The sequence below is a fragment of the Leopardus geoffroyi genome, chromosome D2 (genome assembly GCF_018350155.1).
Source record: "Leopardus geoffroyi isolate Oge1 chromosome D2, O.geoffroyi_Oge1_pat1.0, whole genome shotgun sequence".
Lineage (NCBI taxonomy): Eukaryota > Metazoa > Chordata > Mammalia > Carnivora > Felidae > Leopardus > Leopardus geoffroyi.
Genome location: NC_059334.1, coordinates 13,802,213 through 13,944,941, shown reverse-complemented (window position 1 = coordinate 13,944,941; position 142,729 = coordinate 13,802,213). Strand labels below are relative to the sequence as shown.

The window sequence follows — 142,729 nt, the reverse complement described above, 5'->3', positions numbered from 1 at the left end:
TTTTAGCCATGGTTAACTGTACATTGGGTGCCATTATGTATATTCACACTCGTGGGCACACCCCCACTACCATGTTTCTCTGGAACTTTTCCACCTTCCCAAACTGAGACTCTATCCATGAAACACTAACACCCCATTCCTCCCTTCCCCAGGCCCTGGTGGCCACCATTGTACTCTCTGTCTCCGTGTATTTGCCTCTTCTAGGTCCCTCATATAAGTGGACTCACACAATATTTGTCCTCTTGAGATTGGCTTATTTCACTTAGCATAATGTCTTCAAGATTCTGCCATGTTGTAGCCCGTATTGGAATCTCCTTCCTTCTTAAGACTGAATAATATCCCATTACATATATTTACCACATTTTGTTGATCCGTTCATGTCGATGGGCACTTGGGTTTTTTCCACCCCGTGGCATTTGTGAGTCGTGCTGCTATGAATACGGCTGTACAAACATCTGTTTGAGTCCCTCTTTTCAATTTTTTGAGGGTTTATGCCCAGAAGCAGAATGGTTGGATCATATGGTAATTCTATGTTTAACTTTTTGAGGAACTGTCGAATATTTTTAATATCACACAACCGATACTCAAAAATATATACAACTGCTACTCAACATCTCCACTTGGGTGTCTAGTTAGCATCTCAAAGTCAAGATACCCAAAACCAAAGTCTTGATTTTCCCCAATGTTCCCTACTTCCACAGATGGACTCACCACACAGCCAAAGCTAAAACCCTTGACATCACCAGTGGTTCCCTCTTTCTCTCACTCTCCACATCTAACCCATCAGCAAATCCTATAAGCTCTACCCTTGAAATACAGCCAAAACCAAATCCCTTCTCGCCACCCCCACTGCCATCACCGCACCCCACGCACCATTACCTTTTACTCTGACCGTTGCAAGAATCTTCTAAAATGTCTCCATTTTTGTCCTTCTATCACCTAGTTTTTTTTAAGTTTATTTATTTATTTTGAGAGAGAGAGACAGCATGCACCAGTGAGGGAGGGGCAGAAAGAGAGAGAGAGAATCCCAAGCAGGCTCCGCACTGTTAGCACGGAGCCCGACATAGGGCTTGCTCTTGTGAACCAGGAGATCATGACCTGAGCTGAAATCAAGAGTGGGACACTTAACTGGCTGAGCCACCCAGCCATCCCTACCACCTAGTTCTCATACGGCGGCTAAAGGCAGTCATTCAAAATGTCAACCATAGGACTTCACTCCTCCAATCAAAACTCCCAATGGCTTCTGGTCATAATTAGAGACCACAAAAACCCTAAGTCATTACCATGATGAGGCAACCCATCCCATGGCCTCCCATCCTAATCCTTTTGCACATCTGGCCCCACTGGCCTTGACTCTTCCTCAAACAGCCATTGGGTCCTGCCTTGGGGCCATTACCCTGCAAGGTGCTTCTCACAATTCATCACATTAAATGCCAGCAAATTCCAGATGCCACCCCATCTAGAGGGCTCATCCAACGACCCTAAGACAGAAGCTCATCCCCATTTGCTGATTCTGCTTCACTTCTGCTCACACACTCAGTTCTACCTGGCCTTACAGGATCTGATTGTTTACCTGCTGGTTGTCTATCCCTCCTTCTAGAGCGTAAGGTCCATGAGGGCAGGGAGGGCTTGGATGGCTGCTGTATCCCTAGGGCATGGAAGAGTGCAGGTCACTGAACTTACAACCCAGAGCGACAAAAGCCCTTCCCATCGGGACGTGCATTGGCACATATTTGTCTCCAGGCCAGTTCAGGTCCGTGGACACAAGGAAAGGAGAAAGTAACAAAATCCACTGCTGAGACACGGGGGCGGATCCAGTCAGCGCTTTGGGATTCCGGGGGTCTGTGCCTTGTAGCCCTTAACTGGTGGGGTCAGAGCCAGCCAGCCCTGTCAGCAGAGTGGGGAGGGCACCCTTAGGTGACTAAGTGCTTTAGGAAGGCCTCAGGACCACAGACAGCTTCACCACTAACTAACCTATTGTCATATCTTAAGTTTTACCCTTAGTAATTCTTTTCTTTGTTTCGTCCTCTCACTAACTTTATACCCATTTGACTCATGAGGAAATGAGCAGGTGAAGCGGGGACTGGAACTCTGGGGACCCTGTCTTCTCCACCAGGTCGGACCACCTCCCAAGGGCCCCCCTGGCCTCTTGAGTGTGATTATCCTGGGACAGCTCTGTACAGAACTCTCTTAATAAAAGGCATTCTTCACATTTACAGCGTTAAGTTTTCAAGATACGGAATGGAGAGAATGAATGCTTAAGGAGGGGTGAGGGGTCGGCGTCTAGACCCCTGTGATAGAATCAAACACAGCCTCCGAAGTGCTACCTGGTTGTTTGGGGTGCGAAAAAATCTTTGTCCTGAGGGCCAGAACTTTAGTGTAAGCCTGGCATTGGGAAGGGGTAAGGCCCTGAGGACAAAGAGTCCTTACTGAGAAACACTTGGATCATCTTGGAAAGAGATAGTTGCGTTGAAAGGGGCCAGTGCTTGGTCATGAAGCGGAATTTGGGTGTCATTCTCCCAGAACCACATCTGCCCTATTTGAGTTGGCAAATGATCTTGAGCTTTCCAAATGATCATCTGGTTCAGCTCGCCAAGGGTGACCGTATAACGCATTGTTCAAACAAGTGTGCTCTTGAGAATGGAAGGGGGGGGGGTGGTACGCCCAGTGACACGAGCACAAGAGTAGGGCTGGGACTCTCCAGGCTAATGGGAGGCCAAGTCCCCTAAGCATCTATCTCTTCTTCTAACCATGAGGAATTGAGTCATGATCTAGTATTGTAATGCACCAAATAAGGAAGCAAGAGTCCCCAGCCTCACCATCATCACGGGCCTCCCTGCCTCCCCTGCTCCTGTCCCCTGCTTCCGGCTCTAATCTGTGCCTTTTCCCTAAAGGGCTACGTCCTCCTCTGGCTCTCTTGCATCAGATACCGTCACTGGAAAGCGTATTTCACCTGCACTTTCCTGATCGCCACCAGCTTTCCCGGGCAATCCCCTTTGTAAGGGGCTCTTCTGGGCACTACGTGCACTCTTTAGCCCTCAGCAGCACCCTGATGGTCTGGTGGGGGAGCCTGTCCTTCCGGGGTTGCCCCAAGTCGTTGGCCACAGGCTTTGGAAAAATCTCTTCAACGGGGTGCTGCTTACACTCATCTGTTTGAAAGCTGGTTCTCACGCCCTCAGGAGGAGCTAAGCACACCAGAACTACTGAATGCAACTTTGCTAAGATCAAAGTCAGAACTTGCCGAGGCTTCGTGTCTGCAACTACCTAGAAATCCCTCTGCACTCCCCTGGGGAGCAGAAGAGATGGCGAACAAGTGTGCAAGGGGCAGGGAGAACTCGGACCCAAAGAACACTTTCTGGAGCTCGTTTCTTACAGCCTCTGTCAATGGACTGAGCTCAGCACAGAGTAGCTGTTCGGTAAATATCAGCAGAGCGATTGCACAATCAGCTCCATTGTTGAGTCAAGGCAGTGGGCCTGGGGCTTCATAGCAAATTCTGGAACTCTTAGAGAGAGCTCTCAGGAAGAGATCGTAGAAGTGGTCAAATCCAGTCCCCCTCATCGGTTTCAGATCAAGACACCCAGCGGAGGGCCCTGAGAGGTGAGGTGACCTGTCCAGTTTTGCGAATGTCAGAGGCAACGCCGGGCTCAGGCCTCCCAACCTCCCCTCTGTCCATACCACGTGGCCGTAGGTCAGCCAGCCCTCTGACCACAACTGCTGGCCTGATGTCTTAGAGCCATGACCCAGAGGCTCAACTTCAGCACCAGACACCCTCGCTCTGGCCTGTGACCATAGTGCTGTGACTGACCACACACCCCAGCGGCCCCCTGCCCAGCAAAGTCACTCTCTCCTCTTGGTGTTATTCCCCCCTGGCATGCTGCCACCCTGCCCCTCTCCCCGCTGTATTCCTGTTGGCTCAAGAGGTCCCTGCCTTCTGGCCCATTTTACCAGGAGTGATATCTTTTCCGTTTTCCTCTCTCTAACATTGCAATGCTACCTACCACTCATATATGATATGAAAGGACGACTTGCTGTGTGACCAGGGGCCAATTGATCACCATCTCTGGGCCCCCTCTGGGATCTGTGAAATAAATTCGATGCTGCCAACCTGTCACACAGCACGGCTGTGTCCGAATACGTACGCCATCGCGTAAATACCTTGGAAATACATAGTCCAACAACAACGCTCAACGGTAAATGCCTTCTGCTGAGAGCATTTCTTGGAGAACTTGAAAGAGGACTTTTCTCTCTGAGATGAAAGAAACAGGATGGCTCTGAGCAGCTCTAAGCTGTGTGTGCTCTGAGCACCCAGCCCGGAGCCCAGCATCGGCTTTGGGTAGGGGCGGGGGGAGGAAGGAACCAGAAGTCTAGGGGTGAGGATGTCGTGTGGAGACTCTCTTCTTCGGGGAGCCCCAAGTGCTCCTTCTCGGGGTCTGTCCAGGCCACCTGCCCCCAGCAACGGCCGGTGAGGGGAGCGGCCATCCCTGCTCAGCTGGGTCCCCGGTGCTGAGCTAGCGCTGGGAGCTGCTTTTAATTAGAGGCCCTCCTTCCCTGTGTTCCACGGGCGACTGGTTTCCGAGTTTCCCACACCCCTCCTGCCTCCCAAGAGCAATGTTTTAAAGACTCCAAACCGTCTGGAATAAGAAAGGGGAAAGCTGTCATTCTGCGAGCTGCATGATGGCTTCTGCTGGCTTCCTAGTCATTTGGAGGTGGTCAGAAACACGACTTCTGCCATCCAGGCACGGCCTAGGGAGCCTGGTACGACCTTCTCCTTCCCAAGCCACCAGCTCTGCTTACCCATATCGAGCACCTGCCAGGCCCACAGATGATCAGACATGGTCTCAGCCAGAAGCAGCTCTTAGGGACGGAAGCTTGACTTGTGCTATGACAGAGATGTAGACAGTGTACCCCTAGACATAGAACAAGGCCAAGGAGGAAGTAACAGTGGAAAATCTGGCCCGGTTGGTTTTATTCACTAGGGGTTCACGTGGAAAACGCAGCCCTCCCCCTACTCTGCCGTCAGGCTCTGATCCGGATTAGAATCTGCTCCCTCACATAGCTGACGGAGCCCGCGTTCATTTAGAACCCACCGAGCTCTGGACCAGCTGCCAGATTCGGCAAACAAAAATACGGGGTGCCCCGTTAAACGTGAACTTCGGACAAACAACACATAATTTTTGAGTGTAAGCATGGCCTAAATATTTCATGGGACATACTTTTCTTAACCTGGTATTTAGGGCATATTTGCACTAAAAACGATTCACTGTTGATCTGAAATTCACATTGAACTGGGCGTCCTGTATTTTATCTGGCAACTCTCTTCTGAGGTCATCGGAGAGTCCCAGACCATAAACCAAAAAGTCCACTCTACCCAACAGTGGGTTACGTGGGGATGCTTCACAGTTGGGGGAGATCAGGAAGACCAGGAGGAAGAAAGTGGCTGTGTGTCACCAGGATGGAAGAAGACAGGGCTCTAATCACAGAAGCATCCACATCATACATACCTAGGCTTGTGCTGTTGTTTTTTTAAAATTTTTTAATGTTTATTTAGCTATTTTTGGGAGAGAGAGAGAGACAGAGACAGAGCACAAGCAGGGGAGGAGCCGAGAGAGAGGGAGACACAGAATCTGAAACAGGCTCCAGGCTCCGAGCTGTCAGCACAGAGCCCGACGCGGGGCTCAAACCCACAAACCGTGAGATGGTGACGTGAGCCGAAGCTGGACGCTCAACCGACTGAGCCGCCCAGGAGCCCCTAGGCTTGTTTTAAACTATCAGCATCCAAAGGGAGAATGAAATGACAGAGACGGTCCCAGGTAGGGCCTGCTGGGTGAACCTGGTCTGCTCAGAGGCCAGAGGCCTGACCGTAAAAGGAGGAAGGACGGTGGCCACCTCTAAGAACTCGCACTTTAGCCCAGTAATTCCCAGCCCTTTTGCTATTGCTGTCCCGGTCATGGTCTGCTTTGATGCCTACTCTAGCCCCATGCCAAATATGTGTCATGTGGCTGACATCGTGAATTGTCCCTCAGCTCAAACCTGATTCTGCTCGAGAATGGTTTCTGAATATAGAGAACTCTCAGACGTCAAACGAACAGGGTCAAGAATCTCGGCCGTGGCAACCAGAAAGTTCTAGAAGATCACCAAAGGAGAGATGGGAATAGGAGCTCAGATGAGGAGGGCAAAGCCTCCACCACCCAGGGGTCCCTTTCTGGGGGAAGTGACCGAGTGGAGTCTGGAAGAAGAGGAGGAGCCTGAAAACCGGCCCCTGGCTGGGACCGGTGGCCTTCTCCGAGAGGCCCCAGGCTGGGCCCGAGCCCCAGGGGGACAGGGCAGGCACATCCCTGCTTCTCAGGAGCAAGAAGGTGACGCCTGCTGCTTCCTAGAACATTGCGGTTCGGACGGTGAGCAGCTCTCCCGGGTTTCCTCTTATGTAAATGATCATCAACAATGCACTGGGCCCACGCGTTGCATAAACCAGGCCTGATATTTTAAACCCTCTCCGTTCACGGAGCATTTTGCGTTTCCTTTGTTCTCCTCTCCAGTTTCCCACTTTGCCGACCGAGCTCTGAAGAGCTGCACGTGGTCGATAGGGAAGTGCCGTTCGGGCGGCGGGGAGAGGCCATCCCCTCTCTCTGCACGTCTCTAGTTTCGGCTTGGATATCAATTATAGGCTTTTACATAAGAAGGCTAATGCGCTTTCAAAGCAGGCAGATCACCCCCCTCCCCCCCCATGTTTTGACAGTTTGGCTTGAGTTGAAATATAATTAAACTTTTCGAAAACAAGGGCTTTGAAACTCAATCTCCACACTGTTTACACGTCTTTTTTTTCTTTCTTTCTTTCTTTCTTTCTTCCTTAAGAGTCGGGTTTTTACTTGCTGCGGTGCAATTAATTCGCCCTTCACTTTCTGCGCCCAACACAAACGCTGGTTTGCAGCATTCGGCCTTTACAGGCTGCAGAGCCGAGAGTGGAAAAAAATAAGATCTGGAACAGGATGAGCTTTTGATGACACCTCCTCATGACAGACACATTTGAAAACCACCACTGGTGACTCACTCACATTCTGCGCATACCCTCTCCGAAGCGCAGGAAGTGTGGGTATTTTAAACCCTCGGGCCATGAGAAGTTTTCGGAGGCGTCTTCAGGCTTGGCCGGCGCCCCTCCCGCCCAGGGAGCTTGCCGTGGCCTCGCGAAGTGTGGCCTCGCTTTCTGCCAGCCTCTCCCGCTTTGTTCTCCTTGCCCTGGTTTTGCTTTCATGCTGGCAAGCCCAGTCTAGAAAGTACAGAGCTAGCGAATTTCTAAAACCAACAAAAACTTACAAAAAAAAAAAAAAAAAATCGGCAATGACAACAGAGCCCGGCGGTTGGTAAGGGAAGGGGGGGGGGGAGCAGATACGGTGCCACAAGATGTCCTCAGGCGGCTCGCTGGGGACCCAGCCTTGTGGCTCTGCGGCCAAAAAGGAAAGAAAGAAGTAGGGTCCCAGCCAGCACTTTCACTTCTAAACCCGAGTCGTCAGCTGTGGGTAGTGAGTCCTCACGCCTCGGCTTCACTATCTCCAAAGGCCAAGCGAACAAGAAGGGGTGGGGGGTGTGGGGAGCAGGCGCGAGATGCAACTGAACTGAAATCAAATGACCTTAGACGAAGGATTAAAAAAAGAAAAAGAAAACAAGAACTTGATGGAAACGAGCCAGATGTTGCCCTGAAAGAAGTTATAAATCCTAACCTTGTTTGGGAAAGGAAGGAGGCCCGGGGAGGGATGGCGAGCCCGCGAAGGGAGGCATCAGCGTCCCCTATATATGGAGGGAAGTCTTTCCAGAACATCACCAGTGGGTGACGCGGAGGACAGTGGATTCATGGGAGAATCCACTCTGTGCTGATGTTTTTACTGGATTTGACGGTTTCCTAAAAGAGAAGGACTCGTGTGAGGGGCTGAAGCCCAGGCTGGAACATCTATAGTCCCTTTCATGTAGGGAAGAACCTTGAACTGGTTGGTCAGTTGGTCGCCCTTATAAGCCACAGGAGCCTCCCAAATATTACAGGCTACGAATGCCAGCTGCCTCCCCATCTTAAGAGAATCTAAAGACTTCCTGATGGAAAGAAGTCCTGGAGTCTTTTTTTTTTTTTTTTAATTTTTTTCAACACTTCATTTATTTTTGAGAGAGACAGAGTGCAAGTAGGGGAGGGGCAGAGAGAGAGGGAGATACAGAATCTGAAGCAGGCTCCGGGCTCTGAGCTGCCAGCACAGAGCCCGACGCGGGCCTCGAACTCAAGAGCCGTGAGATCATGACCTGAGCCGATGTCAGTTGCTCAACCGACCGAGCCACCCAGGCGCCCCCAGTCCTGGAGTCTTAGTAAGCTGTGGTCGGGGGGGGGGGGGTGTCCAAGCACAGGGATCAGTCACCGAGGCAGCACGCGGGACACACAGGGATAGCCCTGGGTGATCCTCTCCCTACTGCAACTGAAACAAATCACCACAGATCTGGCTGCTTAAACAACATGCCTCCATGGTTCTGGATAGAAGTCGGCCTCGGGTCTCATTGGGCTAACGCCGGAGGACGACAGGCCTGGGCTCCTCCCGAAAGCTCTAGGGACACTCTCTGTCCTTGCCCCCCAGCTCTGAGAGGCCACCTGCACTCCTTGCCTTGTGGCCTCCTTACTCCACTCCACCAGGGTGCCTCCCTCTGTATCTTTCTTCTATAACCGTGTCTCCTCTGACCTTCGTCTTCTGCCCCTCTTCCACCTGTAAGGACCCTTGTGATTACATTGGGTCCACTTGGAGAATCCTGGATCATCTCCCTAGCTTAAAGTCAGCTGGGGGCACCTGGGTGGCTCTGTCGGTTAAGGGCCCCACTTTGGCTCAGGTCACGATCTCGCAGTTCATGGGTTCGAGCCCCACGTCGGGCTCTGTGCCGACAGCTCGAAGCCTGGAGCCTGCTTCGAATTCTGTGTCTCCCTGTCTCTCTGCTCCTCCCCCTGCTCACAGTCTCAGTCTCTGTCTTTCCGTCTCTCTCTCCAAAGCAAACCTAAAACTAATAATAAAAGAATAATAAAGTCCGTTGATCCGCAGCCTTAATTCCTCCTGTGACCTTCATTCCCCTTTGCCATGTAACCTAACACATTCCCAGGTCCTGGGGAAGGACATTCACATTATTCGGTGAGGAGCCATGGTCGCCTTTACCCGGGATTCTCACTGAGCGCAAGATCATTTCTCGTTTGGAATCATGTAATACAAATAATATACATTTACTATCTGCCTGGCATCGTTGTAAGCACTTCGCATGCGTTTGATCTTCACGACAGTCCCGTGAGGCAGGTGCTGGTATTCTCCCCACCATATAAATGACAAGAAAGTGCAAGTCCCTGGCTGGTAAAGGGTCCAGCACGCAGCCTTCTGGCCCAGACTCCAGGTTCGTTACTACGAGGAGATAAATAGAGGGGCTTTGCCTTCCAAATACCAAGGACAAGAAGGCTTCCTGGCTCCCTGTTCCCTGTAAGTCCTCCTGCACAGAAGAGGGCTCCCTCTGTTACGTCAAAGGCAAGGGAAGGTGAGTTATAAAGTTACGATCATCGTGCTGGCCTTGACCCTGTCCAAGTCCTGGCCACACGGATCTGAGTTTCTAGCTAAGTATGTGGAGGAACCAGAGACACGCTCAGCCTTGTGCACTCTGCTTACACCGTGACAATAGGGGCCCAGGAGCCAGAGGAAGCAGAGTGTCATAAAGTGAAGTGTGGGCCACCTTCAGGAGACCCCGGAGTCCGTTTGGTTGAAAGGGAGAGAGTGAAGTGTCCCAAGGGGAAGTTGAATGCTCATCTGTGTGTCCCTGGGTGGTGGAACCCTGTGGGAACAACAGAGACGTCCTCTGTGGAGGGGACCACCCAGCCACCCACAGCCTGCATGACTTTCCCACAGTGACAGAGGGAAGGCGGGGCCAACAACCCGGACCGGAGGTCGTCTCCCGGAGCCCCTTGATTGTTTCAGAACCCACTGCCTTCTTGGTCCAAGACGCAATGGCTGGGCCCCAGTTGGCACGATCAGCTGTCAACCAGAGAGAACAGAGAGCCAGCTCGAAGCTCCTCGGGGCCCCGGGAAGCAAGACTCAGGGAGCCTCAACCGCCAAGTTCCGCAAATTTCACAAGTTTGTTACAAACCCCAGAAGCGTTGTTTGATTGCTTAAAAACGATTTAATTTTTGCAATCTCCCAGAGAGAGGGTGCCTCAAATTAAAACTGGTGTCAAAAAAGAGTGGCTATGGGGGATAAAAGATGGTTTTCTTCCAAGGAGGGGAGCAAGCAGGGGTGGAGAAGCACCCCAGTGCCAGAGCCGTGGGAAGCCCTGAGGTCTGACTTCTGGGGCGTTAAGATGCCTGTTCCCACGGTGGAGCCAACCCTCCCATTAGGTCACCTTCTCGAGGCTCTCCTAGGGAGCTGTCTGACTCTCGTCCGAACTTTGGGCACCGTGAGAGAAGAGGCCTCTTGTCCCAGTGGAGAAAGGGATGAGCTGGGACATCAGACAGGCCTGGGGCTGAATCACGGCCCGGCAGCTTCCTCCCTTTGTAGCCCCGACAGGTTACTTAGCAGAGCCTCGGGTACCTGAGCTGCCGAGTGAAGGGGAAGGGGTGCTGAGGCGGGCCAGCACAGGAGCTCGTTGTCTGTGGGGCCTGGACAGCGGTCACCGCTACCTGCTTTGCACATCACCATCAGGATGGCCTTCCTACCGTAGAGGCCATCAACGGGCCGTTTGTGACCGTGCATGCTGCCCGTACAATTGTGACGAGTCCAGGGGTCACAGGGACTGGCTGCGTGAGGCACTATGCAGGAAGCTCTGTGCAGCCTAGGAGGGGAGCCCAAGGTGGCCCGGGCCCTGGGACTCCGTCCCCAGGTGCGCAGGGGTAGGTAGACCGCGTCTACAGCAGGTGTCCCCGGGTGCCCAGGGAAGAGGCGCCCACTCTGCGCTAGGAAGGTGGGCGTTTGCAAGTGTGACCCGGGGGCCATGTGCCAGGAACATTCCTTTCCGGCTACTTCACTTGAATGAAACGCTTCTGGCACAGAACCTGGCCCTACGTTTTACGATTTCGCACCAGCTAGCTGGGTTGACCAAGTTGCCCTCGACATATTTCCACTGCTTTGGCTGCCTAACGTCATTGCAGTCACGGGCGCACCCCCGTGTTCTCCGGCACCAGCCAAACACACATGCAGCTCTGGCTGGTTTCAAAAGGACCGCCCCCCCCCCCCCCCCCCGGGGCCCCCAGAGCCGCGGGGTCCCGAGCCGCCGGCTGTGCGCACGGATTCAGAAGCGCTGGCCGGCACTCGGGGGCTGCAGGTGGGGAAGCCAGTGAGCTCCGGATCTCCCACGGGGAACCAAGTCACTTCCTACTTGGGGGCGCTTGGCACCCTGACCTCTCACCCTGGGAGCCGGCGGGATGGCTAAAGGGAAGCGTGATCTGGGCCTGCAATCACTCACAAGCGACAACACGACACCCACTCCCACGAGCCAACTGCAAACCACACGTGACTGCGTGGTTTCTGTCGGCTACACGCCTCTCTCCCGGGAGCAGTTTCGATACTATGTCCGCCCCGGAGGTGGGCAAACTTGGGGGATGTTGCCCGGCGCCAGAGGGGGGGAAAAGGCACAGGGCACGGTAACGCAGGACAATCAGCCAGCCCGGCTCCCAGGACCTGGACGAGCTCAAAGGTCAGCCAGCGATTGTCAAAGTAGTCCCTACAGAAAGAAGCCAAGAGACGGCGGCAATAGCAAAATGGGGCCGGGCAGGGTTTCAACGGCTTTCCGTGGATCAACTCATCCCATCCTCTCACGGCAAGCCTGTTTCACAATGGGGAAACCGAGGCAGGTCAAAGAACAAAGTTGCAAAGTTACAAAGCTCCTAAGTGCCGCCGCTGTGATTTGAGCCCTCGGTCTGACTTCTGACTCCGGCGTCCGCGTGCGTCACCTTGAGTTGGACAAATACGGGGCATCTCGCGAGGCAAACGCAGGGGAATCTGAAGATGCCCAAAGTCCCCCTTTGGCAGAGAGAAAGGGACGCGGGGTCAGCAGCACAGGGTGAGGGAGGACGGGCAGGTTGGTAAAGGAGCTTCCCTCCCAGGGGACACCTTCTTCTCTCCGAGCCCGGAAGGGCCTGGGGAGACCGTATCACTTCACCAAAATGCATCTCACAAATGATGGAGAAGCACAGCCCCCCCCCCTCCTGTTCCCCCAAACACTGTCCCCAACGCCATTATGCAAGGGCCGATTACAGCGGCCCGTGGAAGTCACTTTCGCGGTCATGGTTTTCAACTGCAAACAAAAGAGGAAACCGCTTCAGGAAGAAGCACGTTTTACCAACCCCACGATCAGGGGTGCGGGAGACCCCGCTGCCGATGAGTCTCAGAAGGACTTACCGTGGGCAGGGGACAGCCGGGGATGGCCTGGCCAGGAACAAGGAGGGGGAGCCAGTGCTCGGTGACTGGATCTGGAAGTTGAACCTCACTCTGAAGAGCAGGGCGCTTCCTGGGAGCCGGCCTCTGACCCCTGACCCCTGACCCCCGGGGCAGTTCTGAGGAAACACCGAGGGACGTATCCCAGGCCCTCTTGGAGGGTTTCCTTTAGCACATACCAAGGCTTCAGCCTCCGCAAGTGACGTTCTGTCCCAGCCCTGACCATGTGGGCCGGTGTTTACCCACACGGGACATTCCGGGAGCACCCCCTATGATTCCTGCCACCCCCAGGCCGGTTCACAGCCACTCCAATCTGCTCTGCATCCTGACCACGGCAAGGACACCTCAGGGGCGGTACTGGCCATGATGCATCTGGGTCCTTGTGGCCCCACGACTCTCCAAGCTGACACCTACCTGGGCAGGCGGGGCAAGCTGAGGGGAGCTGACCCCAGGAGTCTGGCCGTGAGGGGAGGTTCTCATGACTCATCTTCAGGGTATGAGGGTGCTAATACCTACCCTGCAGGGTGTAACGTGAGATACTTGCTCGTCGATTCGTCGAATATTCGAGCACCCACTGTATGTGGAGCCCTGGAAGTGGCAGGATTTTGAAATCATTGGCTGGAAAGAGGAGGAGGGCTCATTTCAAGGAGCAGAGCTCATGGGGTGAAGGGTAGGCAGGGGGGAGGCCTGGAGGGGCTGCTGTCCTCAGGGGCATCTGCCCACACAGTACGCGGTGCAGGAATCGGGGGGTGTCCCACATCTTTGGGGTGCCGGGTAGCTTCTGCCAGTGGGGCCACTGCTTCCCTGGCCTTCAGGTACGTTCCTCCGGTCAGCCCCTGAGGTGGCGGACCGCACCCTGTCCCTCACACCAGCCCCTGAACCAGGGCAGGGCCAGCGTGCCAGAAGGAGACAAATCCGGCCCCATCCGGCGCGAAGCCTAATTCAGCTCCTGTCCCAGGAGCCACAGCCACATCGATGTGCCTTATGTTCCTCGGATGGCGCTCCAGGTAGCCCATGGCGGTAGTCCCAAGATGGCCTCAGCAGAAAACAATCAGACCCGGGCAGCCCCCTGTCACCCAAACACCACTCAGAGACCGCCACCTTCTCAGGCTGCCACTGGGAGGAGGGACGGAGCGCACTGGTCGTTCAGAAGCTGATGGAGACCGTCGCTTACCCCAGGCGCCGTCTCCCCCTTCCCCACCTCGGTCAGCTCCCATCGGGGGGGGGAGGCCAACAGAGCCCCTTCAGGTGACCTGGCCTGTGGCTCACTAGAAGCCACCTCTTCTCTAGAGGTTGTGCCTGCGCCTTGACGTAGACGCAGTGCCTGCCTAGGATGGCCACGCGGATGCAAAAGAGCATCAAACTCAACTCTGAAGCACCAGGTCTTAGGCCAAGACCAACTAACCACGCTTCTCAAAGGTCGCATTAACCCTTTGCCCTTTTAGGGAGAACATTCCAGATCTGATGCACAGAGTGCCAGGCATGAAATCAGCGGACGTGAGCCTCTCCTCTCCTGGACTTACTGAGCCCGTGACCTTGGGCAAAGCCATTCACCTCCTGGTGTCTCCAATGTCTCATCTTTAAAATGGGCACAGTAGTGCTTGCGGGTCAAAACTAAGTCTTGTCTGTAAAAGTGCTTCGCGACTGTACAGAGATCTAGGAGCATAAAATAGTAACAGCATCAGGCATAGCCCTCCCGGGGAAGGAGGGAGCAGGTGAAAGGTACTCACGCTTATTTATGTTTCTGAATTCCCAGGATCTTGGCTTGTTTTTGCATTCTCCAGCCAGCCCATGACAAGCCCTTCACTTGAGAACATATAATCTGAAAACTAATTCCTGTCTGAAATACAAGGCCGTGGCTGACCTTGACCCTGGGTCCCTGACACACTTCCAGGGTGGAGGCTGCATGGCACGGAGGGAAGAGCCGTGTCAGGACGGCCACGTTAAACACCCCTGGTCTCTATATCTAGAGACCAAATAGATTTTTTTTTAATTTTTTTAATGTGTATTTATTTTTGACAGAGAGAGAGACAGAGAGACAGAGCATGAGCACAGGAGGGGCAGAGAGAGAGGGAGACACAGAATCCGAAGCAGGCTCCAGGCTCCGAGCTGTCAGCACAGAGCCCGATGCGGGGTTGGAACCCACGGACTGTGGAGATCACGACCAGAGCTGAAGTCAGATGCTCAACCGACTGAGCCACCCAGGCGCCTGAGGCCGAATGAATTTAGCTGGAACCCAAAATGAACTGGACCTTGGCCAGCAGATGCTTCAACAGAAATTGAAACTCTAATCTACATCACTGATGCTGTCCTTCTTCGTGCCCGTGCTCCCCGCCAGGATGCGATGCGTCACTGTTCCCTGAGAAGTGTGGGGCATTTCACAGGCTGGCGACCTTGGGTAGGCTGGTGAAATTCTGGAATCTGTGGTTCGGGTCTCCGTTAGGGGAATCCTACACTGACTGGCTCTTCTACGTAAAGGTTTTAAGAAAGCAAAGGTCTTCTTGGTAGGAATCGAAGAGAACTGACATCCGGTTGTATGGGGAGGACCTGTCCTTCAGAGTCAGACAGATCTTGATTTAGTGGGGACTCAAGGGTGTCTGTGCAGAGGGGCTTGGGGCAGCCATCTCTGTGAAAGGGAGGAGGCAGGGGAACCCCGAAAGTGTCATCGTGTCCCCTGCATATCCTTCTTACTCAGACTGTGTATTTATTTGGGGGAGGGGGATGTCATGGGGAAGGACGTTGCTGCCGGAGATGGGGCCGCAATGAAAACCTCCCAAACTGCCCCTTGACAATGTCATCATCTTGGTTCAAACTCAGGAACTGCTATTTCCCACCTGTGTGACCTTGGGTAGGTCACTCAGCCTCTCTGAGCCTGTTTCCTCACTCATAAAATGGAAATGATAATTCCACTCTGGCAGGTTTTCTTTTCTTTTCTTTCCTTTTTTTTTTTTTTTTGGTGGGGGACTATCCGAGATACCATATTGGAAAGGGCTCAGCACAGTGCGGGCGTATGACAGGCACCCAACACAAGCACGTTTCTTCCATCGCTGGTCCCCAGATGTCTTAGGACCCTAATGAAGTATCCAGATGGGTACTGAGATCTGGAAAGTCAAAAAGAAAAAGAAGTTAGCCAGGTTTCGTGGGGGTTTGCCTTTCGACTTTGCTGCCCACCAACAAGTGTGTTCCGAGAGGATGTCACATCTGCCCTCCACATGGTGAGCCCAGAACGCCAAGCAGCTGTCCTACTTGAAAGGGAACCTTCACAGACCCAACTACACATGCAGTGCCGGGCCTACGGATGAAAAAGTCGCCATAGTGAATGAATTAGACCAGCGGTTTGCCCAATGTCTGGAGGCGTTGTTGTTCTTCCCCCTCTCTCCCAGAACCCCTAGGGTCTGGACAAGACGGCGTGATGGAGGGCTATATGGTACGCATGTCCTCAGGACCAGGTTCCTTGTAAGGAGCCCCCAGAGGCTCCTTGGAGAAGTCCTTGGGTGGGCAGGGAGCTACAGAGTTTGCCAATGGCCGACACCATAAGCCCATTCATTCATTCATTCATGGGAAGCCCCACACCTTTCTTAGAGAAGTGAAGATAATACATGACGTGTTCCTAGTCCCCACGCTCGAATGACTTGTCCCAAGCACAAACAATGCTGGCTGGGTTAGGAATTGAAAGTTGCAAAATTGTCTGCCTGGAGACCTAAGCCAGGGGACTGAGGAGCCACACACCTGCCCTCTGTGTTCCCTTGCAGGCGCACCCCCCCACCCCCTCCTAGGAATGCGGGCCCTTGACTCCTGTGCGGCCTCAGCCCCGGGTTCTGGCTCACGGCAGCCGTCGCGAATGGATCCTGGAGAGTCCCTTTCCTGCCTGTGCGTGGCAGCTTCCCACAGATTGGGAGTAGGGGGGATAAGCCATTTAAACAAAATTGCTTTTGAAACACAGATGAGTTCGAAATCTAGAAGAAAGGGTGCTTGGCAAGAGCCGTTTGGGATTTGGCAGATTCCGCAGCTCACGTTGTTTGACGCTTCCATAAACCAGCTGCTTCCACGGTTCCCGAAACATCAGCTCCCGAGGGAGCGAGGCAGCCCTGGGCTCTCTGGGCAACAACAGTTGCCTGCATAACATGAAACCTCTTCTGGGCGGGCTGTCCAATCAGCACCCAGCAGGCGGACCCAGGGGAGTGCAGCACCCATCCAAAGCGTTTTGTTTCCTTCCTCTCCATGGTTTCCCTAACAACAGGACCCCCGCTCCCCCCCTCCCCCCACATGCCAGGGCAATAGAGAGTCAGTTCAACTAACCCTGTTCCCCAGCAATTGACATAATAGACTCCTCCCCAGGGAGCAGAGCTGTCTCCTTACCTGGGACCTCCAGAAGCCCCAGCCTCTAGGCATCACTGGAGAATCTGATCCAAGCCACCAGTCCTGTGGACCCCTCCCTCTTCCCTCACCAAGGGAAATTCTTCACCAATCTCATCCCCAGCCTGTTCTTTCCATGCATCTGATCCTTGGCCTAATCGGAGAAGCCCCAGCCAGAAGGATACGTGCCCGTATCTTCCCTGATTCCAGGGTCCCTTCCGGCCCCTCCCCAGCACACCCCCAGTTCCTAAGCAGCTCACAGGAAAATGCAGCCAAGACCTACCTTTGACTGGCTGTGCTATAGCAGCCGGATGAGCGAACCCACTGGGGTTTTGACTTCATTCATCAAAATGGGATCAGAGGGTTCCGGGTAAAAGTTTGTCAAGCTGAGTGAGCCCTGCCCAAGGCGTCATCAGGAAGGCTTCAGAGGTCTGGGTCAGGGTGAGAAAAGTAAGCCTTCCCTTTGTGGTTTGCTGACCCATGCTGTGTGGTCTTAAAGCCTGAGGATCAGGGAGGAGGCCTCAGGCCAAAATTCTGGGCTCAGATCTACGGGGCCCAAATGGATAGGCTTTCATTACGGTGAAAAATGTATAAAGATTAGCGGGTGTTTTTGTTTCCTTTTGTTCTCAGGACGTAGCTAGGGTTTAATACAGTTATCTTGAGGGTTTGGGATGGAAAAACATACCTAGCATAATTCTTGGCACGTAGTAGGAGGTCAATGTATGGTAGCCATCGACTTCTCCTCATCTCTGCACAGGCATAGCTCCCGCCCTGCCCAGCAAGGCCGGACTGCCCGGGAGTCTTCTGTGTCTTGCAGAGGAAGCTTCTGGGGATGCTGGTCTGGGGATACAGGTCCCTCCACCTGTAAATAGGTCGTGTCTTACTTACCCGTCTTCTACTCAGAAGAAATCAAATGCGAGTGTTCATTGAGGACTGGGTTAGTCAAAATGACTGCTCTTTTCTGGTGTGCTTTATTGGAGTGTAAGGCAATCCCCGCTTACCGCGGGGGTTTCAATGTAACCGAAAGTTCCAGCGCTTTGTGGCCGGGCCGCATTCATTGCAGACAAAGCATAATGAGCCGCGTCTCACATTACCTAATCACATGGTGGCCGGCGCGGCCCCGGGCAGGGCTGTGGTGCCTCCATCTGAAGCTCAAAGGGCTTAAAGAAAACCCTCTCTTTATTCTGGAAGTAGTATTATCTGGGTTTTACAGAGAAAGATAGGGAGAGGTGAAGTGACCTGCTTTAAGACCACACAGTAAGAAGGGGCTGGGCCAGGAAGGGGGCCCAGGCAAGCTGACTGATGGAGCTCCTTGGCAGGAAGAGCACAAACAGGAAGCTGCTCTCCAGGGAGGAGACCGGACTTGGTAACAAAGGCCAGTGCAGAGGAAACTGAAAAGCCTTGGCCTGAGGAAAGGTGCGCAAAGAACACCTTTATCCTTGAGGAAGCGGAATGCAGGATGGGAGGGACATCAAGACGCAGGGAGAGAACATCAAGGCGGCCGGAAGTCTGGGTTAGCAGAGATTTCTCCAGCACCTGGCAGGTGCCCATAGCCTGCCTCGTGGAGTGACCTCCAGGGAGGAGACTTATTACCCCTGCTTCTGTAGGACGTTATTTTTTTTTTTAAATTTTTTTTGCTTATTTTTGAGAGAAAGAGACAGACAGAGACAGAGCACGAACAGGGGAGGGGCAGAGAGAGAGAGAGAGGGAGACCCAGAAGCCGAAGCAGACTCCAGGCTCCAAGCTGTCAGCACAGAGCCCGACGCGGGGCTCGAACCCACGGACTGCGGGATCATGACCTGAGCCGAAGTTGACGCTCAACCGACTGAGCCATCCAGGCGCCCCCGTGTAGGACATTATTTTTAGCAATAATGATAAATGCAGCAATATTAATAATGGGTCAAAAAGAAAAGCAGATAGTGAATTTTTTTTCTTTTTCTAACCCTTTTGTACATGGTTTTGCATGTCAAACGAAAAAAGAAAAAATACAATAAATAGTACAGTACTATAACATATATGATAGATTTGAACTTTTTAATGACATTAATGACATTTTACTTACACTAGTGTATGTTGTGGAGAAATACTGATACTTATATATTAGTGTATGGCAATAATGACTAATACTATAGTTTCCGATTTTGATAATTAATTTCTTTCCTGTGTCCATGACTTTGTAAAATTGATCTTCATATTTTAGTGCTCAGTGGCCAGCGTGGCCAGATTTGTCTACCTACCTTTGCTCCTGGTTAATCGGAGAACACGGCTTAGTAATTTCGATTTTGAAATGTGTTTTTCATGTAAAGCAATATAGAATGATGAATAATCTTAAGCAAGAGAATGTGTATGGCAAAGAGTCATAAAAATCTAATTTCACAATAAATTCTAGAAATTACAGTACTCCTCAGAATCCTTGTTTCTCCGGGACCCATTCTGCTGTCTTTCAAATGTCTCCAGAGTTGAAAATTTTTACATAAATAAACTCCAAGTGGCTACACAGATTGACAAAATTGAAGTAACTCCAGCTTCACGGAAGGTCACAGAGACTTTCATGGTAAAATATGTAACTTGGTAAAATATATGAAATTAACAAAAATTCTGAGCTAAGGAAAAGCGAAACAGGCGGAAGAAGTCTAGCCAGGGAGGAAAAGTCACATCCAGTCTCTATACGCGGACCTCGTCGCTAGAGGTGACCTGTAAATTTAGCTCCACATTCTGGGCTTCCCGGCAGCCAAAGGGAAAAGGGTGATATGACCAGTCAGGGCATTCACACTGACAGCAAGGAAGCCCCTGTGGGAGAGCCTTAGGAACTGCTCCTTGTAAACCCCTGCAGAGGGTTCCCTTCAAGCGCCAGCCGCGTCTACCGGGGGAGATAAAGAATTATAGGACAATTGGCTTCGGCTTCTGTGTCCCCTACACTTTGCTTTTGGTTTCAGACCTGGAAAGGATGAACTTGGGAAAGAGGCAGCAGGGGTCCCAGAGGCCCTGTGAAGAACTATCAGAAAGGGACCCCAAGAAGATGAATTTTACTAAGAAATTAATGAGAAAATTTGTGTTTCGCACATTTTAGAACTGAGGCTCTATAAATGGCCATGCTTTATCCGAAGGACTAGATCAAGAATTACGAGGAAGGTTAAGCCGGGAGCCGAGCAGCAGGATGACTTAACATTCCCTTTGAGCTTCCAGGAGTCTTATGGGGCTGGGTGACAAAAAGGGAACTCAGGAGGAAGGGCCAGGTTAGACACCTCAGGCCTTCAGGTGAGACTCCCCCGGAAGGGGTGATCCAGAAAGAGAGCTGGCTGCAGAAATCCTGAATCACTTTTAAAGAGCTCAGGGCTTGACCGGATTAAGGTGATGTCAGATGAAGCAGTACATTCTTAAACAACCCATGAGTCAACGTAGAAATCACAATGGAAATTAGAAAATATTTTAATGAAAGATAATAAAACTGAAACATATCGAAACATATGGGATGCAGCCAAAGCATGCTTAAGAGAAATGTATAGCCTTAAATGCATCATTAGTAAAGAAGAAAGGATCAAGAAACAATGCACCGAGTTTCCATCTTAAGATTTTAGTAAAAGAATTGCAAATTAAACTTTGAGATGCTACAAGGAAGGAAATAATGAACAGCAGGAATTAATGAAGGGGGGAAATAATAATACAACAAAGAAAACCAACAAAGCCAAAAACTATCTCTTCAAAAAGACTGATAAAAGTGAGAAGCTCCTGACAAGACTGATTTCTTTTAAAAAGGGTGAGGCACAAATAATTGATATCAGGAAGAAAAAGAAAAGACTTATCAATATAGCCTATAGCCATTAAATAAGATAAGAGGCTGTTCTGAACCAATTTATGGTCTTTTCTCTATTAAATAAATTAAATCCATAATGAGAGATCTCTCCACAAGGAAAACTCCAGAACCAGATGGCTTCATCAGTAAATTCTTCCAAATACTGAAGGATGAGATGTAATTAATCATACACAAACTATTTCAAAGAATAGAACATAAGTGACCTGTCAACTCAGTTTTGAGAGCTATATTACCTCATTATCGAAACCTGACTGAGAGAGAAAATTATGGGCTATTTCTTTCTCCTAAACATGGAGGCCAATTCTGAACCAAACATTATCATACTGGATCCAACAAACAAAATGGGTCTTGTTTGAAGACTCAATGTTCCAAAATCAGTCAGTGTAATTTACCATAGTAGCAGAATAAAGATGAAAATCATTGATCAACTCAAGGGATTCAGAAAAATAATTTCATAAAACTAACCCCCTAGTGATAATAAAAAGAACTCTCTTAGGAGACTAGGACTAGATGGGAAATACTTTAACATGAGGGAATATCTATAAAAATACCTCCAGTAAATATCATACTTAATGTTCAAATAGTGATACTTTCCACCCAATATTGAGAACGAAAGATGCTCCCTGTCTCTACTTCTGTTTATCATTCTACTTAAGGTCCTAGACTTTGCAATAAAGTTAAAAAAAGAAATAAAATGTTAAGAATTGGAATGAAAGCATAATTGCATATACAGAAAGTACAAAATATTTTACAGAAAACTATCAGAATTAATAAGTGAATCAGACAAGTTCGGCAGATAAAAAATGTCAGTGCACAAGAGTCGATTACACATAACAGGAAGAAAAAGAATCCCAAAAGAAAACATTGATAAATTGGACTACATTAAAATTTGAATCTTTTTTCCATCAAAAGAAATCATTAAGAGTGAGAAGGGAAAGCCACAGAGAAGAAGATATTTGTGATCCATGTAAATGACAAAGGATTCCTACCCAGAAAATGTGAAGAACTCCTATATGTCACCAAGAAAAACAGACAACCCAAGTGAAAAATGGGCAAAAACCCGAAACAGGCCAATACATACCCAAATGACCAATAACATTTGAAAAAGTGTTCAATTTCATTAGTCACCAGGGAAATGCAAACTAAGATACATTCACCAGCATGGTAAAAATTAAAAGAGCCCAACAATATCAAGTGCTGATGAGGATATGGGTTCCCTAGACCCTTGTAACTATTTGTTAGGAGTACCAACTGGTGCAGTCACTTTGCAAAACCACATAACGGTATCTACTAACACCAAAGTATGCACGCCCCTATGGTCCAGCAGCTCTCTTCCTCAGTATATAACCCACAGAAGTGTATACATCACAAGACATTTACAAGAATGTTCCAAGCAGCATTATTTGCAAGAGGCTCAAATGAAAAGCTACCCAAATGACCAGCAGTCCTTGAATACATAAATAAATTGTGGTAAATTCAAACTATGGACATTTTTACAGCATTAAAAATGAGAAAACTATCTGTACACGTAACAATATTAGATGCACTTTACAGACATAATACCGAGTGGAGAAAAAGCCGGATAAGAAGAAGGCACAGTATACGATTCCATTTCTGTAAACTTCGCCATCGGTCTACACTGTGGTGACAAAAACACCTCCTGCGGGGAAGAGGTGATTATTGGAGAGGATGTGGGGAGATTTCTCTCATGCTGGTAATAGTCTAGCTCTTGATTTGGCCGATGTGTTCACACTCGTGTTCACCCACAAAGCAGCACACTACGTGTTTCTTTATGCATGTTATGTTTCAAGGTTAAAAAGTTTATTTACTAGCTAACTGTGCCAGTGGCGACTCACTTAACTACATTGAGGTTTCGTCCTCATCTGTAGAATCAGCCTAATAGTAACTACCCCCAAGAGGTTGCTCTAAGACACAGTGTGTGAAATAGACGGCACAGGCACGACTGAATAAAAGGATTTCAGCCATTTCACTGTCTGCTTCTGGGATTCTCTGGCCTGGGTTGCCTGGAACAGCAGCCAGCTCCCTTCACGGGCACGCCAGTCAGCAGCAAACCCAGGATTTTCGAGGCCTCTTAGGATATCAGCCCCAAAGTATTCGCAGACCTCAGGTCCTCACACCCACTGGGGGATCAGCTGCTTGGAGGTGTGATGGGGATGGCAGAGGAAATTAAGCTTCTGGCAGGCCAGGCGACGGCAGGCCCCTGGCCCCCCCATGGGAGTCACAGTGCCGGGACTTCAGGAGGCCCCAGGACAGGGAAACGTGGTCATTTGATCCAGAGGAACAGCCTCCGAGAAGGGAGAAGGGAGATGATCCAAGGAAAACCCACGTGGGACTTTGGGTGACAGGGGAGTTCAGAAGGAATGGCTCACTGGAGCCCCGCGGTCATAATGTGCGCGTCGTGATGACATTTCGAAGAGCCCACAGACTCCATTCATCCTGCATGTGAACAGGGGTCTGCAGACTCAGCTGTTTTCTGGAAGCCGTGGGAAATCATTCAATGCGGGCTACAGCTGCTTTTTTGCCAGCTCACTTTTTTTTTTTTTGAAGTTCGTGTTGTTTTTCTTCCTGCCTTTTTGACCCAGAGCCCCTCTCTTGGACGTGGCTTGTCAAGCTAGTTCTTCACTCTGAAAGGCAGCATCCTCAAACCCAGAACTTGCCCACTTTTCCTGATATAATCTTTCCTCATTATAAAAATCAGCGTAGGGTGGGGCAGGGGCGGGGGTGGGGGGTGGGGGGAGGCCAATGGAAATACAGATTCCTGGGCCTCAACCCAGACCCGCCTAATAGACTCTCTAAGAAGGGGGTGCCTAGGAAGATAGAGTTTTATAAAGAACTCCAGGTGATTCTGATACTAATTCAAATTAGGAGAATCACCCTCCAGAAGGAACTGGTGTTTCCTTTAAATTGCCAGGAACTTTCTCGGGCAACTCCTCTCATTTGGGATCCCTTCCTCCTCCTCCTCCTCCTCCTTCTTCTTCCTTCTCCTTCTTCTTCTTCTTCTTTAAACCAAGTCTCTCTTTCTGTACAGAATAACCTCTCCTAATGGTACTTCCAAGCTCTGTCCACCGAGTTACATAGCTCTTCCCTTCCTTGTAGGCCCAGAGCCTCAAAAGTCGGAACTGTGGCCCCCACTTGCTTTCCCATGATGCTGAGATATTGCCCTCCACCTCAGTCCCATACTCCTACCACGGGGAAATCTGGCTAAATGACATATTGTAACCCAAACCACAGTTGATTTCTGTTGAGGGTTTTAGGATGGTTGGCAAAACCGTGAGGTAACCCAAAGCCATCCTGCAGTCATCCTAAACTCCCGAAACGGTATTTTGGGAATTACAAAGACTGCTACTAATCTCGCCCTAACACATCACGATATACCAGGTAAGGGCACTTTTCCTAGTCGGTATTTCTCAGTAAGTATCAGTCCAGGGGTGACTGCTCAGATTTAAGAGTTAAAATATTGGAGTCTTAATCTAAGTCTGGATATCAGTGAGCTGTGGGAGATGGCTTTACCTCACTGGGTTTCTTCATCTTGAACATACGCAAGTGGGAATGGGTTACCTGTTTCCAGAGTTTTTTATCATCAAATGGGGCCAAAGGTCTCAGCCCACAGACAACAAAGATTTCATTGAATAAATGAGTGTGTGAATGAATGAGTGAATGAATGGTGCTACTTTAAGAAAGTTTTATTGGGAATAATAAAAGAACAATAAGAACAAATGTTGGTTTTAAAAAAAACAAAAAAACCAAGTTCCATAAGGTATGAGGCTGAGATCCTCTGAAGTGGTGCCTGATTTAGAGATGGAGTCCTGCCAGGAGAATGTTCTCTGCCTGTGTCTGTGCTGACCCTCTGCGCAATCTGCTGGTTGCCCAAAAAGACACGTTGGCGATCTTCACTTGGGTTTCTCCTTTTGTCTCTCAGCACATTGTTGAATTGGGACTGTCAGGGAGCAGAATTTGTGACAGCTTTCGGGTTTGATTTGCCAATGAGAACGTTTGGCTGGGTGTGGGGCTCCCGTGGTGTAGCTGGCCCATGGCCTTGAATTTCTTCCGGTTTCCGTGGGCCCACTGCATTACCCAAAAGGCCTCTTGCAAGTGATGCCTCGCGAATGAGAAAATGTGTGTGCCTCTAGGCACACATAGGAAAGATGGTCCCCAGAACACCCAACTTCTTAGATGTCTGGCCTTTATTTTTATTTTTTTTTTCAACGTTTATTTATTTTTTGGGGGACAGAGAGAGACAGAGCATGAACGGGGGAGGGGCAGAGAGAGAGGGAGACACAGAATCGGAAACAGGCTCCAGGCTCTGAGCCATCAGCCCAGAGCCTGACGCGGGGCTCGAACTCACGGACCGCGAGATTGTGACCTGGCTGAAGTCGGACGCTTAACCGACTGCGCCACCCAGGCGCCCCTAGATGTCTGGCCTTTAAAGCCAATCATCCTCATCACCATCCGCGAACACGCCTTGAGCACGGATTATTTGCAAAGCACCATTCCAGGTGTTATGAGGAATGCAACAAGATATGGGACCTTCCGTGGCCTTCAGAAGTTTACCGTCTAAGTGAGGTAGATAAAACATACATACTTGGTTAATCAACCCTATTCCATTTACATCAGTCAGGCCTCTCAGTTGCATGCCTTAGAAACCAACTGATAATTTGAGCAAGAGACGGAATCATGGGGGAAGGCTACCGCACCGGGCTTAGTAAACGGAGCGTAAGCAAAGGGAGCCAGGAGGTAGGAGCAACCTTACGCCACCGATGGACACAGCGTCGACGGCTGGGTTGCGTGCCCACGACTGGCCACTATCCATTTTAGTCTCGTCATCTCTGCATCATCCGTGCATTCGCTGAGTAAATAATTTAGTAGCAGGCTGGCAGTGTTCTAGACCTGGGGATTCAAGCGTGAACCAAAAGTGACAAAACTCTGCCCACATGGAGCTTGCATCCTGGTAGAATCATCTCTTACTCAGGTTTGGCCAAGGTCTGTCGTACACTGTTGCCCTGGCTGCTCTGTACTCCACAGTGAATCCCTTCAACCTAGGAGGAGGGCGTAGATACTGGGCAGCTAAAAACAACCATTTTCTACTATACCATAAACTCCAATCCAAGTCTAGACGTGAATCATCTCGATAATGAATAATAGAGGCATTCAGAAGAGGTCAAGCTCTCCTCCAAGTGGGATGGCGCACTGTGGCCATGCATCGAAAATGGACCTTGGGAGACTTAGTCATTTTGGGGGGGGAGAGTGGGTTGAAGGGCCCAAATGGGAAAGTGTACTCCAACTTCCCCGTATTGGGAGAATGTCACAGAACGTCACCGCAAAAAAGATCTAGAACAAAGTGCCTATCCCTGAAGGACTGAGAAGGAGAGTGTTTCGACAACAGCCGCTTGAGGTCATGGAGTTCACAGAGCAGTTTTAAGTAGATGTGAAGAAACCATTTACGTGCAAACCCCTCCCCACCCAGAAGTAGCTGATGTGAACCCCCATCAGAGGCAGAGGGCATGTTGGAGCCAAACCACCATCATGGCAGTGACAATGACAGTGGAGATTCTGGACTCGGAGAGCAGAAATTATCCTGCAAAAGAATGCCTTGCCCTTCAGCAAGGAATGGACGTAATACCATCAAAAAGAGGAGCGTTTCCAAAAGGCAGGAGCCAAAAAGTTTAATTACATCTTTGTGTCAATTTGTTCTTCTGTAAAATGGAGATACTAGACCCTTCCCTGCCAAAAGCAAATGGATGAGGATGATAAACTGAGATAAGAGAAGTATAATGAAAAGGGCACAGGATATGAAAAGACTTTGGAGCTGGTATTGCATCCGTGATTCACTGGCTGTGCAACCTTGGGCAAGTCACTTAATGTTTCTGAGTCTGTTTGCTCATCAATAAAATGAAGATAGTAATTCTTGACAGGTGTGTGAGGAACCAATGAGATAATGTATGTGAAAGTCCCATACAAATTATAAAGTGTGTCGCCAGTATAAGGAAGTGTACGTATTATCCCTTAATAAATGCGTATGGCTATTATTTGTAAACTACAATGAAGAGTTTTGAAGATGTCCGTTAGCTGCTTCCCTGCCCCCTCCACTACATTGCACTTAAGCCGCTGGCCTGCCCTGCCAAAGGCCTGCTGAGACCCTACGTGTCTCCAAAGTAACCCAGGGGCCAGAATGCCCTGGAAACCTTTGAGCCACACACTTCCCGGGCCAGCATGGTAGTGATAAATCTTGTGTATTGACCCAGGAAAAAGCCCGACAACAGAGCCCAATTTATTATCTTAATAAATCACAAATGGTTCCTGCAGCAAACTCCTAAGACCGTGCAAAGCATCACCGTCCCTAGAACGAAGAAGGCAGGGCCTAGCTGGACCAAAGCGGAACTGTGCCCATCAGGCCCAGACACACTTAAGCGTGCGCCCAGCAGACTACATGAAACGGTCCTGTGAAATGCAGATGTTTGGTAGGACTGAGCTTGTTTTCCCCCAAAACGAAAAGCCTTCCATGCCTGCTACTTACATGCAGACTCCTTCCTCACCAGACTGGCTCAGTGGGTTAGAGAGGCTGTTTCAGGGTGCTTGGGGAACAGTGCGTGCATCATGGTGGCTGCATCTTTTAACATCAGCTACTCTCCTCCGCTCCTGAAAAGCACTGCCTGCATAGCCCATATTTAATGTTTAAATTAAAGTGAGTTAAAATTAATTTTGTTTGGGGAATTCCACAGCTCCCTCTTGAGATAAATGGAAACACCCTGGGGTGATATAAAATTGAGGCTGGGAACTGCTGTGTTGGAGTGCTGTGCTAATGAGGTGAAGGTCAGGGGTTCAATCCCCATGTGAAGGGAGCAGTTAATTTCACCCTGCCTCATGGCCTCAGCTTCTACCCTTAACCCTGGCCATCTGCCTCAAAGATGAGCCACTGGTCACCAGCAGGACAAAGTGAGATAGAGGGCCATATCCATGCAAATCCATCAATGCTGTAGAAAGACAACCCAAAGCATGACCTGTGGGTAATGTGCCAGGATTTTTAATTTTGCAGATGAGAGCACTATTCATTATTACTTTATGTTAGAGTAAACACATAAAAATATGGATGGGTCCAATGAATCAGATGTCGTGTGGTCCATGATCTCTCCAGTATTACTCTTGGCTCCCAAGCCAACTTAATAAATATGATGTGTACACAGTCACACAGCCGATTTTTGTTTATCCTTAAGAGGGAGAGAAGTGGTGTGGATATCTACAAACAAAATATAAATATCTCTCCCATTTAGTTTGGAATAAATGATATAACTTAGGGACAACACATTGCCCTTCTTAATTATGTTTTTCTTCAGCTAATAGTAATATTAGTTTGCATTCCCTGAGCATGCGGGCTGATGGCAGAAAAGACAGCCCAAAGGCTCAACTGTATGAAGAAAGGGGGGAAGTCCAGGATTAAGCATTTGTCAAGGATAATCCACAAAACAGAGATAATCCATCTCCATAAATCAAAAGCTAGCTGCAGCCTGCAAATTATTGACTTACCGTCATCCTTGTTGGAAAACAGAATTTCGGGTCATTGAGATTTCCTTAATTCTCTGTTTTACATTCTCTCTCAGGATCTGCTCATTCCCAGAGGTCAGTCGAAGTACCACCTCTGGCCAGGCCATTACTAGCATTTTCTATCTTGGGTCTTCTGCAGACTTACAGTATCCGCTCAATAATAAAATGGAAATCGCGTTTCCTTAATGCTTGAGGGCAAGTGTCAAATTTCAAGCTCCTACATGTCTCACAGGGCCTAGCATAACATACAGTAGGTGCTCGATCAATAACATGCCCATTGACGGACTGATTTCACTAAGGAATTTTTAATAATGAAAGAATTACTACCCTCTCCCAAATTTTCCCATTCATTAGAAAAACTCTCAGAAAAATAGAAATAGAGGGAGAACTTCAGCTTGCTAAAAAGTATCCATAAAACCCTACAGCTAACATTATTTTAACAGTAAAAGACTACTTTCCCCCTAAGTACGACAAAAGGAAAGAATGTCCATTCTCACCACTCCAATTCAACTTTATATTGGAAGTTCCAGCCAGCAAAAAAATAAAAGCACACAATTTGGAAAGAAAGAAATAAAACTTCCCGTATTTGCAGATGACACGATGACAGTCAATCCCAAAGAATAAAAAAAAAAAAAAAAAATCACCTAGAATTAACTGAACCCAGTGAGGTTGCAAGAAAAAAGATAGATACACAAACTAAATTGTATTTAATGTGCCAGAAATGAACATGGGGACACAACAATTTAAATGCAATACTATTTACACTTTAAAAAATCACTTGAGGGGCGCCTGGGTGGCGCAGTCGGTTAAGCGTCCGACTTCAGCCAGGTCACGATCTCGCGGTACGTGAGTTCGAGCCCCGCGTCGGGCTCTGGGCTGATGGCTCAGAGCCTGGAACCTGTTTCCGATTCTGTGTCTCCCTCTCTCTCTGCCCCTCCCCCATTCATGCTCTGTCTCTCTCTGTCCCAAAAATAAATAAACATTGAAAAAAAAAATTTTTTTAAAAATCACTTGAAAAAAAATTAAATACGCAAGTGTAAATCTAACAAAATGTGTACAGTACTTATATGCTTAAAATGTGATGAAAGAAACCTAAGAAGATCTGCATAAATGAAGGGACATACCATATTCATGGACTGGAAGATTCTGCATAGTAAAACTACCAATTCTCCCCAAACTGGTATATAGGTTAACACAGTTCCTATCAAAATCTCAGCAACATGTTTTTTAGATATAGACAAGATTGTTATAAAATTTCTATGAAATGGCAAATAAACTAGAATAGCTAAAGCAATTTTGAAAAAGAATGAAGTGGAAGGAACCCCTCTACTCAATTTCAAAATTGATTATATAGCTATAGTAATCAAGGCTGTGTGGGTGGCGTTAGTGAAGGAAGAGGTACATAGACCAGTAGAAGAGAACAGAGAATTCAGGACTATGTTCACACAAATATGTCCAGCTGATTTTAGTTAAAGTTGCAAAAGCAATTCAGTGGAGGAAAGGCAGCTTTTTCTAACAGAGAGTACAGAGCCATTGACATCCACGGGCCAAAACAAAACAAAACAAAAGAACCTTAGTGTGAACTCTGACACCTTATACAAAAATTAACTCAAAATGGGTCATAGATTTGTGTGCAAAACAATAAAACTTGCAGGGGAAAAAAGGATAGCATATTTGAGATTTAGGGCTAGGCAAAGAGTTCTTAGACTTGATACCAAAAGTACAATCTACAAAAGGAAAAACCAATAAATTGGACTTCATTAAATTAAAAACTTTTGCTCTGGGAAATAACCTGTTAAGAGGATGAAAAGATAAACTACAGACTTGGAAAAAATCTTTGCAATCCATCTATCTGATAAAGGACTAATATCTAGAATTTATAAAGAACTCTAAAAACTGAACAGTACAAAACCAATCCAATTAGCTCATGTTTTTCAAAAGCACGAAAAACATTTAACTGAAGAGAATGTACAGATGGCAAATAAGCTCACGAAAAGATTTTCAAAATCATTAGCCGTTAGGAAAATACAAATTAAAATCACAACGAGATACCACTACAAATCTATCAGAAAGGCTAAGACAGCAAATGGTGGCAACGTCAAATGCTAGTGAGGATGTAGAGAAACAGAATCACTCACACTTTGCTAATGGGAATTTAAAATGGTACAGTCACTCTGGGAAACAGTTGGATGGTTTTTTATAAAACGAAACATGAAACTACCATACAACCCAACAATGTACTCTTGGGCACTTATCCCAGAGAAATAAAAATTTATGTTCACACAGAAATCTGTACATGAATGTTTGTAGCAGCTTTATTTGTAATAACCCCAAAGTGGAAACAACCCAGATGCCCTTCAACAGGTGGGTGCTTAAACAAATCATGGTATATCCATATCGTGGAATACCACACAACAACAGGAAACAAACTACTGATACATGCAACAATCCAGGTGAATCTCCAGATAGTTATATTAAGTGGAAAAAAAAAGCCAAGGTAACATGTTGTTCAATTCCATTTAGATCAAATTGTTGAAGTGACGAAATTATAGAAATGGAGAGCAGGTTAGCAGTCATCAGGAGTTCAGGATGGGGGATTGGTGTGTGTGGCTATAAAATACCAACATGAGAGACCTTTGTAGCAATGGAAATGTTCCACATTTTGGCCGTATCAATGTCAATATTCTGGTTGTGTTATACGATAGCTTGAGAGATACTATCATTGGGGGAAACTGAGTGAAAAGTACACATATATCTCTGAATTGTTTCCTAGGATGGTATGTGAATCTGCAATTATCTCAGAATGAAAAATTCAATAAAAAATAATCACCCCTCGTCCGAAGGGATGCTGAAGATGTTACACACACAGAGATTCTGATCTATTTGGAGCACCATGATCTGGGCTTACACTAATCCTCATAACATGCTCCCTGTTGGACTCATCAGATAGAAATAGTGCCTACCTAGGAGTAGGGAGGCTGTGGCAGGAATTGCACCAAAATGGCAATATGCCACATGGTGGGATTTGCTACCACAGGGACTCTGCGTAGCTACAATATGGTGCTAAGGATAGGCAGGGAGATCAGAGGACTGGGTAAGGAGATAAATTCACACACAAGGAAATAGCCAGGAATATAAAAGTATTGGTGAAATGTATTTTTCACCAAGAATGAGAGCTGGGAACCTCACTGGAGGCTCAAGGCCATGGCTTGACCAAGCAACGAGGATAGAGTTAGGCCATGCTGGGCAAGAAAAGCCATTCAGTCATTCATCTCCTTCGTTGGACACATATTTAATGAGAAACTCCCAGGTACCAGACATCAAGTTAAGTGGCCAGATCTGTGTCCTGGTCACTTGGAGTTCATGGTCTAGTGGAGAAAAAAGAATAGCAAAAGTACTTGGGAACACACTGGAGGAACAGCCATTCCAGTCTTGAGTAGTCAGATAACGCGAGGAAGCGACATGGAAGCTGAGACCCAATGGATAAGTGGGGGATGGAGAGGAAGCAGGATTTATGTAGAGGAGAGAGGACCACATAGCCCTGAGATGAGAGGTTACAGGGCTATCACCATAGACTGGGTTAGTCTGTAGACGCTGGAAAGTTAACTCATGGTCCCGTTCATTCAGGAATCAGGGTATTTGGTGTTTATGGGCTACCCTAGTCTGGAGGAAAGTCTCAAGGCAGGAAGACCCCTCAGAGCAGGCAACTGGTGAGCACTCTCATTCAGTGGATCAAAAAGAACGACAAGCCAAAATAGGCCAGAACTCTGGATCATTGTTGCCCTGGAGACTCCTAGCTCTGACAAATGTATAAGGCCCTAGTCTGGTCTTTTATCCTCAAAGCTCCAGGTCTATCTGAATAACCTCCTGCCTCTGCTGGCACTCTGACTATCAAAGGGGCTTCACGTGTGGATGAAGCATCATCTCCGTAGAGCTGGGAAGTCATGTGACTCCTTTAAATAACTTTCTGTTTATTCAACAGGTAGGAAGATTACATTGTCGAACCTGATTTGAGGCTCACACTCCCAAAGGGTCCTTCAGCTGGACAGGGACTCTCTCTTTCTGACTTTTCATTTCCTTAGGACATTCCATACTTGGCCCATGACAGAGACCATAGTAGTCCAAGTGAACAATAGATCAAGAGCCACCTGCTCTTCGAAAGCAGAGGTCAAGATGCCAGAGTGACACAGTAGCTTATTCATACTTTCAACAAATATTTATTGAGTATATACTATGCGTCTGGCTCTCTGTAGAGAGAGCTCGCCCGATGGTGAGCGAACCATGTTCTCCATCTCATATAACCTACGATCCACTAAGTCAAAAAGCCTAAGAATGTATTTGCTAGAATATAGGTTCATCAGTTCTAATAGACCTCAAAATAGTGGGATTTAAGTAAGATAAAACTTCCTTTCTCTCTCATATATCAGTTTAAGTGTAAAGACTCCAGAGCTCTCGTGTCAAGACCCAGATGCCTTCCATCTTGTTACTCGGCCATCTTGAATATGTTGGCCTCATCCATTTAGTCCAGGATGGTTCACCACTGGATCCACATTCCAACAGTAGGAAGGAGGAGAAAAGTAAAAGGATGATAGGCAAAACCTCTCTCCTTAAAGGCTCAGAAATTGCACACACCTCTTTAGCACAAACTCTAGTTAAGAAATCAGTCACGTGATCCTGCCATGCTGCAAGGGATGCTGGGAAACAGTCTCTGACGGCCACATGCCTCGTCACACTTTGCATTATCGTGAAGGAAGGCAAGAGTGGATATAGGGACAAGCAGTCATCTCTAATTAAGCAAAGGAGGTAAGTAGTAAGAGGAAACACCTCTCCAAGAACAAAGCAAACGAGTGGTCCAAAACTGAGCAGAAAAGGAAAAACCTACAAATGCATAGGACCCAAAGGGCAGGGTGAAAGGAGGGGTGATAGCAAAAGACAAAGGGAACACTGACTCTTAGTCAACAGCTAAGAACTTGATCTGTGTTGCCTTCTGAGTGAGGCATCGCCCACGCACTAGAACAGGAGGGAAAGGGATGAAGGGGTGGTGGCCAGAGGCAGGTCTGATGAAATGAGCTCCTCAAGGGCGGACCCTTCTAGTTCCACAACTGCCCATTATGAGAAATCACTCAGAAAACTAACGGTGCTGACCATTAGCAATGCCAACCTGATGCCTTGCCAGCAGTCCTAATGGTCACCATGATGTCAATGATGATGGCAGTGTTGACACCAGATGGACTCTTTGTCTCTCTGGAATAGCGGCCAATTCCCTTAGCATCCTTGGCGGGAAGGTTCAGTGAGGTAGAAACCTTATTTGGAGCGGCACTGGTAGGCAAGGGGGAAGTTCACAATTGTGATTTACCTGAGACCATGTAGCCAATCCACAGCCACGCCTGGCCAAATCCCCTCCCTTTCCTCTGTCACCTCCACCGAACCAGCCTCTTGTTCGGACCAGTTTAGTTTCGGATTTCTTCTCCAATACCGTTTGGTACGCTATGCAGTGATTTTCCAATATAGGTCAAATCCCAGACAGGTATATGCCACTCATTATCTATAAGCCCTAATTTATAAAACAGAAAGTAGAGGGTGACACTTCTCTTAAGAAGAGGGTGGTTTGCAATACAGCAATTACACTATCATATACTCTAGAATGATTCCTTTTCCATTCTGCTTTCAGGAAGGCACCTGCTGCGGGGAGGGAGCACACCAGTTGGAGAACTTGAAGGCGGCCCTATGGTGCTTGGGTTGCATTGAGTGGTTTAGCGAAGTCAAATGTTCAGTACACTGTGGTTTGGGGCTTAGGATTTTTTCTGCTAACAGTTTTCGGCATCTGTCATCAGTCAAATACTAAGGGCGTGAACAGAGCACAGCAGTTTGGGGCTCCATGGGGCTGGGCTGCGTCTCAGTTCTCATTTCATGTGACCTGCAGGCAGCATTTGAGGCAGCTGATTTCTCCATCCTCCTCCCCCTCGTTCCCCTCATCCTCTTTCCCCTCCACCTCCTTCCCCTCCTGCACTCACACCCGCCTTCCTGCCTTTTTGTTTTACTCCTGCCTTCCCGTTTGCTCTTTTCCACCTCCTTTGCCGGTTCCTCCCCTTCCCCGCACGTGCCTCTCAGAGCTCGGTGTTCAGGTCTCTTCTTATCTCTATGTGCACTCCCTGTCTCCATCAACGAGCTCCAGCGTGAGGATTTCAAATGCCTTTCACCTACACGATGACGCCAGTGTCTCCTCTCCACTCTCCATCCCTCTCCACGGCTCCGGACTCAGAGATCCGACCATCTGCTCGGCGTCTCCACTTGAATGTCTGACCGGCGGCTCTGATGTCACACGTCCAAAACAGAGCTCTCGCATTTCTCTCCCAAATATCCTCTCCCCTAGTCTCCATTTCAAGGAACGGAGATTTCATTTTCCCAGTCGCTCAGCACAGCTCCTTCTCTAACGCCCCACATCCAACCTTTCGGCAAATCGCATTGGCTCTGTTTTCACCCGGTCCCCAGGTCCTGGCCCTGCTACAACTCTGATCTGAGCCACCATGGATAGAGCTTCCCTGCTCTATCCACGTCCCCTCAATCTGTTCTCAGCCCAGAAGCCAGAAGGATGATGTTGAAACCCCAACTGGATCATGTCACTGCTTTGCTCAAAACCTTCTATGGCTCCGATCTCCGTGGGAGTACAGTAAGATCCTCGGGACAGGCTGTGGAGCCCTCTGTGGTCTGCCTGTCCCTTCACACACCCTCACTCTGACCGCAATTCATCCGGCATTGCTGTTTCTAGAACATGCTGGACGCACTTGTGCCTCTGGCCCTCGGCATTCACTGCTCCCTCTGCCTGGGACCCTCCTCCCAGATCTCTCTGCTGCTTCTCCCACCTCCTTCAGGTTTGTGGTCACATGTGACCTTCTGGGTGAGGGCTTCCTTGCCCCTCCCCCCAAGTTACAGCAGCCCCTCCCAGTCCCACCAGCCCTCCCCTCCCCGTTCTCTTATTTTTCCCCTTACACTCACCAACCCCCAACATACCATATATTTTGTTAATGATCTGGATTACCATTTTGTTTCCCTCCACCAGGACTGAAGATCTGGGAGAGCAAGAATTTCTGTCTGTCTTCGCTGCAATTCTCCCAGCACCCAGAGCGGTGCTTGGGGCTGACCTACTCAGGGAGTAGGCACGCGATAAATGTTGGCCGCATACGTGAATGGAATGAACGGCTGTGCCGCCTTCTTAGCCTTAAGCAGGATCCCTGATCTTGCCGGGTGGTAATTTCCACATCTGTGAAATGAAGGTGATGACGCCAACCCTACGGTGTCCTTGTAAAGATTAGATACAGTGTGTGCAAGAAACCCGCACAGTACCCGGCACGCCATAATTCACCGCTATTGCCGTTAACTATTTTAGAGGAACGTGGAGCTGCTTGAAACCCATAACCCTACATAACCCAGCATATGAACATTTTCTAGTGGAGCCCAAAGCCTCCTTGACCTGGTTGACCCCCAGATCGGTTAGGGAGAGGGGCCGCAGCCAGTATGGCGCCCACGTGGCCACTTGTGGTGCATCCGTCAGGCCGCCAACAGTATGTGCTAAAATTTACAGTATCTCAGAAGCTGTGAATCCAAAGAGAAACAAGATTTCGCCCCTCTCCTCATGGAGCTCATCATCCTTCACAGGGATGGCCAGACAGGCAACTGTTGTAAGAGAGTGCGGTAAGGTCCAGGCAGCGCTGGGGCCAGTCTGTTGCCGGCCCAACGTCTCCACCCCATCCCCATCTCACTCCCTCACACGCACCGAATATGCCCAAGGTTCCAGACCGTCCTCAATAAGGCCAAACAAAAGACGGACACACACTGGCCTGTCCCGATGGCAGGTATGTTAACCCTGCAGCAGCAGCAGCATGAACTCTTGAAGGTTCCTCTCGGTGCCGAGAGCTGAGTGTCTCGTCCACCTCGGGGCTTCATCTCCATGGCCACAGTCTTGCACTGAGGGAAGCTAGTCTAGAACAGAATGATGGTCCGCGAGGAGAGAGGTCGTATGTGCCCTTCTGGGCCAACCCAAAACCCTAAGGGAGCTTAAACAAAGGCCTGGGAAGGTCCTGGCTGGCCTTGCTCCCTGGTCGAATGGGAAGAACGCCATGCGTTCTGGCCTCCTTCCTGGACACAACCTCCTTCCCCTCGGCCTCCTCACAGAACTTCCCACCTAGCTCCAGAGCAGGTTGTTGGGACGATGGAGAAGGTAAAGGCTGGGGGTGGGTATCCACCCCCACGTTCCTTGGCTCTGCTCCAAAGCGTGCCTCCGCCCGTTACTTCACTTCACTTCACTTCGCTTCACTTCGCTTCACTTCGCAGCTGCCATTTTGCCTGTGGGGCCAAGGTCTTTCCTCAAATGGGCACCCAGGGTGGGGGTGGGGGGGGCGGTGGAGATGATTCACCCGAAGGATGCGGAAGGGCCTTCAGTAGGAGGGCATTTGGCTCCCCTGTAAATGCTTTAGCAAGAGGTGCTGTCAGGAGGCCATAGCCGGGGGCTAACCCTTCTCTCTCCAGGACAGTCTTTGTTTGACGAGGGTGTTTCCCCCGCGGTTGCCAAGGTGCCAGCAGTTCCTACAAGATTCCACTTGATAAGGCAGGGCTAGGAGTGGGGGCGGGAAGGGGCGCCCGGGGATTCGGCTTGGCAGCTGGCAAGTGGAAGCCTGCAGAAGATTTTGGCGCCCCAGGCCCTCCCGCTGCCGTGAGCCAGTGACTGTCCTCCCGGAGCAGAGCTTCAACGAGCACATCCGGAGAGCGTGCGTCTGGCCCCATGACAAACCGTCCTCCTCAGTAGTGGAAGGGGGAAAGCTCCGTGTGGTCAGCGGGGCCCCACGGAACCGCAGAAGAGTCCCCGGTGCCCCCCCCCCCCAGGCGGCTGGCCATCCTGAGATGCGCAGCCTCTGTAACCACCAGATCGCACCCGGGGCCTGTTCTGAGCTCACCAGGGCTCAGCCCCCTCCCGCGCCGGGAACTGCACATGTCAGGTGTGCATACGCTGGCCGGGGACCGGGGGACGAAACCATACCTATGGCTTGTCCCCCAGACCCACCGTCCACGTGGCAACAGAGTCCAGGTGTGGGCCGTGAGTCGACAGCACCCAGAGCTAAGTGGCTGGTGGAGATCGGATGGGTGATTGCACTTCCCGGACGCTCATCTGAAAGGACGAGGTGCGGACAGTGACGTGACGGCGGGAATGGAGACGGGCCGCGTCCCGCTGCTAACACGGTCCCGGGTGCTCGTTGGGAAAGCACTCAAGAAACGGTGGCCGCTGCCCCTTGGGGGTGTGAGGACACAAGGGAGGAGGCGAGAAGCTGGGTCCCCAACCACTCAGAGCCCTGATGTGTGGAGAACCCTGGCTCTGGTTGTGCCCGGAACGTGCTTCCCCAACTTCACTTACTGCACTCTGGGGTCCTGCAAGGTCTCCCCCACGTCCCCCCGGGCTCCGCAGGCAGACCTTGTGGGGCCTCCCTCTATACTTCTAGCATAGAGGATGCTAGAAGTATAGAGGATGTTCTGGATGCTGTCTGCATTTGCCCCTCCCCCATGCCCCCACCACTTGGGTGTGGGGGTTCAGCCTCATTCAGTCCTGCCCCTTCCCTGGCGCAGAGGTGCCCATAAAGGTGACTCTCCTCTGGGCCCCAGCTCCGCTTCCGAAAATGCCAGCAGCCCCAGGAGCAAGGATGAGGCGGGCCCTGTAGAAATAGGGCGGCGGTGATCCTTCCTCCCACCTGGACTCCATTCCCGCACGGTGCCGGTGAGATCATGGTTCATCAGCTGGAGGGCACCTGGCGTGCAGAGAGGGCAGGAGAGTCATGGAAGGGCATTTATGACTACATTAATGGCACATCAAAGACAAAGATCCGGCTCAGGGCCAGGCTGAACCTACACCCCATTTTTTTCCATGACCAAATGACAACCTCAGACCATTCCCCAAAACGTGGGCACCTTGAGAGCTCAGATCAGGTGACCGCCTTGTGCACAGAACATTCCTCTCTTTGAAACTGAAGCCCAGGGAAGGTACGTCCCATCCTCATTTCAGCTGTGGGTCTCCTGGCGGCTCTGCCTGACCCCGGAGTCTGAGCTGGGTCCCCTGGCTCTCATCTGTCATCCTTCCCTGGAGTTTTCTGCTACACAGAACTCACCACATAATCCAGGCATGCTCTAAGGTGCAAGAGCGTTTGTTTCATATCCAGCTCCCCTCCATACCCATAGATACCAGGGCGGTGATGTATCCAAAGAGGCTAGGGCTGCGGGACAGAATTAGTTTCTGGTTGCCGCTGTGACGAATGTCCACAAACTTAGTGGCTTCAAACAAAATTAAATGTATTCATCAGAAGTGAAAACTCAGTCTCACTGGGGGTAGGATCAAGATGTCAGCAAGGGCTGGTTCCTTCTGGAGGCTCCAAGGAAGGAGCCCATTTCTTGCATTTTCCACTTTTGGAAGGCTGCCCACATTCCTGGCTCCTGGTCCCTCCCTCGGTCTTCCAAATCCTTCCATCTTGAAATCCCTCTGGATTTCTCTGACCTCTGCACCTGTGGCCATGTCTCCTTCTTGGACCCTGACCACCCCCCCACCCCCCCGGCTCTCTCCCTCTTATAAAGACCCTCACGCTGACATTGGACCCACTCAGATAATCCAGGATAATCTCCTCATTTCAAAACCCTTAACTTAATCGCATCTGCAAAGTCCCCTTTACCGAGTAAAGTGACATATTCATAGGTCCCAGGGATTAAGACGTAAGCATCTTTGAGGGGCCATTAGTCAGCCTGCCACAGTGACCTGTGTGACATGTATTTGGAAATCTTAGAAGAAAGGAGGCTTCCTAAATTCCAGCAGGCTCGCCCTCCAGACCTCAAGATGTTTTTGTAAATCTGTGCGTCCCATACGGGGAAGCCACACCTTACTCAACTTGGAGGTGATGTTTTCTCATCAGCTCTGCGTGTTTGTGAAGCACGCAAGCGATGTGACTACCTGCGTAGAAGCAAGGGGACCCCCTCCTGCATGGGTTGAATTGTGTCCCCCAGAAAAATATGCCCTGGCCCCGCGACCTGTGAATGTGACCTTATTGGGATATGGGGTCTTTGCAGATGTAATCGAGTTAAGATGAGGTCCTGCTGACGTAGGGTGGGCCCTAACCCCAGTGACTGGGGTCCTTATGAGGAGAGCCACATTTGGACACAGAGACAAGGACAGGGGGACGGATGCCACGTGAGGATGAAGGTGGAGGTTGGGCTGATGGCGCCACAAGGCGAGGAATGCCGAGGATTTCCAGCCACCCCCAGAAGCTGGAAGAGGCAAGGAAGGACCCCCCCCCCCCAAAGCTTATGCAGGGAGCACAGCTCTGTAGCACCTTGATTTCAGATTGCTAGGCTCCAGAACCGTCAGAGACTATGATTCCATTGTGTCAAGCCACATGGTTTGCAGTCATTTGTAATGGCGGCCACGGAAACTGACGCACCCCTTCCCTCCCGCCTCCCCCTGGGATCCCATAAATACGCCCTGAAGACCCTGCTAGAGGAACTGCATCGCATGTCTATCTCCCAAGCTCTGGCGCCTGCCCTCACGGCCCACGTTCTGGGCCACAGCGAAAGGCTCTGCCGTCGGGAACGAACCACTGACGTCCCCCCGGCGGACTCAAAGTCCCTGCTGCGAGTTCAGTTTTTAACTTGTTTCTTGGAAAGCACCTCTCAGGACCATTTCAAGAAAAACAAAGTGTGAGGTTTGCTTCGGATCTACTTCATGTGAATCATCAGCGCTCGCTCCAACAGCAGACCGGAGGCCCGTCAGAGCTTTAGGACCAGACTGGGGCGTCTGTGAGGGTACGTGGCTTGAGCAGGGCTCCTGCACTCCCGTCGCCCCACACACCCCCTCGTTCGCTGGCCCCCTGCCCAGGCCTCTGCCCAGATGGACGCAGAACTGCACAGTCAGCAAGCAAGAACTTTCAAGGCGTGTTGTTGTAAGGCTTACCACGTTGGCAAATTCAACAGGAACATTTTGAACTCAGACGGTTCCTTTCACCCAGAAATCCCACACTGTTTGGTTCCCCACCACGGCTGCGTGCAAAGCCTCTTGCTAGCCCTCCGGGGCTCCATCAGGTGAGCGGGAACCCTCCTTCTAAGAAGGGTGCACTCAAGCTAAGCCCTAAAGGAAATGAAGGAGCCGTGGGATGACTCAGGGGACCGTAGTCCGGGCAGTACGTGCAAAGGTCCTGCGGCAGCAAACAGTTGGCCAGTGTTCAAGAAACTGCAAGAAGGCCGGTGGGGCAGGAGCGATGTGCATGTGCAGGAGCATGGAGCAAGAGGGGCTGGAGAGGGGGGCAGGGGCCAGGTCATGCGGAGTGTTGCTCTATTTTAAGTACAGTGGGAAATTACCGAAGGGTTTTGATGAAGTCCAGGGAGGGCTGACATAATAAATTCTCGTCCTCCTTTTTTCCCCTCCTTTTTTCTTCCTCATTCTCTTCTTCCTCTTTTTCCCTCCTTCTCCTTTCCCTCTCCTCCTCCTCCTCTTCTCTCCCTTCTCCTTCTCCTTCTTCCTCTTCCTCTTCTCCTCCTCCGCCTCCCCCTTCTTCTCCTCCTCCTTCCCCCATCACTTTTGCTCCGTGTTGAGAATAGACTAGACGTGAGCAAGAATGCAGGAAGCGGGCATCTTAGGAAAGGTGGCCGAGGGCTCCACACTCGGGGAGTGACCGCGGCGAGGGGCAGAGGGCATAATCAGGACCGTACCGGAGGCAGAATGATAGCATTTGCTGACGTGCTGGGGGCGGGGGGCGGCGGTGACAGACTGCCTGCCCTTCACTGGGTCTCTGCCCCGACACAGAGTGGCACCCCCGGCCCACCAGCTCATAGGTGACCCTGGGGAAGCTGTGCCAAGGTGACCAGAGTCCCACCCAGGCCTCACTGTCATTAATCAAGTTGGATGGCTCCTCTCCGTCCGGTGCGAGATTCGTCAGTGACACTTTCCTCCCGCAGGACAGGGAGTAGTTTTTCCAAATGTTGATGGTCTCCTTTGCACACAATAGGGCCACGTTTCATTTTGTAATTGGCAGGAAATATCGTGCCTGGGAGTAGCCCCCTGCCCCGGGCAGGGTCCGACCCCCAAACCAGTGGTGATCTGGTCAACCGGGCGAGAGCAAAGGAAACCCTGATGCGCAGCCTTTACCGGTTTCTGCGCTGTAAATACTCTCCCCAGGGCCACTTTCACGCTGTCAACAGTTAAGTGACTCACAGGATTCCTGAATAGTTGACATTTGGTTCTGGCCTGACGGATCTGACCTCTGGTTCCAGCCTGCAGCAGCCGGCCGTGGAACGATGCTGCACGACTCCTAGTCCGGAACTCTCCACCAGGTGACCCTCTGCTTCTCAGCAAGCATGCTTGCCCAGGCCGGGAGCACAGTCCCCAGGAAACATGGGGACAGGCAGAGTCCATAGACCAGGGGACATACTCGGTGACTCGCCGTGTGCTCAGTCTGTATAAGTTAGCTGCAAAACCGCAGCTATTACTCAGGCGGCTTCTCTCCACTGGGGGTGAAGAGAATGGCCGGGCGGAACATTCCCCATGGGTAAGTGTGGGGAAGCATACAGAGTCAGAAAACCTGAGCGCCCGGCTCTGACTCCACCGCCAACTGGCCAAATGACTCCAGACAAGTCACTTAACCTCGATGAGCCTCGGCCTCCCGTGTCTGCAAAGTGACGGACACATCGCCAGGTTTCCTGGAGAATCTGCTTCTGACCCGGGCACCTGTGGGCTGAGAGGCCGGACGAGATCGCTGGGCTCGGACTCCTGGGCCAGCCGCCACGCGTGTTGAGCTAAGAGCTGGCTCCAACGGGCCGTCCCGTCCCCCTCCACCCTGTCCTCCGGGACCCCGGGAAGAGTCAGGGGGACGGAAAGGGAGAGAAGATGGAGACGAGTCAGGGAGGCGTGATGAGGTTTGATGGCCGGGCGGGTCTTGGAAGTGTAGACAAGGTAGGACTCCAAGATGGCGCCCAAGGTTGAGCTGATGCTACGGGTTCCCACGCCACGTGGCAGACCGTGTGAGCCTCTGGGCACCCCCAACATCGCCTCTTGTGCTAGCTGTGTTCTCTCCCTTCAAAACCGCAGAAGGGAGAGTCGTTGAGGGAGGTCAGAAGAGGGGACTGGAGGTGTTTAAACACCCAGAGAGCAAGGACTAAGTCCTTTCCTTCCCTTCTTGTTCTCAAGCCCTCCTGCGCATGCTGGGAACACTGGCTGTTGACACACGAAATACTGAGGCAACCTTGTTGATGCTCTTGGCCCTCTACTTGGGTGAATGTGCCTTTTCAAAATCAAGATGTGCTGGGGGGGGGGGGCGGTTCTTAATAAAAAAATATATGAAAATATCCCCACACAGAAAGGAATAGTGAGAGTGACCATATAAAAACAATTTCAGCTGAAAAAAATAACACGGTTTCCCACCAAGTCCCAAAGAGAACCTAGGTTTCCATGGGATGTTCAGGAGGTGTAGAACTTCTAGCTGTGGGTGGGATGGGATGCTTGCTGCCTGTCCAAATAAGCAAACATCCTCCCTGAACCCATATCCGTGCCCCACATGCCGTGGTTCCCATTTGCTTCCTGTTTTTGGCCCTCCCAAAAATACAGCTCACAGGCGTTTTATTTTCATCTCCTCACCTTGAAAAGCACAGATCTGCCAGAGTGTGTCTGTCTTCGCAGGGAAACAAACCCAGCAGGCATTCAAGACACTCAGGCGAGAAGAAATGCATCCCATCGGAAAATTTCCATCGCCAGCATTTTTTTTTTTTTTAATTTCCAAGATAAATGGGGTTTTACTTATAAGAAGACCAAGGGCTCCATTATCTTTCAAATACTTTGCTGCTTCCAAGGAGCCGAGAAAATTGGTCATGCACCTGGCCAGCTGATCCAGCCTCCAAAAATCTTCCGACCTTAATGAAAAGGGCCTAATTTTTCCTCCCCTTTAATAAATGTTTCTTTGCTTCTTCCCAGCAATATTCAGCATGTGGGGCGGGCAGGCAGAATGCCCGGTTCGTGCAAATGGGCAGGCACACCTGATTCACCAGGATTCTTCCCACTGCCTCTAATCCAGGGGACCCTGCCCCAGAGGGCTTGGGAAGGGGAGCAGATAACTCCGCCCCCAATCTCCAGAGGGCCAAAGAACCAGTACATTCCGATGTGGATTTGAAGGTTTACGTGTATGTGTGCGCATGGGTGTGTTAGCAGACCAAATTCTTAGAGGCCGCTTGAAGGTGTCATAAAAGATAATTCAGGCGGAAAACTCCCTGGAAAAAAAATTCCCCTGCTCTCCAGATGCCTGCGTCCTGACCTCCAGAACCTGGGAGAGAGTAGCAAGGATTTGGATTGTGGCCTACGGGCAGAATTTGCAGGTCTGTTTCCCAAAGAATAAATCGCAGCCCCTCAGGCTGCAACAGGCAGGTGCTGTGAAATCTGGCTGGCGGGTCAACTTCAAGGTGATCTGCCTGCCACGTCTTCTCTCTGTTCAGCTAATCTCCCGGCACCCCCTTGGTGCCTGGTAAAGGTAAATCATTCTGACTACGTGTATGAAATGGGAGGCTCTTCGCACACCTGTAATTACTACTGACAAGTCTCTGCGGAACCTGGGAGTTTCCCAGAGGGCCAGAGGGGCCACTTCTGGAGGGGGTAAGTCAAGGTGGGTCCTCCAGGCAACATCTGGCGAGAGGAACCACAATTCAAGCTTACAGAACTGGTTTACAGGTCCTTACAGAACTTATGTTTTATTGCATGGCCGAGAGACTCAGAGTCAAAGTCCCCAGGCTCCTAAGCCGTGATAAACCCAGACGAGATGGTCACCTATACCTGTAAACGTCTCAAAATAAATAATGCATAATTCCCTTAAAGCAGCACCGTCCCACAGAAATATAACATAAGCCACGTTAAGTCATTTAAATTTTCCAGGATGGACGTTAAAAAAAAAAAAAAAAAGGAACAAGTAAGATTAATTTTAAATGATGTAGCTCAATTGACAAAAAATCTTATCGTTCTCATCAATAAATATAAAAAACTATTTGCTATAAATATCAAAACTGGGGCGCCTGGGTGGCTCAGTCGGTTAAGCGTCCGACTCTTGGTTTCGGCTCAGGTCATGATCTTGCAGTTGGTGAGTTTGAGCCCCATATCAGGCTCCACGCTGAGAGTGTGGAGCCTGCTTGGGATTCTCTTTCCCTCTCTCCGCCCCTCCCCTGCTTATGCTCTCTCTCTCTCTCTCAAAAATAAATAAATCAACTTTAAAAAATATATAAAAATCATCAGTGAGATATTTCACATTCTTTTGTCCCACGTTCCAGGCTTGGAAATCCGAGAACATGTTATATTTATGTCACATCCGAGTTTGGACTAGCCACATTTCAAGTCCCAATAGCCACAAGGGACACAGGTACTGCGCTAGACAGTAGTCTCAGAAGGTGACGTTTCTACCTCGCATTTCGACTTCCCATAAACACTTCATATAGAACAAAAGAAACGGTGATACACGACATTTTATTTGACTTAGAGTCCTAGCGCTCTTAGTAACACGAGAATTTCTAAAAGTTTCTTTTGACTAGCACTAAGTAGGTCTGAAGCCCAGACTTGGCCGGCACTTGTCTTTCAAATATTGATAACTGCAAGCAAGTGCACAGGACTTAGACTCATCGTTTGGGGCCTCTGGCAATAGAGAAAGAAAGAAAACCAGATTCCCACCGCTCTACCCCTTAGGGCCGTTCACCCACGTTCAGCCGAGCACACAGGTGCTGTCTGCCTGGGGACGTTGGGCACAAAGACTGCTCTCAAGGAAGGCACCGCTCGAGTGACATCCAAGCAGTGGGAGAATGCCTAAGGGAGCATGCGCCCGAGCGGTGATGGCCAGCAGGTAGCTTCCCCTGGGAGTCTGCCAGATGGGAGACTCTCGGCCTGGATCCTGGAAAATGGCTAGACGCTCTGCAAGGAGGAAGGAGGAAGGACAGGAAGGTAGCCGTAGACGCAGAACGTGCAGGACCGTCGGTAAGCACGGACAGGACTGTTGGTAGCAGGGACCGTCCGGAGCCACTGCCAGCGATGCAGCCACACCTGTGCCCAGTGTTCGTAGCCGCGCCAAAAAGCAAAAAGAAACAGGCGACGTTGATTTCAATAACTTTTTTTTAGTTCGGCCCCTTGCTCCCAACTATGGTCATTTCAACGTGAGTGATAGTCTACCTTCTTTTTTTTAGGTTAGCCTTGAACTCCGTGGCGTCGTTTACATTCACCACACGTCCCCACGTGGACCAGCCCCGCTCCCAGTGCCCCGTAGCCACCGGCGCCTGGTGGCTACCATATATGGCTGCGCAAATCTGGACGCGAGCGCTTGTAGAAGGAGTAACAGCTCCTGCTCGGAATTTTGAGTCCGAGTGGGAAGGCAGAGCAGCTTGGAGGGAGGCGGCTAGGGAGGAAGAGGGAGGTGGGGTCATCCGCCATGTCCCAGGAGCCGGCGCCCCTCGCTGCGCGTCATCATCGGTGCCGGGCAGGCGACACCAAGCTCCTCCCGCGTGGTCCCGAGAGCGGCTGGGTGAACAGCGGAAAGGGAAACCGAGCGCTGAGGAACGTTTGCTAAATTTTGCCAAGTGCCTGGACACCAGATCACGAGGGTGACCCAGAAAACAGCCAGTGCACCTGTGGGGGAGGCTTGGCTGTCAGCCCGGCCGCGGAGGTCACCCGAGGTCACTGCCAGGGGCGCAGAGCACTGGGAGGCCGCCTAATGTGGAAATGTTTGGACGCCTAACGGCGCAGGCGCAGCGGGCAGCTGCGGGCCGGGACCTGGCCGGGCCAGCAGGGCCGTGAGCGCAGCGCCTGACGGTAACCAGACGCGCGGGGACGCTGGGAGCCGCTGCGCCCGCGCTTGCCAAGACCCCACCACATCTTTCCTAATAAGTCTGGCGGTGCCTGCGTCCTCTCGCTGCAGATCGGCCTCTCCCCTCCGCCAGGTCTTATTTAAGAAAAGGGGGTGGGGTGCTGCAGGAGAGGGAGAGCGAGCCAGCCCAGCGAGAACTTGGCCTGCTGCCCTGCTGTCCCCTGGCCTCCCCTCTCGGCCACAGATCCGCTTTGTGAATGGAGGGGGCGTTTTCTCCAAGGTGGCTCTCTAACCCTTTGGGCGCACGGGTCGAGCTCCAGACGTTGAGCTCGTGTCAGCTGCTTCAACCCTTGTCCTGGCTGGCGTGGGGAGGGGGCGCCCCGATCTCCCCTGCGCCCTTTCTTTCCTCCTCCTCTCCTCCTCCCCCTCCCTGGAAGGGCGCCACCCACCTAACTCCAGAAGGAGGTCACCCTCCCCGCCACTGGGTCTGGCTGGGATCCTGGGCCCCGGAGCTGCAGCAAGGAGACGCTTCCTAGCGGCTGTCCCAGCCCCACTCCAGGGAGGACAGGGTTACAACACGTGTGTGTTTGGGTCAGGAGCACTTTTGAACTATGGCTCCAAGAAAGAACAGCCTGTACAGCTACTCTGAGTCTCCCAGCAACAAAGAATGTGCAACAGATTAGCCCTGGCTTGCAAAACAATTTTTTTTTTAAAAAAAAAGAGGTGCAGGCTGGTCTCTTTATAGGGTTCTGGAGCAAGGGTGGCTGGGTTGAAAGTCGCCCTCACTGCCTGGGCCGCAGAGCACCAGCCCCGCGCCCGCTGACGGTTTATGACCTTGGCTGACTAGTAAGCCCTTGTAACACCATTACTGTCGGGGTCTCGCCAGCTTCTCGACCCAGATGCGGTTGAAGGTCAGCCGCCAGGGGACAGGGGCTCTCCTGCCATTGGAACAAGGTTACAAAGAATAATTTTTCCTGCCCAAGGGTTTGTAGATGATTAACATGTTTCTGTTAACTGGAGAGTTAATAGTTATTCAAAGCACTCTTTGATAACGGGGGCGGAGGAGAGAAAATGAATGTGTTAACCATTAATCGGAGGGAAATGCCATAAAAGTTAGGGTGGAAAACGCGAAGCCTGGGAGAGGAATTCACAGGCAACCTCGTGGGGAGGAGGACAGGGCGCAGAATGAGGCCATAAAGTTCATGCATACTTACAGCCGGGTTTGGGGGTTGTTGTTTGTTTTTTTTTTTTTTTTAATTCTTTTCCTTGTTTCGTTGTTCTGAGGAAACAGAACCGGGGATAACAAAATAACAAGCGAGGGAACATGACAAACAAAGCCGGTTTTATTGGCTTTTTTGCTCCAGACTCCCACAGCTGAGTCTGCCCACCGTGTGATTCCTTCTTCCAGCCCCTTCGGGAAGAAGAGGAACCCAGGCCCTCGTGCTGGAACAAAGCGAGGGTGTCCAGGAGGCCCGCCCTGGCCAGCGCCCTGGTCCCTGACCCAAATCACCCCCACTCGCCTGGAGGGGAGGCTGCCTATTCCCCGCCCGGAAGACAAACAGCATTAGCCTCAGTTTCCCCACCAGGTTCCAGCATCTCACAGCGGGCTGGCCCAGGGATCGGGAGGACATAGGGCGCAAAACTGCTTCGCGCGGACAGCTTCCAGGCCCCCTAACGGTGGTGCAGGGCCAAGAGGAGCCTTAGACAGATAGTGTCATCCCGCGACCGTCATGCAGACGGGAGCCTTCTCTCTGTGCAAGGTTCGTGTGGAGTGCTGGCGGGGTATTAAGGCCAGATCCTGCCCTCAAAGGGCTTACAGTCCATTCAGGAGGTAAGACGATCTGTGGCAAGTGCCAGAAGAGCGGTGCAAACAAACCACCAAACTGCAGAGCAGACTCGAAGGAAGGAGGCACCCCCCCCCCCCCCCCCCCCCCCCCCCCCCCCCCCGCCTTCAGTGCTGGGCCGGTCACGGAGCTCACAGAACTGCCCTGAGCCGGACTCTGAGGCTGGGCGAGGCTTTGATGGGAGGGGGGAGAAATGGGCGCGAGACAGGAATGGCAGGAAATGTTCAAGGAAGAAATCTAGCTGGAGCAGAGAGGAGGGAAAAGGAGATGGTGTTTTAAAGAGAGCCTCGGGCCTCATCCGAGAGGAAGTCAGCACGCTCCACTGGGTTGACTCTATTCCCTGGGACTTTGGAGGGGGCAGGGGACTTACCAGAGTGCACTTGGTGGGGTGAGGCGGCGGTGGGGGGGGGGGGGGGGGACAGGCGTGAAAGACGAGAACAAGCCGATCAGCTGTTGGGCCACCAGGGTGGCCCGGGCAGTGAGCGTGGGGCACGGAAGACAGATGGATTCGTGTGGGGCAATGGTCAGGAAGTCAGAAGGGAGAGCACGAGAAGGTTCCAAAGACAGCAAGTGAGGGGGGCGGGGGATGCCAGCTGGGGATTGGGGTTGTGTCATCCCTGGAGCTCAGGCTGGGGAGGGCAGCCCGAGGCAGAAGGAAGGCCCTGCCTCCTCTGTGCCCTGAAAGGAAAAGGATCAAAGAGTGAAGATACAGCTCCTTTGGGGGCCCCAGGAGGGAGGCCAGACAAGAGAGCTTGCTTCGGTGGTGCTGTTCTCATGAGCCTGGGGTGTGGGGGCCAGGACATCTGCTGAGAGCATGGCAGGGAAGGGGGAGGGCTCACAGACGGTGGAGAGACTTCCACGAGTCCGGGGAAGGAGTCGAGCCATGAGGGGGACCAAGGACAGCAACCGTGAACTTATGGGCCCAGTGGGCCAGGTTATCTGGTTCTTTCTAGCATCCCAGGCGTCCAGAAAGCCCAGAGTAAAAGCAGTGTATTTACCCCTTCAGCACATCTTGAAGGTTGACTGTGGGCCGGGCGCCGTTCTAGGCACTGCGGGGAAACGGCGAGTCAGAGATACCTTCCCCGGCCCTCACCAAGCTCGCGGCAGACCGAAGACATCAAAACGGGCGGCTACGATGCAGCATAATGGGCCTTGGTCCTGCACATCACATTTGCCTTTGGAGATCTTTAGGATCCCAGAGTCCCGCCATTATCACTACTACCAAAAAAAAAAAAAAAAAAAAAAAAAATCTCTTAACACAGGGCACGAGCAAGTGTGTTTTCTAAAGACCGAGTCTAACACAGAGCAAGCGGGACACTGCCTCTCGCCCTCGCTTCCTCATCCGTAAAAGGAGATCATAACGGCATCTTCTTCATCGGGCTGTAGTGACAGCCGGACACGATCCGTCCTGCAAAGCCTTGAGAAACAGCCTAACACGCAACAATCGCTTAACACTCGCTGGCTGTCAGCCGAATGGCACGGCTGGGGCGCCGACGGCATGGTAACGCGGTGCTGTGCGAACCCGCGTGGGGAATCTGTGCCAGGTCTGAGGGTCAGGAAGGGCTTCCTGGGGAAGGTGACTTCTGGGCCGAGACACGCAGAGAGCGTGGGGTTAGCCAAGCCAGAGTGGATGGGGGTGAGATGGGGAAGGGGGTCACATTTCAGGCGGAGGGAACAACGTGTACAAAGTTCCCAGGCCACAGGGCCAAAAGCACAGAAGAGACAGGAAGTGGTTTGCTGAGGCTGGAGTGCAGAGAGAGAGAGAGAGAGCAGGAAGACAGGGACCTGGCAACATGTGAATTTTATCCCGAGGCCACCAGGGAGCCCCTGCACGGTTTTAGGGGGAGAATGATCAGATCTGTGTTTTAGAAGCATCTCTCTCGCTGCAGTTTGGACGTGAAGTTGGAGGGGGACAAGCCTAGAAGGCAGGGTGAGCTGTGGGAAGGTTGACATGATCCCACCAGGGGAGACCCGTGGCCCGAACCACTGAACAACCGCAGAAGGCGGTGGGGAGACAGAAATGGGCAAAGTGAGATGCCCCTGGGTGGCCAGTCGAAGGTGGGGCCGAGGGAGATGAGCTTTCCAAGGACGACTCCCACTCTTGGGTTTGAACGACCTCCCGGGTGGGTGGTGGCACCACCTTGGTGAGAAAGGGACCGTGGAAGAAGCACAAGATTGGGGAGAGAACGATGAATCGGTTTCAATGTGTTGCATTTTCGGTGCTTCTGAGATGTCCCGGTGGGGCCATGTGTCCAATGGGCAGTTGGGAATCAGGGCTTGAAGCTCTGGAAATGTGAATGGTCGCAGGTAGGTTTTGAGCGATTAGAACCAAGGCTGGGATGCTGTTCGGCGAAGAATCAAGGGGATATGGGAAGGGGTTCCATTTTCTCGAGGAGCAGTATTAAAATGGACTAAATAAACATGGTCTAGAGTGGAGAGGGAGGTGGACAAGGTCCAAAAGAGTTCTCGGCAAGTGGCAGCAGCAGTGAAAGTGTGTAGTCAGAGAGGGAGTCCTCTGAGTCCAGAATTTTTTTTTAATGTTTATTTATTTTTGAGAGAGAGAGAGAGAAACAGAGTGCGAACAGGGAAGGAGCAGAGAGAGAGGGAGACACAGAATCCAAAGCAGGCTCTGGGCTCTGAGCCGTCAGCACGGAGCCCGACACGGGGCTCGAACTCACAAACCGCGAGATCATGACCTGAGCTGAAGTCGGACGCTCAACCGACTGAGCCACCCAGGTGCCCCCTGAGTCCAGAATTTTTGAGGTGACATACTTCTGAGGGACCCTTCAGGTGGAGGCACAGCCATCTGTATGACCAAGAAAAGGTAAAAAGGAAAGTGAATGGCTGAACTATTGAACTGGCAATGAGACTGCCCAGGTGATGTGGAGGGGACGAGTGACCTAGATGCAACCCTCACTGGGGGTGTGACTTGGTGGCCCCAAAAGGTGACAGCATGGACAAAGATTTGTGATACTCACGGATGGTCAAGAGGCTCTGGACAGTGGTGGCACAATGCTGCGGAGCCCGCACTGGAGGGAGAGTCACCCTCCTTCCCTCCCAGACGCTTAGAAAGACATGGGCAAAGATGTGAATGCCTTTGGACCCACTCCCTCCATGTGGCTTCTGCAGGGGCGCTGACCAGGGAAAGCTGACTATATCCCAAGAGCGTGGGACTGCAGACACGCATAGGGTAACTCACCTACTTACGCGGGCATAGAGAGACGGCTTCTCTCCTGAGCTCTGTTCCTGACGTGCTCCGTGAGTGAGAGCCTTAGATTTTCCATCTGTCAAATGGGATAGTGATTCTTGATGTCTGCTTGCCTTACTTGGACGCTCTGGATATAAATATTTCCCCCGAGTGTTTTGGGTTCACATTAAAAGGAACTACGTACACATGAGTGCACGCACTGCTGGCTAACGTAGATCATCATTCCTCTGCCTATCTTTATTGAGAGATTAAAAGAGACAATCCCACAAGACCTTAGCTCTAGAATTCTCTGCTCTGTAAAATCTCTGAAGAAAAACGTCTAAGGGCGTACCCAGGGCTGACGGATGGCGAGAGCTATCTCTAGAATTGTTTGGTTTTCCAAACCCCTTTCCCTGAACATTCTAGACTAAAGCATTCAGCACGGAGGAATGAGAAGGAATATGAGTAATACTTTGAGACCATGTACAGACATGGTTTGGATTCCAGGTTCATGCTGTCATTCACTTATTCATTTATTCCACTAAAATGTACAGAGCATTTATCGTGGGCTCCCTACGAAGCATCCAACCACCAAGCCCAGGGTTTGGTCGCCACTGTCTGACTCCAGAACCGGCTGTCCCTGGCTTGGATCTCCCTCAGAATCAGATTGTTTGCCTCGCACCCCCTACCGGCTCACATTTTGCTCTTCTCCGTGGTCCGTGGGGTGCGTGTGTGTGTGTGTGTGTGTGTGTGCGTGAGACAGAGAGAGAGAGAGAGAGGCCAATAGAAGGAGGTAGACTAGAAGTCCCAAAGACCACTGTTCTCCACTATCCTACAGTGGGATTTCCTGGGGGTGAGGTGTGCAGTTAACCTGTCCAGGTAAAATGTCCCATATCCTTAAGGAGTATATAAGTTTCTCAAGCACGAGGATCTGAATCCCTTGGTCCTGGGAAGGGCTGTTTACACAGTAGAGGGTTATTGAATGGTAGTTGAATAAATGATTCACTCGATGAATTTGAGGAAAAGATCGTTCACTTAAACTCCTGCTGACGTAGACAGACACCGAAGAGACTTCTCTGTTCTTGCATAATGTGGTGGGCCTGCAGTTCCCTACCTGGACCCCAAGTGGAAGGCACAGGAGAAGAGCGACAAAAGCACTGTCCCTGAAGAGTCCGTCCCTATAAATTCACCCTAAGCTTTGACTCATCTAAATGGACCGCCGTTTGTGGCCACGTTTGTAGAGCTGAGTAGAGGAAGGACCCGAACAGAAATAACCCTTAGATCCTACGTCTTTCCTCTTTCTGCTCCGGGGCTTAACGAGGCCCAGGACCACGAGAGCCTTCTCAGCCTTTCCAGCTGCCCGCTTCCGTGGCCAGCCTGGGAAAACAGTGCTCCCCGGAGCTCACCTGAGCACGGCCGACACGTCTGTTCACCTTCAGGAAGAACACTTTACAGCCGGGTCCACCCAACAATAGAACGGGACGCCTCCCCAAGCAGGGAGGGTGGGCCCCGGGTTTGCCCGTGAAGGCTGTGCCTGGAGCACCGCGAAAGGGACTCCCACCCCGGGTCAGTTACAGCAGCTTGAAACTTCTTTTCGCCCTATGGTTTGGGGTCACGGGCCTTTGCAAAGAATGTGGTGAGTCATAGACTGACCCCACGAGAAAGAAGGGTGGGCTGAGAAACGCAAATTGAGCTGGTGTTTGGGGCCGTCCTCACTAACAGACCCAACGCGTAATTCGCGGTTCACCTGCACGGCTAGAAAACTTGACCGCCGAACGGTTTCAGGGACAGCGTGCAGTAAAGGCCTCCACGTGGCAGAGACTGCTGGCGTTCGTGTTCTGCTTGTCTCCACCCTCACCCTCCTGAGCTCTTTAGGCACTGATTGACATGTGCAGTGGGTACATGATGTGTGTGAAAGGCGCTGGCATAAAAGTGCTTTTATGGCTCTGGCTTGGGTTTGTGAGCCAAGCAAACAAAAATCTCAGGAATAAAAGGGGCAATAAAATAATCGCATAACGCTTTGAACTCACACTAAATACCACCTTTATTTCAAGCCTCTCAACGGGTTTTGCAAACAAGTTTAGAGCTGCCATCGTGTCCCCCTTTTATCGGGGGGGGGGGGGGGAACCGAGTCACAGCGCAGTGAGGGTTTGAGAGCTTGCGGGATTTGTTTCAAGGGAGGGGTCTGGGAGATGCCTCTGTGTTGGGCCGTCGGGAGGGCGCCCCCCCCCGACCACACCTTTGCCCTGAGCTTAAATGTATAAATTCTTACCCATCCGTGTAAATTTTACCCACACAGCCCAACACAGCTGAACTCCAGTGGGTGGCTCATGGACCCTGGAGTCAACAATAGTGGTTTTCATGCTTATTGTACATCAGACACACCCGATGCTCTCCTATCTCTCCCCTGCATCCCCTCACAGTGCTGAGGGGTGGTTACTGCGATCCTTATGTGTAAATTAGAATGATGAGACATGAGCCCATTAATACACTTGCAAAGGACCCACGACTGGAGGCGGGGAGTGCCGGTGGGGGGGGGGGTCTAGGCCCAGAGCCTCCACTTTAAGGACCAGGGACACTGACTTTCAAAAAGGGGGTTCAAGGGGCGCCTGGGTGGCGCAGTCGGTTAAGCGTCCGACTTCAGCCAGGTCACGATCTCGCGGTCCGTGAGTTCGAGCCCCGCGTCGGGCTCTGGGCTGATGGCTCAGAGCCTGGAGCCTGTTTCCGATTCTGTGTCTCCCTCTCTCTCTGCCCCTCCCTCGTTCATGCTCTGTCTCTCTCTGTCCCCCAAAAAATAAACGTTGAAAAAAAAAATTAAAAAAAAAATCAAAAAGAGGGTTCAAGCCAACATTTTTGTCCAGAACCAGAAATTTTAATGCATTCTTCGTCTTTATTTCAGAATATGGGGAAGGCTAGGACAGATTTGGGTAGGTTTCCCTCAGAGTCCAAGGAAACAGTTTGGGAGACAAACAGCTAATGAACAAAACCACAAGGTGAGCCAGACAAGCATTTCTAAAATTATATATATATATATATATATATATATATATATATACACACACACACACATATATATTGTATATATATACACATATATTGTATATATATACGTATATATATACATATATATGTATACATATATTCTATATAATATATATATGTATATAGAATATATATATAAAGAACTCCAAAAAATGTCACAAGAGATTCTTAAAATGATGGAAAAAATTCTATTCATTGTTCTTGGTTTGTTTGGTTGGTTGGTTGGTTTCAGGTTTTTTACTATTTGAAATTTGAAAATTGTCGCACTGAACGCATTTTAGTTGTCCAATACGGGAATTATTCGGCAGTTACAAAATCAGGTACCACTGGCCCAAGCACCGCCCACTCGGGATTGTGTGGTCCTCACTCGCTCCTTCCGAGCACACCTATAGCCCCTCGTGGCTCGCAAGGGGACTCTGGTAGCTGTTCACCAAACCCATCTCCCTTTGCTCCCAGGCCAGCCAGGCCCCACTCCCCAGCCTCCTTTGCTGTTAATTAAAGCCATGTGACTGGTTCTGGCCAATGGAATGTGACTTCCAACCAATGATCTCTAAACTTTCCTGGGCAAGTCTCCACTGTCTTTCAGTACTATCGACCTCCTGGATTGAACACCTAAGGTGCCTGATCTTGGAACCCACATATCAAGGATGGCAGAGCCTTCATCAGCCTGGAACCTTAAGGAATGGATGGAAGAGAACCCCTTCCCCATTGTCCTGCTGCTGATCAAGCATAACTGAGTCAGTGTTTAGAGCCATCCTAACAAATAGATCCTGTGTATGTAAACTAATCCAATTCACAGGGTAGAAGCTGGTCATTTGGATGACTCAAAAAAAAAAAAAAAAAAAAAAAAAAAAAAAAAGCTCAAATTCGGAACCGTTTCAGTGACAGTTGTAATATTTCACAAAATCTCATAAAATGTTAAAATAGCCAGCATAATCTTAAACTAATAGAGCAATTTAGAGATAAGAATCCACCCTCTCCAGGCCAAAAATGAAAAGTTCTATAACATCTCCCCACGACAGAGCAGAAAGAAACCCGGGGCACAGAAATATCTCATTATTTTCCTTCTTGGGTGAGTTAGTGGCCGGCGATAAAACTCAGCCCCTTCACTTCCCCTCCTGGATACCGTAGGCTGAAGATGACAAATTGGTTTTGTCTTGAAGCCACCTGCTAGTGATTGATAGTCACTACCTGCATCGGGAAGGATTCTGAGGCCAAGTCAGGAAAGAGTACAGCGATCAATAGGTATTCTCCGTCAAGCACACGGAAAGGGGAGTGGCCACATAAGCCCTGGGTCAACCAGTGGTTGTCCAATACCCGCCCATGGACAGATCCCGTCAGAATCCCTTGGGAGGCGTGGTAGCAGTTCCCTCTCTAAGCCCCAACCCTCACCTTCCCAAGATTTGAGGAATTAAAATCTCTGGCTGTGGGCCCTGGAAGTCTATGTTTTTGTCATCTTTCCTTGGAGTTGTGATAAAGAGTTAGCTTTGGAAGCCACACTGTAGCATGTGGACATCTACCCAATGCCTGGTAGTAAAGAGCCCCGGGCAAGTCACTTCACCTCTCTGTGCCTCAGTTGCCCCACATGTAATTTAGGGATAATAATAGCACCTCCCTCTTAGGGATATTAGGAAGACTAAATGAGGTTTTACATAAAAAGCACTCAACAAACGTTACCTTTTATTCTGTTCTCTTCTTCTGTGAGTCTGTAAGAGGCATTTTGCCCACTGCCACAGGTGTAGGGAAAAACGCTGTTTTCTAAGATTTCCAGGTGCCCCAGACAGCACCATCACCCCCCCTAAGTAGCGGGAAAGACGAAAGCATTCACTCCCCAAGTGCAGCCCTTCCTCAACTCTACATCCGAGCTGCCTAAGGACCCTGGATGGCGAGCCTGGGGGAGAGGGGAATGGGTACACGGTGCGGATCTAAGTCACAACCATTACGGTGAGAGTGTCAGGGACAGCAATGCTGGTGAGATGCTGGTCATGGTGATGACGTAAGAGTCGCCACCACGTGATGTGATGGCCATGTGCCAACCAATGTTTCCAATGTGGGTTCAACCAACGTCGCTGATGAGCTAGATCACCCTCAAACATCAACTCCGGACCTTTCGAGCCTTTCCATATCATGGCGTGTTGACTGTCTCTGCAATACCGATGGTCTCATCTGAGTCTGAGAACCCATCTCTCAATAACGCGAGGGGGAAAGGAAAAGGGAAAACTCTCTCGTTCTCCAACTTGTTCCCAGCCAGATGCAAACAAACAAAACTCCTGACTCGGGTGTACCTCAGGAAGGCATCTTATTGGAAGGAGAACTGCTAACTCACAAACAATCCAGAAGTTTCCAGAAATGAGTGGGAAGCAAAGAGCACCCCGGGCCAACAGTTTTAACCACAGCCAAGGTCAACACAGCAGCAATCTGGTGGTAAAGCTGCCTTCCTGGGACCCCGACCAACATGCTGGCCCCATGGCCCTAACACTAACAGGCGGGGGGTGGGGTGGGGATCACCACCCACCACTGGACCAAGTCCACTCTTCCTACCATTCACTTGAGTCCCCCACAGCGCTGCCAGCTGGCCGAGCCTGGGTCCTGTGCCCACACCCCAGGGCCAGGGATCTCGGAGAGCAAGTAGCCGGCACTTTCTGTTCACCCTGGGGGATGGTGGAACCTACATATAAGAAGTGGGTTTAAATTCAGGGCAGCCCGAAAGCAGGAAATGTTTACTGCACCCGGCTAACCCTGGCTATTTTCAGCTTTTCAGGAAAAGCAGAAAACCGACGTCTTACTACTCTCTCTTACTACTGACTCTCTCTTACTACTCTCTCTGCTGCTCTGTGGCCCGATTTACAAGCAGGCATTTGGGAAAGGTGAGGCCAGAACCTACGGTGGGTTTTGGACACATGTTTTGATGGCCTTTTCAAAGCAAAGCCTTTGCTCCTGGACAGTGGCAGCTCAGGAGCCAGGGGACCTCTGTCAGTCCCAGACAATGGGTTAACAGAAGTCGGGGCACCGAGGGACCCTGAAAGGTCAAGAGCATGGACGTGCCCCACCTCCAGCACGTTCTGTGGAACCACTCACCAGGTGAGGAGCCGGGATGTCTGAGCTCTGGCCCTGCCCCGTCTTTGCTCCTGGCAGAGCTTCGAGCAGATCTTTCAACTTCTGTGACTCAGTTTACTCAACTGCCAAATGGAGATAATCATGTGGAGCTCAAAGGACTTTTGTAATACTCTAATGAGTGTTTATAAACCACTTTGTAGGAGTTTATGGTTATTTGAGCTGGGAAAGGAATTACAAATTATTCGGGAGTAAACAGTATTTAGAATCTGGCTTTTCAACAGTCAACAGGTTTTCCTGGATGTCTATGAGACCGTCATAATAGGACACCCTGAGGTCCCGTGGTGCAAACTGGTTTCATTCAAAGTATCTCTCCTCCCCGAGAAGCATATTACATGCTTCGGGAGGGCCATTCATCTGCATCGCGTGCCTTTCACTCCACACCAGCTAACAGAACAGCTGGCTTCAGAATGGAAGCCAGACGCCCAAGTTTTGCTTTTCGGTCGTTTTTTTTTTTTGTTTTGTTTTGTTTTGTTTCTTAGGGATCAGAGATGAAGAGGCAATGGAGAATTCTCCGCAACTACATCCAAATTGCCACACACTTCCAAGAAAATTTGTACCGCACATGATATTAATAGATAATCCTTCACAGAGAAATATAAAAGTCTGTCCCAACAAAGTTTGGAATAGAAAAGATAGAGCCCAGGGGCGCCTGGGTAGCTCAGTCAGTTAAGCATCCGACTCTTTATTTTTTCCAATTTCTTTTCCATTTATTTTTGAGAGACAGAGTGAGACGGAGCATGAGCGGGAGAGGGGCAGAGAGAGAACGAGACACAGAATCTGAAGCGGGCTCCAGGCTCCGAGCCTCAGCACAGAGCCTGACGCAGGGCTCGAACTCACAAACTGCGAGATCATGACCTGAGCTGAAGTCGGACGCTCAACCGACTGAGCCACCCAGGCGCCCCAAGCATCCAACCCCTGATCTCTGCATGGGTCACGATCTCATGGTTCATGGAATTGATCCCTCGCTGACAGCGCAGAGCCTGTTTGGGATTCTCTCTCTCCCTCTCTCTCTCTCTGCTCCTCCCCCACTTGTGCATGCTCTCTCCCTCTTTTTCTCTCTGTCAAAATAAATAAACATCAAAAAAGAAAAAAAGAGAAGATAGAGTACTGACGTGTAGGGAGGAAAAGAATAAAATACGGCGCGTCCCTTTACTAAGCTATGTGTTTCCGTCTGCCCGTTCTCCCCTGTGTTTGCACAACTTTGTGAGTGTAGATATCACCGCCTCCACTTTACCGATGGAAGAGAAAGCTAAGAAAGGTAAGCTGCCTCATGGCAAAGTCACACACGCAGTCAGTGCGCGGCGGAGCTCATGTTCACGCCCACATAAATCGTCTCTTCTGCCGTTTCGTTATTGTGGTTGTTGCGCACCACCATCATCGACGCCCCCTCACTACATACGCATGCGCTGCACACATGTCCCAAACCTGGTCACGTTCCCTTGCCCAACAATCAATGCCTTCAAGCTACTAAGTCACATAGGCAGGATGTGGAGGGATAGATAGGGCAAACGTTGGCACTTCCTGGCTTTTCTTGGGTTGGCCAGAGGAGAAGGGGCTCAGGACTTTGAATATTGGTAGAAAAGCCAACCTGAGTTCTTGTTTTGCCCTCCGTTTCAAAGGCCAGCCTGATTCGTGGCCAAACAGCTTGCAACCTCTTTCCCTGGGCAGCATGAGTCAGGGCTTCCTACCCCTGACCCACACGTAGAAGAAGGAAGACATGGGAAAATGGGACCCATCTTCTTGGGAGATAGCGTCCCTGTCCAAGAAGCATTTTCATATCAGTGATTCCATTTAGGTCTAAAAGAGCGAGAAGTCTCTGAAAGGAGTTGGGAGCGGGAAATGACCAGAAGGAGACAGGTCCAGAGCATTTCCCACAAACCACTCAGCCCGGCCTCCAAGACCCACCACGATCTGACAACAAATTTCCATTCCCATCGTAGGGTTATCTATTCAGATTCACTCGACAAACTTTTACTGGGAATCCCTGCCTTATTCTAAGCATAAGGTCTACAGCAGGGTGTGAAGGACTGGTCCTTGGCCTCAAGGAGGCTATAATCTAGAAGGGAAAAGGAAAAATGATATCCATTCAAGAAAAATTAATTTAAAGAAGAGATGAACAAAGTACCTTTGGAAGAACATTCCATTCTTCTCAGCTGAACCAGACTCTTCACGGCTCAAAAAAAGTCCTGTAAGTTCTCAGCTCCAAGCCTTGGGTCTGGCCACCCTCTCTGCCTGGGGTGTCTCCCAGGCTCCTGGTCCCTTTGGTTTAAGGTGCTCCCCACCCCCGGCTTATCCTGGCCACTGCCTCCTCCAACAAGCCTTTCGGCATGACCCACACTCTCTCCTTTGAACTCTTATGGCTCTTAGCTAGTATCTCCTTTATGACACCTCCTATTTTCCACACAGTTAGCTTGTCTTAAGGCCCACATAGCACTGTCCCCCCCCCCCCGCCCCACTTAAGGGCAGGGACTATATCTTACCCAGGGTAGAAACTCAATACATACTTATGGAATTTAATTAGATCCCACTGAAAATCCTAACAAGTAGAATAATGCGGAAACTTAATTGTATCTGCTGTCATTAAAAGATTCCTACTACAGAATATTGTTGACTTTATTTTTTTTTTCAACGTTTATTTATTTTTGGGACAGAGAGAGACAGAGCATGAACGGGGGAGGGGCAGAGAGAGAGGGAGACACAGAATCGGAAACAGGCTCCAGGCTCTGAGCCATCAGCCCAGAGCCTGATGCGGGGCTCGAACTCACGGAGTGTGAGATCGTGACCTGGCTGAAGTCGGACGCTCAACCGACTGCACCACCCAGGCGCCCCAGAATATTGTTGACTTTAAAAGCGGGTAACCAGGGGCTCCTGGGTGGCTCAGTCGGTTGAGCATCTGGCTCTTGATTTCAGCTCAGGTCATGATCCCAGGGTCGTGGGATCGGGCCCTGCATCGGGCTCTGAGCTGAGCGTGGAGCCTGCTTAGGAGTCTGTCTCTCTCTCTCTCTCTCTCTCTCTCTCTCTCTCTCTTTCTCTCTGCCCCTCCCCCTTGCTCATGCTCACTCTCTGTTTCTCTAAAAAAGGTAATTGTAAAAAGCAGGTAACCGGATAGAATGCATAGCCTGACACAATTGTATTTATGTAAATACAGGTGCGGATTGTTTTAATCAGGCCAGAAACACAGCCCATCCTATGTGGCTCCTATAAAGGGGCTTCAGTGAAGGGACCAATTTAAGAGCTGTGGACAGTTCAGTGAACACACGGGTTGGTGACACCCAGACCAGGGGGGGAAGCAATGGGGGGAGAGGCAATGACCCCATGAGCATGAAGAACAAGGAGGGGATAGTGTATCCTGGGCCTGCTTAGGACAGGAGCCGTGCCGGCGAGGCCAGAGGCAGGAACTGAAGTCAGGACGGACAGACGACCACTGGGAAGTCGTTGGGGAGGAGTGTACTGATTTCTCTTCCTTCCACGGGCTTCATTCCGGCCAGTGCCTCACGTTGGTGGCACATCACAGGGAGCTGGGATAGGGTGCACAGGGGAGCCTGGCATCTGCCATGATGGGTCAGCCTCCTGCGCAGAGCAGGGCAGAGAAACGGCCCGGGGGCTCCCTGAAACTCTACAGACACACACAGGGGAGAGTCAGAAAAGATGTGCGCTGGGAAACACACGGAGGTGGCTTATGAAGCTTTTCCTTATCTCCTTAATTTATTCTTTCTACGATGGGCATATGTTGTTTCTATAATCAAGGGGGAGAAGTAGGGTTTTTCATTTAACACTCTGACCTTCTATGATTCCACGCAGGCAACTGAAGAAAATTGACTTGGAGCGCCTGGGTGGGCGGTTGAGGGTCTGACTCTTGATTTCAGCTCAGGTCATGATCTTAAGGTTCATGAGTTCGAGCCCCTGGTGGGGATCTATGCTAACAGTAAGGAGCCTGCTTGGGATTCTCTCTCCCTCTCTGCCCCTCCCCCCATCATGCACACCCATGCTCTCTCTCTCTCTCTCTCTCTCTCTCTCAAAATAAATAAATAAACCTAAAAAAATTAAATGGACTGAGTAGGTATATTTAATAAATAGTGATCTGGGCTTAAAAATCTCCTTAAAACTTTTTCAATCTCTAACTTATAAAGTCAAAATCATACTTAACACTGCATATATTCATTCACTGACTGATTTATTCATTCAACAAATATTTTTGAACATGTCCTATGTTGGACCCAGGAAATAAGGCCAGGCAGATACAGCCTGCATGCACAAAGCCTAAAATCTGGCAGGGCAAATAGGCGTGGAACACGAAACTATCTGACACAAGGGAAGGGTCCCAGGTGACAGGTGAAAGGGTGCTTGGGGGGGACCCACCCCCCCCCCCCAGGAGACACACAGTGGTGCCTGGATACTCCATTTGGTGGCCTCTTTCCTTGTCCTAAGAAAGGGCATGGGGAACTGCTTCCTACCATCACGTTAGGTAATATCATTTTTTTCCCCTCTGAAGGGTCAGAGGGACAAAACCCATCAGTGCCTCCATTTCTACTGGGCTGGCTGTCCAAACAGACTGGGTCTAGGCAGCATGAAAATGAACTTAGATAAAAGCTCATTTTACTTTTTTTTTTAAGTTTATTTATTTTGAGGGACAGAAAGAGAGAGGGAGAGAGAGAGAATCCCAAGCACACTCCACGCTATCAGCACAGAACCTGACGCGGGGCTTGAATTCCTGAACCTCGAGATCGTGTCCTGAGCTGAAATCGAGAGTCAGACATTTAACTGACTGAACCACCCAGGCGCCCTACTAAAAGCTCATTTTAAAAATCAACAAACTATGGGCCTGTGGGCGGTTCATCGGGTTAAGCTTCTGGAATGGATTTTGGCTCAGGTCGTGGTCCATGTTCTTGGGTTCGAGCCCAGGCTGAGCACAGAGCCTGCTTGTGATTCTTTCTTTGTTCCTTTCCTGCTCTCTCTCTCTCTCTCTCTTTCTCTCTCTTAAAATAAACATTTTTTAAATTTTTTTAATGTTTATTTATTATTGAAAGACAGAGACAGAGCATGAGCAGGGAAGGGGCAGAGAGAGAGGGAGACACAGAATCTGAAGCAGGTTCCAGGCTCTGAGCCATCAGCACAGAGCCCGACGCGGGGCTCGAACTCAAAAACCGCGAGATCACGACCTGAGCTGAGGTTGGACGCTCAACCAACTGAGCCACCCAGGCGCCCCTAAATAAACATTTTTTAAAAAATCAACAAATGAAGCAGGTATTTCATACACATGATGCCAAACCACAGAGCTCGTAAATGAGTGAGCTGTCCCCAGCCCTCGTTACACAGAACCCTGTCCTCATCCTTACCATCCTCTTGCTGTGTGACCCCACCCGGGATGCAGGCCCCTCTGCCCCGCTGGGCCTGGCGTTTCAAGGGTTTGTCACTGTATGGGCCTTGGCTCTCCTCTGTATTAGCAGCTCCCATATTCTCAAATAGGGGACCCCTTTTCAGACCCCCCCAAAATATGGCAGACTCACATGTGATAATGGTTGTATGTTTACCACTTCTTGATCAAGAAAATACAGCATGACAAAAGCCCGTAAAGAATTTAGGTATGCCGGGGTGCCTGGGCGGCTCAGTCGGTTAAGCGTTCCGACTCCCATTCAGGTCATGATCTCGCGGTTCACGAGTTCGAGCCCCGCGTCGGGCTCTGTGCTGACCGCTCGGAGTCTGGAACCTGCTTTGGATTCTGTGTCTCCCTCCTTCTCTGCCCCTCCGGATTGTTCCCACTATCGAGGCAGGAGAATCACAGAGAGACTGCCCTGCCCTGGGGATCACAGCCCAGTCTCTCAACTTTGTTTGGACAGCTCCCCGCGGGCGCATTGGGGACAATCCGGTCCTTCCCCCCGCCAACAAGAAAACGAAGTCACAGGTCAGGACCCCAACCCCAACACGGTCAGGATGCTGGCTGCTCAGAAGCTGAAAAGCAGCCAGCACCATTCGGGGCGGCACCTTTAGGTCTGGATAATCCTCTTTAGGGACAGGTGCTGTTTTAGCACTGGTAGTCTCCACCCGAACCCAGCTTGCCCCGTGGGCCTGCGCAAGGGGACTCGACTTTTAAGGCAGGTCTCTTTGCCTTTGCAAGTGGAGGGGAAACGAACCGATGTTGACTGAGAATATTCCAGTACTCTGGCAATACGCCAGACTGTGCAAGGTGCTTTTTCCTACCTTATTTCATTTCAGGTGACAGCAACTCTATGAGACAGACATGGTCATGTCCTATTTTTCAGATGAAGAACCTGACGGTCAGCAAATATAAGAAATGTGCCCAGAGCCAAAGAGCTTGTAAGAGGCCAGGCTGGAATTTTAACTTTGGTCCAGTTAATTCAGAATCCTACACGCCGCTGTCCTAATCGCACAGACTTGGAGAGGTCACTCTGAACGCTGATCCCAATCTGCAAAGCCCTTTCCTGTCTTCAAAGGGGAGAGTCCACAAAACCTGAGGCATTGGGCACTTTTCTCCTTCCTTCTTCAGCATCTTTACCCCCACCCCCTACTGGCAAAGACAGATGACCTGCCCAAACAGGAAGGTTCATCTGGGGGCAGAGAGAGACCCTTGGTCGGTAGGAGACATTCTTTGATCAAAATTTAATGTGCATGAGAAGCACCACTGACTGATCTCATTGGCTAAGGGACTCAATTCCAATAGCAAATTGAAGGAAGCATGTGTGCCAAAGAAAATCCTTTTCAAAAAGAGGGATGTAGGGCACCTGGGTGGCTCGGTCAGTTGAGCATCCGACTCTTGATTTCAGCTCAGGTCACGAGCTCAGGGTTCTGGGATCGAATTCTGCTCAGCATGGAGCTACTTAAGATTCTGTCTCTCTCCCCGACTCTGCCCCCTCTCTTTTTGCTCACTCTCTCTTTCTCTCAAATAGAATTAAAAAAATAAGGACGTATGGTGGTGATTTGTCTCAAATAAATGAAAACCAATTGTGAGCTTTAAAAAATCTTTTAAGGCTAAGTGATAGGAACCAAGCCTATCACTCAGTATTTATAGACCCACGATTGAACTCTGCCATCGCCGCCCCCTCCCTCCTAACTGGGATCTACTGAGGTCAACTATAATTCTCAAGCCAACATGTGCTAGAAAAATAATAAACTCCTTTATCAGCAGAGATTGGAAATTTCCTAACTCCGCCGAACCACAAAATATTAGCTCATTAAATGTCATCATTTAGAGATGATGAAAAAGAGGCCAGGGAGTCGAGTGCCTTCCCAGAGTCTTTTTTGCAGGGACTTCAGGGATGTCGGTGTCTAGGGGGAATCAAGGTCACAGCATACGTAACTGTCGGGCACCCCAATCATTTAATTCAGTACGAATGAAAATGACTTCACTTCTTGGTGGGGACCCCGCATTTCCTTAGGTGGCAATGCAATAATCAAGGCCATAGAAGTGGGCTTGGAAGCCACAAGGAAGAAATGGGGAGAATGGCGGAGCCCACCTGCCTTGTCTACACTCTCCCTGAAGAGAGCAGCCTGGACTGTCCACAGACCACGACGCTCTCGGATGGCAGCTTCCAATCCCAAAGCCAGCGAGACTCACTACTGACGTGCTTTGTCAAACCCGTCAGCTTGGAGACGTTCTAAAAGATCAAGTGAACCGTAAGACGGCTGGGGTTTGGCCCTTTTGAGGGACGGCCCAGAACATACTTGGGCAACGTGAGTCCTTAATTCGGAAAGTTAAAATTATTCTAAGTCCCGGGGATGTCAGGTACAGCATGGTGACTAGTTAATAACACTGTACTGCATATTTGAAAGTTGTTAAGGGAATAAGTCTTAAAAGTTCCCATCATCACAAGAAAAAAAAAAAAAAAAAGAAACCTCTGTAATTATGTGTGGTGAAAGATGTGAGTTAGGTTTATTGTGGTGATCGTTTCGCAATACATACAAATATCGAATCATTATGCGTACCTGAAACTAAAATCATGTCGTATGTCAGTGCCTGAACATAAAATAAGGTAACTCTGTGATTTCCATGGTGGACAGGCGCTCAAATAACCCAAAGGGCAGATAATAATATAGTAAAAGTTGTCAGACCTGAAAATGAGGCTATGATGTTTTATATAGAAGCTTTGGCTTTCAAATTATACGTTTAACTAGATCAACACATAAATTGTCTCCTGGTTTAAAGCATCCGACATGGAACGGATGTGACCACGTGCATCCTGGGTGACAGCAAGACCCTCCGTGTGACGGAGGAAAAACTGGTGCCCTGGAGGAAGCACCGAGCTGGATAAATCCGGCTGTCTGATTGATGAGACCCGATCGGTGCTTTCTGTGAGGCTGTCTCCTCATCTGTGACGTGGGGACGAAAACAGCACAGAGCTTCTAGGGCTGCTATGGGAACGTGTAAGTCACCACGTTCTTGCACAGGGGCTGCTATGGAGTCAGGACGGAACGCACTTAACACGGCGTCTGGCGTCTTAGAAAACATCCATGACATCATTTCTTGGTTTGTTGACTGACTGATCGATTGTAACTCACCGGAAAACAGACAGATGTTTGTTTGGAGTATGAACAGGGGTGAGGTTTTGTCCTTCATCACTCCCTATGGTTCTCTGCACCGGTCGGTTGAGTAAATGCCCTGCCTGACTCAGCAGCAATTCTGTGTCAGTGCCATCTGTGGCTTCCCTCGGTGTGGACGGACAGCACCTTGCACTGTTGTGCGTGCAAACTCACGCCCCCGTTTATGTTAGAACACAATGCTAGGGGCGCCTGGGTGGCTCAGTCAGTTAAGCATCCGACTCTTGGTTTCAGCTCAAGTCACGATCTCATGGATCGTGGGTTCGAGCCCCGCATCGGGCTCTGCGCTGACAGTGTGGAGCCTGCTTGGGATTCTCTCTCTCCCCCCACCCCGCCTCTGCCCCTCCCCTGCTCTCTCTCTCTCTCAATAAATAAATAAATAAATAAATAAACTTTAAAAGAAAAAGAACACAGTGCTAACCCCCCGACGCGCTGCCAGCGTTTGGTCACATGGAGGAGACTGGTCCCAGAGTTCCAAAGAGTAAATTGAGAGCCTTTTAAGGAAAAGTCTGTGGAATATAAAATAAAAATGCCTTCGGGGATCGGCCTACAGCGATACCTCCAGGTGTGGCGGGGAGGAGAGGACTCACTTGGGGCAGACTGCTGGACTAATGGAGCTCGTGAGCGTGTTAATCGGCGGGGGAAATGCTTCTAAACGTCATCCAGTAACGCGGCCCTTGCCCGGTCCACCGAGATGCTAGGTGCCAACATCTCCGTGTAACCGAACGCAGAACGGCCAAGATTCCAGACCCTCAACACACCCGCCAGAGATGCTGTGTATGCATCCAAGCGCTTCAGTGAATCCGTCTAGGATAGTCTCTCCTCTGCTGTCCAAGCCAAAGAGAAAACCTGTTCCCAGACCGAGCAGGGCTTTCAGAAACTAGGTGACTATTCACCAAGGAGACATTGAGGACATTTGCCTGCAAATAATTGTGATAGAAAAGAATCAATTAGGGCCCCATCTGCAGTTCGTTAATATGATCCGTTGAAAAAGGAGGCCAGATTCACCAAGTCAGTCCGAAAGGCTAAAAATAGGACTAATGTGAGCCTGGCCCAGTGCATTGAAGGCAATAAAAAGATCTCTACATCTGCTAGAGCAGGAGTCCCTGGACGCTCCCTGACTCTTTACTACTTATCCTCAGTGGTAATTGGGAAGGGAGGCATTTATCTGCTTTCCAGAAAAAGCAAAAAACATTCCATGAGGATCACTGTGGCCAAAAATATCATCCTGTGCTGATGCAGGAGAATCAACAGAGGTTGTTTTCTTATAGCACAAATCTCCTTCTAAATTGTCCGAAGGAATACATCTCCCTCGAAAAGATTTACGAGTCACTTGGGCAGCAATTGCCAAGGTGCGGTGGGGCAACGATCATGCTTTTTTTTTTTTTAAAGGAGTTTATTTATTGTGATGTGTTTATTCCAAAGAATATAAACACACCCAACCTGTGACTCCAAGGCTTTGCCGTCTGCAGAGATGGAAAAAAGGAAATCAGAAGGTGGCCCACGAACGTTTGAAAACTGGAAAACACTCTTCTAGGGCCGAAGCCGGTTGGGTTCCCATGGCTTGGACAAGTGATGTGTGCACAGAATCATTTTCACAGCCTTGCCGAACACAGAACCAGCGAGATCTCCAAATGCCCAGTGAAAACCCTCAAAGTTGCAAGGACCACTTGGGTTTTCTCCCTACCATGAAGAAGTCTTCATCCAAATGACCTGAGCGACAGTATAGGATTCCTTTTGGGATCACCAGTCTCTGGGCCCAGATCTCTGAAGTTGAACCAAGCGTACCCCACGCCCCGGAGGGGACAAGAAAGAGAGTTTTACCTTTTTGAGCCAGCTAGAGGCTGTGGGCACAAGGAAGGAGTTCCTGAAGACTTCTGACAGCTTACTCCACCCCCAGGCCCTTATCCTCGTTTTCTGGACCACAGCCATTCACATCCTGGGGTGTTGAGGGGATGCCCTGGTAGGGGGCACGTGGACCCTGGGGGCACCCGGATGGGACTGTGATTTCAGAGGACACCTGGAATCTGGTGGGGAGGTCAGCTTGGGGAGTTAGCCATCAACTCACACGGAGAAAAGAGGGGTTTGATGCCTTTTTACTTCTCACTAAACCTCTCATCTCTGGTTAAAGAAACTGTGGCTTATTCCACGATGGAATACTATTGAGTTAGAGCAGATGCGGAAGCAGAGAAAAAGAAAAAGGAGTCGCGGAATAACACGTTAGCATGATTCGCTTTTGTGCCAAAGGAGAGGACTTAAATATGCTTGTGTATAAACGTAGAGTGTTTCTGGAAGGATGTACCGAAAGCGTTAACGATAGTTGCTTATCCAACAACGGTAAGAGAGGGGGCACCGAGTGTGGGGAGAAGGCTTTTAAGTTCCACTTTAGAGCCATCTGTGTGTTGGCAATTTTTGCAATGATCTCTACCGCTTTGATAACAAAGGCCTTTTCCAAGATAGCAAACAATGGGAAAATAGTCCAAAGCTTGCATCGATGTCCCCGGAATTTTAGTCCATGGGACGTTCGGTAGAGTGAGCGGTTCACTTGCATTTACAAAATAATCACAGTACGTAATGCACGTTACCTAATAATCTTCATGACGGAGACCAGCATTCCCATATTAACCACGATCCCGCACGCACGTTGCATAACAGTCTCACGTAAGAAACCTCTTTCTGCAGAAGCACGGGATGGGCACGTGGGCATGAGCTTGGATCGCCCCGGCTCCAGCTGATGAGACAGCCCCTGTCCCTCTGGCTGTAATCACAGCCCCCGGTCCACGTCAGGCACTGGCTGAGTCGCATCGTGGACATCAGCTCTCGTCTTCCTGGTAACTCTCGGCTGTTGGTCCCACGTCTCTGTTTACAGGCGAGGAAATCGAAGCTTTGAAAGTTTACCCCATTATTGTGACAGCGACACTGGCACCCTCCAGGCCACAGCACGAAGTTCTCCCTCGGATTACGTTTCCCCATCCTCCCGACAATGAAAGGTGAGTAGAAGTGAGGTGTGTCGTTTGAGGCTAATGTAACCTGTGCTTTCTCTCACCCTCCGCGTGGAGATCTCCAAGGCCCTAGGGGTCGGCGAGCCTGGGCTCCTGAATCGCCACCTGAGGACGGTCACCCACTGTCCTGAACTGGACGTAAATATCAGTGCTAAGGCTGTGACATCGGAGGGGTTCTTTGTTACTGCTGCCCGTGTTACCCTAAGTAATGCAAAGTGCCAGAATGCAGTTGGATTTCAAAGGAGAGAAGGCTGGGCCAGGACGCTGGGGCCATTTGCCTGCAAAGCACGCTCCCTTCCCGCCATGCTGAAATGCTCCCAAGCCATACCGTGTGGCTACTCGGCTCATCTGTGGCCTTAGCCGGCCGCCGGCCCATCGTGGGGCCTGGGACCCAAGCCAAGAGGCGAAACGATAGGGGTCAGGGCAGACGGCACCCCAGCCACGCAACAGCTCCCCAGCTACCTTTCTCTGCACAGAAGAGGAGGGGGCGGGGGGCCCGGGGCGGGGGGCTCCCAGACAGGCTGCAGTTCATCAGCAGCGTCTTCGGGAATCGCTCCGCCAGGGAAGGCTCTGATGCCAGCTTCACCTCCTGCCTTCCTCCGTCGCCTGCCTCAGCCCCTGCTCTGCGACGGCTGACACGCAAAGCGCTGTGCCTCCAACCGCTTTCCCTCTGGGAAGCCGTGGGCCTGGTCGGCGACGGCCTTCTTGTCTACTCGTTCCCCCGGCCCGTTTCTGGTCACAGACGGCGGGATGTGATGAGCCACCGAGAATCCGAGGAGGAGGCTGTCTAGTCCAAAAGGGGCTGCGGATGTGGGAGTCGGGATCAGAGCTCCAAAAATATTCTGTATTTCAGAAGCTGTCTTATCCCCTGCGTGGCTGGGTGGCCCAGAGAGATCCATTGTCCGGTGAGGGGCCCTCGTAATGAGCTGCGGGGAACAGAAAAGCCATCATCTTTGGGGAACACGGGATGTGGCTTCGATTTTGGGTGTATCTTTGGCTCCTTCGTTTAGGCGTGGTCCCTGCAAGCTAAAAAGAGATGTATACCACACAAATAAGGGGAGAGAAGCAAGGAGAAAAAACATTCGAGGGGTCTTTGCTGACCTTCTGGGGGGTGGGGGTACCTTAGAGGAAGGCTCAGTTCTTGGGCTATCCGTTAGCCACTGCTCTGCCCGCCCGCACAGCTTCCCGGCACCCTCCGTGAGACAGCGGCGTGCTGGTGATAGACCTCACATCTGTGCAAGGCCCCGGAGGAGTCAGCTCAGACCACGTCAGCTCTCACTGCATGACTTCCATGAGGACAGCATGGCTGGCAGGTGGTCAAAAACCAGAAGCGAGGCCCAAACCCTGGAGACAAAGGCGGAACTGTCCGGTCCAAACCAACCATAGCCACTGGGGAATGAGAACAACATGCTTATGTGGTAAGCCCTGCAGAGAGATACTTTTCTAATATTTTCCAAGACCTCAGCTTTCTTTTCTTTTTTTCTAATAAAATCCTACGCAAGACAATGTTACACAGCAGTTGCTTCACCAACGTTGCATCACATTCTCACTGGCAGTATTAGCGTTTAACCATCCTAGAAAACCAGGATATTTGTATCCTGAAAACGCAAGTCATTAATTTCCTCTTTCGGTTCTAAGTGTTTCACTGGTACCTCCAGAAGCTTCTGTGAAATCTGGTAAGAAGAAAGGTAATCGATAATGTTATTTTAGGGGGCACCCGGGTGGCTCCGTTGGTTGGGCATCCGGCTTCGGCTCAGGGCACGATCTCACGGTTCATGAGTTTGAGCCCCGCTTCGGGCTCCGGGCTGACAGCTCAGAGCCTGGAGCCCGCTGCAGATTCTGTGTCTCCCTCTCTCTCTCTGCCCCTCCTTCACACTCTGTCTCTCTCTCCTTCTCTCAAAAATAAATAAACATTTAAAAAACTTTTTAAAAAAATAATGTTATTTTAGGATAAAATGCTGTATTAAATTTTTTTTTAAAAGAAAAGCATTTTTTTTTTTTTGTCTCCATTCTAGTTTTTCAAGGAACTGGAATCATTGGGAATATTTCTTGGTTAAGTAGCACGAGTGCATTTATCAGCGGCGTCCTTTTCTTGTTTCTGACAACGTAACTTTCCGTACGTTGGCGCAGTCCCTAGCCTGACAACGGATACCTCCTCCAGTTTGTAGGACACGGTCACACTTTGTTCCAGACTCCCTGGAAGGCACTGAGGATCCGGCGGTGATCAGCTCAGCCCTCGTGGGCCTTATGCTCTGCTGGCATGAAGAGGTGAACCCCAAGAAGCTGAGCCTCCATGTCGACTCCTACTCGGCAGACCACCCTTGCTGCCTAAGGTACAACATTTCAGCTGCATGTTCACGTGCCCCAGAAACACAGTGGGAAACCTGAGCTGGCCTTCCTCGTGACTTCAGGCCTTGCCCCGACTCCAGTGGAGACAAGCCAAAATGTTTCAGCTCCCAGCCCAGGGCAGATCTCAAATATGACACGTGACTCAAAAGCAGTCGGTGAGATATGGCCCCTTCGGCGAGGGTCTGATTGGTTCCAGAGGAAAGCGTTCAGACAGCCCGGCTCAGAGCACACGTCTGGAGGGGAGTCCTCGGGGCCTGGGTTTCTGGCAGGCCTCCGGGCTCAGGGACTAGCAGGGCTCAGTACGTGCTCACCCGTGAAGCGCTGTGAGCCACGCAGCCCGTGGAAGCCAGCGGGGCTGGTCCCACCTGCAAGCTGCTTACCTCGCTCCACCACCCCCTGAGGGGGGGAGGCTGGAACATGTTTCCAGGGAGTGGCAGCCTCTTAAGGCTATAATAATGTCGATCAACTCGAATGGACTAATATCACAACACCGTGATGGGGTCTTCAAGAAAAGATACTAAAATGGTCGCGTTATCGGAGAGCTGAGCACGCCAAAGTTGACCGTCTTACTCTGGGCCAAGCCAAGTGGTGAGTCAGTCAGGGACAAGGCTGACAATATTTCCTTCCACTAAAAAAAGTAATGGAGAAGCCAGACCCCAAACGACAAACGCTGTAAGATTCTGCTTCTACGAGCTCCTGAGAGGAGTCAAATTCATAGAGACGGAAAGGAGACCGGTGGCCGCCAGAGGCTGGTGGGTGAGGGGGGGAAATGGGGAGTTAGCGTTTCAGGGGGACAGACTTTCAGTTGGGAAGATAAGAAAGTTCTGGAGTTGGACGGTAGCTGATGGTTGCCCACGGTGGGAACGTCCTTAATGCCACTTAAAAAATGGTTAAAGTGGTAAATTTGCGTTCTGTATATTTTATCACAATAAAAAAAGTTATGGAAATATTCGCTCTGATTCTTTAATTAGATCCTTTGAAGATGAATTGTGTTCTGTTTAGCATTTTCTTTCTGTATGTGGGCTGGCCTTTCCACAAGGCATCAGACAGAGACTCTTGAGGACAGAGACTATTATTTATCCTTTGAGCCCCTCAGCACCAGTACAAATCCCTAATATATAATGTGGGACAAATGTTATTTGAAAGGAAAAAAAAAAAAGGAATGAACAAACGGACCCAGCATTGCCTCATCAGCAAAGGTCACGTCACGGCACTGTGTTTTTTCTAAAAACATGTTCACAGGACAGTAACAACAACAAAGACAAAGGACATTATTGAGTGTTTTGCATTCAGAGTAATTAAGATTCTCAATCCAAAAAAAAAAAAAATTGTTAAATACACATATGTAGTCATAGTGAAAGTTTCCTGCCTACATTTCCCATAAAGCTCTTACTTCACTCTAATAAGAGGTAGGAGTGATGAACGAATGAATGGCTTTCCTTCCTGGTCCACGGAGTTAGATTTTCCCCATCTGGATATCAGAGCATTCCATGCAGAGAAAGAGAGTGTCCTGCTGGTCCCTGAGAAAGTAAAGGAAGCACCTAAAGTTGGTCCAGCATCAGCGTCCCTTTCCGGGGCAGCTCCCTCCTCTGGGTGAGACAGGAAGTGATCACTGGCCGCCCTCCCACTGACTCAGCCGTGAAACCTTTACAGTAATTCGACTTCACTACCCTGATGCTTCCTTGGGCGAAGACTTTCTCGTTTTCTGGTAAAGCAGATCTCTGAGGCGCGAGAAACCCAACAGCGAGAGAAAGGAAGAACAGAAAGCAATGCTTGCCTTACTCAAAGCCAGAGAGCATGGATGGCAGAGAGCACTGAGACGCCTTTCTCCCTCAGCTTTCTTTTCGGCGCTGAGCAACCCTCCCAGTGTCCTCAAATTCCTAAGGGTTTTTTTTTTTTTTTTTTAATCTCACATTTTGGTACTAAATAAATCCAACCATTTGTGCACTCTAGTCCTTTTTAGCAAAGAGTGCGTTAGCTGTTTTCCCTGCAGAACAAAACCAAAACCCCATCCAAATGAAAAGCTGCACACAAAAATAAGGGATGTCTTCTGATCAGTGCAGTAGAATTGCCATGAATTCGGTCAGGGTTCCTGGCCTGCTTCACCATTTTTTTTTTTTTTTTTTTTTTTTTTTTTTGGTGGCATTAAGTACATTCACGATGCTGTGCAACCATCACCGCCATCCGTCTCTAACGTTTGGGGAGATCTCAAAACATGTAATCATGGTGAGAAAGCTTTTTCTGGGCTCAGAAATTCGGAATGACAGAAACTATCATTTGTGGCATTATCACGGAGGAGAATCTGAAAAACCTCCGGCCACAAAATACCTAGATATGCTATACAAAAATAACACACACGGTTTTAAAAGCACAGCTGAGATCAGTAAAGGAAATCCCTGAGGCCAAAGCGGGCTGAACACCGGAGCAGGTGCGGACACTTTGGCTGCCTGTGCAGAGGGAGCCCTGGCAGGGAACAAAGTCACCTTGAGCTTCAGAACCACAGGCCATGCTTCACGCAGCCTTGGGGGTTAAACTGACACACCTGTATGTTCTAGAAAGTCCATGCTGATTAGATAGCATCAAAAGAGTCCCAATCTAGTAATATCACAGGGGCACTTGCTGAAGCAAATGAGAAACTTCTCTATGGAAACAGATCCCCAGCCTCGGCCACACAAGATTCCCATAGTGCATGTTCTTTGAAATGGAAGTTCACAATCAAAAACTACAAAATGCTTCAAGGGACATGAGCACGAAGAACCAGAGCCAACAAACACGGCAGGCAGTAATGGACCTCAGGAACCCCCAAGAACATCAGATAATGAAGCTCTCAGAAGAGGCTATAAATTATGCCTAAATGAATTTAAAAATGTAAAAGGGAGGATCAAAATTATAAGCAAATAATCAGACTCTATTTAAAATTAAAAAAAAAAAAAAAAAGACCCAGGGGCACCTGGGCAGCTCAGTCGGTTAAATGTCTGACTTTGGCTCAGGTCATGGTCTCATGGTTCACGGGTTCGAGCCCCAAATCGGGCTCTGCACTGACAGCTCAGAGCCTGGAGCCTGCTTCGGCTTCTGTGTCTCCCTCTCTCTCTCTGCCCCTCCCCTGCTCACGTGCATGCTTTTTCTCTCTCTCTCTCTCACAAAACGAATAAACATGAAAACATTTTAAAAACCAAATTTGAAAAATGACCAAATATAACTTCTAGACACGACATGTGCATCATTAAAAACAAAAACCTAACGAACGGGTTTTAAAGATCAGCTTAGACAGCTAAAGAGAGCATGGTGACCCAGGAAATGGTTTGGAAGGGGATCACCTGGAGCACAGCGCACAGAGACAAAGAGATTTTCAAAATGAAAGAGAAGTTGAAGACATGGAAGATGAACAAGAAGCTCTAGCAGGTATCACACTGGAGTTCCAGGAAGACGGCAGCAAGAGGCGATATTTTAAAGACAGGGGCTGAGAGTTTTCTAGGGCAGGATGGAAATCAGATTTCAGGAAGCAAAACTGGTTCAAAGCAAGATAGACAAAACTAGACACAGTTTAAGGAAAAATTGCCAAAGGGAAAATCCAAGAGCAGAGAGTTGGGGGGGGTGGGGGGTGGGGGTGCGGGTAGCTTGACATAGACTTTTCTATAGCAACGATGGAAGCCAGAAGTCAGTGGAACCTTTCAAAGCACTGAGAGATACAGGATGAGCTTACTCGGTTTACAAGCTAAACATAGCAAAGGAACAAACTCAGGCGGTCACAGATCCTGCTCAGGGTTAGTCGTAAAAAGTTACTTCTGTAGGAATGACAGACTTCATGGGGATGTGATCTGCACAGGGTCACTGCTCTTGGCCCAACGCTCGGCGGTCACCAACCTGGAATTCTTGATCATACTGAACAAGGAGGCCTGCCCTCCCGTTTTTCACTGGACCCTACGAATTATGCAGCTGGTCTTGTTGGCAGGCCCCGAGGGCCTTGTACCACTCAGGAGCAAGCAAGCAACATCCTACACAATGTGTGGTCAAGTTCTTTAAAACAAAGCAAGCATTCTGCAGAAAAATCGAAGTCTTGTAGCTTGAAAGACAAAAAAGGACTCATGCAAATATATCTGATGGAGTTTTTCAACTACAAGCGCTCATGTCCCTTGTACATGGGGAGAGAAGGGGAAACCAAGCTCTGTCAGGGAAATTACCAGAAAGGAGTGAGAAAGTCACCAAAAAGCAAACACCGGTTAAGCCAGGTGACTTGTATGCATGCACCAAGGAGCCGTGCAAAATCCAGTGGCTAGAGAGAGCTGATGTTGGTGGAAAGAAAACTATTTCTCTTAAATCTTCAATAGGAACACTCCACAGCATCACTGGTGAAGTCTAGATAGTGGTCCAAATCAGACAGCTGGAAACACACTAACGCCAATCAATACAACCTAGAGGAAGTCCCTCCTCTGCTCCTTCGAATTAGACAAGGACCTTATAACAGGTAACGACGAGGAGAGGCTGCTGTAAAAAGTGTCACGGTGCATCCCGTTTAGTTCTCTCATTATCAGAAGATTCTGGTAATATAAGAAGGTGCCTTAAAAGGCAGTACTGGTATGAACCTATCTGATTCATTATTTTTTCAAAGGCTCAAGTTTATGACCTTAAATGATAGTGGGCTCTACCCATTAAAATAGCTTTTCACTGTTACCCTGACTTTTGAAGAAATGCAGAGTTAATTAAACTCTGTGTATCATATTTGCAGCCATCTTGGTCCATTAGGCGAAAGAAAAAAAAAAAAAAAGTATCAGACGTCTAATAGAAAGTACCACGTGTCGGTCTAAAAATTCAGAGTTGCAAAATACATAGGCTCGTAATATCAGAATTAAAATGGAAACTTTTCAACTGCAGTTTCTGAGGTTATGTGGGTGGGAGAGAGTAAGACGGTGAGCCACAGTGAAGTGGCAGACGAGAGACAGAGACACAGACAGAGACACAGAGACAGAAAGAGAGAATGATGGATGCAAGTCTATACTGGGTTCTGGGGTCCTGGGGGCCATGTCTGTAGTTTTTCACTGGGGATAGTTTTTTGGGGAATGGCCTGTGACTGTCCTCATTGAGGTAGCAAGGGAAAGTTTCCTAGGATATGAAACTAACAAGCATTAGTAAATTACCCAACTGGGTATAAATGCTGATCCCCTTTCAGTGAGCCATCCTCGTGCTGGAAGGGGGGAGTGTGGAGGGTCCTTTGGAAGCCTTGCACCATAATGTAACTCTTCGGTAGTCCCAGACACTCCCTCCCAGATGGGACCTCTATCCTGCACAGCATGGCACAAGGAGTAGAAATTGGGGAGTGGGCGGGATGAGTTCAGAAAGGGGGCTCCAAATTGGCTGCACCTAAGCATCCCCAGCGCCCACACACGCCTGATTCTCACTCATTCCCTCCTTCCCCAGAGAACTCTCTGAAATTGGCTCTCTTGGCCGGTTTCTTTCCCTCCCGAGACAAGCTATGGTAGGAGGTGGGGTCACTGGCACATCGGAGGCATAAACAAGGACGTCTGAGCTCAGGACTTGCTAAAGACACCAATAATGGCCTTCTCATCGCGGCCTCCGCCTCCATGCTTAGCCTCTTCCTCCTTCGAAGATTCCTCCCGTTTGGCTTTGATGGCCCAACGTCCACTCCTTCCTCTTTCGGCTTTTGTACGGCATCTTGAGTAAACGATGATGCTATGATCCAGCCTGTGCTTCTCTGCGTGCTTTGGGGATGTACGTTTTGGGGAAATAACAAAAAGAACCTGTTTCTGCTGGTTTCCCACGCGAGGAAAGGTCTGGCAGTGGTTTGCTTATTGGTTTCCAGCCGGTTGGCCTAAGATGTGTGCCTCCATCAGAAGGAGCACCCCACCTCTCCCAGGCCAATGAATCTGACCTAATTAAAATATGGGATAAGCACGCTGCAACTATACTAAGGAGAAGAGAAGAGGACAAGGTAACAAGTCGTTAGGACAATGGAGATAAAGGGAAGAAAGGATGGTGACTTCACTGGTGGTGCATTCTAGAAGAGTCCCTGGCTAACACCCTTCTCCCATGCAGGGTCCCCTTGTGAGGATGGCAACCCAGGGACGAACAGCCAAAGTTTCCAAGTCAAGATCTTTTAAAGAGCTGGGGCACAGTGGGCCAAAAAGGACATTTTTTCAAAACGCGGTACAGGTACACAGGAGACGTCTAAACACTTCCAGAACATTGCAGGTAGCACCGATCAGAAAGCAAGTTCACCCTCCTGCTTCCTGCTTATTTATATTTAGTGTATTTACTGAATGTGCCTCTTGCACTACAGCCCCTGGGCACGTAGGAGGAATGATTTTTTTTTTTTTTTTTTTTTTTGAAAAGGGCAGTCCCTGCTCTTAGGACTTAGGGCCCATCATCTGCAAATGCATGCCAACGCAAGCCAATTCCGGGCATCATTTTGTATGCCTGCGTGCCTTTTTTCCTACCAAAGTTTCTGGGAATGGCTGCATGAATGTGATTTGAAAGAGGGCTTCTGCAGTCAAGGCTTCCACAACCTAACATAGGACGGAAAATTCTGGGCAGACCGGCTAAACTAATCCTATTTAGGCAGAGACTTATAGAGATAGAGGAGATGTGTCTACACAGTCACAAACACAGCCTGCCAAGGGACAAGTGGGTTGTTAAATATCATTTTTAAGCTAAAGAAAATCTCTTTAAAATGCACATTGTGAGGAGCTTAGTACAAAGATCCAAAGCCATAAGAATTGCATCTTGAAAAATGCACAGGAGGGGTGCCTGGGGGGCTCAATCAGTTAAGTGTCCAGTTTTTGATTTCAGCTCAGGTCATGATCTCAAGTTTCGCGGGATCGAGCCCCAAATCGGGGTCCGTGCTGGGCGTGGAGCCTGCCTGAGATTCTCTTGCTCTCTCCTTCTGCCCCTCCCCTGCTCGCTCTCTCTCAAAAAAATAAAGAAATAAACATAAATAAAAATAAAAATGCACAGATGGCAAAGCAGACAACTACATAGATTTGATATTTTGGTAGACAACTTTGAGGACTGCGCCAGCGAAGGGAAGGCTGAATTAGCACATCGACGCTGTTCCAGCCTGGCCCCTGCGGGTTCCCGGGTGGCCCACCCAGACCAGAATAGTTGTCTGTGGGGAAAGGTAAATCATGGCGTTCCCAGCAGCTGGCACACTGCCAACCTCCACTTCCCATTATTTCACTCTCCCTCCTACCCATGACCTGAAGCAGGAGGAACAGAGAAGGAAAGGTGGGGCTGGAGGACACGGGGGCTCACGGCGGAACCAAAGCCACCCTGTGACTTCTCAAAGGAAGAGTGATTAAGAACTGTGGCCCTGAGTTTGAATCCTGCCATCCCTTCGGGACGCTTCCAGTTCCAACAGCCACTACCTGCAGCTGTTTTTCAGAGCATTGCCCATAGGCCATTAGACAGCTTTGCCTGCCTACAGAAGGAACCAGGAAAATGTGGGAACGGTTAAGGAGCAGCCCTTATCCAATGACCATGGCTGATGACAGATTAAAGCCCGCATCCCCAGGCCTCCAGTGGGAGCAGCCCCGAGGGGCCCGCACTTCGGAAATCCCGTGGGCAGAGTCTGCAGGGCGCAGTGCAAGATGAAAATGCAAGTCCCTTATTCCAAAATTGTTAAGAATTTCAAGACAGCAAGAGCAGCACGTCAGCCCAAGCACAGGGCCCTCCTGAGCACGGGGCCCCGCATGGGCACAGGGTGCACACCCACGAACCCAGCCCAGCCCACGGGATTAGGTGGAACCCATCAGCCCAGGGACTTCTCGGAGATGGCCCCTGCTTGGCTCACTTCCCGGTCCAGCTGCTCAGCAGATTTCTCCAGGAATCACTTCCCTAACACATCACCTGCCTGTGAGTCCTCATCTCGGGGTCTGCTTCTGGGAGCCTGACCTGAGACAGGACCTCAGGTGTGCTCCCTGAACTTCTTGAAACCTCAGTTTCCTTCATCGGCAAAGATGGGAGGAAAATAGAGTCTCTTGTTGAGGTCCTGGGAGAGTCCCGTGAGATAATGCGTGGAAAGTGTTCAGCACCAAGTTGGGCCATGAATGCTAGCTAACATCATTTTTGTTATAATGACCAACAAAATTAAGTGCCCTTGCCTTCACAAAGGGACTCTGGGTAAGTAGAATCCTGCCTGTTCCCTCTGTCCCCTGTGCTTGGAAGACCACACCTGAGCCTATGGCCCAAGTTTTGTCACTAAGGTTTGACAAAGATAGAGGCATCTGAGAGGGGAAGCAAAGAAGTCCCTTTGACAAGATAATTAGAACAGAGTGACTCTGACATAAGGGTGCTGATCGCCCTAGCTAGCTTGGCCAAAATGAATTACATGTATGATGAGATTACTTGACAAGATCCTTCTAGAAGTGCTAGGTGTCATCAGCCTCGGAAGTTCTTCTGAGACAAGAGAGATGAATGCGTGGCCACCATGGATAGCAGAAGTTGTTGGAAGAGGACAAGAGTGAGTAACCTTCTCTTTATTGTCACCCACATGCCTGAACTGTCAACACCACAGCCTACGCAGACATCTTGTTGGAAATCCTACCTTTTCTCACACAGGGGGTTGGTGCTGACCTTAAGAATTTCCCAAAGACCATAATTGGCCTCCCTCTCCAGCCTCTCAGACTTGTCTAGGCCAAGGTGGGTACAGGGATCGAGCCACTCCCATAGGAATCACTTGTGCTCTGGAAAGCTCTCCATCCATTGGAACGCATATCCCTCAAACACACAATCACAAAACCCCGGTGACAGCCAAGACTCTATCCAAGCCAAGACTTTCTTAACCACTTAGAACCCAACAAAAGAAAGGGCTTTGGGACAGCCGAAGTTGGTTTCACTGTATCAGGCGCGTATTGACTGACCTGGTCGGCCCTCCCTCTGTGGGAGGCATCTGAGGATACCAAAATACCTGAGACACAGGCCTGCCCTCAAAGTGGCTCACAGGTTCATCCAACTGAGTCAGGGAAACCCAACTTTTCTCTGACGTGAGAAGACGTGGTTTTTGGATGACCAGCCCACATCACATGGCACGCAGATGAGGAATCGCCCCTGCCCTTAGCCCTTTGCTTCTTGATTCCTGATATGACATATGGAAATGGATGGCTAGGGCAGGCTCCTCCCCTTCCCCGCACCCAAGCATTCCACACTGTTGCTGTTCATATCAAAAGAAGAGCCATGGCATCCCTGGTTACTTCCTGGTGTAGGGCAGCAGTGACTGACCGAATGGATGAATGAATCCATCAATTAATCGGCCAGTCAACCCACTAACCAACAAAGATACTTGGGAGTGCATTTTCCCAAAGAAACAACACTGTGGGTGGCGAGTGGCCCCAAGGCAGCCCCACACCCTGACTCTAGCACCAACACAGCTGAGATGCAGCTGGGATCAACTGGTCCATTTCAACTCTACTCAACACACTCCTCTCCACGAACTCCGGGAGCCCAGCTGCAGTCACACGTGGTAGGCTTGCTTCACGAACGGGTCCCTACCTGACTTTTCCTGGCCACGGCTTGCCCAGAACAGAAGGCGGTGCTTTGCATCAGCAGGGCTTCCGGTTAAGGTGCTTCTGAGGCTTGGCAAGGGGCCCGGAGAGACAGCCAGACTCACTGAGGGGCAGCTCTATTTCACGGAGCAGCCTTGTCCAGAGGACAAGTTTGGGTTTCATTGGACTTCTCACCTAGAATAAGGTCCAAGCGCTTCTCACTGTAATGCGGCACTATGAGACATCTGTCACCATTCTGGAAAGGCTATTTTTTCCCCCTTTGATTTGCTTCACAGCACGGGCTGTTGTTGCAGCTAATTGGGGTGGGTAAATCACGGCCAGGGCCACGTGCAGTCCTCCCTCCCGGGACTCTCTCAGACACCAGCAGAGTCCCTCAGAGGCACTCTTGTCCCTGGGAGTACTCTCGGCCATTCCCTTGTATCCCTGCTTGTCAACCGGTCCCCACACCAGCCCCCCCCCCCCAAGCAGCGCTTTCTGTGTCTTGCTCACCTGATCAGAGCCCCGGGATCGGATGCGCTCACCATCCCTGCAGGTGGGGACACCGTCGCTGCGCCTGAAAGTGGGTAACTGCCAACTCCTGGCCGTGACATGTCAGAAAATGGTTCCCTGCAAATAGCGAATTGGAAGCGCTATACCCACCATTCAGAGCCGTCGCAAGAACCGTCACGCGCATCCAGCCCAGATCCTGGCATGAGGTAGATGCTTTCTGTCATACCTTCGAAGCAGTGGCACACGGTAGGATGGCTAAGCCTCCTGCTGGAAGGAGGTGCCTCGTGCTTGGAGATGTGGTTTTCCTTTCCAACCTACCAACCGCCGGTACGTAGAGATCCGAGCTCAGGACCAGGATCAGAATTTCTGAATTCTCAGATTCAAGTCATTACTCACACGCCATAAGGATCATAGAAGAGGTACCTGCATTGCAGAAATTCTGCAGAGGGGGCTCTTGGGTGGCTCGGTCCGTTAAGCGTATGACTTTGGCTCAGGTCGTGATCTCACGGTTCACGAGCTCCAAGCCCCGTGTCGGGCTCTGTGCTGACAGCTCAGGGCCTGGAGTCTGTTTCGGATTCTGTCTCCCAATCTCTCTGCCCCTCCCCCACTTGTACCGTCTCTCTCTTTCTCTCTCTCTCTCAAAAATAAATTATAACATTAAAAAAAAATTCTGCAGAGGATTCTATAGTTCTCAGACACCTTCACTTGCATTCTGGCCCCCTACTTAACAGAAGCCGTTTGCCGCCGAAGAAGTTCATTACTGAAGCTCATAAATACAATTTTTCCCTTGTATAAGTCAGGGTTCTCCAGAGGAACAGACCAATAGGGTGTGTGGAGAGAGAGAAAAAAGGATTTATTTTAAGGAACTGGCTCACAAGATTGCTGGCAGGTCTGAAATCTGCAGGGCAGACTGGCAAACTGAAGACCCAATGAAGAGTTACTTTTTCAGTCTCAAGTCTTGAGGTAGAAATCCTTCTTCCTTGGGAACCTCAGGTCTTTCTCTCTTAAGGCCTTCAACTGATTAGATGAGGCCCACCCATGTTACGAAGGGCCATCTGCCTTCTTCAAACTCTACTGATTTAAATGTTATTTGTACCGAAAAAATACCGTCACAGTGACATCTAAACTAGTATTGGGGTACCATAGCCTATCCTGGTTCATACGTAAAATTAACCATCACATCCCTTTAGTATTTGTAATCCTTGTCGCTGAGCCAGGTCGATGTACAGAGGAATGAAGCGTCAGAGATGGGGCAGAGAAACTTATAGGGCAAAGCTTCTTTCAAAATGTAAGCTCTTCACTGACTCTAAGCTACTAGAAGGAAGGGGCATGTCAGATTGGATTCTGATCTCCACCTCCAGGCCCAGGGCACGTGAGAGATGCTTCACGAACAGTGAGTGCATGTTAGCCTTGGGATCTGAACGAGCCCGGACCCCCATTCCAGCCCTGCGGCAGATGGGCTGTGCGGCCTCGTTCTGATTACTGAACTCCGTGCCTCGTTTTCTTGTATGGAAACAGGAATAATAAAGTGAGAACCCTAATCCATATGAAGATTAGGTAAACGAGTATTTGTAAAATGCTTACACCGATATCTAGGTGTTTGTTAATAGAATACACCTCTTCCCCAGCTCTGGGCCACAGATGATATTGCATTGGCCATTTAGTGGCACCACTGCCCCCAGAAGTTTGAGCTTGTTCTCATCAAGCCTGATGGAAGGTCCCTGCATCCCCTGGTCCACGACAAGAGTTCAGGGTGCCACGCGAGGACCCCTGGTTCTGAGCACACCTGCCTGCCCACACACAGCCCAGGTGCTGATCACGAAATACAGCCATCCTGCCAGGGAATTCTGCCCAGGACACACGGTCCTCACAAGCTGTAACCACTCGCAACCACCAAGAAGAGTAGAACACAGCAGAACAAAGATTTGCCTTTATCTTTGCAAGGAATGTAGAATGAATGACCTCCTCTCTCTAGATGGCCATTTTCCCGGTCTCACAACTTTGAGTTTGCTCAAGGATGGTGTTGGACCTAGGCTGATTATTTAATTCAGTATAATTTTTATTAGTAACGGTGATCAGAATAATGGTACTGGCTTCACCCATCAACATTGCATTCAACTCAATTTTATTTTTTTTTCTAAATTTTTTTTTAATCTTTACTTATTTTTGAGAGAGAGAGAGAGTGGGCTGGGATCCCTCAGATCCACTAGCAGAGGCGGCAGCAGTAGCAGGGGTGGGGTGGGGGCAGGGCTAGGGTTGGGGAGGTGCCGCTAATTCAAAATGGCGGGAGATGAGAAACAACAGAATGGACCTGTTTGGAGAACACAGGCTCTTTCATGGTAGAATTCATCCTTCAAACCAAAATCTAATGGGAGTCAAGTAGGTGAAGGCCAAGCTGTTTTTATTAAAGCAAGGGTGGAGGGAGTGGGGGCAGGAGGTAGGGCTCTGCTTCTGTTCTGCTCCCTGGACCCTGCATCCACCACTTGCCCGCTGAATGGCCTTAGGCAAGCTAACTGCCCCTCTGGCCCTTCCTTCTTTTGCCCTTGAAGCAGAGAGCATGCTTCAGAGGACTATGTAGGAGAGTGAATAAAATGGCATACAGACAGCACCAAGCATAATGCACAGGACTTACTAACAGCTCCTACCCCTCCTCTTACCTGGGGTGGGTGAGGTGAAGAGGAAGCTAAACTTTGTTCCCTAAAAGGCTCCCGAGCTCCAAGTCCTTGTCTGGATAAACTATATGGGAGACCCCAAAGGCATCAGGGTGTCGGGGCTGGGTCTGCCTTAGACCCCAACCGAGACAGAACAGAGAGTGGTAATGTCCCTCACGGGATCATAGGTCACCCGTTAATTCCATCTGCCTTCCGTCTCCAAGGGAGCAGAGGAGTGCTGGATCTCTATTCCCTCCTCTGTGTTCTGAGATCCTTCCACCGATGGGTTCTGGTGGGTGTCCCCGAGAGCTAAGGATCCACGACCCTAGGTGGCCAGTGTCCCTGCAGTTTTCTGGGTTTGGGAGCCAGCAAGAACCTTGCTCCTCACTGCCGTCGGTCTTGGGCATTTTCCTTCTGTGCTCTGGGGCTCGAAGGAGCAAAACCAGATGCAAGTTCAGCACAGATTTTTCTCCACGGAACTGGCTCAGCTGTTACACCTTCTAAATCTCGGTCCAAAATGAAGCTTCCGAAATTGGATTCCGCCCCCCAGTTCCACTTTACTGAAGGCAGTTCAGTAAATCTCAGGAGGTACACTCGTCAGCCCTCCCACCCCAACCATGAACTTCCCCAAACCCCCTGGTGGCTGCCTTCTTGTCATTGTTGAAATATCCATTTGGGATAATTTCCCAAACCACATTGTTATTCTTTAAATTAAAGTCTGCCTGGAGCACCTGGGTGGCTCAGTCGGTTAAGCGTCCGACCCTTGATTTCAGCTCCGGTCATGATCTCACAGTTTATGGAATTGAGCCCCGGGTCAGGCTCTGCACTGACAGCATGGAACCTGTCTGGGATTCTCTCTCTGCCTTCCCTGCTCGTGTGGGCTTTCTCTCTCAAAATAAATAAATAAGCATTTAATTAATTAATTAATTAATTAAAGGCTTTCTGGCAAAAACAACTACAAACAATGAGTTCATTAACATAGCCCGGTACACAACTAACATACTGGATGACAGCAATACTTAGATATACACATAGCAATCAGGTGGAGAGGAAAACGGCATATCCTTCAGGAGATTTTTTTTCAACAGCAACACAACAAAATATCTGCAAAAAAACTTAAGATTCAGGCAAAATGTCTCAGAGAAAAACCTTTAAGAAATTAAAAGAAGGGGCATGTGGCTGACTCAGTTGGTTAAGCATCCGACTCTCGATTTTGGCTCAAGTCACGATCCTGAGGTCATGAGATCAAGCCTCACATCAGTCTCCTCACTGGGCATGGAACCTGCTGGAGATTCTCAATCTCCCTCTCTCTCTCTGCCCCTCTTCAACTCACGAGCTCGCTCTGTGTGTGTCTCTCTCTCTCTTGCTCTCTCAAATAAAAAAGAAAAGAAAGAAAGATAAAGAAATGCAAAAGAAGAGTAGAACCAATGCAACACATGCCATGTTCTAACAGAGGAAAATTCACAATCATGTCAATATCCCCATGACAATTAACACTATCATATCAATTATGTTAATTAATAAACAATGTGATTTCGATATAAATATCAACTTTTTTAAAACTAAATAAGCAGATTCTAAAATTCATATGGCAAATGAAGCAAACAAGAAGGGCCAGGAAAAGAAAAAGGAAAAGAAAACAGAGCAAAGGGGGAAAAGGGAAGGAATGAGAAGAAACAACCATCCCATGTATCAAAGTGCATCACAGAGGCTCAATAATGACAACAGCACTGTACCTGCTAATGGACAGCCCAGTCAATGGAGTAAACTATAAATAGACCTGGTTCTGGTCCGAAATTCGGTAAATTACAAAGTCGACATGTCTAATCATTGGGGAATAGGCCAAGAGATGACGTCAAGATGATTGAAAAAGAGTTAAGGATACCATATCATACCTCATATTTTGCCACAGCATCAACTCTAAAGGGATCAAAGAGGGCTGCCTGGGTGGCTCAGTCAATTAAGTGTCCGATATCGACTCAGGTCATGATCATGTGGTTCGTGAGTTCCAGGCCCACATCGGGCTTGGTGCTGACAGCTTGGAGCCTGGAGCCTGCTTCAGATTCTGTGTCTCCCTCTCCCTAATCCTCCCCTGCTTGTGCTCTCTCTCTCTCTCTCAATAATAAATAACAAACATTAAAAAAATTTTTAAAAAGGGATCAAAGATATAAAGTACTTAGATATAAAAGTACAAAGATATAAAAGTACTTAGAAGAAAACACGTCAAATTCCTCTAGAACCTTGGAGTATGGTTCTCTTTTATCAGAATCCGTTAAAAAAGAAAAAGACATTGCAGTATTCTACCACCTAATTTTTAAAAAACGTATACCTACACACACAACATAAGCAAAATCAAAAGACAAGAACATGGGGTAAATATTTGCAAGCCCTGTCACAGAGAGCTAATCTTTCCTTAACATAAAAGGAGCTCCTAGAAAATAGTTAAGGAAAAAGATCAAGCCAACAATGCAATTTTTGTTTAGATGGGCAAAGGCTACGGGTGCAGAGGCAGCTCATAGAAAAGGAAAGGCAACGGCTCCTCAGAGAACCGAATGAGGCTCAGGCCCACTTTAATGAGAGAAAATGCAAATTAAAACTGCATTGAGATGTCTCTGCAGCAAGGCTGCGGGGAAAGAGGTCTCTCCTCGATTCCCAGGGGCTGCGTATATCGCACAACCCCATTCAGAGTATCCGGAAAGCCTTGTAAATATCATAAACACACTCACTTGTGACCCAACAGTCCTACTTGCCGGAATTCGTCCCACAGACGTACCTGCACATACAGGAAATGTCCTGGGTGGCATTGTTTGTAGTAGCCAAACCTTGGAAGCAACCCAAGGGTCCATCAGTGGGAAACTAGTTAAACAAATTTATTGTGTGTCCATAAATAGGACACTATAAAAGCTGTAAAAATGAACGGAGACACTCTTTAGGCACTGATTTGAAAGATCTCCAAGATATACAATTAAGTGAGGAGAACAAAGTCCAAACCCATTTGCGTAGAATGCTTTTGTCAGCCTTGTCACAAGGGTATTCTGCTGTCGCTTCAATTTGCACTTTTCCTAACCTCAGTGAGATGGTGAATCCTTCCCGTTCTTTTATGACCATTTGTATTTCCTTTTCTTTAAAAAAAATTTTTTTAATGTTTATTTATTTTTGAGAGAGAGAGAGAGAGAGAGACAGTGTGAGAGGGGGAGGGGCAGAGAGAGAGGGAGACACAGAATCCGAAGCAGCCTCCAGGCTCCGAGTTGTCGGCACAGAGCCCAAAGTGGGGCTCGAACTCACGAGCCGTGAAATCATGACCTGAGCCGAAGTAGGACGCTTAACTGACTGAGCCACCCTGGCGCCCCTATACTTCCCTATCTGTGAAAGGAGGAAAGAAAAAGAAAATGCTCGTGTGCATGCACACACACACACACACACACACACACACAGAGGCATGATAAAAATGCCCAAGAAACTACTTGGGTTGGGTTGAAGGGAGCAAGGGTAGAAGTCTAGCTTTTTCGAGTGTTGATTTTTGAACCAAGAAAATGAACGATCCATTCCATCGTAAAAGCAAACTAAATTCCGTCTTTCCCTACCGATTCCTCAGGCTCCTGCTAAGCCTGTCGTTTTCACGTCTGTCGAGTATTTTTCCCACCTCTAATTGTGACTTTGGAGGAAGGGGCCAGGTCAAGGGTGAATGGGCAGCCGCAGGGGGGTGCCCACAAGACAGAAAGATCGCCTCATGTGAATGGACTCCTGCCCAGTGAAGTCAGAGGAGGGGCTATTTTCACAACAAGGGGAGCCAGTGCCCACTGTGGAAAGAAACTGGCCACTGAGTGGGGGGCATCTAGACAGAGCAACTTCAGCCACGGACCGCAGGTTCCTGCCACCAGCCGGGGAAAGAGCAGGCTCCCAATTCCAGAATAGTTCCTCTCCAGACTTCAGTGCGGCGGCGGGACCCAGCCCCGACCTGATTTCACCGTTGTGTTCAGAGCTTTGCCTGGATGACGAATGTGCACCTGCTCTCACGTTTGGCTCAGTAATCTGCATCTCTCTTGGAGCGCCCGGGACAGCAGCCTGTCCCCGCCGCCCCCAGCTTTAAATATTTTCCCAGCCTGAGGGGACCCCCGGCCACCGCTTTAAGGTTCTACCTTCCTTTACGGAAGAGCCAGGGCTGGCCAAGGCTCTGCAAGATGAGCCGGCTCATCCGACGCACACGGAAAGGAAAAAAGCAAACCAGGGGTCCCCAGAGCTTCGGGTCCCCGCAGGCCTGACACCTGCATTTTCCTCACTTTGCTCAGATTTTATGAGCTCAGAGCACGTGCTAGAAGTTAGCAGAGCGGCTGCCCCAGGAAGGAATGCGCTTGTGCCCCCATTTGGGACTTCAAGGGAAAGCACAGAGCGGCGTGGGAGCGCAGGGAGAGGGGGAGATGCCAGCTTCTCCGGTTCCCACCAGCCTGGACGTTGTCCACATGAATGAGCTGGTTGGGTTTGGGGAGGCTCTGGTCCCTGAGAGTGAGCAGCAGGCTGGAGAGAATGCATTTGTTCTGTTGCTGACGGGGGGGAACAGATTTATCACTAGGATCCTGGCTCAAAGGGGGCAGGAGACGTGGACACTGGCCACCCAGGAGGGGTCCTGGAGACAGAGGGCTGGAGGCTGGGCATCGAGCAGAAGCCACGGCCCTCCGGCCCCTCCGCAACCCTGCTGCCCGAGGCATCCCCTCCGTGGGTCCCCACCATCAAGGGCTGCTCTGTTTCCCTAATTAAAAACAGCAGAGGAAGGGAGACCCTGGGCCTGGTTCACAGACTCAGTGACAGAGAGAATATGCCACGTTCCCTGGGGCTGGTGACTCATCCACTCTTGCGAGCGGACATGTGTTTTCCCTGCTGTCCGCAAAAGCACTGAAGAACCAGGGACCGTCGGTCAAGGCCAACACGCCATTGGTATCAGGCATAGGCAGGCCACACACCAGGAGGCCCTGGGCAGGACATCCGAGGGCAGGACTTCCCTGCACCCAGCCCATCGATGTTCCTCACGGGGGACGCACAAGACTGCAGCCTCCGAAGGACTTCGTGGAGTGCGATCCGCCGACCGGACGAGTCCACCGACTGGTCTTCCTACCCTCATCCCCCCCATCTGGCCGGGACCGGGCAACTCCTGGACCAGGCAGCTCATCTCCTCCCCAAGGGCCGTGGTTGTGCCTCAGCATCGATGACACATCTTTCTTCATGACAGGTGTCTCACAAAGACCCTCCCGCCCTTCGCAGACCTTAGATCCTGAGTGGGACGATTTCCAGACTACGACGTGCCTGCGGGCCTCCCCTGCAGAGTGAGAGCCCTCACGTGTCACCAGCCTCACCATTCACGCCCACGCCTGCTCCAGCGTTCCCATGTCCCTCTGGAAGTGTGAGCCCCACGGTGCCATCCCCTCCCCGAGGTTCTCTGAACAGGGCAGAGGGTGTCAGAGCGCGGCCCCTCAGTTACTCATTGGCTGGATATGTGCCAAGCACTGTGCGCTCCAAGCTCTTCGAGTAGGGTTTCTAGCATAGGGTGGCTCTGCTGAGTCGGGGCAAAATGTGGCAACCCCGGACTTCTCTGGTTTGAAATTCAGAGTTCTCAGTCTCTCATACGTGCCTGTGGGACCAGGCTCTGTGTGCATCGGAGGTGGCCGCCATGCGGAATCACCATGGGAGGTGAAGCTTCAAGAGGAGGCGGCTGGGAGCGCGGCAAGCCGGGGCTCTGGAAGCCGGCCCGCTGACGTGTGCCCTCCTGCCAGCCTGCTGCCTGACTCAGCATCGCCCTTCGTGTCTATTCACAGTCCAAGGGCCGTCGTGAGGGAGTATTCCAGCTTCCACACTTCGCCAGTGTGAAGTGAAGCTCCAAGCCTGGACTCCGCCATGAAGCAAGTCGCAGGCATGTAAGGGACCAAGTGCCCCCGTTAGAGCCTGCACGTCAACAGAGGCAGCACGGGGAGAAACAGGCAGATAGGCAGCAGTGTTGGATGAAAACTCCGGGAAGTGTGACCTGTACCTGAGTCCGGACTGACTCCCAAGTCCCTGTGACCTACGGCGGATGTATTAGGCATCTGCTGCTGTGTAACAAATTAGCCTACGCTTAGCCACTTAAAACAGCAATGGCATTTCTTATGTTGCAGTTTCTGTGGGTCAAGAATCCAAGAGTGAATTAGCTGGATGGTTCCGGTTTAGTGTCTCTCCTGACATTGTCGTTAAAATGTCAGCAGAGGCTATAGTCCTCTGACTGCTTCACTCGGGTGGGAGGGTCTCCTTCTTTTTTTTTTAATTTTTTTTTTCAACGTTTATTTATTTTTGGGACAGAGAGAGACAGAGCATGAACGGGGGAGGGGCAGAGAGAGAGGGAGACACAGAATCGGAAACAGGCTCCAGGCTCTGAGCCATCAGCCCAGAGCCCGACGCGGGGCTCGAACTCACGGACCGCGAGATCGTGACCTGGCTGAAGTCGGACGCCCAACCGACTGCGCCACCCAGGCGCCCCGAGGGTCTCCTTCTAAGATGACTCTGCTGTCACACGCTGGCGGGTCGTTGCCCGCAGTAGAACTTGTTCCTCACACCCGTCCGTAGATCTGTCCACCAATGGCCTCAGCAGTTGACAGCTGGCTTCCCAGAGGGACTTATCCAAGAGAACAAGGCGGAAGAAGCCTCAATGTCTTCCAAGACTGAGCTTCAGAGGTCACGCTCGATCATTCCCAAAATATTCTTTCGGTCACACAGGTCAGCCCCATTCATCGTGGGAGGGCATGACTACCAGGAGGTGGGACTCCTGGGGGCCATTCAGGGGCTGCCTGCCACATCGGGTGAGTCTGACTGACAGCCGACATTTGTTTCGCCAGATGCCTCTCTACAACTCTACTCCCATGTCCCTTGGGGTTTGTTTCTGTAATGGCATTCCTGGTATCAAATATGTGTCAAAGGACACCCAAGCCTGTTCAGCAGAGGATGGAGGAACTCCAACTCATCCAGAAATAATGGGACGCATGCTCATCCAGGAATAATGGGACGCATGCTCATCCAGGAATAATGGGACGCATGCTCATCCAGGAAAAATGGGACGCATGCTCATCCAGGAAAAATGGGACGCATGCTCATCCGGGAATAATGGGGCACATGTTCAATTCTGCCATAGAGAAACCACCACCACAAAGAGATGGCAGAGGCCACATCCAACCAGCCCTCACCCCCATTCTCCACCGAGGCCCTGGTGGAGTGCTTGAGCTTAATGTAGAGATGGGGGCCAATTGTCAGGGGAGAGGGACAATTTAGGGGGCAATGCTGGGTGCTTCCATACATGTTGTCTTTCCACATATCCCCTGGACTTTGTTCTAAAGTCTTGAGGCACAGGGGACATTGAAAGAAAGGGAGTAAGTGAAACGTGAGCTTGTAATCCTGAGGAAAGAGTAAGAATTACCTACGTTTGGTCGCTGAGTATAAGCCGTTACTCTTGGGGGAGGGGGCTGCCCCCTCTTCCCATCAGGTGGCATGGGACCGTGGAGGAAGACAGCAAGAGAGACATCAGCGTGGCAGTGGTGAATCTCGAGGTCCCTTCACCAGCAGGACAGGAGCAAAGGACTCCAGAGCGGCAGCTGTGTGCAAAACTATCTCCCACCAAGGGGACCCTTTGAACCCTCCTGGGACCTTTACCTTCCAGGGAAAGGGAGGGCTTGGGTTCCAGAAGTTATGCAGGTAGGACTTTAAGCCAGAGCCTGATGTTAGTAGGACACATCATCACTCGCTGAACATAAACCCCTGGAGAGCTGGGGAAACACAGGTTACCATGGCCACCGTCCAAGCTGGTATCAGATCCCGAAGCAGCAGCAGAAAGCTGATTTGGAGCCACCTCGGTTTCTCCATCTGCAAATGGGGGGGGGGGGGGGAGAAGGTAAAAAACCAGCTGTTTCCACGCTGGCGAAGCCAATGCCCCCATGACCAGCAGGGTATCCCAGCTCAAATGTGGCCACACCAAATTTGTTAAATATCTCAAGGAGGACACAACACTGTCCATGCGACTGAAATTAAAACTTTTACTTTACTCTGGGGCATTTGGGTGGCTCAGTCGGTTAAGCATGCAACTTCAACTCGGGTCACGATCTCATGGTTCGTGGGTTCAAACCCCACGTCGGGCTCGGTGCCGACAGCTCAGCGCCTGGAGCCTGCTTCGGATTCTGTGTCTCCCTCTCTCTCTGTCCCTCCCCCACTTGCTCTCTGTCTCTGTCTCTGTCTCTCTCTCTCTCAAAAATAAATAAACCTTAAAAGCATTTTTTTACTTTACTCCGCTTAAACGTTAAAATAGCATGTGGTGATGGAAAGAGCTTTGAGCTGAGGGTACCAGTGTCTGGGTCTGGATCCAGCTCTGCCATGAACTCGGTCAAGTTTCTGAACCTCGAATTTCTTGACTGCACAAACAGGATGGTAACGGCAAGCTCACGTGGTAACATTTGCATAAGTAGCCTGCAGTCTATATGCTTTCATGTCACCCGTTAGTTCTTCTCGCCACCCCGGGCTCGTGGGAGGGCGGGAGTGACACGGCCCACACACACGGCGCAGGGCCACCGCTGTCCTCAGAATGACTTAGTGATGGGCTCATGGGCCGAGGGGGCAGAGAGGGACCCCAGGCACCATCACTACAAAGGCCCCTCGCTCCGTCCCCACCCCCCCCCCCCCCCCCCCCCCCGTCACAGGTGAGCAATCCAGAGCCAGTCTGCTCAAAATTACATAGACCTGGTCTGGGCTCCGGAAGGCAGCCCAGGGAGCCAAAGCACAGGGCTCCGTGACTACCAGCTGTGTTGTCGATATTTCCTCTGAGGAAGGCAAGATCTTCTCATTTCTGGCACTTTGCAGAAATTCGTAAGACTGCTGAGTCGCCCGACACCTTGAGGCCTCCCTTCCTGCCGGTGCCCTGTTTTCCCGCACAGCTCCCTGGGGCTGCCCCTGCACCTGCCCAGGGGATGATCCCGCCCTCCTCCCTGCTCTTGGCCTTCCTCGTGATTTCCTCTTCCCTTATCAGCTTCAGACCCTGTGAAAGCTGCCCTACACCTGGACTGCGTCCTCTCTGCTTCCCTCTCTCTCTCCTCACCCCCGTCTCTGCAGACGGCTCCCGGAACCACATCCCCAGCCCTGACATCGTTCCGGGCGGCCACGCGGTTCTGGTATCGAAACACCAAATGCCCTCTGCCCTGCAGACCAGCTCCCCCGGGCGCTGGTGAGGACACTCTCCCGTTAGTCACCTCCCCCGGCACCTCAAAGTCCTTCTCCTCCACCCCGCATCCAGTTACAGCAAGCTCCTGGGGAGGCTTCCTTCCTAATGGCTCTCATATATATATAAGTCATCTTTCTTTCCATCCCCTGTTTCAGGCACCGCGCTAGCCGTTTTCCACCCAGCCAATCCTGGAATCCTTACACCAACACGAGGAAGCACAGAGAGGTTAAGTAAGTTGCCCGAGGCCACACAGCCAGCGGGTGGTAGGGTCAACCTTCAACCCTCTGCCATCCCTGGCTCCAGGGTCCCCGAACCAAGAACCCCACACTGCCAAACAAACCCGCTGGTGCAGAGGGGTTCCCTTACAATTCAGGATCTTAGCATTAACCAAGCCTGGCGTGGCCTTACGGCGATTTCAAAGGGTTCATTCCTGGAGGAGAGAAAGTTTTCCCATTGACCTTCAGGCCTGGGAGGGGATGATGAAAACATAAGTCATCCTGCCATTAAAATTAAGTTCAATCACCCCTAATGGAATGTCACCTCCAAGATAGCCATTAAAGCCACCCGCCTGAGGCACTCACGGGGGTCTACGTATATCACCATTACCTTGTCCGAGGACAGGGGAGACCGGGGGAGACACTCGGTGGCACTGACAGCGCCCTGCAGAGGAGTCCACTGCTCGGCCCCGTGACGGGGAAGCCTGGTTTCCAGGTGGTGGAGACCGGAAGGTCTCCCGGGAAACGCAGGCTTGACCCCACACGCAGGGCTCGCGCTGCCTTTAAGGTGAAGTCAAGCTCCAGGAAGGGGTGGCCTTGCCTGGTCCCTGGGCACACACAGCTACACCGCCACAGCATCCTGGAGGTTCTAGCTCCCTCCGAGGTCCCCGGGCCGTCGAGGAGCACTCCCATGTCTCGAACATTTGTGGCACCAAGAGCCTTCATTCACAGGCACAAGGAGAGGAAGTTGTCGTTTTTACTCCATTTTGCAGATGAGACCAACAAGATTCAGGGAGGTGGGGTAACTCGGCAGAAATAATTGGAGTGCAGCAAGAGGGCCGGGGTAGGGCCTCTCTCCCACCTGGACCCCCTTCCTCACCCACCAGAGCTGGAAAGACCCACCACTCCCGAGCCAGCCTCCTCTGCCGTAGGCCAGAAGTCCCTCCTGTTGTCCAGCCCTGCCCTTGTCTGCTCCCCCTTGGCTTGGCCTTTGAAAGGCCTTCTCCCTGGTGGGTCCTCTCTGACCCCCTGCAAGGTGGCCCAGCAGATCCTCCTACGTGAACAGTGGCCCTCACTTCCCCGCCCGGACCCACTCCCACCTTAGTGACAGGCCACCACCCCGGTCCTGTCTGCCTGCCCTGTGGACGAGCCAGACCCGGCGTCTTGCTCTGTCCTCCCTGGTCAGCACGGCCTCCTCCACTCCCTGGCAGGCAATGACACTCTGGCCACTGATTCCCGGGGAACTCAGCTTCTGACCCGAGCCTTGTTTTGCACCCTCTGGGGTTGGTTTTGACCGGCCTGGGCAGGAGGACGTTTGCCCCTGTTCTGATTCCCCTGAGATCACCTGCAGGGACATCACGCATCGCTGAATTCACAGAGGCTTCCAGCTTTTAGTTATTTTCAGGAGCCTTTGTCTCCACAGCCATGTGCTTTTCCGTGCCTCATCCCTCGGATGGATCCAGGGTGGCGGAAACAGCCCGCAACCTCGGGGCCTCCTGGACCCCCGCGTACCAGCCAGCACTCCGGGGCTCTGTCGGGAGGAAACCCAGTCCCGAATGGCCCACCGCTTCCCTAAATGTTCAGCCCTCAAAGATGCGCCAACGCCCTGTCCTCTTCCCAAGCAAGACGAGCCCAGGCGAAAGGTAACCTTGATTTCAAGCAAAGATCCCCACACGAGTCGTTAACATTCATGAGGTGCTTATCGGCACCAAGCACCATAAGGAGGATTTTACCTGGATTGACCCCTCGAATCCTTCCTATGAGGAAGGCACCATTATTTCCCCATTTACAACCAGGGAGGTCGAGGAAAAGGGGCCAAGTAACTTGTCCAGAGTGAGTCATTACTGGCGTCTGGGTTCAAACCCAGAGAGTCAGACCCGAGAGCTGCGTCTTGGGCGCCTCCTCTCCTGTGTGAAATGTAATCATGGCGCTGAGGGAAGAGGAGACTTCGGGGTCAGAATTGTCATTTCGCTCCTTACTCTGTGAAACTGGCGAGTTATTGCACCTGTCAGAATATTGGTCCCCTCCCCTGTAAAAACTGGGCAAACAATGACTGCATCTGGTAGGGTGCGTGATCCAAAATTAAACAGCACTGCGTGTGGAAGTGTCTAGAACACTGTCTAATACGTGGTGGGTGCTGGGTCATTGTTGTTTCCCCTGAGGAGGTCTTCAAAGCGCCCGTTGCCATGGTGATCACTTCAGGGCCGAGTACTTAGGGGTCAAGGGGATTTTCAAAAGCTCCTTGAACTATTCTAGAGGAACACTTCTAAGTTTCTAGAAGTTTTTTAAAAATCATCTGACGTGAAGAGAAGAAAAGTCTTGGTCTTCCTGAAGATCGTGGCTGGATTAACTGCATTCACTAACACTTCATGTATACATAATAAAACACAATGGTTTTCACGGAATACATAAACCATCAAATAATCCTATTTGGTCAGTAGTCTGGTATTTCCAGCTTGTCAGAAAGCCAGCATAACACAGTCTGCGTCTGCTTCAAGAAGAGAAACTTTTCCACTCTCTGAGATAAGGCTTGTGGCCCTTGGTTCCTGGTCCCCAGGAGCACCGTGGGCATGTTGTGAAGAGGCCGTAGGCAATTCTGCTCTGCAATTCTGTTCTGGAACGCAACCACTGCATGCCCCCTCACCGGGGCCCGGCCCTTCTATGACTGGCATGAGTGAAAATTTCAGAGGGACTTCACGGAGGGACGGGTGTTAATGTGGGCACCGAATAAAGTCAGGATGCTGCCCCGCTTCTCAGAGAATCTGTGGGCCTAATTCTAATTCCTCTTCCTCCCCTTGGACAAATCATTTGACATCCTCAAGGCCTATTTTTTTAATCTTTAAAAATATTTATTGGGGCGCCTGGGTGGCTCAGTTGGTTAAACATTTGACTTTGGCTCAGGTCACGATCGCATGGCTTGTGAGTTCAAGCCTCATGCTGACAGCTCAGAGCCTGGAGCCTGCTTCAGATTCTGTGTGTGTGTGTGTGTGTGTGTGTGTGTGTCTGCCCCTCATTTGCTCGCATTCTGTCTCTCTCTTTCTGTCAAAAATAAATAAACATAAAATAAAAAATAATTTTTTTTAATGTTTATTTATTTTGAGAGAGAGAGAGAGAGAGTGCACAAATGGGGGAGGGGCAGAGAGAGAAGGAGAGACAGAGAATCCCAAGCAGACTCTGTGCTGTCAGCACAGAGCCCGATGTGGGGCTTGAACCCATGAACCATGAGATCGCGACCTGAGTCGAAACCAAGAGTTGGACGCTTAACCGACTGAGCCACCCGGGTACCCCAAGGCATATTTTCTTTAAATCATTTCAGAAGTGTGAATGATAATACAAGCATCTCTGAAAATATAGGGTAAAAAAGAGAGAGAGAGAGAGAGAGAAAACGAAAATACAGGGTAAATATAATTTCCCTTTCCACGTGTTATTCCACACCCTTGAAATATATCTGGAATGTTCTTCCCTCTTCCCCTTCCCCTTTTTCCAGTAAATTCCGATGTGTCCTTTGAGACTCATTGGAGAAACTGCCTCCTCCAGGAAGCCCTCCCATACTCCAGCAGTCTAACATGGCTGCCCTTCTCTGTCTTCTATAATGTCCAGGCTTCCTTCTACCTTGGCACTAATGATCTATTTCATTAACCAGCGAACTCTTAGCTGGTAAAGTGGGCCTTGGCTACCTTTGGACTCCCAGAACCCAGGCAGGCAAGGCCTGGCCCATGGTAGGTTCGTAAAAGAAGCTTGTCGAACAAACGAATCACGAAACTGAATTCCATAATCCAAGCCATATTTTCTCATCCGCTCTCAATATGGCATACAGATTATACCTCTAGAAACAACCAAGTCCGAGGTTGTGAGATCAGAGAATTGGGTCAGAAAGCAAGGTGAGGAGCAGGAAGCCCCACCCCCCGAACGTTCCAGGCCCTCAGCTCCACGCAAGCTCACTAAAGACACAGCAACACGGGGAGGGAAGGATAACCTTTCTGTCCCTTGCCAAGCTGTAAAAAGGGATGGCAAGAAATCATGCCCTAATTTTCCTCCTCAGATCACGCCAGCTTGTGGAATTTAACCATGAGAAGACTGATAAATCTCAGGACAAAGCCGGAGGACGAAGTCGATGTCTGGCATCAGCCAGATTCTGGAACCAGCCAGATTCTGGAACCCAAAGTCGCAGAGTCGTGCTGAGTCGTAAAGGTAATCTGGTCTGTCCTCTGCTCTGCATATGAACCTCACTGGACCCGGTGGTCACTCCCGGTCATGGGGGGGGGGCGTTCAAAAATCTTAAGACTCTAAGTTGTAAGTGGCAAAGAGAAAAGTCGCTCAGATACGGTGACATTTTTGAGAGTCAACGGAACACTTATTATGCACAAAGCGTCACGTTGGGAGGCATGAGGGGCCCGGAGATGAAGAGAATACATCATGCCTGCCCTCAAAAAGCTCGCGCTGTGGAGGGGACTCAGGGCCAGGACAGCAGTGGCCCAATCGAGGGCACCTATAATAAGGGCTGTAAGACAAGAATAAATGGAAAGTTGGGGGTAGAAGCCATGTGTGGGAGTTCTGCAGAACAGCTAGCCCCGTTCCTTCAGAAACTCAACCAAATCACATGGTAGGCGTGATTCAAAAGAATCACCTGTGGGGGGGGGGGGGGGGGAATTGGGACAATTGGAATCTCCGTGTGGATTGGGTATTGGATGACAGCAAGGAATCACTGGCCCTTTTTAGGCCCCGAACCAGAATATCACTATGTCTGAAAATGCCGGTACTTTTTAGAGATGCAAAGTCTAGTATGCAGAAGTGAAATGACATGATGCTATAAAAAAATTCAGAGAGAGAGAGATGAAGCGGGTGCGGTAGAATCTTGATTCTGGATGACACACGGGTGACGCGCGTCGTCCTCTGCTCCCTAGCTCGCGGAATGTTTGAAATGCTCATAACGCAGAAAGGTTGAAACAGAAGATAAGGCGGCAGGCAGTGAAGAGAGACTTTCGGCTGAGCCTTGAAAGGCAAGCAGCATCTCACGGATGGAAACAGACAGAACCGTCATTGGTGGAGAGACCAGCCCAGCAGAGGTCCCTGGGGCGGGAGGGCTGGGGGTGGCTCTGTTTGCCTCTGTGTGGATCAGAGCTCCCAACCTCGGCCCCAGGGGTGAACATGGCCAGCCACCTGCATTGACCTGTTTCTCAAGGATGTGGTAAGCGCTGATCAACAAATAAGGCGAAGGACTCGGAAAATACTGGGCCCTGAACGCGGGCCGAGGGGAAGGGTGCCAGACAAGTTTCCAAAACAACCTGTTTGTTCTTACTGGGCTGACCCTTGCCTCAAGGACAGCCCCCTGCACCCTTCAGTGCTTGCACAATTTCCCCTCCTGCTGGATCCAGACTCTCTACAGAGACCACCAGCCCCACGTGAGGGGCGTCCCTCTTTGCAAGACTGTCTTCTTGGGAACACAGCCCTCATTCCAGCATCTCTGGAGACAGCAGATCAGAGGTGGCCGTGCAAGAATACACCTGCATCCACCTGCCCCTCCCCCCCACCCAGCTCTCCCCACCCCCGATCTGGATCCCTCTGCTGGGGAGGGTGGGCTTTTAGGACCTGCGACCATGTCCTCCCCTCATCTCTGAACCTGATCTGCTTCTGGTTTATACAGTTCTGCTGAGATCATGGAAAAACGAAGCCCAGTCGTATCTACGGTGTGGCCTCAGTGTTCGCCTCGTGGGGTCACTGCATTTGACAGCCCGAGAGCCACTCGGAAATTGCCCGTGGTTCACTAGGGCCAGATGGGAGGTTCCTCTCTTGCGACCTTATCTTCCCTTTGCAGCCCTGGTAACTAATTGCCGAGGGTTGCAAAATCAAAGAGAAAACATTTACAATGAGAGTTGACCTAAAAAAGACTTAGATGGCGGTCAGCATACTTTCAGCGCGGCTTGACCTCTTCCAGACAAAGCCCCGGGGGGAGGGGGTGCCATGTGCTACCAAGAGTGTGGGTTTCAGAGTCAGCCTGAGAACCGGGTTTGAAGCCTGCCTCCCCACCTACTCGTTTGGACAACAGAGCTGACCTCGGATCACATTTCCTGTCTCAGAGGGGTTTACGGATTAACCGAGGCTCCCGCAAGCGAGGTGCAAACACGCGTCGCCTCCTTCTCCCGCTACAGACGTCAGGTTCTCCGTGTCGCAGATGAGGCCGTCGGAGGACGTGAACGTCAGGTCACTTTCAGCTCCAACTTCCTGCCATTCCACAAAACTCCAGGGGCAGTGGGTCACTCTCCTTGGTGGGCTCGGTAGTTTGGTGCATCCCTCATCCAGCCTGTCCCCACGCCCTGGGCGCAGCTGGTCCTATAAAACCACAAAGACACAGACCTGGGTGGAAGCTTAGCCCCACAGGCACCCAGGCTACCAAGTTCCACTTCTCCACGTGAAGAGGCTTCTCTGTTCTGTGGCCCCGTGGGTTTCTCCTTCCTGATTCCTGCCCTGCCTTGAAGGTCACCAGTTGGGTAGAAACGCATTGGAAGAAACTCAGACCTTAGCCATCTTCCTGGTAGGTAGCGTCGTGGATGGAACATTCCCTCCGCCAGATGCTGGGAAATGAATTCACTCCCCGCAGGCTGAGGGCTGTGGGCCCATCTGTTCCTCAAAGTTCCTCACCTCTCAAGTGATAATCTGCCCTATCCACTCCTGGACGGTTGGGTGGGCTTTTCTGATTATATCGTGGATCCTATGAGCGTGTTCTGGAAAGTATAAAACCCTGGAAGAATGGGCGGCATGATGACGACTGCAGTTTGGGTCTCCACACCAGAGCTCCAGAAAGGGCCCCTTCACCTGTAGAGGAACATTCCTTTGTCCCTTTCTCAAGACCATGCCTGCCGGCCAACCCCTCTTCGGGCATAAATGCTGGGGCTCTTTCTCCCTGCGCACTAAACCCTTGTGAAGCGGCCTAGCCAACCCTCCCTGGGAAACCCCACGGGGTAAGCTCTTCCATCAGCCTCCCGTGGCCTCCAAGAGGGTGACCATATGACTCGTGTACCCAGACTGTCCTAGTCTTCTCCTGATGCCTAGTTTCATTACCAATAGCGCCTCCTTTCATTTCCAAACAAGCGTCCCCCCTTGTGTAAGAAAGCGTATGGTCACCCTACCTCTAGGCCAAGGGTCACCTCTACCGGCCTGCCATCTTGCCAAACTGTCATCCTCAGCACTGAGGTCACTTCACGGTGGCTCACCCCCTTCAGATGTCATCTAACACAGATGTTATCCCCTATTTCACTGCTGCCAGAGGGGACACAGTTGTCGTTATATAGAAGGAAGATGAGAGGGCGCCAGGCCCCCGTGTGTCCGTGAGGGACACAACTCTGTTCTGCACCCCCGGCGGGGGAGCACTTTTCCTCTTCTCCGCAGTTCTCCTCTTGCCCAACTCTTTATGTGAAGGCGTACCTCCACCAATATCAGCCCCCCTCAGCCAGGGCTGTCCCTGGTCGTGGCTCCCAAGGCCTTGAAGTGGCTGCCGTCTGAGGAGAGGCCCACGGTTGCCAAGGACGTCGTGGGCCAGACAGACGGAAGCTCCTTATCCCTCGGGCTGACTGTTCTCTGCCGTCGCCACACCGCGTCAAGGGCAACTTGCACGACGTTTGAGGATGCCACGGATAGTTGAACTGCTCATGTTTGGACGTTTTTTTCCCCTCCTCAGCCGGCAACGCTGTGGCTTTTTTCTTACCGGCTTGGAGAGGGGACAAACGCCTTCTAGATCACCTCATGTCTGCCACGGTTTGTAGTTATGTGACTTCCGCCGCCGTGTGCCTTAGAGGGACAGCAAGGACACAGGCACTGCTCCCACTTTACAGCTGGGGAAACTAAGTTCAGATAAGGAAAGAAGTCCTGGTCGTCAAGTTGACCGAGCCAATCAGGCCTCCTTCTAGAAATAATCAAGCCTTTGACCAAATGGTTCACGCACAAACATATTCTCTGTCTCTCTCTCTCTCTCTGTCTCAGACACACATACTCACACATTCACACAAACGCTGCTGTTCCCCAGGGGACTTCGTATGGTTTCCCTGGTCTGGTTTTACTCATGATACTTTCCTACTTCCTGGCTATAAATATACCAAGGTCAAACCTGTCTCTTAGTTTCACTCTACCAGCCAAATGAGCAGTTACTCCGAAATGAGACAGCAGGGAGCCGCCAGCCAAGGGAGAGGCAACAGATTTGCTCCGTCCTGGACAAAGCCAGCATTTTCTTTGTGTTTGGCCTTTTGGATGCCGCCGCGAGAGCGCTGTCCAGTGAAGCCAAGTCCCATCACCCACTCTTGGTCCCCGAAAGGCGTGGGGTGGGCAAGCACTTCAGATCCCACCTACCACAGACGGGCGGAGGCCGGGCCCCCTCATTGCCAGCCACGAGCCCAGCTGAGAAAACCCACCTTCAGCCTTTTCAGCGGGGGCTTCAACCCTACCCCAGAGAAGCTACCTCTTCTGACTCCCCGTCCCCCTCGGTAACGCACATACAGAGCAAATTCTTCCTCCCTTCCTCGTAGACTTCAAGTCAATGTTTCTTTCATTACTGTTGTTGTTTTGAATTAAAATACAGCCGTACGGTACCGTTGTCACATAGCCGTGATATTAGCGGGCACTCGCTGAGCGCTTGCTACGTACCCAGTGCCCTGCACTCATGTTTGCATATGATCTTCTCAACAGACCTAGACAAGTTAAGTTTCAGCAATACTCTGTAGCCACGGTCCTCAAACTGTTTGGTCTCGGGAACCCTTTACCACCCTTGAAAATGTCTATTATGGAAACCTCCGGAGGGCTTCCGCTCACGTGGGCTCCGTCTTTCAAATGCCCTGTCTTAGAAAGGAAACCGAAGCAGTTTTAAAACCTGTTCGTTCACTTAAAAATAGCAATAATAAACTTCCTGCATGCTGACATAAATACCACGTTTTCACGAGAGAGGACGCAGCGGCGGCGAGAGTGGTCCTGTTTCACGGGTTTGTGCATCCCCTAGGTGCCTGGCTTCGGGACCGAGTTCTCATTTCTGCTTCTGAAGTCGTGGTGCAGCTCTCTGGTGAAGCCCGTGGGAATCCACCACACACCCGTGAGACAGCACCGGGGAAAGAGGCAAATAATGCCCGAGTGTCGTTTTCCAAGAGCCTCGACTTCCCAGAGGCCACCCTAAAAGGTGGAGGTTTCTCCCCTCGGCGCAATGGGAAGCCGCAGAAGGGGTGAAGTAGGGAGTGACGTGCCCCGAGCTACGGGTTGGGATGGGTGCTGTGTCAAGAAGAAACAGAGGGGGGACAAGGGTGGGAGCAGAGGGACCGATTGGGAGGCTCTCAGAATAGTCAGGGCAAAGAGGAGGGGGGCCCGAGCCAGGAGGCTGGCAGAGACGCGGCTGGGTTCCGGAGAATGCTGAGTGCGTGGCTCCGTGGGCCCAAAGGGGAGACGTGCGGGAAGGGAAGGAAGCCTCTAGCGCCACACTCAGAGGGGCCCAACACTGCCAAAGGGCTTGGGGGAAGTGCCTCCCTGGATGCATGGCTGGCTGCACCTGCCATGTCCTGGGCTATGCTCAGAGCTTAGACATCAGACGGTGGGCTGGCCTAGGCCAGAGAGAGGGGCCTGCCCTTCCGGGAGCAAGAACGGGACAAGCAGAGCCTCAGTGCTCCCCCCCCGTGCAGCATACCAAGGCCCCGGAGAATGTGGCCAAACTCATGCCCATGCACTCTCCGGATGCTGGAGTTGGCATAGCCATGGGCACACAGAGGCCACAAAGCCAGGAACCAGCACCTTCACAGGCCCTGCCTGGAACACCTGCTTTCTCCAGCCCAGAAAACTAACGCAGTTCACGGCTGTACTGACCTGTGCCCACCCACCCCGCACCCCCCCCGCCACCCTGTTTTAGTACCCCAACCACTGCCAGCCCCCCAGGCCCCTTCATGCTCCCCCAGCGGTCAGTGCCTAAGGGAGCTGCCCATGGTGTGGTGGATTGCATTATCAGCCCCATTCTTCCCTTCCATACATGTAGCCTCGCCATTCGGGAATGCTCTTCCCCGCCCCTTGGCTTCAGGCTTAGCGGTGTGGCTTTGTGTTGGCCACGGGCATATGGACAGAGGAGCCACTGTGCCAACTCCAGGCCTGGGTCTTGAGAGTTTTACATGTTTCCACTTGCTCTTTCGTAGCCCTGTCATTATCGATAGAAGAATCTAGTGCCAGGTCATTGTGGCCCCTTAGCCTGGGACCTGGGATGGGCCACCTTGGAATAAAATCAGCTCAACCAATGCTCACAGACCCACAGCCTGAAACTGAACCATCCCAGTTAACCCACAAATCTATGAAAATAGATGTTTATTCTTATACGCTCCTGATAGTTTTGCAGGGTTTTTTGTTACGCAGTGATAGCTAGCTAATACACCTGTTTCCTCACCTACAGTCTCTTTAAGACTGAGTTATATGAAGGCTGGGACCGCATTTATTTTCCATCTTGTTTCCCAAGAGCCTAACACACTGCAATTATTTAATAAGTGTTTTTTGAACATATGAATGAATGTACAGATGCCCACCTAGACTATTCCAGGAAACCTCTAACCTGAGGATGGTCACAGAAAAGTCTAAATAAAGAATACCTACTAGGTACCCCCAAGGGCATGCCCATCCACCCAGGGTTGGGCCAGCATTATGCCAGCCCTCAAAAACAGTCAACGGGCCAGACAACAGCCGTTGGGATTGTATTTAGCTGTCCCTTGACCGAATTGGTATCCTCGGCTACCTTCCCATGGTTCAGAGCAAACAGCCTCTGTTAGGGGCAATCCCTAATGATTACTGGCCTTTCTGTGCCCCACATCACCCTCTCTGAAGTAGAGAGTATATTCCTATATACTGAATGTTTGTGCTCCCAACAAAGTTCATATATTGAAACCCTAATCCCCAGTGTGGTGGTGTTAGGAGATGCGGCCTTTGGAAGGTGATTACATCATGAGGGTGGGGCCCCCACGCATAGGATTAGTGCCCTGAGACACAACAGTTTGCTCCCTCTCTCTCTGCCATATGAGGACACAGCAAGAAGTTGGCCAACTATGAACCAGGAAGCCCGTCCTCACCAGACACCGAACCTGCTGGTGCCTTGACCTTGGACTCCCCAACCGTAAGAAATAAATCTCTGCTGTTTAACCTCCCCAGTCTACCACAGTTTGTTTTAGAAGCCCAAACCGAATGAGACACATGGAACAGCAAGCATCCCGAGAGGATCCCATTGGTCGTAAACGGAAGGAGATGGAAGGAGACCAAGTGAGGCCCTACTGAGAAGCAGAGGGAGGCTGGGGTGGCTGGTTAAACATCCTGAACTCTCCCAGAGTGACATCTCTGGATATGGGGCCATGTCCCAAGGATGTGGGATGTGGGGCCCCTGAAAGGGACAGGCTGAGTGGGGTATAGGAAGGACGGTGGACCCTGCTATGACCAACCACCCTCACCAGCTCCATGGCATGGGGACCCAAGGCCACACCCCAGTGAATGCATGGAGCCCTCTGCTGAGGGTCAGCAGCCTAGACGGGGGCAGGGTAGGTGGACCCCGACTCAACTTAGGGCTCCTTTCTCTTTCCTGCTGCCTGTGACCTCTTGGATGTCCAGGAACACAGAGGAGAGGGACAGCCCCAGCTTCACCTGGAATGTTCGATGTTATTACTGTTCCTGGAGACGAGGCCCCTTCCAGTCCAGGGAGGGGACCTCAGAGAGCCAGAGAAGCTGTTAGATCGTTCCTCTGTGGGGGAAAGCGCCACGTCTGAACCGTGACCATGAAAACGCTCCACTGTTTCTGGCAACAAGTTTAGGGGGGAACGCTTATAAATTACCTCGCTATCTGAAGGGCAACCCCAGATCTTTTAAAGGAGGCTGTGAAATAGCCCTTGTCAGTTTCCTCCGGGTTCGGGATTGTGTCTCTATTTTAAGCAAACGAACACTACCATGTCGAACCCGGATCTATGAAGACAGAGTTAACTGGGCTCAAATTATGAACGAACCTGGCCATTTGGTGCCGTGCAGCTGCAGGTGCCGTGCAGCTGGGAAGCAGGTCCCAAAACACCATCTTCCTGTCCAACGCCAGGAGCTGTCGGGCTAAGCTGATCAGCTCGCACAGAAGCAGCTGAGCAGTGCAGACACAACCCCACGCTGGAAACACAAAGGGGTCCCCCAGAATTCAGTCTTCCGGAAAGAGGATGTCACCCACAGCCCTACCTCCTCCACAGAAATGCCGTTGGCTTCGGCTTCAGCCAATGACCCAGCGCCATGAGGCCTCTGGGCCTCCGTGAGTTCACCAAGAACCTGGAGGTCATGCTGAACTCAGAAAAACTCCCCTCACATTGGGCTTATGTCTCGATTCTGAGTTTCAGAAGCTGAGAACCAAATGACATAATGGAAGGGTGAGATCCGAGCGCTTCTTATCCGCGAGCCCATTGTCCGTGCAGCAGATGCCACACGGGAGAAGTCACCCACAGAAGACGTATTAGGAAGGATGTCACCCCCTGTGAAAGCAGCACATTGTGTCCTGCGAGGGCCGGTGCAGTAAGTGGGAACGGAGACAGGGTTGACATTTCGATTTAAAGCTCCAGTAACTTGCAGGTAACGTTTCAAGGATGTTCGGAGCGCAAGAGGCAAAGGAAGAAGACTGAGGGACGGAGATTAACCCCTTCGCCTCCACCGCACATTGGCCGTGACCATCTCAGCTACAAATAGGGTCAGAAGGCACCGCCAGGAAAGAGGGGGTGGGTGTTAAGAGGTTTCCATACCTTGGGACCCAGGCTAGGCGTAGTCACAAATAATTCTCATGCAAGAACACGCTGCCCGATGTATCTATTCCTTCAGACTTCCATTAACTGAAACAAATATTTATTAACTGTCCAATCTGATCAAAGATCAACATTGAGTACCTGTGCGAGGCTTAGCCCGGGTCCTCAAAGAGCCGAAGACAAAGCCAACCCACTTAAACGAGGTAGAGCGGTCAGAGGCAGCAGACTGAAAGAGCTAATGCAAAGGGGAATCAGAGGCCCGCGGTCCAGGGGCCGGGGGCAGGCGATTCAGCCTCTCTGGGCTGCTCTCACGGAAGCAATCTAAGTCCTTACCTAGCTATAATACACCACGCTTCTAAATATCCCAAGCCAGCTGGTAGCAATAAAAGCTCACGTGTACAGGGGAAGAGCAGAGATAAGAAAAGGCAGAAAGGTCGGGAGAAGAACTGAAGGAACCCTCTGAAGGCCCTGGGCTCTGATCGAACAAGGACATGAAAACCAAAGTCAGTTTGCTACCCAGCTGAACCCTGGACCAAACCCAAGGTGTACTGGCCTACACCTAAGACTCACTGGAACGATGCCTTTTCTCCGGGCTGACAACAATCCTGCAAGATAAAACAAGGAGTATTCGCCCATTTCACAGACGGGAAGCTGAGCCCGGCAGGCCAGGAGCTGGCCCGCCGCTGATGGTTGAATCCCCCTTAGACAGCCTCACCAGGGAACCCGAGAGCCCCATTTTGAACTGAATCCCAAAATACAGATTTTTTTTTGGAGCCTAAAGACCTTCTAAGACTGCTGAACCAAGACATCAAAATACTCTCCGAACAGAACCGTCCTTTCATCCATTTCTGGAAACTTCTATAGATAGGACCACCACATAGCCCTTTGCCTGAGGGTAGGGGCAAGCCCCCGAGGTCAGCTGGGAGAAAAAAAAGCCCCTCATCAATCAGTACAAGGAGGCCAGCCGTCCACCGGGCTAGAATCCCTGCTGTTGGGATGGCTTTTTTCAAACCCAGGGTATAAAACGAATTAGGTCTGCAGGAATATTGAACTGCAAGATGAGGCACACACACACACACACGCATGCGTGTTCCGTTGAAGCTTCACTTGGGAACCACATACCCACAGAAGATGTATGGACGAACCCATGTAGGGAAGATTCAGAATCATGCACTCTGGATTCTTGGATCATGGACTAAGGAACTTTATTGTTTTTTAGGTTTACTTATTTGTTTTTGAGAGAGAGAGAGAGAGAGAGAGGGAGAGAGAGAGCACGAGATAGAGAGAGAGAATCCCAAGCAGGCTCTGCACTGTCAGCACAGAGCCCAACACGGGGCTTGATCCCATGAACTATGAGATCACGACCTGAGCCAAAACCAAGAGTCAGAGGCTTAACCGACTGAGCCACCCAGGCACCCCCCGCAAGGAGCTTCAAATAGCCTCTAACACCTCCTTCATTTTGGGAAAGAGGAAACTAAGGCCCAGAAAGGTCGAACGACTTTCTCAAGGTCAAAGAGCTTGTGTTCAAGTTCATCGCCAGCCTGCCTCTCCAAACCGCAGGCCACAGCCTTCCCCTTTACGGAGCTAAGAAGAGCCGACTCCCCCTGTTCTTGCAGCCCTGCTCAGCAGGGGGTTGCCATCAGCAGCGCATCAACGCTGAGCTCTCCCAGGGGTCATGGCACACCTTCCACCATGGAGGTGAGCACAGACTGGGGGGCGGGGGGTGGGGGGTGAAGAGCAGGGCTGGGAGGGGGGGTGCCAGGAAACAGACTCCCTGGGAAGGGAGCTGAGACGGGGGTGGAGCAGAGGCGTGCACCCCAGAAGAGGCTCAACGAAGTGAGGGGCTGGGCCGTCTGGGCGGATACACCAGCTGGGCACAAACTAGGTGACAAATGATCCCAGTTACGCAGATTTCAAAAACAGGCGAAACTAATCTAAGGTGATCAGAGGCAGAGAAGTAATGGCCCTCGGGTGGGTAGTGGGGTTGCTTCCTGGAAAGGAGTATGAAGAAGCTGGCTGGCTTGGTGAAAATACTCTCCATCTTGATCTGGGAGGTGGTTCTGTGAGTGGATGCGAACAGGACTGTTTACTGAGCTGTGCATTTACGGAGCTGTGCGTATGTGCACGTTTTATTGTGCGTAAGTTGTGCCTCGAACAGAATCCAGTGGAAAAACAAAGAATGGATCCAATAGGGCTATCCTGTCCCTAGGAGTACCAGACACGGGGTCTCTGACTATTCATTTGGGCCATTTTAAAGGGGGGGCCTGAGCATCAGAAGGGGGAGTGAGCTACACAGGTTTCAAGGACCCTATAACCACATCCTCACACTCTGGCTGACATCTGCCCAAACTGGTTCTCTCCCAACCGTCTCCTGGGGACTGTGGGTCCTGCTACTGTCCTGAGTACAAGGCTCCCTTCCTCCCTCCCTGCCCCTACCCACCCCAATCACACACACACACACACACACACACACACACACAGTGGCCCCAGCTAATGCCTCCAGAACCCTCTCGGCCAGTTGCCAAGCTCTTTCCCATATCTTCCTTAGGTCCACGGTCAGCCCCAAGCCTCCTCTTGGTGTTTCAGAATTTTCCTTGCGCCATGGCCTTCCCTTGCCCAGGAGAGGGACCCACAGCCCAGGCCGGCCCACCCTTACCCAGATGGCGGCCCCTCTCCCCTGGGTACCCAGGACTCCTAGCCCCCAGCCTCGTGCCTTCTCAGACGAGATCACTCCAGGCTGGCCCAACGCTTCTGCACAGCGACCCTCAGGTATGTCATGAAACCAGTATCTACAGGACAAAAGTCTCTGTGTAAACATGCTTACTTAAACACAGAATTACATGCCGCTCACCCGCCCCAGATTCCACATCCAAACCACTTGGTCAAATGTCCTTGTCCCAATGCTATACACCCATGGCTCAGTGTGGTGACGTAAATAAACATGAGCTCAAAGAACTCAGCCCCAAGGTTGCTGGGTTTGAGCACGTGACTGTGATCAAGGAGTTTCGTGATAAAGCCCAAGTGAAAAGGGCTTGCAAAGATTACACACCCGACGACGGCAACAAATCAGGAAGCCGAGAGGTAACATCTGACACGATGATGTCCTTGCCCCTGGGAGGCTGCCTCCATGGACCGAAGAGAGAGGACATCCTGGAGGAAGCGGCATTTGAAGCGGATGACTGCAGTGAGAATATTACGGGAGCCCTTCGCCCAGGACGCGTGTTGAGTCCTCTCAATAATGCCGTGGGGCCCTCGCCGCCCGCCCTCCCTCACGGCGCTTCCCCGCTCGTGGTGTCATTCGTCCTGGCCGGCTTGGCCAATGAGAACACCTGCGGGAGGCACGTACAGCCAGAGGGCCGAGGGGCTCGGCACCCCCAACCCACACCCCACTCCCCGAAAGGCCCGCCACACCTCGCCTGGAAAGCGCTTTATGACTTTCCAATCACTTTCACATACGTTTTCTCCTCTGAGTCTTAAAACCGGGATGGGTGTTATGATCCCCATTTTATTGGTGGGAAAAACAATACAAAACCAAACATGAAATGACTCGGCAGGGCACACGGTGAGTCAGCATCCAGGCTAGGTGAGCAGGTCCGTGACATGGTGCCCAGGGCTCCAAGAGGCCAAGTCGCACGCCACAACTTTTATTTTTATTTATTTATTCTTGAGAGGCAGGGAGAGCATGAGCAGGGGAGGGGCACAGAGAGAGGGGGACACAGAATCCGAAGCAGGCTCCAGGCTCTGAGCTGTCAGCACAGAGCCCGACACGGGGCTTGAACTCATGAACTATGAGATCGTGACCTGAGCCGAAGTCAGATGCTCAACCGACTGAGCCACCCAGGTGCCCCCGTCACATATTTAAAAAGCAAAGAAAACCAATGATATGCAGGGCTGGGTGGGGGGAGGGGGAGGGGTCCGTCAGCTTCTCTTAGATGCCCCAGATTCCTCCTACCTTCCTACTGCGGGGGTTTTCCACCGAAATCCACGTTGGCCACCACGCCCCCTGGGATTCTGAGAAAGCCTTGCCAACCTTCCCAACAATGGAAAAGCTGGCTTTTCCTCAAGACCCGAATGCCTGCACACAGAGCGGCCAACGATCGTGGAAGAGACGGTGACATAGCCTAGAAAGCTGTGACTCCCCACCAGTGGAGGCAATCGCAGATTCAGGATGCACACCAGACTTTTCCGCAGCTGCGTCAACAATAGCTATAGGGGAGAAATCAAGACGGTGCGGGAGGCTTTGGCCGCAGATCCCAGGTACCTAAACCAGCCAAGCTTTGGAAGGAAGCCACTTCAAATGTTCACGTTGAAACAATGCTTCGATATTTCTTTGGTTTCCACTGAGATTTCCACTGAATAACAGCTGTCAACAACTCAGGAAGACGGTGGTCCGTTCCAAGTCTTTCTTCTTCGCAAGTGTTCTTTTATAAACAGCATACTGCTCTTTTCAGCAAGAGCAAAGCAAAAGGCATCCACGGTTGTTCCGAGGGGGGCCAAACATTTCCACGAACGTTCAAGCCTTTGTTTTGTGCCTGAGTCTGAGGGATCAGAGTTCCTATGTTAAGAAGACAGAGCTCGGGGCACCTGGGTGGCTCAGTCGGTTACGCCGCCGACTTCGGCTCCGGTCGTGATCTCATGATCCGTGAATTCGAGCCCCGAGTCGGGCTCTGTGCTGACAGCTCGGAGCCTGGAGTCTGCTTCAGATTCCGTGTCTCCCTCGCTCTCTGCCCCTCCCCCACTCATGCTCTGTCTCTCTCTTCTTTAAAAATAAATATACATTTTAAAAATTTAAAAAAAAAGGACTCTTCTTCTTATTTTTTAACGTTTATTTATTTTTGAGAGTGAGAGAGACAGAGCATGAGTGGGGCAGGGGCAGAGAGAGAGGGAGACACAGAATCCGAAGCAGGCTCCAGGCTCCGTGGGGCTCGAAAAGATCCGCAAGATCATGGCCAGAGCCGAAGTCGGACGCTTAACCAACCGCGCCACCCAGACGCCCCAAGAAGACAGACTTCTTAAATATACTATTGAAGGAAGTGGATATTTGAAGCACCTTCTATTATCTTCTAGAAGCCTCCTTTGGTTTCTACAAAAGTTTCAGTGGAGTAAATGGTGCTTACCAGGGGTTGGGAGGAGGGGGACGGGGGGTTAGTAGTTCATGGGGGCAGAGTTTTCAGTTTGGGAAGGTGAGAAAGTTCTGGAGATGGAGTGGGTAATAGCAGCACAGCAATATGAATGCCCCTGAGGCGACTGAACTGCACACCTCAAAATGGTTCAAATAAGGGGCTCCCGGGAAGCCTAGTTGGTTAAGCGTCCGACTTCGGCTCAAGTCACGATCTCACGGTGTGTGGGTTCGAGCCCCGTGTCGGGCTCTGTGCTGACAGCTCGGAGCCTGGAGCCTGCTGCGGATTCTGTGTCTCCCTCCCTGTGTGCCCCTCCCCCGCTCGCTCTCTGTCTCTCAAAAATAAATGTTAAAAAAAAAAGCTTTTTAAAAAATGGTTCTGGGGCGCCTGGGTGGCGCAGTCGGTTAAGCGTCCGACTTCAGCCAGGTCACGATCTCGCGGTCCGGGAGTTCGAGCCCCGCGTCAGGCTCTGGGCTGATGGCTCAGAGCCTGGAGCCTGTTTCCGATTCTGTGTCTCCCTCTCTCTCTGCCCCTCCCCCGTTCATGCTCTGTCTCTCTCTGTCCCAAAAATAAATAAACGTTGAAAAAAAAAAAATGGTTCAAATGGTATATCTGATGTTAAGTGTATTTTACCACAATAAAAATCACACACAGAAAGCGTCCACGAAAGTTTTAAAAACTGTCCGCATGCTGAAAAGAATCCAAAAGGTTTTACACGTGTATGTTCCTGTTCTGCTTCCTAGTTAAAACCAGCCTGTCTGGATGAGTTTACTGATTACTAACTCTGCATTCAAAACACCTGATTCGCTGAGCACCCCAGGGGATAACCCAGCGCCCCCCGCCCCAGGCCAGTCCTGTGTGGGAGCCCCCAGCCCCCGCAGCGCAGCTCTGTTCCGGCACCTTCCTCCTGCGTAGAACTCTCTAGACATTGTCTCACCTGTCCTTTCCTCTGGAGAGCTCTGTCCTCCCCACAGGGCTCAGGCGACCTGACTATGAGGTCGAGGTGAAAAGTCAAGAACCAGTTTTTCGAACTCTTTGCTCCGCTAGCCAGTCAAGCGGTTCCAGACAAATGTTTCCAAGAGGAAAACAGGCAGCCAAGCGCGCCAGCGTTCTGAGTCAGCCCCATGGGTCGGCTGACAGGCTGGACCACGGCTCAAGGCCCCGGTTCTGGGCACACGTCCCTCAGCCGGTGTCCAGAAGGAGCACCCTAGGGGACTCACCAGAGGGGCAAGTGGTGAAGGACAATGAAGCAGGAAGCCCAGACATTCCTGGAAGGACCTCTGCTTTCTACTTCCGCAAGCCTTCTTTCTTCCTTCCGCTCAGATTTTGAAACAGTGCCTTCCAAGTCACGTTGCCATAGGATGAGATGGATCGCTTTTTCCAAGGCACCTTCCTAGAGATCTCTTGCCTATCCCCAACAGCCCTGCAAGGGTTCTGACCGACTGGAGAGATAAGGGCACTGAGGCTCAGAGATGCTAAGTAACTTTCCCCAGGTCACACAGCTAGTGAGTGGCAGGGCCAGAATCGAACCCGGATCCGCCTCACCGCAAGGCCACACCACGTCTGCAAAGAGAAGTGAAACGTGGAGCGCTCACACTGGGGCCGCGTCCATTTATGACACCGAAGATCCGGGGCCTTGAAGGACTCTGCGCAGCTGTTGGCAACGCTCTGTTCTCAGAACCGAAGCCGTCCCGGACGCCAAATGCTTCGTGGCCCCTTGCGCAGTCCCCGGCACCTCGGAGGCCCCCAGGAACCATGGCAGGTCATGGAACGGAGTCAAGGGCTATTTGCGTTAGTTGCTTGGATGTGGCCCCATTCGATAATTCGGTGAGCGGGCGAAGAAACCACATGAAAGAAATGAGCACATCCTTTGGAAGACTGCTTGACAGAATACGACAACACCAAGGCATCAGGCTTCCCCTAAAATTAGAGCCGCCATACGGTACTAATAACACCGTCTGGGCTCAGGCAAAGCGCTGGTCTGGCCGCGTTGGCAGCGTCCCTTCAAGAAGTACCTTGCCACCGCATACCTGGGTAATCACGGGCGTAGCTGTCCGCAAGGCCCTGGCCAGCCCTTGCCCTGCAAGGAGGAAGTACGTTCGCGTGGGCTGGAGCACAGCTCAGCACGGGGTCTGCATTGCACCCTTCTGCTCCCAGGGAAGAAAGAACGGCCCTCCTGGTCGTGGGAGGGGGTGGTAGTAAGCCAGGTCGGGAACACTGATCAAAGGCCCTTGTCGGAGCGGGAGGAGGCCCAGCTCAAGGGTTCTGGAGCCTTCTCTTGCATTCAGGCAGGCTGTTTACGCAGCCCCAGGCCACAGGTATCTGCACCAGCCTCCGTGGCCCTTGAGTTTGGAAACCCTCCCAAATCACATCCGGGAACAAGCAAAAGAATTGACCTTGAGCGGTGAGGTTTTGAAAAATATTTCCAATTCAGAGGTTCTCCAGCTCCGTGGTGCATTCGGAATCCCCTGGAGGCTGTGTGAAAACAGATTGTGGAGGCTGCCCCCAGGGCTTCTGAATCAGTAGTCCTGGGTGGGGCCCGGGATCCACATCTCCTAAGCCCCAGAGGAGCTGCTGAGGCCGCTGTCCCAGGAGCCACACTTTGGGAACCGCTGTTCTCATTATTTAAAGAGAATGATTTAAGGGCATGAGAACGTTGCTCTGAATAACAAGGATATTATTATCAAATGCCTCCCGTGTGCCAGATACTTCGCTGCCTTTGATATTTACAACACTCCTGCCAAGAAGGAATTAATATCCTGCTTTGCAGACTAGGATTCTGGGACTCGGGAGTTCAGGGACATGCCTAACGTTGCACAGCTAACCACCAGCAGAGTGGAGATTTTAACCGAGGTTAGAGAGACTGGAAACTCTCTTTCTCTCCACCTTCTTTCACTGCCTGTCTGGTGAACTGGGGGCAGGCACTGGAGGGGGGTGGGGGCGGGAGGAAGTTACATGCCAAGCAGGGGCGTCAGGCGTGATGATGGGCACCTGACAAAGCCGTGTGCCAGGCAAGCCTATAGACCACCCAGCTCGGCCACCTGCAAACGAGTCAGCCCCCTGTGGAGGGTGTGAGGGTCACGGGCACCAACAGAGGACGTGGACTCCAAGCTGGCCCAGTAGAAAGAGAACACCTATCCTTGGAGAGACATGGTGCCTTCCATCTGAATTACACTATCTCTGAAGATCCTCTCCTGCTGGGATGGGAAGGACGCTTGGGTCCGTGGTTGAGTGCACTTGAGAGAAGAAGGGACCGTGTTGCTCATGTGCCTTTGCCAACTCAGAGAAGGAGAGGGAGGGAGCACAACCACCATTTACTGAGCATCTACTGTGAACCAGACGACTTCTCGTACCAACTGTCCGTTTTAGGGCTAAGGAGACGGAGGTGCAGAGAGGTTAAGTGACTTGCCCCAGGCCGCACAGCAACAGCAAGCAAAAAAACTGGCAGATGGGACTTAAACTCAGCTGTCCAAGAAGACAGAGCTTGCACGCACCCCCGGACTGACACGCAGGGTGTCAGGTGCAAAGTGGGTCCTAAAAATCCCTGGAGTCTGTCTCCTTCATTAGACAACTGCATTAAACTCATCAGACTTCTGCCAGGTTCTTTGGTTCCCAGGGATAACCAGCCTAAACATGAGACTCCTCCCATTAAGGAATTCCAGAAAAGCTCTCTATGGAGTCTCTAGCCTGAATTTCCAACGTCACCTTTTCCCCCAAAATGTTCTCCCCTACCATGCGAGAACATCCCGACACCTTCCTGCCAGTGGGAGTTTAGTGAGATGGGAGCTCTTACCGAATCCGTGTGGATTGCACGTCGGTGAGGCCAGGCCACAGGCAAAGGGACTCCCTCTTTATGTCCTCTCCCTCTCTGCCTTCCAGCCGAGAGAGGGCTTTCCTCTCTCTCCCCGGGGCCATGGTGGAATCTGAGCTGGGACCTCAGCTCTGCACAACTTGTAACAGGAGAGAGCCCCCCACAGTCACAAAACACTGATCCAGGCGGAGCAACAATGCAGAACCACGCCTGCGCCCCAACCGCCAACACAACTGTGCATTGTGTTGTCAGGTTCCCACTGGGTGGCGGCCCACCCCCCACCCGACCCCCCGAAAGGAGCCGGCCAGGCCCTGCACAGACACCCGCTGGGCTCCAAGTCAGCTTCCGCTGCACTGTCTCAGCCGCATATTTTCACAGATGGGTCTCGAGGCGGCCCCCCTCCAGGACTGCGTCTTTGGAAGGCCCTTAACCAGAAAAGCCCTTGAGGGTACACCGGGGTAGGCCTGAGGACATCAACCAGCTCCTGGAGGAATCATCGAGCCAGGCAGCAGAAATGCAAATACCTCCGTGCTTTGGAGTGTAGGGAGAGCCTCCCTACGTCCGTCCATCGGTGCCCAACACAGACATTGTCACATTTCCCTACACTGACCTGATCAGGATTTCTGCCAGCTTAAACGCCCAGGCAACAGCAGGTGGGGGGAGCAGACTCTGAGGCTCCCTGTGGCTGCGGTCTCCTACCGCTGAGTATTGTGTCTTGCCTTGTTTGATAACAAGCTGTTGTATGTCTCAATGTAAATACAATCTAAGGCAGCATATGGCTCGCAAGGCATCATTGACGACTCTCCCCGTGCGCCAGCTTTCTGCTCTGCGAGGCTCGCTGCCCCCACAGTGCAGCCGTCGGGGTCCACCTTCCCTTGGCCTCAATCTGTCTGCCGAGGCTCCCGCTGACGCTAACGGAAGGGAAGCGTGCGGGGCCTGGGGAGACCGGGCTCCGGCACGGGGTGCTAAACGAAGTCAAGCAACTGTCCAAAGTGAAATACTGAAGTGAGTCGGCTGTTCTGCAAGAAGATGTTTTTGGCTAAGGCCGCTTAAAAATGAGACCCAACCAAAACATCTGCGACACCACAGAAACGGGGTATCCTTGCAAAGGACCGCACGACCGTTCGACTTAATCTATTCTCAGTGTGGCGTTAGACACACCTAATGTCACCAGGCACAGAGCTCAGTTTACGGAGGAGACACATGAATCGCAGGAGTTGTTACGGTCACGCGTTTTCATCGTGAGAGCCTTGGGACCTTCTCAAAGTGTGAGGCTGCCAGGTGATCGGAGGGACTGGGGCCAGCAGGGCCCGGCAAGGCTGGTCATGGCACCCTGACCTGAGAGCATCATGGCTCTCCCTGGTAAGCTTCTGTTACATGGACACCCACCAGAAATGTTGTGTGGGCCTTGCCATCTACTCCCGCCTTCGTTATTTCTTTCTTTTCTTTTCTTTTTTTTACTTTAGAGACAGAGAGAGAGAGAGAGAGAGAGAAGGAGCGGGAAAGGAGCAGAGAGAGAAAGAATCTCAAACAGACTCCATGCTGTCGGTGCAGAGGCCGACACAGGGCTCGATCCCACAACCCTGGGATCATGACCTGAACTGAAATCAAGAGTTGGACGCTCAACTGACTGAGTCTCCCAGGCGCCCCTGCATTCACCTTTTTTTTTTTTTTTTTTTTTAACTTTGCCCATATGCTCTCTTTCTAGATGGGAATGTCTGTCTCAACCTGTCAGACCCTCGGGAACGAGAATTTCAAACCCCTTCTCCATATCTTTTGCTTTGTGTTCTCGGGGATTGAGGGAGGCAGGGAAGCTCCCAGGACAACCATCATCAGCCAGGAGAAGGAATCCGGAGTCCAGGTGAAGTTATCGGGTGGACAGAGCTCAGGATCTGGGGGAATGAAGTTACAGTAAATGGGAAGCCAGGTTAAGGGCACAGAAGGTGAAAGCCAGGTCAGCCGTGCCTCAGACACAGTCTGGATGAAGACCCACGGAGCGGGTTTCTGAGTGCGAAAAGAGGCCCTAATGGTTTACAAATGCCTGGCCTGTCACCTTCTCACTGTAGTGCCCAGCTGGCTGGTTAACCCTTCATATTCAGCCTATCTGCCCTGCTGGACCTACGGCTACAGTAAAGCACCTGATAAATACCAACAGCCCTGACTGGAGTCCCGCGATTATCTCCCTGTATTTCAGTGGAACGTAATATTGAAATACAATATTTATTTTTTGCTTGCACACAGAATATTCCGGTTCAGCTTTGCAACCAACAACTAGAGAGATGACAACACAGAACCGTAACCATACCTGTGAATTCCACCACAGAAGCACCGTCGGGAATCGGCACAGAGCACCCCCCTTCCCACTACTGGCTGGAGCTAGGCTAACCTGGGGATGAGGGTCTAACGCGGGGTGAGAGCAGATGCCCTGCTGCAGTCAGGAAGCCCGCGGGGTGCAGCCCAGCCCTGCGATAGCAGGGTAGAAGCATCCCAGAAAGAAAGCGTGCCTCTGTCCAAGGCCTACCCATCATGCAACTTCATGCAAACCACAAAGGATACTTTTATTCCCGGCCAACTGTACAACCTTGACTTCAACTCTAATGCCGCACTGCTCCAGGAAGCAACCAGGATAGAAATGAGCCATGAAGCAGGCCAGGCCTCCAGAAAGTGCCCTGTCCAGAACCTCCCACCCCCCAGAAGTGAGCAGGGCAGAGCCACCAGAGGGTAAGAAGAGCCACCAGCCAAGCAGGAAACCCTTTCTGGGATCTTGCTGTGTTTGAGTGCTGTTAACACTCCCGGTAGACCGAGGGGGTTAAGATCCTGTCCTGAGACCCGAGGCTTAGACAGCCCCACACTCACAAGAACAAAAATGTTGCTAATGTCCACACGGCCCCCTCAGCCACTAGGGATCCAGTGCTCAGGGCTGGCAAAGCCTCACTCATCACCCTAATGTCCACTCCTGTGCCCAACACAGCTCGGGCCCCAGGCAACAGCTTCTCCATGGCTTCTCCGTATCTTGTGTCCTATGTCCTCGGGAAAAAAGAAAAACTCACCGCCTGCAAGACATGAAGGTCTGTGGGTCGTACTGTGGCTGCAGATACAAGGCAAGATGGTCTTCCAGAGCGCAGGGAGGATTTGACCGGCAGACACATGCAGGGGAGAGAAAACACAAGCAAATTAACCGGTCAGCTCTTTCCCCTCCGACCCTCCACTTCCCAGGAGAACTACTCATCCATTTCCTGGCTGCAACTCCTGGTCCTGTGGCTACTGGGGAATTACCACGATATTTGCGCCAACATGGCGGCTGAGAAACGTGATGATGCGCCTCACAATTCCTGTCACCCTCAACCCCGTGTCTGTGTGGGTCTAAACAGTCCGTGTGCGATGCATGATACGGATCCCTCCTGTTAGCCACTGGGTGAGAGTCGGAAGCTAGCAATACGAAGCATGATCGGCATGAATATTTAATCAGATTTCAGTTTTTAGAAAATTAAACTTAAAATTCAGTTTTCTTTAAATAATTTTGTCGTACCATTTTCCACATTTATTAATTATAATCTGTATTTTTCCCTTTCCCGTTTTAATTTTTATATTTTGTAGGAAAAAGTAACTTTCTTTGAAAATACGTATGAAAAATTAATTTTGATATTTTTACATGTACTTCACACTTTTTATGAAACACACCCACGTGTTGCATATTTTAAATACACTTACATTTTTTAAATCCTTGAGCTCACTGCCGTCGACAGAACAAACTTATGTGAGCACATTTGTCACAATGACAGAATTCGTGACCATGCTGAGCCGAAGACAAAAATTTAAGGAAATAAACATGAAATAATTACAAATTATGCGCCTTCATTTTGTTAGTCATTCAAACAGAACAAAGGAACGTTTAAGCACGTGCAGTCATCGTTAATGCAGCCGCTTTGGGACAGCTGCCAAACTTTGGTCATGTACAAATCACAGCCTTACACGTTTTTCAGTTGTCCTTATGAATGTGTGGGTTTTTTTTAAAGTTCATTTATATTTATTTTGAGAGAGAGAGAGAGAGCGAGCACAGGTAAGGGGCAGAGAGGGGGAGAGAGAGAATCCCAAGCCGGTTCCACGCTGTCAGCACAGAGCCCACTTTGAGTCCTCTATACCCTCCCCCTGCCCCTCCCCTGCTCACGTGAGTGTGCACTCTCTCTCTCAAAAATAAATAAACATTAAAAAAAAAAAGTAAGAAGACAGAGCATACTTTATTTAACCGTTGGTAGGCTGATTTATATTCCTAAATACCGGGACACACGATGGTCCCCAATTGTACCTGTCCAGAGCTCTGCTAACGCCCAGAGTCAAGCCCACAAGTCTGGAGAGGATTCAGCCACATGCATTTACAAACACGGAAGACAGACGCCATTATACATTTTCCTTTATTTAAAAAAAAAAATTTAATGTTTATTCATTTTTTTTTTTATTTTTTAACATTTATTTTTGAGACAGAGAGAGACAGAGCATGAACGGGGGAGGGGCAGAGAGAGAGGGAGACACAGAATCGGAAGCAGGCTCCAGGCTCTGAGCCATCAGCCCAGAGCCCGACGTGGGGCTCGAACTCACGGACCGCGAGATCGTGACCTGAGCTGAAGTCGGACGCTCAACCGACTGAGCCACCCAGGCGCCCCAATGTTTATTCATTTTTGAGAGAGAGAGAGACAGAGCGTGATCAGGGGAGGAGCAGAGAGAGAGGGAGACACAGAATGTGAAGCAGGCTCCAGGCCCTGAGCTGTCAGCACAGAGCCTGACTCGAGGCTCAAACCCACAAACCGTGAGATCACGACATCAGCTGAAGTCAGACACTTAACCGACTGAGCCACCCAGGTACGCCTTATACGTTCTCCTTCAAATAACCACCTTTAAGTAACTTCAAAACACCTCCAGCTTTTGTGCATAGGAATTTCTTTGGGCCTTTACAATAACCTTTCTCACCATCTTGCCGAGTAAAGCACCCCAGCACAGGCTCAGTGCCCGACACAGAGATCTCCCGTAAATATTTGTTGACCGAACGCACTTTACCGACCACGGATTGTGCTCTGGCTTCGACCCCTCTATGCTGCCCGCACCTCATTCATTACCTGTAGGAAGAGAACACGAAACCTCAGCAGAATGTGAATGAATCCCGGATGGTTCAATCGACAGCTTGTAAATCCCCCCGAAAGGAATGGTGACTTCCATTTCACTCATGTGTCACAATCGGACACCTACTGTAAGCTGTCACCATCACCCTCAGGCACGGGTGGTGCCATCTCCGCAGAAACAGGGGTCCCGACCGTCGTACTGTGACATCTCTTGGACAGCCTGCATCACAGGGCACTGGAGCCACAGAGCCTTCCCCTCATTTCGGGAAGAAAAAGCACGGCCGCGTGTGCAGCTGTGCTATGTCACCGAGCACGTCCCCGAGAGGACATGAAGAGGCTGTAGGTGGAAGCAGAAAACAACACAACAACCCAAGCTGGAGAAAAATAGCTGAGCTTCACGTCGAGAGACGATGCATTTTCAGCCGGCCACACGCTGTGCACGGGTTGCCGATGGCTCACACTCAGATTGATCTGGAAGTGACAGAACCACCGGGTAATTTCACCAGGCAACAAAACACGCCAAACCACCGTTTTCTTATCTGCACAAAACAGATCCATTTCTCCCAAACGGCCAAGAATGGTACTGTCTTTGCCCCCAAAGCCGTGCTTCCCAAGATTTTGCACAAAAGGGCACACATATGAAATCGTATTTGTGTGGGCCCCTCCACCCCGGGATAGATGGGAGGCTGTCGCTCAAAGCAGAAAGTGATCAGCTGGGGATCTTTGGTTGCACATGCTCCTTCCTGACCCCCGAAGAAGGCCAGCGTGGTGGTGGGGGGGGAGGGGGTTGCACTGTATTGGCACAGCCGAAACCCATTTGGCTCATGCCTCAGTCCATCATGAAGTCCCAAAAAGCCAATGGAGAGAGGTCCTTTGTAATTCTAGGATGCAAGGCTCACCAGGGGAGGGGATTAGGAAGGACCCACCAGGAATTATGTGAGGAGGCACTGCCTTCTTGGGCAAGTGCATGGCCAAGCACAGCCCTGTCCTTTGTAGGAAAACAGGATCCATGGTAGAAAAGCATAAGAGAGGCCGTGAGAGGCTTTATTCCGGGCCTCCTCTTTGCCCAGCCCAAATGAGCTCCTGCACATCTCAGATTCTCTGCTGAGCTCTGCCAATTCTCCCTCGACCGAAAGAATGGGGGCGCCCTTGTTGGTGGCTGTGCCATCCTGAGACACTGCCTGGAGAGCCCCTGTATGTTTAGCCTTTCATCTCTAGAGTAAAAGGAATTTTTAGAGCAATCACAGTACCAGTAAGTAGGAAGCGTGTTGTAAGGAAGGAAAATGGTTTGCAGATCGATAGGATTAAGAAAGTAGGTGCTCCTAAATTCATAGCAAGCCTCCGGAGTGGCCCCAAAGGTGACCGATTACAAGTGTTGATTAAATTGCGCTTCTGAGCAAATCTTGAGAGGATAAGACAAAAATAATGCCTGAAAAGCATTTTTATGTCCTGATTAAAAGTCAGGCATGCAGTGGATCAGACACCCAGAGCAAATCAGTTTTTAAAACTCCCCTCTCTATGCGGCCAAGTTATTCATCTAAGAATCCCATAATAATCGGTAATAGCCATTACCCTCTTGATGAGTTCGTTAGCTTTAAAATGAACCATTAACAATTGAGAAAGAGAAATGAATGCCAGTGTGAAAAACAGCGCTTGGACTCCGTGAAACATTTCATGTATGAACTAATATTTGCACTACCAACTAAAAATGTTACACCTTCCCATTCACCCTCGGCCTCGGCTGGGCTAAATTCTTAACATACACGAAATCGCCAAGCAGTCACGCGGATGACAGAATTGAGGTAGCTCAAGTACGTGTCTTTGTCTTTAAGATCACTGTACTACCATTCATCTTGTTTTGTTGTTGTTTTGTTTTGTTTTGTTTTTTTTAGGTACGCTCCACACTGGGAGTAGATTCCATGCCCAGCATGGAGCCCAACATGGGGCTTGAACTCAGGACACTGAGATCAAGACCTGAGCTGAGATCAAGAGTCAGGAGCTTAACCGATCGAGCCACCCAGAGGCCCCTACCGTTCTTTCTGAATCTAGCATTTCTTATTTGTCCTTTGAGAGATTCTATTCATGTATAAAACATACATACGTACATACATGTCACTTTTTCAAATATTTTTCAGTGTTCTGTATAGTCTTATTTCGCTGAATGCTGTATATTGGAGGTTATTTTTGTATCGTTATATATAGATCTGCCTTATTCTTGTTGATCATATTCCACTAAATTGATATACTATTTTTAAAAAGAGGAATATGTCACACCTCGGTAGGGGGCTGTTGGAGACAGGGACAGCACCCTAAGTGAGCTTGGATACTTCCAGACCATTATGATGAAGGTACTCCCGAAATAAACCGTGTGGCTGGGTAAGCATGTGTTCAGTGGGCGGGGGGGCCCAACTGCCTACTGGGAGTTCTCCAAGTGACCTTTCACAGAGAATACAATGTTTAGGAAAGGATAAGAAATAAAAATATGCCAAAAAGTCTATATATATTTTATTAAAACTCAACAGCCATTGTGCCAACTGTTGAGAACTTAGAATAACAACACTATTTTTGCGGGGAGGGATTTTTTATCAGATACTGTTTGAAATTGCCCACACGGTGCCTGGGTGGCCCAGTCAGTTATGTGTCTGACTCTTGATTTCGGCTCAGGTCATGATCTCACAGTTCGTGAGATCAAGCCCTGTGTTGGGCTCTGTGCTGACAGCACGGAGCCTGCTTGGGATTCTCTCTCTCTCTTTTTCCCTCTCTCTCTCTCTCTCCCCTCCCCGACTCGTGCTCTCTCACACTCTCTCTTTCTCAAAATAAATAAACTTTCAAAATAAAATACAATTGCTCCTAGATGGCGACCATAAAAAGTAGACTCACTTTTGGCTTTATTTTATTCTCAGTCTTAAAGTCCCTTCAGATAATGCACCCCGTCTTGCTTGCAACCAGCGGAAGATGGCCCTACCACTGCTCCCCTCCAGTTCCCCGCTGCGCTTGGCTGTGTCGTTGGTGTTCGTGTCGCAGCTTAAAATCAAAGCTCTACCCCTGTATTTATGAAAGCTGTCCAATCAGCTCCCTGTTTTGAAGCGACGTCACTAAAATGGATGGTGGAGGGTTTTCCCGTGACAAATCCCAATCTCCCCTATGCTGCCTCTTCTCCAGCACCAGCCAATTGACATAAAGGTTATGTACTTGAAAGGCAAAAGAGAAAACCATGCCTGTACGTTTCCGACTCTTGTCAGCGAATCCAGCACGGGTGCGGCTGCCGCGTGCCTACCGCCAAGAGCATTTTCTTCATCTTGTTGAACTCTGCGGACGCTGGGAAGTAGCTATAAAAATGATCAGCATCCCTGTTTTTCAGATAAGAGAGCGAAAGCTCGGAGAGGTGAAGTGATTTGGCCGTGGCCTCAATCCTGATCCGCACCCGGCTGGTTTAGCTCTCAACTGTCAGTGCGGGCCACTCAGTGTGCGTGCGAAACGTTAAATCTCTAACGTTCTAGAATGAACGTGTTCATCAGGTTTATTGGAAGATAAGAGGAGCAAAGCATTACTAAGACTCTGGCATGAAAGGCAGGCTCCCAGCTCCCCCTGGGCCACCAGGCATGAGGAACGAAGTCAGAAAGAACACATAGGAGGTGACAAGTGTCACTTAACCCTAATGGTTCAGAGGCGAACATCATGAATGCATCCTTCTCACAAACCTTGGTTGAGCACCTTGATTGTAACAAGTGCTTCCCCAGATGCCACAGCAGAAACATTTTCCCCTCCACCCCAGATGGGGTTGTCCGAGGAAGGCATCACCATGAGGAAATGTTGAAGCCCATGTGGCCCAGGCCAGATCTTAGAGAACTCACATTCCATGTGGAAAACAAGGGGGGAAAGTCTGGCTGTTTCCACAAGCTAGGGAGACAAGGGACTTCATCCAATTATAGGCTTCCTCCTTGAGAATTCGTTTTCCATCAAAGATACACTTGGCCTTGGGGTTGGCCAACCCCTTACTCACAGCATTGGCTTGGTGATTTTGTGTCAGGCTGTTGGTCCTGGACCTAACGCTTTTATTTCCTCAGCTGCTCTCACCCCAAAGCACAGCCATTTCCAGAAACACTGGCAGCTTCCCAAGTACGAAGTCATAAGTTTCTAAGATTCTCTGGTGTATCCAGCACTCAAATTTCCCAGACCACCACCTTGACCGCAAGTCCCATTGTTCCCTGGACATCCATATGTTCCGGTGATTGGAACCTTGAGCTTTGGGACATTGGACCTGTTTCCCCTCCTGAAAGCAACTCCAAATCAGCCCTTAGCACAGCCTTCTCCCACAATGCCCTTGGTGGGAATGGTCTAAGTCCTTTATGACCAGTATGGAAAGTTATGTAGAAAACTGTAGCCATTACCTGGATACGTTTCGGCCAAAATAGCACTTGAGTCTGAGATACTGGAGAGCTGAGACTTTAAAGGGGTTCTTGGGGACTTTTCCTGATTCCCCCTCAAATGATCCATATGACAGTCATGATTCCCCATTTCTCCCTTGTATAGCCCAGTCTGGGTTGCAGAGGCATTTAGTGCCCCCTCTACTCAGAATCCCTCGTAGACCCCAGAGCTCCATGAAGGGACTTCCATGAGAAAAGAGAAAGGCATTGTCTCTCTCCTGCCTTCCGTGTACCACAACTGCCTGTGCCCACCCCACTCTGTGGTGGCTGCCCCCTCCCTTGTTCAACCTCTGAGTTTTCACTTTTTGCAAAGTCAGTCCTTCCTTGGATGGAAACCACCCGTTGCTTCAATAGCCCAAGGAAAAACTCCTTCCTTTGGGGCATCCATGGAGTCTGCCTTGTCCAGTGACCCTAGAGTTGTCAGAGCTGGTCCAGTGAGCTTCTCCTTATCATGCCATTGGGAATTGGGCTCCTTTGAAGAGACTGCTCTGTGCCCACCAGAGTGCTGCTCCCAGATGGGCTTCCTGAGGAAACTGAGGCTCAGAGAGTTGAAATGGCTCATCTAGGGTCACTTAGGCAGCAACGGTGAAAAACCCAGCCCCACACCATGTCTCTCAGCCAAGGCTGTGTCCTCATTCATTATATCGTTAGATATGCCCTGAGTTTGGCTTCAATGACCTCCAGAGCTCCGCTCAGACACCTTTCTCTCCTGATTCCATTTCTTCTTTAGTTTTGTCAGTGGTTCTGTCTCTTCCCACATGAATCTTTCTACAACAAAGTCACTCAACAGTTCCTAAGAGTCACTGGAGTACCCCGTATATTGCAGAGCCCTGTGCCAAACAAGTTCCATGAAACGTCTAGAAAAAGACTCCTTGTTTCTGCCTCACGGCATTTCCTCCATGCCCTTCCAGCCCATCCAAATCCTCCCCACCCTTTCAGGGCTGGCTTGGGGTCCCCTAGAGCTCTGCTGCCTGGTACAATAGCCACTCACCACTGGTGGCCACTGAGCACTTGAACCGTGGCTGGTTTGAATTGAGATGAGCTAAAAGTGTAAAATACACATACCAGATTGCAAAGACTTAGTATGAGAAAAAGAATGTAAAACATTCTCAGTAATAATTTTTGTATCGATTACGTACAAAAATGACAACATTTGAGTATGTAGGGCTCAATGAAACAAACACCTAAAATTAATTTCACCAGTTTCCTTTTGCATTTTTTTAAATGTGGCAACTAAAAAATCCAAAATTACATATGTGGCTTGCCTTGTATTTCTACCGGGCAAAGATGCTTTAGAAAGAGAGAGTATTTTTAGTCCAAGAGAGGCAGGGAATCATTCTTCATTCACCAAAAAAGTCAAGGAGCAGACATTCACTAAATACATGAAGAATAAAAGCAAAGCATTGTGCTCGTTATTACGGGGGGTACACATTTAGTAAGACAGGTTCCTGCTCTACAAGGGCTTGCATTGTCAAGGACTAGAAGCTCATACAAATTGCTGGGTTCCCAAATGGCCATAGGACAACACTAACTGAGGTAAAATTGCACACTTTGGGGATATATAGGTAGAGGCAGGTTGGGGGGACTTCACAGCACAGGAGGAGTTTTTAGGATATCAGTTTTTGGATTCTCCAATGAAAACCAAAATAACAATAGCTTGAGAAAGACAGTGAGAGAGAGGGAGGGAGGGAGGGAGGAAACTTTCGTTTTCCCTCAGATTATTGCTTGGACGCCAATTATCCAGGACTGATGGGACAGTTGCACCATGTTGAGAACCCAGGCACCTTCCATCTTGTTGCTCTGCCAAGATACCAAGTCCTGACACCAAGTTCACGTTCCTGCCAGCAAGAAGGGCGGAAGGAGCCAGTTCTGAGTCACACAGCTGCACTTAGCTTTAGGGATGGCTCGGAATGTTTCACTTTTTGCCATGAGTCCAGCTCAAGCTCAGGGTGTCTATGACCACCAGAATCAGAAGAGAATGGATCTTGCAGAGTAGCTCACATTCTCTGCCACAAAGGGATTATCTGGGCCGAACCAGGATGAATGGATAGGATTTACTGGGTGGGGATTTAAGAGATGCCAGCCTGCAGGAACCTCATTAACAAAAACACCACAGTGTGAGAGCATCTGACAAGTTTGAGGGAAGACTGAGTGAAACATGAAGGAGATGCCTCGGTCTGACATAAAGAATCGGAACTCTTTGGAATGTCCTCTGTACAGCCAGAAGCACTATTCGGTCTCCTGGGTTATTTCTCAAGCGAAGCTGGGTGTTCCTTTAAAGCTCCAGGGATATCCGTCACCTGGAAAGGAAGCAAGCTAAGGGTGGGGACCCACAGAGCCGCTGAGCCTGTGCAGACAAGGACCAAACAAGACATACAGGACTAGAGGATCCCCAAGTGTGGGCACAACAAAGTCATCCTAACCAGGAAAAGCCTCAGTAGGCATAGAGACCATGGATTTCCCATGTCACCGGATCCCTAAGTTTGGTTAAGTCAGGTTTGGAATCTCCCCAATGAATCTGTCATTAATCACCTGTACAGGTAGCTTGTGCCTACCATATGTTTGCAGTCTGTCTCCTGTCGCTAGCTAGAATATGCCATGAATAAGGTCAAGAGCTTTTGTTTGTTGCCTGCGGGATCCCCAGCATGTAGAACATAGCAGGGACTCAGTAAATATTTGTTAGATGAATGAATGAATAAATCATCAGCACCCACGGTAAAACCCCTGTGTAACACCAAAGAAGACATTTGAGAATGTGACGCTCTTGTGACAACTTTGCTGCAAGAAATAAGAGAGGTCATATTTGTTGCTCCATAATTTCCCATTAGCCAGACTTCTTATTTGTTTTCCCCACAGCGCTCTGAGAAGGGCATTGTTCCCATCTCAAATGAAGACACTGAACCTCAGTAAACCTGCAGTTGACCCTGAACAACAAGGGTTTGAAATGTGGGGTCCACTTACGCGTGGATTTCCTATACTGCCGAACTAGAAATGTATTTTCTCTTCCTTATGATTTTCTTAATAGCATTTTCTTTTCTCTAGCTTACTTTATTGTAACAGTATGCAGGGGTGCCTGGGTGGCTCAGTCAGTTATGTGTCCAACTCTTGAACTCAGCTCCGGTCATGATCTTACAGTACGTGGGTTCGAGCTCCGCATCGGGCTCCACATTAATGGTGCAGAGCCAGCTTGGGATTCTCTCTCTCTCCCTCTCTCTCTGCCCCTACCCAGCTCGTTCTGCCTGTCTCTCTCTGTCAAAGTAGATAATAAATTTTTTTTTTTAAAAACGAATACAGTATATAATACATATCATATACAAAATATGTGCTAATCGACTGTCTGTGTCATCGGTAAGACTTCCGGTCAACAGTAGGCTATTAGTAGTAAGTCTGGGGGGCAGTCAAAAACTATGCACAGATATTCAACTGCGAGAGGGTCAGTGCCCCTAACCCTTGCGTTGTTCAAGGGTCAACTGTGAGTGCCTTGCCTAAGGTCACTGAGGGAGGAAGAGAGAAGTCTGAGATTCAAACTTTCAGCTCCAGAACTACTGTTCTTTCTGCCTGTTTCTTTTCTTGCATAACACTCCCAAGATTTTCGATCAATGTCTCCACTACAGATAAACCCACACCAGAGGCTCCAATGTCCCCGCCCCAGCCGATGTGAAAATCTGTTGGTCGGGTATCACGTGACCCGCCTCAGGAAAAGAACTGGCCTTGCCCGAGACCACGGTGGGTACCAGGTACTGTAGTAGATACTTTCCACGCAATGCCCTCTTCCGTGTTCACACAACCCCATGAGGCTGGGACTATCACTTAGCTCCGTTTGGGGAATGAGTAGGATTCTGAAACCGCCTTTGCTTTTCCTCCAGGTGCCAAATCCCTGAACTGCTAAACGAGAATGGGGTAATCCTGGTATTCGGAGCTAGTGAGTAACTTTGCCAAAGTCTGTATGAGCAGCTGGAAAAAACACTAGGAGAGACGCATGTACCAGCCAAGGAAAAACTCTTGTGGTTGGTAAATAATGCAGGATCTGTATGGTGGGTTCCAGACAGAAAGGGAGATTTAATTTCTCCTTATGCATTTTTCTTATTAAAAAAAAAAAAAGAGTTTCAGCACTGAGCGTTTTAATCACAGCATCGTGGCATATGTGTGGTGCTGACATCTGGAAATATTTAGCAGTACCACAAACAAATAGTTAAGGAGTTCACCCAGAGCATCCAACACCAATGTGACTCTAACCCAGATTCCTAGCAGCACCTATCAAGAGTGAAGGAGCGTGAAATTCCTGCATACATCTCACCTTCCTCTGTACCAGCCACAAACACAGTTGGATCCGACTCCTGGGCCTGGAAGAGACAGGGGGAGATCCTGGTATGTTTCCCACCGGCAGGATCAGTGGGACCTGGCAGAGCCCCTCTTCCCCATAGATGCTATGGAATGGGCTGGGCAGACTCACCAGCTTCAGTTCCAGATGGAGCTAGACATTGCCACACACACACACACACACACACACACACACACCCTGGCCAGGGCCTGCTGGGCCTTCTTCCCTACTGGGCCGGACCAGCCCCTTCCCCTGTACTTCCAAACCCAGGCTGCTACTCTGGGTTACTCCAGTTCAGCCGATGCACCTTGCCTGCTATTTCCATTGTCATCGGGGCTTTCAGAGTCTTTGGGACACTCCTGTTGCCCCAGGATTACCAAACTGTTCCACCAAAGAACACACGTACCCAAACAAAATCTGAATCCCCTCCTCTTCCAGCTCTGCCGGACCCCAATCCCACCCCAACCTGGCCCTCCTCGGCTTTTGCTCTTTAGTTTCATAGAGAGAATGTTGGGAGATTATATCAGGTCCCTGGATAAACTTGCGTATGTCCCTTCACTACAGAATTAAACTCATGCTCCTCCCCAAACTTACTTTCCTTTCTATATTTAGTCCTGACTCAGTGATTAGCAATGCTGTCTGCTCAAAGATAGAAACCAAGAGGCCACCTCAGACTCCTCCTTCCCCCTCATTGCCTCCATATCCAAAGAAATACCAAGTCCAATGACTTTTTTTTTATCCTAAAAAACTTCTCACAGTTGTGCCCTCCTACCTATCTGCCTCTGTTAGCTCTCAAATAATTATTACAATACCCTCTGAGTTGGACCTCTAGCCCCTAATGCCTACAACAGTCTTCCTCAAACATGAATTGGATTACGAGCTTCTCCTCCTTGGAAGCCTTCGTTGACTTCCCAAGTGAGTGATGAATGATCTTCTCTCCTGGGAAATGTAGCCCAGCTCTCCAGCCTTTCTCCTCTCTCTCCCTCCTGGCTTTAATCTCCAGATCAAAGGGCTCCAACCAAGGTCTTGCAACTAAGGGCTGCAAAGTCCATGAGCCACTGAGATGTGCAAAACGCCCGGCATATGCATGGTTTCTAGAGCGATTTCCAATCGTGTTCTAAGGGTTCTCAAGAGTCCATAACTTGAACAGAAGTCACGAATGCCTTCTCATGTGGCATTCCTTCACAGGCTTACCTCCACTCGTCTCCCACGTAGCTTGTCAGAAACATCCACACATATTTGACCATAACCTAGGGTAAGAAATCGATTTTATTTATATATAAAACAGAACCAAACCTTTACCGAAAAGTTCTTAAGCTTACTATATCCTACGCATGTTAATCCTTCCTATTTTTGCTATTCCCATTTTTTAATACTGTGACCGCTTAAACTCATTTTACAACCCACCCGCCAATGGATCCAACCTGCAGTTTAAAATTTAGGTCTTGGTACTATATCGTCTTTGTGGTTCTCTATTATTTTTTGTCTTGACTCCCAACTGGACTGTAAACTCCTTGAGGGCAGGGATCATGATATACACATTTTCAATATTGCCCATAGCACAGAGTAAGTGCCTTAGAAATGCAGGAAATCCCCTGGAAAGAATGTGGGAAGGCCCTGAAACAAAGGTTTCCTCGGTATAGAAACTGCCAACTATTTTATGTATGGGGATGTAAAAATAATGATTTAATGGAAAAGAATTCCCTGGGCCGTACCTGGGAGTAAGGTGGGGTCGTTGTGGTGTTGGTTTAGTGTAATCACCGTCCACGAAGTCCAGTCTGGGTTTATGCAGTAGGAAATACATGGGCCCATGAATAGCTCAGCAGAACAATAAAGCCTAAACACTGTGAGGTCTCTCTCCCACTAGACGTAGGAGAAAAAAACTAAATTATTAATGGAATTAAAACGCGGCTTTGCAGAAGACACAGGGGTGAGGAAGTAACTTTTTTTTTATTATTAAATCTATCGATCAGTCTTTGAGAATTTGTCATTCTCTGCTATACCAGGCAGAGGATTTTATTTTATTTTTATTTTTTTAACGTTTATTTATTTTGGGGGGAGAGAGAGACAGAGAACAAGTGGGGGAGGGGCAGAGAGCAGGAGACACAGAATCCCAAACAGACTCCAGGCTCTGAGCTGTCAGCACAAAGCCCTATATGGGGCTCAAACTCATGAACCACGAGATCATGACCCGAGCCGAAGTCAGACGCTCAACCGACTGAGCCACCCAGGTGCCCACCCGGGCAGAGGATTTTAAATACATGAAGCCATCCCTCCAGAGCTTGATAAACCAGTAAACGTGTGGAAACCAACAGACCGAAATGGCTAAGGGTTCAGCTGCGGGTACGGACACTAAGGGGAAAGTTCAGGAAAGGAGATCTTATACCCCACAGAGCGAAATTCTTCCTTCCGCCCCAAAGCTAACTAAGGTGCGGGTGTTACCTTGGCATAAACATCAATATCACAGGAAAACAGAGGCTGGATAAGCCGGACGACCTTTGTCAACCGCAGTGTCTGCTCCCAAGGGCAGGAAGGCGGCGCTGGCCGGTTTGTGGAGGGAACAGGTGCTGCCACGTGGGAGGTCGCTCCGCCCCCCAGCCCACAGAGCTCCCCACGCGAGAGGGAGAGTGCCTCCTCTCTCCCACAGAGATGCCCCTTGGCAGCATTCATGGGGCTAGGCTGCTCCCCAGCTTGAGGATCCCACCTGACCCCCAAGCCCCATCACACACAGACCCGGAGGCACATCACCCCAACTGGTACGACCCTGTTCTCCTGACCCCCGAAGTGAGAAGACAATCCCCGCCTTGAGGAGGTGCTGAGATCGCGGGCATTCAGGACCTAGAACACAGCATGCGCTCAGTCGAGGGCAGGTGCTGTTTCTCTGGATTTTGTTCGCTTTGTTGATTGACTTACACTGCACGCACTCCTGCCTTTGTCGCTCTGGGCCGCCAAAGAGTGTGAGGGCTGAGAGGGAAACTGACGCAGCTCCAGAAAGGAAGCCCGGCCCTGGACATCAGCCCAGCCCAGAGGCACACACCTTGAGCACGCTGGAGCCCGCACCATAGCAGCAATGGCAGTAACGGGGACGGCCCAGGCCCCCGGGACATAGGACGTGAGGAAGTCGACTTGAATAAACACCAGCAGTTCACGTTCAAGTGTACTTTGGCTGAGACGCCAGCCCATCACACTTCCATTACCGGTAGCGCCTGCTTCTCCCCGACGCCCCCAGTCCGCACCCACGCTGACGGCTCAGGAGCAAGGTGATTCGCCCTTTGGACACGAAGGGGGAGTCCCTGGTTCACATCCTGCTGCTGATGCTTTCCGGAGGCCAGCGTGCTCTCTGCATTCCTGAGTCCAGAAGCATGAGAACAGGAGGAAATGTCCAGCCTGGCATACTTCAGTAAAACAAAATAAACTCAGCTACAAGTAGTTACAAAACTGCTCTCCGGGGAGCGGTTCCCGCCTCCGACACACTCCCCGGAGACCCATGCTTTTAAAAAGAGATTTAAAATTCCCACCCTATAGTAAATGCTCTTTCAGTCACGACGCAGCAAAACCGTGGCCCCACCATGAACTCACACTGCCTTCCTCCCTGCTCACCGCTGCCTCTAAGCCCTGACAGATTTCCCTTGGGTTTAGGGTGGCTTTTTTGTTTGTGTGTTTCTTAGGTTTTTTGGCCCAGTGCATTTAAGTGCAGCCTACTCCCTGCAATTTGATATTTGCCTTGTGGACAACCTCGTGCCATTCAACGCAGATAACCCAATCACAGCACGCTGTGGCCAGCTTGCCCCGCTCCTAAGAAAAGCTAACGATGACCCCGCACAGGAGCACGGGGCCTGAGACCTTCCACTTGGTTCCCACCCTGCACGTGAAAGAGGGAGTGAGAAGAAAGACACGCGACCTCTCCCCAAACGCAACTGTGGCAAAGATTGCTGGTGGCCTGACAAAACCATCTTTGGAGACTCTCTACCTGGGCGGGCACCTGGCCGCCCAGAATAGAGGTTACATCCCAGCCTCTTCTGCAGCCATAGAAGTTCTAGATAATGGAATGTAAGCAGAAGTGTCCTGTGGCTGCATTTTTGTTTTGTTCTCTGCTTTTCCCCCTCTTTCTGCCTGCTGCCTGAAACGCGGGTGCTGCCATCTTGGACCAGGAGAAAGAGAGTCAAGGGCCAAGCGAGGGCCAAGTGGAGGGTCGGGGAAGGCTGGGCCCTAAGGATTCCGCGGATCGCTTCCCCCTGGGCTCAGTTTATGTGAGACAGAAATAAACTCCTATCTGGTTTAAGCCGCGGTGATACTGAATTTTCTGAATCTTGGAATTGAATCCCGCCCTCCTCATTCCAACAGTTCCATCTCAGGACAAAGTCACCACTGAAAACGGCTGGCAGGTCTAAACCACTACGGTCCATCTACAAAGCTATTCTTTTTTTTTTTTTTTTTTTTTAATTTTTTTTTTTTAACGTTTATTTATTTTTGAGACAGAGAGAGACAGAGCATGAACGAGGGAGGGGCAGAGAGAGAGGGAGACACAGAATCGGAAACAGGCTCCAGGCTCCGAGCCATCAGCCCAGAGCCCGACGCGGGGCTCGAACTCACGGACCGCGAGATCGTGACCTGAGCCGAAGTCGGACGCTCAACCGACTGAGCCACCCAGGCGCCCCCAAAGCTATTCTTCACAGCGAGCGCCGAAAAATACACGTTGTCACTAAAGCTACCTGAGATGGTTTCTAGAACAGCAGAGCCACAAGTTCACCCGTTCGTTTATCCACTGTCCCACGTGTGCACTCGGTGCCGGGTGCTGGGACGGATCCCGGAGGTACAGACATAAACAGGAGGGACTGGGCCCTGTCCTCCCAGGAAGTGCTCCCACCCTCACAGGGAAGAGAAGCCAGAGAACAAGCAACGAGATGAGGGGAGGAAAGCGTGAAAAGGACAGCGTGGTGTGGAGATTCAGCCCTGTGAGGAAGCCCATCCGCTGACAAGCACGACCATGTATCCCTCGCTTGTCAGACTCACTTTCATGGGAGGAGAGGGCAGTCTGCAGGGAGGAAAAATGGGTGGGCAGGCCAAGGGAGAAACGTGCACGAGATCAGGGCAAAGGGGAAGTCACCACCACTGTGCTGGGCCACCTCCACGTCCCGGGCCAGGTGTGGGTACAGGCCACTGGCTTCTCCTCTAGGTGCAGTGCGGACAGACATAGGCCACTGTGTCCCCTTGGGAGTGACTTGGCCTTTGTTCTCTTCTGCTTTGTAATGCTTCCTCCCCCAGCACCTGCCCCGCTTGCCTACAGAGACCTCAGAACCAACGCTCCATCAGGGAACAGCCCTCTCTAGACATCTCCCCACTCGGCTGTCTGGTTCGCACTCAGCCCTGTCCTCTGATCCCCACCAATGTCCCCTCCAGAACCTCACTCCCCAGGCTTCTCCCATCATGGTGTAAGGGTGCATCCCTCTATTTTTTAAAAATGTTTATTTATTTTTGAGACAGAGAGAGAGAGAGAAAATTCGAGAGCTGGGGAGAAGCAGAGAGAGAGAGAGAGAGAGAGAGAATCCCAAGCAGGCTCTGTGCTGTCAGAGCAGGCCCTGATGCAGGGCTGGAACCCATGACACTGTGAGATCATGACCTGAGCCTAAATCAAGAGTCAGAGGGTTAACTGACCAGGCCATCCAGGAGCCCCAGGGCTCATCCTTCTAATCAATCTCCAATTCCTTTTCTAATCATTCTGCTTCCCTTTCCAGATATTGATGCTGTGACATCCAAAGAAAAGCGATAGAATCTTTGCAGGTTCAAGGGAGACATAAGAATCAGGACAAGTAAATGCAATGAACGAGTCTGAACTGGATTGTGGAAGGAGGGTGGGGAGTGTTATAAAAACATTATCGGGACCTTCCTTGGTGACATGTGAATATCGACTTCATGTGAGATCATAGCATTGGATGAGATCATCATGTCAAGGTTATAGAAGAGCAAGGCCCTCTTGGGAGATATTTGCTGGAGTATTTCAGGGTGAACAGCCATATTGTCTGCAACATAATCCCAAACAGTTCAGCAAAATAAAATGCGAATAATATGTATTCAAAGAGAGAGAGAGAGAAAAATCTGCATGAAAGGTATATAGATGTTCCTTGTACTGTTCTTGCAACTTTTCTGAGGAAAAGAAAAATTCTTTTCTAAGAATTTCTTTCAACATACAAAGTGGGGGTGCCTGGATGGCTCTGTTGGTTAAGCGTCCAACTTTGGCTCAGTTCAAGTTCTAGAGGCTCATGGGTTCAAGCTCCACGTCGGGCTCTGCGCTGAGAGTGAGGAGTCTGCTTGGGATTCTCTCTCTCCTTCTCTCTCTCTGCCCCTTCCCTGCTCATGCTTTCTCTCTGTCTCTCTCAAAACAAATTTTTTTTTTAATTTTTTTTTTTCAACCTTTATTTATTTTTTGGGGGACAGAGAGAGACAGAGCATGAACAGGGGAGGGGCAGAGAGAGGGAGACACAGAATCGGAAACAGGCTCCAGGCTCTGAGCCATCAGCCCAGAGCCCGACGCGGGGCTCGAACCCACGGACCGCGAGATCGTGACCTGGCTGAAGTCGGATGCTTAACCGACTGCGCCACCCAGGCGCCCCTCTCAAAATAAATTTTAAATAACTACAAAGTAAAGAGAAACATCTTAAAGATTAGAGAGAAAGAAGAAGAAAAGAAGGAACCCAGAGGCAGGCGTGGAGGTATTACCAAAAGAAGAGTCTGAGAGTCGCCTGGGTGGCTCAGTCAGTTGAGCGTCCGACTTCAACTCATAATCTCATGGTTCGTGAGTTTGAGCCCCGCATCGGGCTCTGTGCTGACCGCTCGGAGCCTGGAGCCTGCTTCGGGTTCTGTGTCTCCCTCTCTCTCTGCTCCTCCCCTGCTCATGCTCTGACTCTCAAAAATAAATACACATTTAAAATAATATAAGAATAATAAATAAAATCTTAAGAAGAGTTTGAAAGAGCTAAAAGGTCACCCAGAAGGGAGATGACCACGGGAGACGTGGTCTAGTCTGAGAAGCCCTCAAGACCGGGGACAGAGCCTCATGGTTTCCCGGGCTCCAGACCCCAGCCTCCCCGCATGATAACAACCCTCCTTAACTTTGTTTGCCCTGCTATTTATAGAGCGACTGCTTTCTACATAAGGCCCCGAAATAGAAATGTTAAAAGAGTGGCTGGTGCCTCACGGGAACCTAATAAAACGTCTGTTTCCAAACAGTCCTGCTTCTGTCATAAATATTCTGTGTTTCTTGCTCCTTCCTACTTTATTAGCAGGCGCATTTGCATCAAAACGGGACTCCGTTTATTAAGAATTTATCTCTCCCTGCTGTTTACCACCTGCCTGAAGATTCACGGGGCCGCCTGGGACGTCGCCCACGATGGGGTCACACTGGCCTTAAGCCCAAAGGTGAGGGGCGCCCGGCCAGCCCAGTGAAGACTCAAAGAGGGATGCCGTGTTCTGGGGCCTCAGCAAACTGAACCTAAAAGCTGATGGGCTCGCACCCATGTACATGAGTGACGTTGCTGGCCGTGTCCCTGGGGAAGGCTTGGTGGGATCCGGGGAGGGCAGCCCCCATTGGCTGGCAGACAGATCCTCAGATGGCCTGTAGGGTCTGCTTGCCCCCAAGACTTCCGGGTCCCTTCATCTTTCCAATTTATCGTTGGATGGTGTCTTAATTTGCTCAAGCAGATTACCACAGACTGTGGCTTAAACGAGAGACATTTCTTTCTGGAGGTTGGAGGCCCGAGATCAAGAGGCTGGCCCGTGGGGTTCCTGGTAAGAGCTCTCCTCTTGGCTTGCAGATGGCCGCCTTTTCTCTGCGTCCTCACATCTGGACTGTGGGAGGGGGCAAGTGAGAGGGGGCTCTCCGGTGTCTCTTCTTACAGGGACACTAATCCCATCAGGTCAGGGCCCCACCCTAATGACCCTATTTCACCTTAACTGCCTCCATAAAGGCCCTGTCTCCAAATACAGTCCCATTGGGGGTTGGGGCTTCCACATATGAATTGAGTGGGGACACCGTTCAGCCCCGAACAGACGAGCTGTCGCTGAGGCCCCCAAACCCTTCTTTTGGTGAGAACCAAGGCTGCCCCCTCCTTTCGGCTGCCTTCGGGCCTTGCCTACCATCTCCCCCCTCTTTGCCAGATCGTGGCCTCGGCCTACCTCACACTGAGGGGACCGAGGGCCAGACCAGAGGCAAGGTGGCTGGACAGGCCCAAGGCGCTGCATGTGGGAAGCAGGCAGGGGCGCAGGCTGCCAGTCAGGTTGGGCCCTGTACGTGTAAGCCCCGTCCGGGCTCCGACCCTCCTCAACCCAGGGCAGCCTCTGCCCAGGAACTGACCGTGAGAGAGCCACCGAGTGACCCCGGCGCTGGGCACTCAAGGGCTCTGAAGGGCTCCGAGCACAGCAGTCCTCACGTGTGATTGCCATTCAGCTTTTTTGCTCATTGTTGCATGCCTAACAATCGGGAATGTTTTACTTGGAACCGGCGTGCAATCCCATCATGCTCTACTTCCTTTGTACCGAACAAGTGTTATTTAATGGGGCAGTTTTGATTGTTTTGGAGATAGGCACATATTTGGAAAGAGGAGGGGTTTGTGTGCCTTGATTATATTGGCCGGCTTCCTTTATTTTTTCTGGGAAATCCTTCTTCCCGTGTGTAGAGAGGGTAAGTCTCACAGAACCGCACAACAGAGCACATGAGACCCTTGCCCCCCCCTCCTGGGGCAGTTTCATCCCAGCCTGCCCGCTCGGGGTCCTGGGAGGCCAAGGGGCAGGGGCAGGGGCTGAGTCAGTGGCGCCTCGGGAAGCTGTAACGTCACACTTAGGTGAAGCCATCCACGTGAGCTGGCCTGTCTGCTCGGTACTGGAGACGGGGACATATCAAATTCCGAGTGGGCTCCAAAGGCCTCGTGCTGGCCCCGGGTCAGCACAAGCGTCTGGGGCCCCCTCCCTTCCCTTTCCGCTCCTTTCCTTCAGCTCTCCCCCGCCCCCCTCCACCGGGAGGCCTTTCCTCTCTCACGGAATGTCAGCCTTCAATGGAAGAATGACCATTGTTCCTTCTCGGGGAAGAGGCCTTCATGACCGCTGTCCTTTCTCGCATCCTGTTCCTGGATTCTGAGTCCCACTGTGGGGCCGCCTAGGCTTTCTGCCCACCTGGGAGCCCGCCTGCCCTGGGATTTGCACCCCCCCCCCCTCCCTTGCGCTCTCCTTCTCCCCCAGCCAGCTGGCTCTGGCCTTTCTCCTCTCCCCTCTTCAGGGCCACCAGACTCCTTGTGGGGAAGCGTCCTCCAGGGGTGGGGGTGGGGAGGCACCTACCTGGGCGGCTCTGCCTTCTGCTTCCCCATCTTCATGCTCTGTGCATCATGGGACACACTTGTCCAGGACCTCATGTGAAAAGACCCACAGCCAGCTCCCCCACCAGGGTCCTGGGTGCTTCTTGGTGGCACCATCTGGGATGCAGACCGCAGAGGGCTCGCTGACTCACCAGGGATGGAGGTGACTGTCTCCCATGTCTTTCGGGGCAAAAGGAGGCCTAGTCGGCGTCATGTCTCACAGACTCACAAAGTCCCCTGCTTTCTCGCCAGCCCCTAGTCCCGGGGAGCCATTTCTGCAGGCTGATTACCCCCCGGGGACCCAAGGACACCAGGCCTGTGTCCTGCTCCACCCCCCAAGTCCCAAGGCCGGGGACAGGGGTGGCTGGCTTGGGAGCTGGAATCTAGAACGTTACTTCTATTTCTGCAGCTACACTTTCTCTTCACCATCTGTAAGTTCAGTTCCTTCTGAACCCTCAAAAAGTCGAATGTGAGCACTTCCCTACACGCAGATATAGGCATGGAACCCAAGGATCTTTCACGGAAAACACCAAACCTGGAAGGTGGCCCTGAGAACGTTCTCTGACCCCTGTGCGTGTCCAGCTCGTCTCCTGCTTGGGGGCCACGGCGCGAGCGAGGGCAGGAGGAAGGTCTTTGCACACAGCTTCTTGTACGGTGCGCTTCCTGTCCTCTGCCAGTCTCCTCCTCGCCAACCTCACCGGGAGAGAGAGAGAGAGAGAGAGAGATGTGCTTCCCAGCTTTTGTAATTTCATTTTCCTGCCGTTACGAAATGTCCTAGTAAGCCCACCCTTCAGCCAAGCTCAAAGGAAAATCAGTAGCGTTTCCATCCCTGGACACAAAGCATACCTGCCGGAGCAGGGGGGAGCTCCCCTGCTCGGGGTCCCCAGGGCACGTCCTGTTTGGACCCCATCCCCAAATCGACCTCCTCCCCTTCTCCCCAAGGAAGGGTGTGGAGGTAGAGGCTAGAGCCCCCACGGGACCCAGCCAGGCCGCGGCCAGCACCCACACGAGGCCAGCGGTCCCCTTCAGACACAGGATGTCAGGTCAGCGCAAGCCAGAGGCCTTGGGACCGAGCCCCGGGCCAGAAAACTACACTGGCTGAGATATTTCTTAGAAACAAAAGAGCCGGCGGCCCCTCTGTGACGGAATAGTCAGCTGGGAGCAGCGTGCAGATTAACCGCCGTGTGTCAGAGGTTGTACCCGATTCAGAGACACCGTGGCCCTGTTTCTTTCATGCTCAAGGGAACAAGAGGCCTGGAGAGGCCCAGTGTTGACCCAGACCAGGAGTCACAGCTGGAAGGGAGAAACGCTCTGAATCTAATCTAAGGGCTTCTGTTTCCTTCTGTTAATGGGCTCCCTAATCCAGGGCTCTCCTCCCCCTGGGGCCCCTCCTTGGCCAGGGTGACTCGCTACTATGCCAGCATATGCAGACGGCCTCAACGGTAGGGTCTCTGCTTGCTCTCCATTAGGAACCTTCCCACCATGGCCCACGACTGTCACAAATGCTGGTGCTTTCCAGGGGTTTCTCCCTCCACCCAACCTCCTTCTGCAAGAGAGCTCCTCTTCTGCTCCATGATTCCAATCACCTGCTGCTTTCCATGGCTCATGCCTCTAGCACGAATTTCTCCTCTGAGCCCCAAACCAGATGCCCAGATTTCTACTGGACAATGGATTCTCATCTCAACATGCCCCAGAACCAACTGTTCACCTTTCCCCCCATTCCCTCCCCAGAGAATAGGACCCCCATCCACCTGGCCACCCAAACCAGCAACCTGAATTTACTCACCATCCAGGTCCTGTAGATTCCACCTTTTGTGAGTTTGTTTCGACCCTCTCCTCTCCACCCCCACCACAATGGCACTGTCTCCCCAGGCTTCAGCACCTCTCTCGTCTGAACTCACACATCCCTCCAGCCTTCCTCTGGGCTTAATTTCTTCATCCAACCTCAGCAAAGCCACCGGAGTATCCCTCTAAAACAGGAAGTTCTGGTCACATTATCCCCCAGCTTGTACCTTCAATGGCTCTCTCTGGCCCATTGGGAATCATATCCAGCCTCATCCTGCCCTAGGCCCCTCTTGTTCCTAATCTCCAGCTACACTGAAGGCCTGTCCTTTCCCAAACATGGCCTTATCCCCCACTCAAGTGTCTCTGCCTACCCTGTTCCCTCCTCACCCCTCCCAAGAGATCCACAGCAGAGATCTTTCTCTCTTTCTTTCTCAAGCCTCCATTCAAGAAGGCCCTCTCCCATGAAAACACTTCCTGACACAACAGAACACATCAGTAGTGCTCACTGCTTCAGGGCGAAGGGGCCCACATCTCATGGCTTTGTTTTCTCTTCATCTGTTCCATCTTGATGGACATTTGGGCTGTTCCCAGTTTAGGGCTAGTACACATAGTGCTGCTATGAGCATCCTTGTGCTTGTATACTGGTGCGTGTATTACCTCCAAGCCTTTCCTTTCCTTGTGGAAAAGTTTTAAATTATGGATTCGATCTGTTTAACAGTTATTAGACTGGTTAAGATTCATATTTTCCTTATGTCCATTTCGTAAACTGTGTTTTATAGGAATTTACCATGTATCTGAATTTTCAAATGTAATGGCATTTTACTGAAGGTGGGCTCTGTTGTGATGTCTCCTTAACATGCCTAACATTAATGATGTTTACCTGTTCTTTCTCCCCCCACCCCCTTGTTCAGTCTTGCTAGGGCTTTATTTTTTCAATCAGTTTTATTATTCTTTCCAAATAATCTTTTAGTTTTGTCGATGTTTCCTATTTTATGAGTGTTTTCCACTTCATTAAATTATTCATTTGTCTCCTTTTTTTCTTCTTTTTCCTTTCTTTTGGGTTCAGCTACTGGACTGTAAACTCCTTGAAGGCAAATGTTATGTCTTGGCTGTTACATTTAGATGTTACATTATCAGCCTAGCATAGTGTCTGGCACATAGAAAATGTATAGTAAACCTTTAGGGAAGGAGATGAGAAAAGGAAAGGAGGAAAAAAGAAGAAGAAGGAAGGGAGAGAGTTGAAAGGGCAATAGAACGGGAATATAAACTGCCCATATGTCTGTTGGTTTAGTTGTAAGACACCTGCATATTTCTACGTACGTGGGTGGGTGGGTGTGTGATATACTAGGGCCCTTTAATTTAAACATTCGGCTGTTGTGACTCCAATGCAGCTCATGGTGTGAATCCTAAAGATACCTTTTCCTTGGAAGGTCTCATAGAGTGTTACTCAGCACATACCAGGAATCAGGTCCCATGCTTGACACTAGACAGGCAAACATAAACAAGGACTGGCTTCTGCCCTTCAAAAGCTCAGAAGAAAAATCTGGACAGTAAACAAGTGGACTCAATCTGGCCAGCGCCTGTTTTGTAAATAAAGTTTTATTGGAACACATCCATGCCATTCAACTGTGGCTACTTTCACGCTACAACCAAGTTGAGTAGCTGTGACAAAGACACAGGGCCCTCAAAGCAAGAAGTATTTACCATCTGGACCTTTGCAAAACGTATCTGCCCACTTGCCCGAGATAATAGACCCCGAAAGCTAAGCCATGGCCTTGTCCACCACGGACGGAGCAATCCCTGGCCCATGTGTGAATGCTCAGCAAATGTGTTCTCAAGGTCCCAGGAACTTTCTGGAGTTGGGCTGAATGGTGGGTATGAATCATTCATTATCTGGTAAGTGTGTACCTTTTCCTCCAAGCAAATGCGGCACAATACCCAGCAGGTATCAGTGACCTCTCTGTAAACTCATCAGCTTATCCCAGGCAGGACCTCCTCCAGAGATCTCCTCCAGGCCCCTCATGGCATGTGGCCCGAGTTGAGCAAATCTTGAGACCCAGAAGCAAAAACCAAGGTTCCTATAGAGAAGTAAGGGTGGCCGTGTAGTATCCACACCACACTGCTAACTTCAGTCTCCACGGCCTTATCTTCTCTCTTTTTTTAATGTTATTTATCTTTGAGAGAGAGAGGCAGAGCGTGAGTGAGGGAGAGGCAGAGAGAGAGGGAGACACAGAATCCGAAGCAGGCTCCGGGCTCTGAGCTGTCGGCACAGAGCCCGACGCGGGGCTTGAACCCACAAACTGCGAGATCATGACCTGAGCTGAAGTCGGAGGCTTAACCGACTGAGCCACCCAAGCGCCCCTCCACGACCTTATCTTAAATCAAAAATTCCACCAGAAGAAACTTCTTCCTTCAGCCAGGGTTGCATTAACAATAGTCTCAGAACTTACGCTCAGGACAACCTCAGAGACGTTCAGTTCTCCTGCTCTGGGCATTTAGTGACCATCCAGGTGAATAAAAAGGCAAGGACAAAGGCTGGGACAGGAAAGTCCCACTGACCCCTCCAGTACTGGAGACACACAAATGACTTTCCAAAGCTACACCTTCTCTGAAATGGACATACTGTCTTGACAGAACGATAGGAGGTATTCATCCTCTGAGACAAAGAAGTATTTACAGCAGGCAGGGCTGCAAACTATTAAAAATTCAATCTGTGAGGGCACCTCTGGATGGCTCAGTCAGCTCAGTGTCTGACTTGGTTTTGGCTCAGGTCACGATCTTATGGTTCGTGAGTTCAAACCCCACTGTCAGTGCAGAGCCTGCTTGGGATTCTCTCTCTCTCCCTCTCTCTGCGCCCCCCTCACTTGCTTTCTCTCT

The 142,729-nt window shown here is 50.5% G+C and overlaps 6 long non-coding RNA genes across 14 annotated transcripts; 3 read left to right on the top strand and 3 right to left on the bottom strand.

Moving 5' to 3' along the window:
- The first annotated feature begins 5,761 nt into the window (after positions 1-5,761).
- On the top strand, positions 5,762-6,794 carry LOC123577477. Its single transcript, XR_006701864.1, has 2 exons — positions 5,762-6,396; positions 6,538-6,794. It is a non-coding gene; the product is annotated as an uncharacterized LOC123577477 (long non-coding RNA).
- Positions 6,795-15,344: 8,550 nt separating this feature from the next.
- Positions 15,345-18,407, bottom strand: LOC123576446. 3 transcript variants are annotated; one of them, XR_006701398.1, is made up of 3 exons: positions 17,782-18,407; positions 17,064-17,642; positions 15,345-15,525 (listed from the first exon to the last, which is right to left on the bottom strand). It is a non-coding gene; the product is annotated as an uncharacterized LOC123576446 (long non-coding RNA). The 3 variants fall into 3 exon arrangements; XR_006701399.1 differs by having other exon boundaries at positions 17,875-18,407; XR_006701397.1 differs by having other exon boundaries at positions 17,064-17,211; positions 17,669-18,387.
- A 21,365-nt stretch (positions 18,408-39,772) lies between these two features.
- On the top strand, positions 39,773-45,485 carry LOC123576445. Its single transcript, XR_006701396.1, has 4 exons — positions 39,773-40,259; positions 41,448-41,507; positions 42,361-43,812; positions 45,378-45,485. It is a non-coding gene; the product is annotated as an uncharacterized LOC123576445 (long non-coding RNA).
- Positions 45,486-66,067: 20,582 nt separating this feature from the next.
- On the bottom strand, positions 66,068-118,938 carry LOC123576443. Of its 7 annotated transcripts, XR_006701394.1 has the most exons (7): positions 118,573-118,934; positions 117,912-117,949; positions 91,409-91,618; positions 81,093-81,209; positions 80,590-80,777; positions 68,323-69,765; positions 66,068-66,657 (listed from the first exon to the last, which is right to left on the bottom strand). It is a non-coding gene; the product is annotated as an uncharacterized LOC123576443 (long non-coding RNA). The 7 variants fall into 7 exon arrangements; XR_006701388.1 differs by lacking the exon at positions 66,068-66,657 and having other exon boundaries at positions 67,103-69,765; positions 118,573-118,938; XR_006701391.1 differs by lacking the exons at positions 66,068-66,657; positions 91,409-91,618 and having other exon boundaries at positions 67,103-69,765; positions 118,573-118,935.
- Positions 96,438-101,757, top strand: LOC123576444. Its single transcript, XR_006701395.1, has 2 exons — positions 96,438-97,369; positions 98,083-101,757. It is a non-coding gene; the product is annotated as an uncharacterized LOC123576444 (long non-coding RNA).
- An 8,698-nt stretch (positions 118,939-127,636) lies between the features above and the next one.
- Positions 127,637-130,823, bottom strand: LOC123576442. Its single transcript, XR_006701387.1, has 3 exons — positions 130,439-130,823; positions 129,918-129,973; positions 127,637-128,745 (listed from the first exon to the last, which is right to left on the bottom strand). It is a non-coding gene; the product is annotated as an uncharacterized LOC123576442 (long non-coding RNA).
- Positions 130,824-142,729: the final 11,906 nt, after the last annotated feature.